The sequence below is a fragment of the Lithobates pipiens genome, unplaced genomic scaffold (genome assembly GCF_037356315.1).
Source record: "Lithobates pipiens isolate NorthernLeopardFrog02 unplaced genomic scaffold, aLitPip1_a1.2 Scaffold_44, whole genome shotgun sequence".
Classification (NCBI taxonomy): domain Eukaryota; kingdom Metazoa; phylum Chordata; class Amphibia; order Anura; family Ranidae; genus Lithobates; species Lithobates pipiens.
The window spans coordinates 4,594,911-4,739,089 of NW_027507870.1; the positions used below are offsets into that span (position 1 = coordinate 4,594,911).

Here is a 144,179-nt window from a genome sequence, read left to right on the forward strand (position 1 = left end):
TTTTTTATTTCAGGCTTCCCAGCTTAGAGGTGAGATGTGGGGTCTTATTGACCCCATATCTCACTGTAAAGAGGACCTGTCATGCCATATTCCTATTACAAGGGATGTTTACATTCCTTGTAATAGTAATAAAAGTGATCAAAAAATTTATTTTTGGGAAAAAAAATGTCAAAAATAAAATAAAGTAAAATGAACAATAAAAAAAAAAAAAAAATGAAAGCGCCCCTGTCCCCATGTGCTCGCATGCAGAAGCGAACGCATATGCAAGTCCCACCCACATATTCAAACTACACATGTGAGGTATCGCTGCGAACGTTAGAGTGAGAGCAATAATTATAGCCCTAGACCTCCTCTGTAACTCAAAACATGTAACCAGTAAAAAAAATTAAAGCGTTGCCTATGGGGATTTTTAAGTAGCGACATTTGGCGCCATTCCACGAGCGTGTGCAATTCTGAAGAGTGACATGTTAGGTATCAATTTACTCAGCATAACTTCATCTTTCACATTATGCAAAAATTGGGTAACTTTACTGTTTTTTTTAGCACAGAACTGTTATTTCTCCCAAAAAAACGCGTTTGAAAAATTGCTGCGCAAATACCGTGCGAGATACAAAGTTTAAAAAGTTGCAACGACCACCATTGTATTCTCCAGGGTGTTTGCTTAAAAAACATATATAATGTTTTGGGGTTCTATGTCATTTTCTAGCAAATAAATGATGATTTTTACATGTAGGGGAGAAATGTCAGAATTGTCCTGGGTGCTCCAGAACGCCTGATGGCGCTCCCTGCATGTTGGGTCTCTGTATGTGGCCACACTGTAAAAGTCTCACACATGTGGTATCGCCGTACTCGGGAGTAATAGCAGAATGTGTTTTGGGGTGTAATTTGTGGTATGCATATGCTGTGTGTGAGAAATAAACTGATAATTTTACAATTTTGTGAAAAAAAAAAAGTGAAAAAAAATCTTGATTTTGCAAAGAATTGTGGGAAAAAATGACAACTTCAAAAAAACTCATCATGCCTCTTACTAAATACCTTGGAATGTCTTCTTTCCAAAAAGGGGTCATTTGGGGGGTATTTGTATTTTTATGGCATGTTAGGGTCTCAAAAATTGAAATAGGCCGTCAGTACTTCAGATGTGATCAATTTTCAGATATTGGCACCATAGCTTGTGGACTCTATAACTCTCACAAAGACCAAATAATATCCACCAATTTTTACTTATTTTTACCAAAGATATGTAGTGGTATCAATTTTGGCCAAAATTTATGAAGAAAAATTACTAATCTGCTAAATTTTATAACAGAAACGAAGAAAAATTATTTTTTTTTTACAGAATTTTTGGTCTTTTTTCTTTTATAGCACAAAAAATAAAAAACCCAGCGGTGATTAAATACCACCAAAAAAAAGTTCTATTTGTGTGAAAAAAAGGACAAAAATTTCATATGGGTACAGTGTTGCATGACTGAGTAACTGTCATTCAAAATGTGAGAGCACCAAAAGCTGAAAATTGGTCTGGTTATTAAGGGTGTTTAAGGGCCCAGTGGTCAAGTGGTTAAATTACTTTTTCCTTTAGAAATTTAATTTTGCTGTGGTATTGTTCTAAACACGGAAAAAACATGCCACTTTACAGGAATACTATAGACACCCCCCAGGCACAATATTTAAAAGGAATATTTAATTGTTATTGCTTCACTTTAAGCATTAAAAAAAAAATCACTGCTCCTGAAAAAACAATCGTTTAAAAAACTTTTTTTTGCATTGATACATGTCCCCTGGGACAGGACCTGGGTCTCCAAACACTTTTTATGACAATAACTTGCACATAAGCCTTTAAAATTAGCACTTTTGATTTTTCCTGTTCTGTCCCATAGACTTTAATTTTATTTCCGGCGGCTTTCAAATTTGCCCCGGACACCGCATATTGCTCGGTGTTCGCCCGAACATCCGAACAACCAAAATACGGGCCGAACGTATGCTCTGGCCGAACCAATCGCCCATCCCTACTTGGCCTTCACAGCATAAATAATAAACAGCCAGACAAAAGCAAAAAAAAATACACTTTGCAAACACCCACAGCTAGCCCAAAACCCCCCTGTATGGTCACTGCACACAGGTGTCTGGCCTTTAGCTAGCTTGACTGATTCTTACAATAACTGGGACACCCCACAACAATAAAAGGGGTTTAGCTTACCCATCCAGGCGCAGGGCCACTTAGAAACTAAGAGCCCAATCTAAACCCTTCAAGGCGGGTTCCTGTTACTTGAGGACCTTCAAGGACTGGGTACCCTTTTCATGATTAGGGTCCACTCCCTTCGACCTGTACAGCACCCTGCAGGAATGCCTTAGTGCTGTAGTGTCCAGGATTCAACTTCGCAGGGTCCAGCGCCCAGGGGCTGCATTCCAGGCAAAATCTTGCAGGATCTGGAGTCTTCTTTGCGAGGCTGGGGTACCATTTATCTAAGCATATAAAGCCTGTGTCAAATGGATATGATCAGTCAATCCCTTGATTCATTTAAGAACCGTTTGTGGGACTAGAGACCTGGAGCTCAGAGAGCTCAAACAAACCATGCCATCCACTTTGCAGACACTGGTAAAAAACTGAAGTGCTTCCTGTGTGGGAGGGGTTATATAGGGGAGCACTTCCTGTCTAAAGACCGTTAGTCTACCAGTGTCCATTCACCCGGAGGTGGAATATAACCAGCAGGTAATGAATATTAGCTTGACTCTTTGTCCCATGATGTATGAAAAAGAAAACCGCCTGCTGCTGTTCAGGGTTCCTGCAGCTGCTTCAGACCCCAAAACTGTCTCTGGCCCATCTTCCCCTTCAAGGACTTAAGATTCCCCAGTCTCCTACTCTTCTGAACTCTCACTGGATAATGACCACCCCGCCAATCTCTCCAGAGATCCGAACTCAGCCTACACTCTGGGGGAACCCCAATCAATGACCCGGCCCTCACTTTCCCTGCCCAGCTCACCTGAAGGCACACCTTCCTCTGACATTGGCTCCCTCTGGACTGGGATGGCGAGGGACTTAGAATTGGCTGTTTCTTCAGGGACTTTAACTGGCTCCTGCATGGCAGTACTTACAGTTGCCAGTTCAGACCACAGGTCATGGCAGTGTCTTCCCCTCCGATGTCCTCTTTATTCATGAAGGAGTCGTTAGACCGCAACTCCGCTCCGCCTTTGGGTGATGATACCATGCCCTCTTCTGCCTTACGGGACTTCCACTGTTGTGCGCAACAGAGTCCTGATAGCATGTCCACGGTGTAGTAACGTGGCTCTTGCTGCATGGACGGCAACCTGGTAAGCTGTTCATCACAATAGGCACACCGGGCCCAGCCAGTGACTACCACGTTCGGGATCCGGCACTCCAGGCACAACAGACACAGCCGCTTGGTCCCCTTGATCACTCGCTGGGCAAACCCCTACAAGGCTCCAGCCAGAACACCAGTAGCTACCAGCGCCCACTCCTGCTTTTCAGGCAACCATGTTAGGGTGGGTAGCAGCCAGCTCCCTTCTGCCATCTTCCTCTACCTCGTGGTGTCTGCTGCTAGCAGGAAAACTTTCATCTCCTCCTGGGCGTAGTACCGCTCCCTCGCTTCCATATGGGCTGGTGCCTGTGGAACGGATAGTCAGACTCTTCCCTGGGCACACTGCTGTAGCCCCTCGTTAGACATACTGAAGTTTGCAGGCATGCTGATGCTAGCAGGACTTGTCTAGGCATGATACTCAGCACAGACTGTGCCCGGGCAACCGGGAACTGATGACCGCTGACTTGTTCCGGTGGTTGCCGGTAGCAACAATAAAGACTTTAGCCAATGTCCTACTTAAGGGCACTATCTCAGCACAGTCCCACCCACAGGCACCCACAGGTTTACCCTGATCACCCTGGGCAACAGTAGACACTTCCAGGCACACTTTACGGTCTATAGCAGGAGTTTGGAGCAAAAGTTCAAGATGCCCAGTATTAGCAGAACGCTGGACATATTTGTAATCCATGGGTGCGATTGCCCAAAGGTGGGTTGGCAAAGGTGACAGCACATGGCGAAAAGTCACTGAATTGCAGGATTTTTTTTATCATCAAATTTTATTAGTTTTAAAAGAAGTCAATTCCACATAGTATTGCATTTCCAACTTCTTGTTTACATATACCATCTCACCCCCCCCCCCCCAAAAAAAAAAATGTTTTTTTAGTCCCCTCCTCCCTTCCCGTCGCCCCCTCCCCGCATCTCATACCATCCTCTCCGCCACCCTCACAAAATCACATTATTCAATCTCTATTGAGTAGAGCTCCCATTTTCTCAATTTTTCCCTAAATTCCTCCTTTCTATTTTTAACTATGTATATCCCTCTCTCTGCCTCCATTATCCTATCCACTTCTTTCTTTCATTCTATTAAAGTTGGTCGTGTGGTTTGTCTCCATAGTCTGGGTATTAGTAGTTTTGCCGCATTTAATAAATATGGTCTTATACTATCCTTGTATGTTCTAACGGATGTCATTGTCCCGTGGAATAAGAAGTTTAGAGGCGTTAGTTCTATTACTCCCAGGGATAACCTACCAAAGGGGCAGTTTCCTGCCAGAAGCCCTTAATCAGGGGACACAGCCACCATATATGGAGAGGGGTACCCCTCTGTCCACACCCTCTCCAACACTTGGCATCTGCTGTTGGATAAATCTGTGCCAGTTTCGTTGGCGTCCGGTACCACCTGGTCAGAAATTTATATGACATTTCCTGAATTTGTGAGCTTATAGATGTATGATATGTAGATTCAAAAAGATTTTTAATTTGGGTCGGTGTAAAGCTGTGGTTTAATTAGCTTTCCCATTCTCTAATATAAATATAATTTTGTATTTTTCCTAGTCCCAAGCACTAATGTGTGCATTTGTGATAATAGGTGGCCAGCCCTGATTATCTTCACACACCTAGATTCAAATATTGTAAGCATGTTCAAGGGTCTTATGTTTTTGATCTTATTAAAAAAACATACCAACTGATGATATCTCCAGTCGGCCATTGGTATTGGTCCTAGCTTCTGCACCAGTTCCGCTAGAGGCAGTAACGTTCCATGCGGGGCAAATTTGCCCCAGGTCGTATCTCCATCTTTCCCCCATGTCCCCATTGACATCTCTCTTTGCCCCGGAAGGAACCATGGGAACCCTTCCAACGGGGCCAGGGGAGATACCCAGGGGGCATAATCTCCTGATTGATTGAGTTTGTCCCAAATTTTTAATGTATTTTGGGTTAATGGTGACGTCCATTTTGAGAGCCCCCTGTTCAACTTCGGAATCCAGGGTAATCCTGTCAGTTTCCTTCCTGCCATTGTTTGTTCTAACGTTATCCAGATTTTATTGGGTTGGTCATGATGCCAATTCAAGATGCGTACTAAAGCCATTGCCCTATAATATGACCTAATGTCAGGTAATCCCATACTACCTTCCAACCTCCCTTTGCATAGAATATGATTCGCCAGTCTTGGTCGTTTGTTATTCCATACAAAGGAGACAAAAGCCCTTCTTATATTTTTATATTTTGTGGGATTGGTACTGTATATAAGATGTATATTATTTTGGGCAGTATATTCATTTTTATTGCATTCACCCTTCCGAACCAGGTTAGTAACTGTCCTTTCTACCTATTCAATTCCTCTATTACCCCTTTCATTAAAAGTACTGTAGTTCAGATCATATGAGAGTTTAGAATCCGCTGAGATATGCGTTTCCAGATACACTAAAGACTTTTTATTCCATACAAAAGGATAGGATCTCTGCAGGGTCCTAGTCATGTCACTGGGCTCATGACTTGGCAGGATTACCGACTTCTCAAAATTAATCTTGAAATTAGACAAAGCTCCAAATTTGTTTACTTCTTCCATCAATACTGGCAAAGAAGACTGTGGTGAGGACAGGTAGAACAATAAGTCATCCGCATACGCTGATACCTTATGCTCTTGTGCCCCAATGAATGTCCTTCGTATGTCTATATTTCTTCTAATTTTACATAGGAAGGGTTCTAATATCATATCGAACAATAACGGGGACAGGGGACACCCCTGTCTCGTACCATTATATATCTGAAAATATTTAGACAAAATACCATTTATTTACAGTGCCATTATCCATCCCATCATACGATCGCTCACCTTCATTAGTCTTAAGACGTCAGTCATAAAACTCCAGCTAACCCTGTAAAATGCCTTTTCGGCGTCCATTGATATTATTACTTTAGGTGTCTTGTCCGGTCCGTTTTCCATCCATGAGAGGATATTTAGGGCCCTTATGGTATTCTCTGGCCTCCGGGCCCTTTCATGAAGCCTATTTGATCAGGGTGAACTAGCTTTACAACGTGATCTTGTAACCTCACTTAAGAGAAAACCTTGTTTGTAATGAAGAGAAAAAATGGATCTCTGTTTTACATTAATATTACAACTAATGCCAAAGTCATTGTGGAATGTGATAAGGAAATAACAACCTCTGAGCCCAGGGAAGGTTCTGTAACTTTATTTAGAAGAAAGGAAGTACAAAGTACGAGTAAAGATTAGAAAGTATAGAGCTGAAGGTGTGCAGAGATTCTTAGGCATGGCCAGGGCTTCTTTTCAGAGGGAACAATGCTAAAAGCACTGACTGTATGAATTGGCAAGGGGTGATGGGGTGTGCTGAAGGGTACAATGATACCAGTTGCTAGGGAATCCATTGCTGCTGGGGGGGGGGGGGGGGGGGAAGGTTATTATGTTGATAGTGGGTCAATTGTTGCTGGGAGGGATGTACTGTTTAGGGGGTCTTGTTGCTGACTGCTGAAGGGTCTGTTGCTGGCTGCTGGAGGATCTATTATTCCCGGGGCGGGTCTGTTTTTGTTGGGCAGTATTTTGTTGCTAGCAGTCAATTACTGGGGAGGGGGGGGGGGGGAATCTGTTATTTTTGGGGTGTCTATTAATTTGGGGAGAGATCTATTTTTGCTTGGGGGGGGGAGGGGGGCTATTGTTGCTGGCTGCAGGGTATAGATTTTACTGTTTTACTTATTATAATTACCAAATTCCATACAGATTACTTAACACCGCAATTGATACTTAGTTCTGTTTTCTATAAAAGAGGTGGTACTGGGAGGTGGGTATGGGGTGGAAACAAAGGACGGTGCTTGGAGGTGTGTGTGGGGGCGGAGAGTAGTGACTCAGGAGAAGGGATTCCCTGAGGAAAAAAGCCCTGGGCATGGCTGGAGGATGACTTCTTCATCGAACAGGAACCTTATACGTTCCACTTCTGGACAGTTGCCATGGAGGACCGTCCCAAACGTCAACAGTTTACATAATAAATCATTCACCTAAGAATTTGTACAAGCAGCACATCATTAATTTACAGGAGACATTAATTTCTGTTATCTCTGAACACCTTATCAGTTTGGCCGACCTCCAGACTCCCAAATACCTCATTGTTGAAGGAGGAGACCAACTCTCTCTATGTTCCACAACAAGACCTTCCAAGGATCCCAAGAGCAAAAATTTGTTCTAACAACATCTTTCTGTAAAGTCATTCTAGACAGGGAACCCGTTATTATATGCTGATCCTAACATTAGCATATAAGCACTTAGTCATGTAATTTCATCATTAGTAAGTAGTTAGTAGCATATCATAATTATTTCTCTTTATCAGAGGAATAGGGCCATAGGAGGAAACAAGGTCTGAAACAACTAATCAAAATAATTGATTATGAAAATAGTTTTCAACTATTTTCATAATTAGTGGTCGACCGATTATTTGGCCTGCATTCAGAATGCATTATTTGTTTACGTCTCAGATGTGTGTCCAGACAAAACCTATTGTTCTAGTTGGCTAAAGTGTGTGTGTGTGTGTGTGTGGGGGGGGGGGGGGGGGGGTAAAACCCCTGTCAGGTTTTTACTCCTATCTGGGACTTTATTAGAAAGATTTCAACTCACTTCCTGTCCTGGTGACAACGTTTTATCAGACAGGAAATTAAGGGAAACCTACAAGGACACAGACAAAAATAAAAATCTGACAGAGGTTCCAGCCTCCCCCCTACTAAAGAAAAAAAATAGTTACCCTCACTTCCTGCCTAGTAAAACATTGTCGCCAGGACAGGAAGTGAAGGGAAATCCCTCTATTGGAGCCCCGGATAACAGTACAAAACAAACAGGGGGGGGCTAATCCTTCCCCACTCCATCCAAGTCTGAAAAAAGTACAGATACGCTATAATGGTGCACGATCCAGGGCTGTCATCCTGAACCTGGCTCTGGTTCCTGGTGTGGTACTGACCCAGAACAAGCATGAAGCCAGTGATGGCTGAACAATCTGACCTGCATGCTTGTTTCTGGTCAGTGACACACTAGATAGTGAAGTGAGGTTTAGGATGAAGATGACGGCCCCGGAACCTGCAACTTTATAAGTAAATCAATCATTTAGTTTTAACTGCCAACACCTATTGGCTGAGTCTTTCAGCAATCAGATTCTCCACCTTATGATGTCACCAGTCTCCGGGCAGATTTCTCACCTCCGATTCCCACCAGATATCTTTATACAACCCCACATTACCCATACCCCAGCATGGAGGGGCTCGGTGAAGGTGGTGGTGAAGGTGTGGAGGTGTCGGATCGGGTCACACAGATCATAAAAGGAGATCCGCCCGACCTCATAATCCAGATCTATTCTGACTCTCTTACTGGAGACTTTGCCGGGTAATTGGATCTCCTTCCTGTCATGTGTCACCGAGTATTGATTATCCCACCCCCACCCCTCCAAACCCCAGGACTTCTTATTATATCCAATCACTGACTCCTCTCCTCTCCTGTCTATACTGGGGTAACACATCCCGACTCTCCAGTACTCGGACCCCCTAACATCCACTTCCCAGTAATGTCTCCCCGAGGAGAAACTCTGATTGCTTATCACCTGATTACACCGAAATGTCTCTGGTGTTTCTGGGCGATTCTGACGTGATGCGTAGGACACAGTTTTCCTGTCATCTGATATATGTAGATAATTACTAGCTGTGCTCACATCCAGTAATATGTCTGTAGCCCCTGACACCCCCGATTTTTGCTGTACTACCTCAATATTAGGTCCTCCAGCCTGGCATTGTGAGTGTTGTATGTTTGGGGAGGGTTGGGGTGGCTTAGATGGTTGTATGGTGGGAGAGGGTTTGAAACGTTTTATGGATGGTTCGGCATTGATGTGACTTTTGCCCTTTGTAGTAGAATGTTGACAGACATGTGTGCCTGGATATTTCTCGACATTTACCCCAGACATGATATCAGATAAACCTGTGTGTAATGTATGTGAGATCTCCACCACATCCAGATCCCCTCCATCATGGAGGAGGTTATCATGTCTCTCTCTGTCATCATCTCCATCCTCAGTATCACACAAGTCACCTGTGTCTGATTCCTGTAGGACGGTCAGTGGATCCGTCATGTTACACAGCTCCTCAATGTCCCCCATCTTCCTGGACAGCTCCTCCTTCTTTATTTCCAGATCCTGGACCAGATCATTGATTATCCCGGAGATCCGCTCTGCCTGCCCGGAGATGTCCCTCAGGACTCTCTTCTCCAGGTCTTCCAGACGTCTCCTGAGGTCTCTGAACAGGACAATGACTCTCTCTGTTTCATCATCTGCTTTTCCTTGTACTTTCCTCCTGCGTTCCTGCAGACTCTGGACTCTTTTCTCCGTCTCCTCTCTCTCTGTCATCAGTTTCTGCAGAACATTCCTCAGTTTCTTCTTCTTCATCTCAGAGGCCTCATCCAGAGTCTCCACCTGATGTCCCCGATGTTCTCCAGCCAAACTGCAGGACACACAGATACAGGTGGAGTCCTCAGTGCAGTAATACTCCAAGATCTTCTTATGGACGGAGCATTTCCTGTTCTCCAGGGAAGTGGTCGGGTCACATAAGACGTGTTCTGGTGACTTGCTGTGGACTCTCAGGTGATTGTCACACAGAGAAGCTTCACAATGCAGACAGGATTTCACAGCAGGTACAGGAGTGTGAATACAGTAAGTACAGAAGACTCCGGACTTCTCCTGATCTGGCTGAGAAGACAGGAAATTCTCTGCTATGTTACGTAGTGTTATGTTCCTCTGAAGGACGGGACGTTTCCTAGATGTTTGTCTACATTCAGGACAGGAATAACCTCCAGACTCCTCCTGTGTATCCAACACACGACCAATACAGTCCTGGCAGAAGTTGTGTCCACATTGCAGGGTTACAGGATCTGTATAAATGCTCAGACAGACGGAACATTCCAGCTCCTTCCTCAGATCAGCAGACGCCATCGCTAAAAGCAAAAGAGAGAAAGGAAAATAAAAAAACACAATTTTTGTTTGTACATGATTGGATGATAGAAACTCAAAATGCACTTCAAAGTGTACAGAATGTTCGTCCTTTAGTAAATCAACCTCAAGTGTCAGGATTATTTCTTCCTCCTTTGTATTATTAGGTGTAGGGATGAGCTTGGTGTTCGAGTCGAACGCACGGTCGACTCGAACACCGGCTGTTGGCCTGTTCGGCGAAACCAGAACTCTGTGGGCCGTTCGCTCCAAATTCGCGTGGCGCTCTCACGGCCCACAATGCACTGCGCCATTGCAGTGCATTGCTGGCTCATGATTGGCCAAGCATGCACTGTGACCCCGCATGCTTGGCCAATCACAGCGCCGGCAGTGAGGAGAGCCATGATTGGCATCCTGCCTGTGGCCAATTATAGCTCGGGCTGTTTAGTACACACCCCACACTATATAAGGCTGCCAGCACGGCGGCCTTGTGTAGTGTTCCGGCATCTGCAGGAGTTAGTGGGTGTTGTGTGCCTCCAGCGCAGTATACACCTGTAGCTACCTATATTGCTGTTCTCAAATTGAGCCATCTGCAGGAGTTAGTGGGTGTTGTGTGCCTCCAGCGCAGTATACACCTGTATCTACCTATATTGCTGGTGTTCTATAATAAAGGCATCTGCAGGAGTTAGGTGTTGTGTGCCTCCAGCAAAGCACAATATACACCTGTATCTACCCTTTATTGCTGGTGTTCTCTAATACAACCATCTGCAGGCGTTAGTGGGTGTTGTGTGCCTCCAGCCCAGTATACACCTGTATCTACCCTTTATTGCTGGTGTTCTATCATACAGGCATCTGCAGGAGTTAGTGGGTGTTGTGTGCCTCCAGCACAATATACACTACTCAAGTGCTGGTTTTCCCATCTCCCTGCAGGCCATTACCATGTCTGGAAGGCCAACAAGGAGAGACAGACAGGCACGAGCCAATAAAAGAGGGCAAGCAGGCTCTGTGTCTAGAGAGAACAGTGCTGGTCGTGGACGCGGTGCATCGCCATCAGCACATGGCCATGGGACACGCATGTCCTTATTTTCAGCAGCTGGACTTGTTGAGCCGCATCATGCCGAAGACTTGGTAGAGTGGATGACCAAGCCCTCTTCATCCTCCTCATCCTCTCTCACCCAGGCTCAGAGTACTAGCAAAGCAGCTGCCAACTCATCCTCTTCCCTCCTCTCAATGTCATCATCAGTCACTGCTTCCCTAGACCCACCATGTCCTCCTGAGGAGTCCCCTGAACTGTTTGAGCAGTGTTGAGTACATGCTCCAGGAGGATGCCCAGTGTTTTGTAGGCTCTGATGATGATACTCAGCTAGAGAAAGGCAGTAGTGTGAGTGCAGAGAGAGGGGATGCTCAAGAAGGACAGCAATCTGGCAGTCATGTTCCACAAGCTGCAGCATACTGCCAGGTTTGCTCCAGTGATGAAGAGGGAGGGGATGATGAGGTCACTGACTCCACATGGGTGCCTGGTAGGAGAGAGGAGGAGGAGGCGGCACATGTCCAACGAGGCAGGATGCCCTCCGGGGGCCAGCTTAGGGGCAGCACACCGGCTGAATCCCACGCAGAGCTCCGCCTGTGCAGGGCGCTGCCTCTGCGTGTTATTCTAAAAGTTCTTTGGTGTGGGCCTTTTTTGAGATGAGTGCATCAGATCGCACCACTGCTATTTGCAACATATGTCTCAAGCGTATCTCGCGTGGCCAAAACATCAGCCGCTTGGGCACCACATGCTTGACCAGACAAATGTTTACCTACCATGCAGCTCGTTGGCAAGCTTACCTCAAAGACCCACACCAAAGAACAAAGCAGACCTCTCCTTGCTCCTCATCAGCTGGGATCGCCAACCCCACTAGACCTTCAGTCCCCTCTGAAACCTGCTCTGAGAGGAATGAAGGTGTAGAATTAGGTGTGTCACAGCCAAGTGCTTCCGGGCACTCTGCTAGCAGTACACCCACGTCCGATTATAGCAGGCAAATGTCCCTGCCCCAGCTGCTGGACCGTAGAAAGAAGTTCACTCCCAGCCATCCACATGCCCAGCAGTTGAATGCTAGCTTGGCTAAATTGCTAGCACTTCAACTGCTGCCTTTTCAGTTGGTAGACTCAGCCCCCTTCCGTGAGTTTGTGCAATGTGCGGTCCCCAAACGCCACTTTTTCTCACGGAAGGCGATTCCGGCTCTCTACCGACATGTGGGAGGCATTGTCCTTGCCTCGCTGGACAGGGCGGTCAGGTACATATTACCGCTGACTCATGGTCCAGCAGGCATGGACAGGGATGTTATCTGTCTTTCACGGCCCATTGGGTCACTCTTCTGGCAGCTGGGAAGGATGCAGGAAAAGGTGCAGTAGTGTTGGAGGTTGTTCCGCCACCACGCCTCCAAAATGCTACTACTGGTTGTGACACACCTTTCTCCTCCACCCCCTCCTCCTCTTCTTCCTCCATGGCCTCTTCCAGTGCTCTGTCCTGAACCAGCGGTGCTCCGTAGGCGTTCAAGGGGCTACGCAAGTACGCAGGCAAAACGATGCCATGCCGTGCTTGCGCTGGTTTGTTTGGGGGATGGGAGCCACACTGGGGCAGATATTTTATCAGCTCTGCAGGGGCAGGCTGAGAGGTGGTTGACGCCACGTCAGCTTAAGCCAGGATTGGTGGTTTGCAACAATGGCACCAACCTCCTCTCCATCCTCCGACAGGGACAACTGACCCATGTGCCCTGTGTTGCTCACGTCCTTAACCTGGTGGTGCAGCGGTTCTTGGGCAGGTACCCGGGCTTACAGGATGTCCTGAGGCAGGCCAGGAAAGTCTGTGTGCATTTCCGCCAATCATTTAATGCCAGTGCTTGGCTGGCTGAGCTCCAAAAGGAGTTGGACCTGCCCAAGAACTGCCTTATATGTGACATGCCCACCAGGTGGAACTCAACGTTGGCCATGCTGCAGCGGCTGCACATGCAGCAGAGGGCCATCAATGAGTACCCGTGCGACTACAGCACCAGGACAGGGTCAGGGGAGCTCAGTTTTTTCTCACCACGCCAGTGGGGCATGATCAGGGATGCACTGTCCTTTCACCATTTGAGGAGGCCACAAGGATGGTAAGCAATGACAGTGCATGCATCAGTGACACTGTACCTCTTGTCCACCTCTTGGAGCATACGCTGCATGGAATAATGGACAGGGCACTTGAGGCAGAACAGAGGCAGGAAGAGGACTTCCTTGCCTCTCAAGGCCCCCTTTATTCAGACAGTGTTCCTGCTGTCCCGCCCATCACACAAGAAGAGGAGGACGACGAGGACAAGGACGAGGATTGTGTCAGCATGGAGGTGGAGCCTGGCACTCAGCATCAGCAGTCTTGTAGGGATGATTTACAGTCCCAAGAAACCCCGTGGACTTGTACATGGCTGGGAGGGAGGAGGTGGCTGCGGATCATGTTGTCCTTATTGACCCAGAGGACTCTGGACCAAATGCCTCAGCTAACCTACGCTGCATGGCCTCCCTGATCCTGCAAAGCCTGTGGAAGGATCCTCGTATTCTTCGGATCAAGGAGAGGGACCATTACTGGCTGGCCACTCTCCTTGATCCACGGTACAAGGGTAAGGTTGCCGACCTTATCTTGCCGTCGCAGAGGGAGCAGAGGATGAGACATCTCCGGGAGGCCTTGCAGAAAGGCCTGTGCAACGCGTTCCCAGAGACTGGGAGGTTACAAACTCCTGGTCCTGGACAACGGTCAGAGGCTTCGGTCAGAAGTAGCAGTGAAGGTGGCTGTCTGACCGATGCGTTCAGACAATTTTTTAGTCCACAGCCCCAAGGTATGATCGGTTCCAGCAACCATCGCCAGCGTCTGATTTACATGGTGCAGGAATACCTAGGGGCAAGGTCAGACTTGGACACCTTTCTCACCGAAAATCCTCTGGCTTACTGGGTCTTGAGGATGGATCATTGGCCAGAGCTTGCACAGTATGCAATTGAGCTACTGGCCTGTCCTGCATCCAGCGTTCTTTCGGAACGCACCTTCAGTGCTGCTGGTGGCTTTGTAACAGATCACAGGGTGCGCCTGTAAACGACTCCGTTGATCGACTGACCTTCATAAAGATGAATCAGTCTTGGATCACCCACAGCTACCAAGCACCTGAAGAAAAACCGAATATTTTTTTTTTTTTTGAAATATCACATCCCTTCAAGACTGCCTATGCTGATGCTGAGTGACTGTCCTGTTATGTTGATTGTCTATCCTCTTCCTCCTCCGCTGATATGTTGGAAGAACATTTCTGGTTCTGGGGGATGCCACCAGCCCAATTTTTCAGCCCCTGTTTAACAGGGGCGTGTAATTACAATTTTTGATGCAATGCTTTGCAGCAGGGCTCATTCCTGCACTCCAACTAGAATATCTGGGAGAGGTTGCAGTGATGTGGCACCAGCAGTGCCTAAGGCCCAATTTTTCAGCCCCTGTTTAACAGGGACATGTAATTACAATTCTTGATATAATAGTTCACAGGAGGGCCCGTTCCTGTGCCCACCGAGAGTAACTGTGAGGACTTATAGTGTTGTGGCACCACAACCACCAAAGGCCCAATTTTTCTATCACTGTTCAACAAGGCATGTAATTACAATTCTTGATATAATCGTTCACAGCAGGGCGCTCCAGCGCCCACCAAGAGTCCCTTTGAGGGCTTACAGTGTTGTGGCAACACCAACACCTTCTTCTGCCATTTCTGCAGAGCATATAGGGCAGGCCCCTACTTTCAAACATCCAACTTACAAACGTCTCCTACTTGCAAATGGAAGGAGACAACAGGAAGTGAGATGAAAAAAGACGTACGGCAAAAAAAATTATACAGGGGTGATAACCCTTCCCTATGTTTTCCAAAAAGCTTAAAAATAGATTTTTTGACTGGAGCTACACTTTAAAAATGTACCAGTTCAAAATTACAGATTCTACTTAACACAACAAACCTACACAGTCCCTGTCTTGTTTGCACCGCCTGTATACTGCTATTTTGAGTATATAGGGCCTGGGGGCCCCACGCATTTCCTTTTTTTAATATGGGTACAGGGTTCCCCTTAATATGCGTACAAGACCCAAAGGGGCTGGTAATGGGCAGGGGGGCTACCCATGCCATTTTTCTCAATGATTTTCATCCATATTGCAGGAACCAGATATAACATTAAAACCGCAAGCAGTTTTAAATGACTTTTTACATTAAATGTCATTTTGTGCAGGGACTGTTCTAAACACGGGAAATACGTGGCACTTCACAGGCATACTACAGACACCCCCCAGGCATGATATTCAAAGGAATATTTCACTTTTTTTTTCTCACTTTAATCGTCATTAAAATCAGTGCTCCCGAAAAAACGTCCGTTTTTAAAAACATTTTAGGCATTGATCCATGTCCCCTGGGGCAGGAGCCAGGTCCCCAAACCCCTTTTAGGACAGTATCTTGCATATTAACAATTAAAATTAGCACTTTTTATTTCGAACGTCCGAGTCCCATAGACTTCAATGGGGTTCTAAAGTTCGCACAAATTTTTGGTCCGTTCGAAAGTTGTGGTGCGAACCGAACCGGGGGGGGGGGGGGGGGGTGTTCGGCTCATCCCTAATTAGGTGAATATTTAACAATCTAAGTTACCCAGAGGAAATGTATTTATCTAAAGCAGGCATGTCCAAAGTCCGGCCCGCGGGCCAATCGCGGCCCGCGGTCTGGTTTTGAACGGCCCGCCTGGTTGTTTAAACACAAAAGATATATAGTCCAGCTGCCTCGGAGGGAGGAGACGGGACGAGTGCTGTGCACACAGGAGGAGAATTTCCTGTTTACACGGCAGCTGTAATAGGAAGTCCCGTCTCTGCCATTGGATGACTGTACTGTCCATCAAAGGAGGCGGGACTTTCTCTTAAAGAGGCCGTTGTGTAAACAGGAGATTCTCCTGTAAGATGTCTTTGGCGCTCGTCCTGCCCTCCATGGCTGCACTGATGGTAATGGTAGCTGCATTCCCGGCAATGGTGGGTGAAATTCCCGGCAATGGTGGGTGAAATTCCCGGCAATGGTGGGTGAAATTCCCGGCAATGGTGGGTGAAATTCCCGGCAATGGTGGGTGAAATTCCCGGCAATGGTGGGTGAAATTCCCGGCAATGGTGGCTGCATTCCCGGCAATGGTGGCTGCATTCCCGGCAATGGTGGCTGCATTCCCGGCAATGGTGGCTGCATTCCCGGCAATGGCGGGTGAATCCCCGGCAATGGTGGCAGCATTCCCGGCAATGGTGGGTGAATTCCCTGGCAATGGTGGGTGAATTCCCTGGCAATGGTGGGTGAATTCCCTGGCAATGGTGGGTGAATTCCCTGGCAATGGTGGGTGAATTCCCTGGCAATGGTGGGTGAAATTCTCCGGCAATGGTGGGTGAAATTCCCGGCAATGGTGGCAGCATTCCCGGCAATGGTGGCAGCTAGTGATGGACGAACGTTTCGCCCGGCGGTCGTTTCGCGGCGAATTTCCGACTTTCGCCGTCCGCGGGTTCGAACGCCTTTTTCCGTCGTTCGCCCCGGCGGACTTACGTGTTTAATGTATACAAGAACTTTAACCTTTCGTGACACGTTTATCATGTGTTACAGGACAACCAATTGAGACATGACAGCTCATGGACACTTGGACATTCCCCCTAACCTATAAATACACCCGATCCGGTGGCCATTTTACATTCTTTCTTCTGTCACTGTAGGGAAAGGATCCTGTGTGGAGTAGGGACAGAGAAAACGCTAGCTATTTGGTACACAAAAGTTCTTTTCAGGACTGGTATAGGTGTTAGGTCAGCAGCCTGAGTTTCTTTTGTCAGTTTAGATAAAGGGACAGAGCGCTGTATGCTGCTATTTTAGGGACAGCTCAGCCAGATTAGTCTTTCTTCATCATCATCATCATCATCATCATTAGCTGTTACTATCAGGTCCACAAAAGAGCTGTTCCAGCTAATCGTTCCAGCCTACTCTTTTTTGCCAATTTGTATAGGGACAGGCAGGAAGCAGTGTGTCAGGCAGTGAGGATAATTTTAAAGACTTGCTGTTACTATTAGTTCCACAAAGGTTCTTTTCAGGACTGGTATCAGTGGTACGGTAATAGGCTTGTACACGTATAATATTCTTTCTTCCAAATATAGAAAGAATATTATACTTGACTGCTGCCCTTCTGCTGCAGTCTGCTAATCATTCACAACTCACTTGTTCCACAAAGCTCTTTATCAGGACTGGTAACTTGGTCTGTCTAGGGTGCTACGGTACATAGGCTTGGGTGCGGTACAGTCTGCTGTTCTGTAAGGACCGCTATCGGTCCACAATACATAGGGTTGCCGTGCACTACTGCTGACCGCTGCCCTATACTGCAGCAGTCCTTCAGCGGTATAGGGACTGACGCACAGTCTGCTAAACACTAATACACAACCTGCTTGGTCCACAAAAGTTCTTATAAGGACTGGTAACTTGGTATAGGGTGCTACGGTACATAGGCCTGAGTGCGTTACAGTCTGCTGTTCTGTAAGGACCGCTATCGGTCCACAATACATAGGGTTGACGTGCACTACTGCTGACCGCTGCCCTATACTGCAGCAGTCCTTCAGCGGTATAGGGACTGACGCACAGTCTGCTAAACACTAACACACAACCTGCTTGGTCCACAAAAGTTTTTATAAGGACTGGTAACTTGGTATAGGGTGCTACGGTACATAGGCCTGAGTGCAGTACAGTCTGCTGTTCTGTAAGGACCGCTATCGGTCCACAATACATAGGGTTGCCGTGCACTACTGCTGACCGCTGCCCTATACTGCAGCAGTCCTTCAGCGGTATAGGGACTGACGCACAGTCTGCTAAACACTAATACACAACCTGCTTGGTCCACAAAAGTTCTTATAAGGACTGGTAACTTGGTATAGGGTGCTACGGTACATAGGCCTGAGTGCGTTACAGTCTGCTGTTCTGTAAGGACCGCTATCGGTCCACAATACATAGGGTTGACGTGCACTACTGCTGACCGCTGCCCTATACTGCAGCAGTCCTTCAGCGGTATAGGGACTGACGCACAGTCTGCTAAACACTAACACACAACCTGCTTGGTCCACAAAAGTTTTTATAAGGACTGGTAACTTGGTATAGGGTGCTACGGTACATAGGCCTGAGTGCAGTACAGTCTGCTGTTCTGTAAGGACTGCTATCGGTCCACAATACATAGGGTTGCCGTGCACTACTGCTGACCGCTGCCCTATACTGCAGCAGTCCTTCAGCGGTATAGGGACTGACGCACAGTCTGCTAAACACTAATACACAACCTGCTTGGTCCACAAAAGTTCTTATAAGGACTGGTAACTTGGTATAGGGTGCTACGGTACATAGGCCTGAGTGCGTTACAGTCTGCTGTTCTGTAAGGACCGCTATCGGTCCACAATACATAGGGTTGACGTGCACTACTGCTGACCGCTGCCCTATACTGCAGCAGTCCTTCAGCGGTATAGGGACTGACGCACAGTCTGCTAAACACTAACACACAACCTGCTTGGTCCACAAAAGTTTTTATAAGGACTGGTAACTTGGTATAGGGTGCTACGGTACATAGGCCTGAGTGCAGTACAGTCTGCTGTTCTGTAAGGACCGCTATCGGTCCACAATACATAGGGTTGACGTGCACTACTGCTGACCGCTGCCCTATACTGCAGCAGTCCTTCAGCGGTATAGGGACTAAGAGTTTTGTCACAGGGTGATTTAAAAAATGACAGGCAGAGGAAGAGGCAGGCCCTTCCGCAGGGGTGGTAGGGGTAGGGCAGGAGCAACAGCCTTGAGCCAAAGTGGGAAGTTGCAGAAGGTGCGTTCAATTACTTTAAAGGACGCACCAGACTTGGTTGAGTGGCTCACTCAGCCTTATTCTTCTGCACCCTCCTCATCCTCTCGATCTGCACCCTCTTCTTCACTCTCTGCTATGTGCACCCCCAAAGACACTACCACCAACAACACCACCACCACCACATACCTTCCGCTTGAGTGCAAATGGGGGCCTTCATGCTCCAGTGTTTTAATAGGGACCCCCGTATAAAAAGCATGAGGGTCAAGGACCAGTACTGGGTGGCAACGTACTTAGATCCCCGGTACAAACACAAAATGGCGGAAATGTTACCGCCGTCGCAGAGGGCTGTCAGAATGCAGCACTTCCAGGCCTTGCTTCGAGAAATGCTGCATTCTGCTTTTGCGTGCGCTGGCAGAGGAGCAATTCCCACTCCCAGAGAAGGAGTTGCGGGTACCAATCCAACAGCGCCTGCAAGAAGAGGCCGGTTTGAAGATGTGTTGGTGACTTCGGATATGAGGTCATTCTTTCAGCCGACCCATCGACAGGTGTCATCCGGATCCAGCATCAGGGAACGCCTAGACCGTCAGGTGTCCGACTACATTGGGTTAACGGCCGATGTGGACGCTCTGAGGAGTGATGAACCCCTAGACTACTGGGTGGGCAGGCTTGACCTCTGGCCAGAGCTTGCCCAATTTGCAATCGAACTGTTGGCTTGCCCCTCATCCAGTGTCCTGTCCGAAAGGACGTTCAGCGCAGCAGGGGGGATTGTGACCGATAAGCGTACTCGCCTAGCTCACGACAGTGTTAACTACCTCACATTTCTAAAAATGAATGAGGCATGGATCTCGGAGGAATTCAACACATGTGATCAGTAGACCATGTATATGTCTATAAACAATTTTTGGAATCAAGCACACAGACCTTCTTAATTCATTTGGCTCACTTCCCTGACCCAAAAAAGCACACCGTACTATATGCCCCTACCCTCCTCTTTGAAGAGGTTGAGCGGTGTCATATTTCTACTGGGGCTGCTTATTATGAGGGGTTCCCACCATCCCTGTGCTGTGCTGACTTCCTCCTGGGGGTTCTTATTATGAGGGGCTCCCACCATCCCTGTGCTGTGCTGACTTCCTCCTGGGGGTTCTTATTATGAGGGGATCACACCATCCCTGTGCTGTGCTGACTTCCTCCTGGGGCTGCTTACGGTGCTGCTGTCAGCGCTGTATGTCACGGAGCTGCTGTCAGCGCTGTATGTCACGGAGCTGCTGTCAGCGCTGTATGTCACGGAGCTGCTGTCAGCGCTGTATGTCACGGAGCTGCTGTCAGCGCTGTATGTCACGGAGCTGCTGTCAGCGCTGTATGTCACGGAGCTGCTGTCAGCGCTGTATGTCACGGAGCTGCTGTCAGCGCTGTATGTCACGGAGCTGCTGTCAGCGCTGTATGTCACGGTGCTGCTGTCAGCGCTGTATGTCACGGAGCTGCTGTCAGCGCTGTATGTCACGGAGCTGCTGTCAGCGCTGTATGTCACGGAGCTGCTGTCAGCGCTGTATGTCACGGAGCTGCTGTCAGCGCTGTATGTCACGGAGCTGCTGTCAGCGCTGTATGTCACGGAGCTGCTGTCAGTGCTGTATGTCACGGAGCTGCTGTCAGCGCTGTATGTCACGGAGCTGCTGTCAGCGCTGTATGTCACGGAGCTGCTGTCAGCGCTGTATGTCACGGTGCTGCTGTCAGCGCTGTATGTCACGGAGCTGCTGTCAGCGCTGTATGTCACGGAGCTGCTGTCAGTGCTGTATGTCACGGAGCTGCTGTCAGCGCTGTATGTCACGGAGCTGCTGTCAGCGCTGTATGTCACGGAGCTGCTGTCAGCGCTGTATGTCACGGTGCTGATGTCAGTGCTCTGTATTACGGTGCTGCTGTCAGTGCTCTGTATCTCCTGCACCCTCTTGTTTGCCTACCCTGGTCCCTGACCTTCCCTCTCCTCCATTGCCTTCATTAGCTCCATAGTCCTGAATTGTCAGAACAATTTCCCAAATAAAAAAAAAATGCTTGTAGTTATCGATCCCAAATTCACCTCATACATGTATTATGCTATTGTCCAGGTGGTGGGACTACGTGCTACCCCCTAATAATTACCCCGTGGCCGCAAATTCGACCTAAAGGTTTGCGAAATTCGCCTCCCATTGAAGTCAATGGAGCCCGCGGCGAACGGTCGTTTTCGCGAACGTTTGTGTCCGTTCGCGTTTCGCGTTCGCGAAACGTCCCGTCGGAAGTTCGTCCATCACTAGTGGCAGCATTCCCGGCAATGGTGGCAGCATTCCCGGCAATGGTGGCAGCATTCCCGGCAATGGTGGCAGCATTCCCGGCAATGGTGGCAGCATTCCCGGCAATGGTGGCAGCATTCCCGGCAATGGTGGCAGCATTCCCGGCAATGGTGAGTGAATTCCTGGCATTGGCGGGTGAAATCCCTGGCAATGGTGGGTGAAATTCCTGGCAATGGTGGGTGAAATTCCTGGCAATGGTGGGTGAATCCCTGGTAATGGTGGCTGCATTCCCGGCAATGGTGAGTGAATTCCCTGGCAATGGTGGGTGAACTCCCTGGCAATGGTGGGTGAACTCCCTGGCAATGGTGGGTGAACTCCCTGGCAATGGTGGGTGAACTCCCTGGCAATGGTGGGTGAACTCCCTGGCAATGGTGGGTGAACTCCCTGGCAATGGTGGGTGAACTCCCTGGCAATGGTGGGTGAACTCCCTGGCAATGGTGGGCACTGCATTCCTAGCAATGGTGAGCGCTGCATTCCTAGCAATTGTGGGTCTGCAGATAGACACTGACCCTTGTTTTGCTTCACAGTTCTTTATTTAAAATTTTAAGTTTTTTTTTCCTGAAGCTTCCCTCTTAAAGTGAAGGTGCGTGTTATACGCCAATAAATATGGTGTATCCAAATAATACACTTGAGTTCATCTATTCACCACACACAGCCACAAAGGCAAGAGAATTCTTGTTGGGCCGTGTATTAGTGCTCGGATGGACACGCTTAGACCGAATTTTAATGGTTCAAAGAATGTCAGGCAAAATGGTCGGCCCTCGCGCATGTTCAGCTCATCAAATCTGGCCCTCTTTGAAAAAAGTTTGGACATCCCTGATCTAAAGGAATACTACAGATCTGGAAATTAGTGGGTTGCACAGAAATGATTTGGGTGTTGCGGGTCAGAAGTCACAAAATGTTCCTTCATGGGTGTCCGCAGAACTTTTTCCCAGGGGGGGCATCATTTTAAGGACACTCATGCTCCGCCCCTTTTCGATAATCTCATGGAAATACATATGTGTTATATAACAGATAATTCATCTTCACTTTGTATTCGGAAGTTACTCAGGCGGCTCTGTACCAGGCCCATATAGCCTAGAGAATGTACATCTTTTTACATTGCAATACATATTTTGATCTCATACTCTGAGGCCGCGTACACACGGGCGGACTGTTCGCCCAAATCAAGTTGACAAACAGTCCGTTCAAAATTTGCATGAGCGGACTTGACCACACACGACGAACGAACAGTCCGCTGAAAACTTGCGCGATGACGTGAACGGCACGTACGACGGGACGAGAAATTCAGCGTCCGATACACTGCAATGCAACCTTCGCCGTGTAAATTCTTTCTGGGCATGCGCGAGACTTAGTTTGCCGAACAAGCCTACACACGAGCGGACTGTCCGCTCAAATCAAGTTTCAGCGGACTGTCTTACGGAAATTCCGAAAAACTTTGTTCGTCAGACTGTCCGCTGAAACTGTCCGCTGAAGCCCACACACGAGCGGACTGTCCGCTGAAACACTGTTCAGCGGACAAAGTTGGAGGAACAGTCCGCCCGTGTGTACGCGGCCTCACTGTATAGGCTGTTTTCATCAAGATAAAAATATGGCCACAACAGATGTATTGCAATGTAAAAAGATGTACATTCTCTAAGCTATATGGGCATGGTACCCAGCCACCTGAGTAACCTTGCGGACGCCCATGCTTTCAAAAACCAACCCTGGAAAAAATTTCATACCAGCCTCACAGCATTATTATACCAGCCCAACAGCATAACGTCATTATTTTCTTGTTCATGAAAGGGAAAAACCATACATTTTAAAGCATATTTGATGAAGAGAGTATTATATATAGATATGAAATCACATAGGGCTTATATTATATATATATTCAAATTCCAGTTAACAGTGGTAAGTGATCATCAACAGGGACCCCAGGAACTCAGAACATGGGGGGGGGGCACCTTATGCAGAAAGAATACTCTAAGGTAAGGGGGGTGGGTTACTAACATAAGGAGGAAACCCTTTATATCAGTGCCCCTTACATTATCGTATTCACTCCCCCCTTACATCAGTGACCCCCCCCCCCCCCCCCCCGACTGGCCTGGCGGTGCTTTCACTGACCTCCTCTCAGGTGCACTGTGCAGTGCTCAGACAGTCGTCTCCAGCTTGGTGGCTCTGGTTTTATCCTATAGTCTCCTGTCTACAGCCCACACAGGTCTGACTTCTCCCATGACCCCCATCCCAGAGGCGCTCCCACACTTGACTCCTCCAGACTCCCTCAGAGACTGCAGACATGCTACAGGAGATGGTCAGAGACTGCAGACTTGATGCAAGAGCTCAATGCAGCCTCACCAGTGCCCATCAAATGCAGCCTCACTGTGCCCACCAATTGCAGCCTCACTGTGCCCACCAAATGCAGCCTCACTGTGCCCACCAAATGCAGCCTCACTGTGCCCACCAAATGCAGCCTCACTGTGCCCACCAAATGCAACCCCTCCTGTGCCCCATGTCCCAGTCTGCAGTCCCTGTCTGTGGGAAGGTGTGTTGATGCTTGGTACGGTATCTTGCATGCCAGCAGGATATCCATGATGGGCAGCAGCAGGCAGGGTCTGTTCTCATTTTGGATGGGGATTGTGCTCCTTCCAGAGGATTTGTCTGCTGTGAGATGGAGTGGTCCCTGGCCACCTGCACCTTCAGCCGTCCTCATTTTCCAGCCCCAGTCAGCCTGTCCTCTGGTCCTGGAGAAGTGGAGAGCACTGGGTGGGAGTTCGAGAGAAGGGGGAGCGTACTAGAGAGTAGAGAGTACTGGTGGGGTTGGAGAACACATGGGTGGGGGCAAAGAGCGAGGGGGAGTGGAGATCACAGGGGTGGGGAGCAGAGAGCGCTGGGGGAACTTGAGAGCACTGGGGGGGCCAATAAGAACAGGGGTAGAGAGCACGGTAGGCTGAGAGCACTGGGGGGGCTAAGAGTGTGGGGCAGTAAAGAGCACTGGGGGGGGCAGAAAAACAGGGGTGGAGAGCACGGGGCGTGAGAGTACTGGGGGGGTACAAAGAGCAGGGAGGAGTGGAGAGCACCAGTGGGGGCCAGAAAGAACAGGGGTGGAAAGCACGGGTGACTGGAGAGCACTATGGGGGGTGGAGAGCACTGGTAGGGTTTGAGAGCACATGGGTGGGGGCAAAATGCAGGGGTGGAGAGCACAGGGGGGGGGAGTGGAGAGCACGGGGGGGGGGGGAGTGGAGAGCACAGGGGGGGGGAGTGGAGAGCACAGGGGGGGGGAGTGGAGAGCACAGGGGGGGGGGGGGGAGTGGAGAGCACAGGGGGGGGGGGGGAGTGGAGAGCACAGGGGGGGGGGGGGGAGTGGAGAGCACAGGGGGGGGGGGGGAGTGGAGAGCACAGGGGGGGGGGGGGGAGTGGAGAGCACAGGGGGGGGGGAGTGGAGAGCACAGGGGGGGGGAGAGTGGAGAGCACAGGGGGGGGGGAGAGTGGAGAGCACAGGGGGGGGAGAGTGGAGAGCACAGGGGGGGGAGAGTGGAGAGCACAGGGGGGGGAGAGTGGAGAGCACAGGGGGGGGAGAGTGGAGAGCACAGGGGGGGGGAAAGAACAGAGCACAGGGGGGGAAAGAACAGAGCACAGGGGGGGAAAGAACAGAGCACAGGGGGGGAAAGAACAGAGCACAGGGGGGGAAAGAACAGAGCACAGGGGGGGAAAGAACAGAGCACAGGGGGGGAAAGAACAGAGCACAGGGGGGGAGCACGGGGGGTTGAGCACTGGAGGGAGTGGAGAGCATTGGGGGGGAAAGAACAGGGGGGAGAGCACTGGGGGGAGAACAGGGGGGAGAGCACTGGGGGGAGAACAGGGGGGAGAGCACTGGGGGGAGAACAGGGGGGAGAGCACTGGGGAGGAGAACGGTGGGAGAGCACGGAGGGGAGAGGACAGCACTGTGGGGGAACAGGGGGGAGAGCACAAGGGGGGAGAGCACTGGGATGGTGGCTAGAGAAGGATGGGGAGAGCTGGAGAGCAGGGGGGGCAGCAAGAGCAGGGGAGGAGAAAACTGTGGGGGGGGGGCAGGAGAGTGTGGTGGTGGAGGAGAGCACGGGGGGGGCAGGAGAGTGGTGCGGTGAAGAGCACTGGGGGAGCAGAAAAACAGGGGTGGAGAGCACCAGTGGGGGCCAGAAAGAACAGGGGTGGAAAGCACTGGGGACTGGAGAGCACTATGGGGGGTAGAGAGCACTGGTAGGGTTGGAGAGCACATGGGTGGGGGCAGAATGCAGGGGGAGTGGAGAGTACAGGGGTGGGGAGTGGAGAGTACAGGGGTGGGGAGTGGAGAGTACAGGGGTGGGGAGTGGAGAGTACAGGGGTGGGGAGTGGAGAGTACAGGGGTGGGGAGTGGAGAGTACAGGGGTGGGGAGTGGAGAGTACAGGGGTGGGGAGCACTGGGGGGAGGGCTGGAGAGCACCAGGGGGGCAGAAAGAACAGGGTTGGGGAGAATGGGGGGCTGGAGAGCAATGGGGTGGGGGCTGGAGAGTGATGGGGAGAGCTGAAGAGCACTGGGGGGGGGAGAGCACTGGAGGGAGTGGAGAGCACTGGGGGGGAAGAACAGGGGGGAGCACGGAGGGGAGAGGACAGCACTGTGAGGGGGGGAGAACGGGGGGGAGCACTGGGGGGAGTGGAGAGAACTGGGGGGGAACAGGGGGGGAGAGCACTGGGGGGGACGGGGGGGAGCACTGGGATGGTGGCTAGAGAAGGATGGGGAGAGCTGGAGAGCAGGGGGGCAGCAAGAACAGGGGAGGAGAAAACTGTGAGGGGAGCAGGAGAGTGTGATGGTGGAGGAGAGAGGGGGGGAAGGGAGCACAAGGTGAACTGGGGACAGTAAAATAAGTTGGATAGGAGAATCGGCAGGGGGCTCCCTGCAACCCCCCCCTCGATCCTCCTATCCAGGCACTGTGGCACACAGGGCGGGCTGTACCTGCAGCATCTCCTTCTCTTGATCACCGCGCTGGATGGCTCTGTGTTCGGTGGCCGCTCTGTAACACGGCCCCACCCCCCCAGACCGGCTCGTGTGATTGGGGGAACGTTGATTCTCTTTACTATCACACGAGCTGGTCTGAGGGAGCGGGACTGTGTTAGAGCGGCCGCCGAACACAGCCATCCAGCGCTCTGATCCATAGGAGAGGGTGGAGGATGTAGCCCCCAGCGGACAAAAAAATGAAAAAAAAAAGTGAAAAAAATGCAGCATGGCGGGGGCTACGGCCGACACCTTGGGGATTCCAGGGGGGGGGCACTTGACCCCCCTTGCTGCGGACACCCATGTGTTCCTTCCTGTTCTGAGAAGATGTATTGTAGTACGGGGAGCAGATCCCATCCAGCTTCCCCCCTAAACTCTATTATGTGTTATGTCAGTGAGGAGGTTGTTTACACTCTGTATGTATTAACACAACACTAGATCAGAGCAGTGGAGTCGCTAGGGGGTGGCTTCTGGGGCTATAGCCCCGAACCTGGGACCCATCTCTCATCGCTGCCCTGCATCATCGCTGTTCTGCTCTCACTGTGCAGCTGGGGGCAGCAGAGAGATTACTGTACATCATCTCACTGGCCGCCCTCTCTCTGGGGACCCCGATATAAGGGGGTGCTCTCTGGGGACTCTGATGTAATGAGGGGCTCTCAGTGGACCCTGATGTAAGGGGGGAGGCTCTCTGGGGACCCTGATGTAATAATATGTATAATATAATATATACTAGGGTTGTCCCTTTACCGATACTAGTATCGGTATAGACATCAAGCATTTGCACGAGTACTTGTACTGGCACAGATGCTCCCGATGATTGATCTGATACCTGGGAGAGTCAGAGGCTGCGCGCAACTGGAAGTCAGCAGGCGGAGTCAGTGGGTGGAGAGGGTGGAGCAGAGACCGAGTCCTCAGCAGTGGAACTAGGTAAGCTGGCAGGGGCGCAGGGCATTTTCCATCAGGATCGGTGACCAGAGCCATCATCTTGGTACACCTTGCCAAAGTAAGCCAGCTGCGGACATCTTGTTACACCCAGCTCATATAGTTTGGGCTGATTATAAACAAGATGTCCGCTGCTGCTTACTGCCGCTGAACAGACTGCATGACACAGCAGGAGACACCTGTTTTTGGTTATCAAAGGTACAGCTGCAGATGGGCACAATGTGGCTTCAGATGGGCACTGATGATACAGGTGGGCACTGATGATACAGGTGGGCATTGTTTACCTAGTAGCTGCTGCATTTCCCACCCTAGGCTTACTCGAGTCAGTACGTTTTCCCAGTTTTTTGTGGTAAAATTAGGTGCCTCGGCTTACATTCGGGTCGGCTTATACTAGAGTATATACGGTACCTCCCGGCTACATTTATACACTTATCCCAGTGTTTAACCACTTTCAGACCGGACCATTTTGCTGGTCAAAGACCAGACCACTTTTTGCGATTCGGCACTGCGTCGCTTTAACTGACAATTGCGCGGTCGTGCGACGTGGCTCCCAAACAAAATTGCCGTCCTTTTTTTCCCACAAATAGAGCTTTCTTTTGGTGGTATTTGATCACCTCTGCGTTTTATTTTTTTTTTGCACTATAAACAAAAATAGAGCGACAATTTTGAAAAAAAAACACATTATTTTTTTACTTTTTGTTATAATAAATATCCCCCAAAAATATATAAAAAAACATTTTTTTCCCTCAGTTTAGGCCAATACGTATTCTTCTACATGTTTTTGGTAAAAAAAAAAAAAAAAAATCGCAATAAGCGATTATTGATTGGTTTGCGCAAAAGTTATAGCGTTTACAAAATAGGGATAGTTTTATAGCATTTTTATTAATTTTTTATTATTAATTTTTTTACTAGTAATGGCGGCGATCAGCGATTTTTATTGTGACTGCGACATTGTGGGGGACCCATCGGACATTTTTGACACATTTTTGGGACCAATGTCATTTATACAGTAATCAGTGCTATATAAATGCAGTGATTCCTGTGTAAATGACACTGGCAGTGAAGGGGTTAACCAGTGGGTGGCAGTGTAGGGGTTAAGTGTTCCTAGGGGTGTGTTGGGCTTTCATTTAGTGAACACTGATCTCTGCTCCAATCACATGGAGCAGAGATCAGCGTCACTAGTTGCTAGGCAGAATGGAGAAATGCTGTTTACAACGGCATTTCTTCATTTGGCCGCTCCGTGAGACGATCGCGGGGATGCCCGCGGCGATCGAGTCCGCGGGTCCCGTGACTGGACTCACGGAGGTCCCGACCAGCGCGGGAGCGCGCCGCCGGCGGCGCGCTCCCGACGGCAGGGCGGCAAATTTAAAGGGACGTAAATGTACGCCCATTTGCCTGCCCGTGCCATTCTGTCGACGTACATCGTTGTGCGCTGGTCGGCAAGTGGTTAAAGTGGAAGTAAACCCATCGATTTAAACAGTTAAAAAAAAAAAAAAAAAAATGCATGCCGGGAATGCCAACTGCACATTGGCTGTGCTCTCAGCCAAACTATCAAACCATCCAATGGCTGGTGTCATAACAAATCACATGTGCAGCACCATAGCAGTTGAAGATTAAACAGAGGAAAAGATGGCAGCTTCCTTGGCTGCAAACGATAGGGGAGTTTACTTCCACTTTAACTAATACCTGAAAAGCTTTGGCATAAAAACATTTGTCAGTACACCTGAACCATCCTAGGACAGCCGGCTTCATTACCTCATCAGTGCTAAAATGCTGATTCGTCTTTTGTGCAATTTCACAAGTTATACGTTGATTTCCGAATAATGTGTAAGGTAAAGTCTATAGGATGGGAAAATCAGTTTGTAAATGGATAGAAAACTGGCAAAAAGACCAAATTCAGAGAGTAGCGGTTACTGATTTTTACTCTGAATGGTCTAAGGTTATCAGTGGTTTCATTGTTATTAGTTGGGTACCCCAAGGTTCAGTGTTGGGACCTTTACTCTAACCACTTGCCTCCCGGCCTATAGCAGATCGACGGGCGGGCCATGCTCCTGTTATCCTGACTGGGCATAATATGACATCCAGCAGGATAATATTCTTGCGCACGCCCATGGGGGCCCGTGCTGACTGGAGGTGCCGTGTGTCAGTCTGACACACCGCATCTCCGATCATGTGGTAAGGAGCCTCGGACAGAGGCTTACCATGTGATCAGCTGTGACCAATCACAGCTGATCATCACATGAACCAGGAAGTGCCAGTAAACGGCATTCCTCGGTTCGCATTGACATGGAGAGGAGGCTCTCCCTGTCGGGGGGGGGGGGGGTCTGTGCACAGCCCCCATCAGAGGTGCACATCAGCTGCCAGCCAGTACCCCATCAATAACATCTGTCAGTGGCAAAGTGCCAATCAGTGACCAGCAGTAACAACTGTCAGTACCTCAGTGCTGCCCATCAGTGCAATCTATTAGTGTGCATCAGTGTTGCCTGTCAGTGCCCATCAGTGCTGCATATCAGTGCCGCCTATCGGGGGCCCATCAGTGCTGCATATCACTGCATATCAGTGCTGCCTATCAGTGCCCATCAATTCTACATATCAGTGCCTCCTCATCCATGACTATCAATTCTACATATCAGTGCCTCCTCATCCATGCCCATCAATTCTACATATCAGTGCCTCCTCATCCATGCCCATCAATTCTACATATCAGTGCCTCCTCATCCGTGCCCATCAATTCTACATATCAGTGCCTCCTCATCCGTGCCCATCAATTCTACATATCAGTGCCTCCTCATCCGTGCCCATCAATTCTACATATCAGTGCCTCCTCATCCGTGCCCATCAATTCTACATATCAGTGCCTCCTCATCCGTGCCCATCAATTCTACATATCAGTGCCTCCTCATCCGTGCCCATCAATTCTACATATCAGTGCCTCATCCATGACTATCAATTCTACATATCAGTGTCGCCTCATCAGTGCCTGTCAGTGAAGGAGAAAACAACATTTTATGACAGAAACTAAGAAAAACTTATTTTTTTCAAAAAGAGTTTTTTTTAGTTTGTTTAGCAAACAATAAAAATGCAGAGGTGATCAAATACCCCCAAAAGAAAGCTCTATTTGTGGAAAGAAAATTATAAAGATTTTGTTTGGGTACAGTGTTGCATGGCCGCGCAATTGTCTTTCAAAGTGCGATAGCGCTGAAAGTTGACAATTGTCCAGGGCAGGAAGGGGCGAAAGTGCCCAGTATTGAAGTGGTTAATATCTTTGTAAATGATATAGGGTCTGGGATTTCAGGCTTTGCAGATGACACCGAGCTTTGCAGTGGAATAACGTCCTTACAGGATTTCTCCAACTTACAAGCCGACCTCAATGCTCTGTCTAATTGGGCAGATGGGTTTTAATGTTGATAAATGTAAACACTTACACTGCACTTGGGGGTATAAGAATATACACGCATCATACATACTAGGGGGAGTAAAACTGGGGGAATCAATGGTGGAGAAGGATCCGGGGATTTTGTTAGATCACAAGCTCAATAATAACATGCAACGCCAAGCTGGGGTTTCCAAAGTGAGCAAAGTCCTTTCTTGTATTAAGAGAGGCATGGACTCCAGAGAGATATCGTGTGTATGTGTCCCTCTGCAGCAGGGACTGGAGAGCTTATCAGGATAGAAGGAAAAATGAATGGGCAAAATGCCATCAAATTCTTGAGAAAAATCTGCTGCTCTCTGTTGGCAGAAAGTTATCAATATGAAGAAGGTTTACCTTCTAACATGACAATGAGCCAAAGCACACGGCAACAATAAGAACACAGTGGTTGGAGGAGAAGGCAGAGAATGTCCACCAAAAATCACACAGTGCTTGGAGGAGAAGGCAGAGAATGTTCAACAACGAGCACACAGTGCTTGGAGGAGAAGGCAGAGAATGTCCAACAATGAGCACACAGTGCTTGGAGGAGAAGGCAGAGAATGTCCAACAATGAGCACACAGTGCTTGGAGGAGAAGGCGGGGAATGTCCAACAACGAGCACACAGGGGTTGGAGGAGAAGGCGGGGAATGTCCAACAATGAGCACACAGTGCTTGGAGGAGAAGGCGGGGAATGTCCAACAACGAGCACACAGTGCTTGGAGGAGAAGGCGGGGAATGTCCAACAATGATCACACAGTGCTTGGAGGAGAAGGCGGGGAATGTCCAACAATGAGCACACAGTGCTTGGAGGAGAAGGCGGGGAATGTCCAACAACGAACACACAGTGCTTGGAGGAGAAGGCGGGGAATGTCCAACAATGAGCACACAGTGCTTGGAGGAGAAGGCGGGGAATGTCCAACAATGAGCACCAACAATGAGCACACAGTGCTTGGAGGAGAAGGCGGGGAATGTCCAACAATGAGCACACAGTGCTTGGAGGAGAAGGCGGGGAATGTCCAACAATGAGCACACAGTGCTTGGAGGAGAAGGCGGGGAATGTCCAACAATGAGCACACAGTGCTTGGAGGAGAAGGCAGTGAACACCCAACAGTGAGCACACAGTGGTTGGAGGAGAAGGCGGGGAATGTCCAACAATGAGCACACAGTGGTTGGAGGAGAAGGCAGGGAATGTCCAACAACGAGCACACAGTGGTTGGAGGAGAAGGCAGGGAATGTCCAACAACGAGCACACAGGGCTTGGAGCAGAAGGCGGGGAATGTCCAACAACGAACACAAAGTGGTTGGAGGAGAAGGCGGGGAATGTCCAAAAGTGAGCACAGTGGTTGGAGGAGAAGGCAGTGAACACCCAACAGTGAGCACACAGTGGTTGGAGGAGAAGGCAGTGAACACCCAACAATGAGCACACAGTGGTTGGAGGAGAAGGCAGAGAATGTCCAACAATGAGCACAAAGTGCTTGGAGGAGAAGGCAGAGAATGTCCAACAATGAGCACACAGTGCTTGGAGGAGAAGGCGGGGAATGTCCAACAACGAACAAACAGTGGTTGGAGGAGAAGGCAGGGAATGTCCAACAACAAACAAACAGTGGTTGGAGGAGAAGGCAGAGAATGTCCACCAATGAGCACACAGTGCTTGGAGGAGAAGGCAGAGAATGTCCAACAACGAGCACATAGTGGTTGGAGGAGAAGGCGGAGAATGTCCAACAATGAGCACACAGTGCTTGGAGCAGAAGGCGGGGAATGTCCAACAACGAGCACACAGTGCTTGGAGGAGAAGGCAGAGAATGTCCACCAATGAGCACACAGTGCTTGGAGGAGAAGGCGGGGAATGTCCAACAACGAGCACACAGTGCTTGGAGGAGAAGGCGGGGAATGTCCAACAACGAGCACACAGTGCTTGGAGGAGAAGGCGGGGAATGTCCAACAACGAGCACACAGTGCTTGGAGGAGAAGGCGGGGAATGTCCAACAACGAGCACACAGTGGTTGGAGGAGAAGTCAGGGAATGTCCAACAATGAGCACACAGGGGTTGGAGGAGAGGCGGGGAATGTCCAACAACGAGCACACAGTGGTTGGAGGAGAAGTCAGGGAATGTCCACCAATGAGAGTATAGTGGTTGGAGGAGAAGGTGAGGAATGTCCACCAATGAGCATATAGTGGTTGGAGGAGAAGGCGGGGAATGTCCAACAACGAGCACACAGTGGTTGGAGGAGAAGGCGGGAAATGTCCAACGAGCACACAGTGGTTGGAGGAGAAGTCAGGGAATGTCCACCAATGAGAGTATAGTGGTTGGAGGAGAAGGTGGGGAATGTCCACCAATCAGCACACAGTGGTTGGAGGAGAAGGTGAGGAATGTCCACCAATCAGCACATAGTGGTTGGAGGAGAAGGTGGGGAATGTCCACCAATCAGCACACAGTGGTTGGAGGAGAAGGTGGGGAATGTCCACCAATCAGCACAGTGGTTGGAGGAGAAAAAAGTGAATGTCCTTGCATGGCCTCGTGAGAGCCCAAACTTAATCCCCATTGAAAATCTGTGGAATTGTCACAACCAGCAACCTACCTTTACCAACCGCAGGGGTCCTCTGCACTCTTGTCGGTGTTCTGTGTAACTTTTGTGCCAGTATGGCGAGTAGGGTTGCCACCTTTTATTCAAGCCAAACCCGAACACTTTAGCAGCAGCATTTTGTTTTGTTTTTTTTTGGGGGGGGGGGTATACGCTATAAGGTAGCAAAAGACCTGGGACACTTTTGGTGGCCTGAAAGAGAGCAATGATGTGGCGCATAGCTCGCCGCAGCAAACAGTGCATGTGGCTGAATTGTTAGTGTTTTGCATGGAATGCAGGGCTCAGATATGTCCTGGGGATATGTCCTAGCAGAGGGGTGGGGAGAGTTAGATATGTGCTGGGGGGGGGGGGGGCAGTGGTGGTTGGTAGCTTCACTGCGCCCCATCAAATGCAGCCCCCGTGCCCCATCAAATGCAACCTCTGTGCGCATATGTGCTGGGGGGTGCTTTGTGAGAGAAGAGGGCCAGTGCAAGGGGGAGGGATGGGGGGGGGTAGGATATGTGCTGGGGGGTCCTATGGGAAGGAAGAGAGATAGTGCAGGGAGAGGTTGTCAGATTTCAAATCCAATCCACACTTCTAGCATATCTTCTAACTTTCTACAGACCTGATATCAGTAAGGCCCTGCTCCCCTCCTCCTCCTCCGGCAACCCTAATGGTGAGGCCTGTAGCACATGTCTGATGGCTTCCTCATATCAAAATAGAAGCACTGAAGTGCTTCCTGTTATAGACAGCAATTGCATCACTTCCACCACACCCTTCTGAGGTCATTTCCTGTTTAATCAGACGCTACATACAGATCGGCCAGTATAAATACAAGCCGGCACACTCTGCAGCAGACGGAGAGGATGAGCTCACAGAGCCTCTTTGCACCTCACTTCTTGTCAGAGGCACTGAGCTCAATGGACGGCTTGGAGCCTGCAGAGTATGACAGGCAGCACCGCCTGTCAAACTCGCCTATTGATTTCAATGGGGCCACTCTGCAACTGCAAGCCAAACTCAAAAACAAGGAGGTGGCAGGAGCACCTCATGAACGCCTGTCAGCTACTGCTATATCACTTGTTGAAAAGCAATCCACCACAGATTACTTTTCAGAGGGCAGTAAGCATTACTGCAAATGTGAAAGAAACTTGAAACACATCATTCATTTCACACTCTGCACCAACCAGATCACTTCCCACCAACCAGGTCATTCCCCACCAACCAGGTCACTCCTCACCATACAGCTCACTTCCCAGCAACCAGTCACTCCCCACCAACCAGGTCATTCCCCACCAACCAGGTCACTCTTGCTCCCCTTCTCTCTCTCTCTCTCTCATCTTCCCTCTCTCTCTCTTCTCATCATCCCTCCCTCCCTCTCTCTCTCTCTCCCTCCCTCCCTCTCTCTCTCTCACCCTCCCTCTCTCTCTCACCCTCCCTCTCTCTCTCATCCTCTCTCTCTCTCTCATCCTCTCTCTCTCTCTCTCTCTCTCATCCTCCGTCTCTCTCTCTCATCCTTTCTCTCTCATCCTCCCTCTCTCTCTCATCCTCTCCCTCTGTCTCTCTCTCTCTCTCATTCTCCCCGTCTGTCTCTCTCGTCCCCCACCCTCTCTCTCATCCTCCCCCCTCTCTCTCATCCTCCCCCTCTCTCTCTCACCCTCCCACTCTCATCCTCCATCTCTCTCTCTCTCTCTCTCATCCTCCCTCACCCTGTCTCATCCTCCCTTTTTCTCTCTCATCCTCCCTCTCCCTCTCTCATCCTCCCTCTCTCTCTCATCCTTCCTCTCTCATCCTCCCCTCTCTCTCTCATCCTTCTTCTCTCATCCTCCCCCTCTCTCTCTCTCACCCCCCTCTTTCTCTCTCTCTCTCTCATCCTCTCTCTCATCCTCCCTCTTCCTCTTTCATCCTCCCTCTCCCTCTCTCATTCTTCTCTCTTATCCTCCCCTCTCTCTCATCCTCCCTCTTTCTCTCTCTCATCCTCCTTCTCTCTCATCCTCCCCCTCTCATCCTCCCTCTCTCTCATCCTCCCTCTCTCTCTCCCTATCTCATCCTCCCTCTCTCTCTCCCTCTCTCATCATCCCTCTTCCTCTCTCATCCTCCCTCTCTCTCTCATCCTTCCTCTCTCTCTCATCCTTCCTCTCTCATCCTCACCTCTATCTCTCTCATCCTCCCTCTCTCTCTCCCTATCTCATCCTCCCTCTCTCTCTCCCTCTCTCATCATCCCTCTTCCTCTCTCATCCTCCCTCTCTCATCCTTCCTCTCTCTCTCATCCTTCCTCTCTCATCCTCACCTCTATCTCTCTCATCCTTCTTCTCTCATCCTCTCTCTCTCTCTCATCCTCCCCCCTCTGTCTCTCTCTCATCCTCCCCCTCTCTCTCTCATCCTCCCCCTCTCTCTCTCACCCTCCCCCTCTCATCCCCCCTCTCTCTCTCTCTCTCATCCTCCCTCTCTCACCCTCCCTCTCTTACCCTCTCTCTATCTCTCTCTCCCGTCCTCCCTCTTTCTCTCTCTCTCTCTCTCTTATCCTCCCTCTCTCTCATCCTCCCCCTCTCATCCTCCCTCTCTCTCACTCTCTCTCTCTCAACCTCCCTCTCTCATCCTCCCTCTCTCTCTCTCTCTTTCTCTCATCCTCCCTCTCTCTCTCTCACCCCCCCTCTCTCTCTCTCTCTCCCCCTCTCTCTCTCCCTCATCCTCCCCCTCTCTCATCCTCCCCCTCTCATCCTCCCCCTCTCATCCTCCCTCTCTCTCTCTCTCTCTCACATCCTCCCTCTCGCTCTCTTATCCTCCCCCTCTCATCCTCACTCTCTCATCTTCTCTCTCTCTCTCATCCCCCCTCTCTCTCTCATCCTCTCGCTCTCTCATACTCCCTCTCTCTCTCAACCTCCCTCTCTCTCATCCTCGTAGCTGTACGTTGGCTCCTTTTAAGCGGGATAGCAAGCGCGAGCGTGTGCCCGCTGCACTCGGGGGTCGATGGTTACGATGACTGCCGGTCACGAGTGATCGCGGGCACGAGAGGCAGAACAGGGACGTGTGTGTGTAAACACACAAATCCCTGTTCTGTTCTGAGAGGAGTGACAGATTGTGTGTTCCTGATAGCTAGCAACCACGATCCGTCACTTCCTCTAGTCAGTCCCCTCCCCCTTCAGTTAGAACCACCTCCCAGGGAACACAGTTACCCCTTGATCGCCCCCCTAGTGTTAACCCCTTCCATGCCAGTTTCCTTTTTACAGTAATCAGTGCATTTTTATAGCACTGATCCCTGTATAATTGCCAATGGTCCCAAAAACATGTCAAACGCATCCGCCATAATGTCACAGTCCCGATAAAAATCACAGATCGCCGCCATTGCTAGTAAAAAAAATAATAATAATAAATGCTATAAATCTATCCCCTATTTTGTAGACGCTGTAACTTTTACGCAAACCAATCAATATCCGCTTATTGCGATTTTATTACCAAAAATATGTAGAAGAATACGTATCGGCCTAAACTGAGGAAAAATTTGCTCTTTTAAAAAAAAATAATAAAATGGGGATATTTATTATTGCAAAAAGTACAAAATATTGTGTTTTTTTTTTCAAAATTGTCGCTTTTTTCTGTTTATAGCGCAAAAAATAAAAACCGCAGAGGGGATCAAATACCACCAAACGAAAGCTCTATTTGTGGGGAAAACAGAATTTTGTTTGGGTGCGTCGTCTCACAACCGCGCAATTGTCAGTTAAAGCGACGCAGTGCCGAATCGCAAAAAAAATGCTCCGGTCATTCAGCAGCCAAATCTTCCGGGGCTGAAGTGGTTAAAATTTTGCAAATAAAGAAAAACCCAGGGGTGATTAAATACTATTAAAAGAAAGCTCTATTTGTGTGAACAAAATGATAAAAATGTCATATGGGTACAGTGTTACATGACCGTGTAATTGTCATTCAAAGTGTGAGAGCCCTGAAAGCTGAAAATTCGCCTGGGCAGGAAGGAGGTGAAAGTGCCCTGTACTGAAGGGGTTAAAAAGGCATTAAAGTCTTTACCAAGTAACTACAGACCGGTTAATAGAAATGGAACTTCCGCTGTCCGGATTCCTCCTCCCCCCCCCCTCCAGTGTCACATTTGGCACCTTTCAGGGGGGAGGGGTGAACAGTTACCTGTCGAATCCAGGTACAGTGGAACCTCGGATTAAGAGTATAACCCATTCCAGGAGAATGCTCGTAATCCAAAGCACTCGCATATCAAAGCGAGTTTTCCCATTGAAGTCAAAGGAAACTAAAATAATTTGTTCCGCATTGACTTCAATGGGATGCAATACCGCATGTGGCCAGAGGCGGGGGGTGCTGGAGAGCCTCAGAAACGTCCGAAAAGGCCAGAGGACACTTCTGCTGACCTCGGCAAACCTCGGAAAGACTTCCTACCTGAGATTTGCAGAGGTCAGCCGTGCCTTTCCATGGATTTCCGAAACGTGACGTTCAGCTCTGCTCGGTTCCGGCGCCCCCCCCCCCCACCTGAGGCCAAAGCCATACTGCACACCGCTTGGGCCTGAATCGCACTCGTTTTGTAAGACAACACTCACAAACTGAGTTACGATTTTGAAAAATACAGTGCTCGTATTGCGAAACGCTTGTTAACCGCGTTACTCGCAATCCGAGGTTTCACTGTATTTGCTCCCACTTTTGGGGAAAATCACGCACATTGTGTGGCGATCCACACAATTTTCAGCAAATCCTCCTTCACCCCCCCGCCACCCCCCCCCCCCTCGCTGTGTTCTGGGAGACACACAGGTCCCAGAAGACAGCAGGGACCAATCAGAGCGTGCAGCGAGACTCGAGCATGAGCAGTAGGGAACCAGGAGTGAAGCTGAAAGTCTTGGTTCCCTTACCAGGAATGGCGGTGGCAGCACCCAAGAGTCGATCCGAAGATCGGCTTCAGGTGTTGACATCGCCGGCTCCCTGGACTGTCCTTATATTAAAAGTAAGCAGCTACAGTGTTTGTACCTGCTGATTTTTAATGTAAAACTCCACTTTAACTTTTGCAGTTGGGAAGATAATGGAAAGTTTAATAATGAAAAAAAAAAATCACATAAAAGAGTTTTTGCTGGAAAAAAAAATATATTAAGCAATAGCCGTTGTGTTCTGCCGAAAATTCCAACTCGCCAAAATCTCCAACCACGTCATTTCTGGAGACTCTCCATCAGCAATAATTGGAGATTTGAATGAGTTGGCTGTTTTCACCAAACACCGACAGTTTATACACTCCGGTACACGATGGGTTGACTGTTTGGATAGGTAAGGAGGAAAAAAGTTGTCGCCGCCTTGGAGGCGGCCATGTTGGTTACTAGCGGACAGACTACTCATTACATCGCGTACCGGAGTGTATACATTGCCGGGGTTCTGTGAAAACAGCCAACCCGACCAAATCTCCCATTACTGATGGTGAAGAGTCACCGGAAGTGGCGTGGTTGGAGATTTTGGCGAGTTGGAGTTTTCGGCAGAACACCGGCATAGATTTATGAAAGACAGAAATTGTCTACCGAATCTGATTTCTTTTTATGAGGAAGTAAACCCTTAGACAAAAGGAGTGGCTGTGGATTTAGAACAAACAAGTGAAATTGTGGTACAAATGCTAACGCACCACCCACGGGCAAACAGCCCGCCCCAGGTGTGATGTCACTTCCTGCCTTGTGTCCCACAGAGGTTCTCCTCACTTCCTGGATCATTGGGCTTGGTTTCCTCACGGACCACGCGCAGTTTGCGGTTGCAAGCGGCTCTTTCGGTGGACGGCTTCCATCCAATGTGGCAGCAGATAAGATCTTTGATGATTTATATTTCGGTCAATTTTCATTTGGCTTTTTAATCATAATAAACCCATTGATGCCGGCGCCCCCTTGTGTTCTTTTTTTGCTGTGTATATATTATACTTGGATTTTGCCAAAGCATTGGACAAAGTTCCCCAAACTTAACTTATGTGTAAGGCTGGCCATACATTATACGATTTTCTTATACAATTTTCCTTTAGATTTACCAAAACCATATAATATGAGATCACACCTAAACACTTTCAATTTGTATGCAATTGGGCATGGCCATGCACTACATAGTTGAAGGAGATATCTGTCAAGAAAATTGTATAATGTATGGCCAGTTAAAGGTCTACAAGTCTACAGCAGTAGAAAGATCAGTTTGTAACTGGATAGAAAACTGGCTAAAAGACAGAATTTCAAGAGTATTGGTTAATGATTCTTACTCTGAATGGTCTAAGGTTATCAATGGTGTACCCCAAGGTTCAGTGTTTTTAGAGGTGTACACCAAGGTTCAGTGTTATTATTGTGTACCCCAATGTTCAGTGGTATTAATGGTGTACCCCAAGGTTCAGTGTTATTAGTGGTATACCCCAAGGTTTAGTGGTATTAGTGGTGTACCCCAAGGTTCAGTGTTATTAGTGGAGTACCCCAAGGTTTAGTGTTATTAGTGGTGTACCCCAAGGTTTAGTGTTATTAGTGGTGTACTCCAAGGTTTAGTGTTATTAGTGGTGTCTCTCAATGTTCAGTGTTATTAGAGGTGTACCCCAACATTTAGTGTTATTCGTGGTGTACTCCAAGGTTCAGTGTTATTAGTGGTGTACCCCAATGTTCAGTGTTATTAGTAGTGTACCTTAATGTTCAGTGTTATTAGTGGTGTACCCCAAGGTTCAGTGTTTTTAGGGGTGTACTCAAAGGTTTAGTGATATTAATGGGGTACACCAAGGCTCAGTGTTATTAGTGGGGTACTCCAAGGTTCAGTGTTATTAGTGGTGTACCCCAAGGTTCAGTGTTATTAGAGGTGTACCCCAACATTTAGTGTTATTAGTGGTGTACCCCAAGGTTCAGTGTTATTATTGGTGTACCCCAAGGTTCAGTGTTATTAGTGGTGTACTCCAAGGTTCAGTGTTATTATTGGGGTACACCAAGGTTCAGTGTTATTAGTGGTGTACCCCAAGGTTCAGTGTTATTAGTGGTGTCCCCCAAGGTTCAGTGTTATTAGTGGTGTCCCCCAAAGTTCACTGTTATTAGAGGTGTACCCCAACATTTAGTGTTATTAGTGGTGTGCCCCAAGGTTCAGTGTTATTAGTGATGCACCCCAAGGTTCATTGTTATTAGAGGTGTACCCCAACATTTAGTGTTATTAGTGGTATACCCCAAGGTTCAGTGTTATTATTGGTGTACCTCAAGGTTCAGTGTTATTAGTGATGCACCCCAAGGTTCATTGTTATTAGAGGTGTACCCCAACATTTAGTGTTATTAGTGGTGTACCCCAAGGTTCAGTGTTATTAGTGGTGTCCCCCAAGGTTCAGTGTTATTAGTGGTGTCCCCCAAAGTTCACTGTTATTAGAGGTGTACCCCAACATTTAGTGTTATTAGTGGTGTGCCCCAAGGTTCAGTGTTATTAGTGATGCACCCCAAGGTTCATTGTTATTAGAGGTGTACCCCAACATTTAGTGTTATTAGTGGTATACCCCAAGGTTCAGTGTTATTATTGGTGTACCTCAAGGTTCAGTGTTATTAGTGATGCACCCCAAGGTTCATTGTTATTAGAGGTGTACCCCAACATTTAGTGTTATTAGTGGTATACCCCAAGGTTCAGTGTTATTAGTGAGGTACCTCAAGGTTCAGTGTTATTAGTGGTATACCCCAAGGTTCAGTGTTATTAGTGGGGTACCTCAAGGTTCAGTGTTATTAGCGGGGTACCTAGAGTTGCCACCTCATTGCTTTAAACCCAAACACAGAACCTGTGTAATTAAAATATGTTCAGGTTTAAAGAGATGAGGTGGCAACTCTATAAAGGAAAAAGCAACCAAATCAGGACAGGAGGCTCCCACCATTGAAACAACCTTGGCAACAAGCCTGTAGCAAAAAAGGGGGCACAATGGCAGCAGTCTGGCCCCCAAGATCTCTCTCAGGTCTACTCACGGTGTCTCTGACTATCTGGATGGCTCTTTCCAGTTTCAGCTGAAACTGCACCCTGAGCCTCCTGATAAGACCTTCTTTGGACATTGCCTGTTTGTTCTGTGACTTTGGGGTGATCCTTTAGCTCCATGGAGAGTCAGGATCATCCAGAACTCCTTGAAGCTTCTCAGAGATTTAACAGCCCTTTCAGGCTGGGCCACTCTCCAGCAGCGCAAAGGAGCCTGCTGCTGCCCTAAGCTCCAAACCCTATATATATATATATATATATATATATATATATATACACCTCTTAGTCCCCTGCTGGTCACTCTCCCGACCAGGGATTGGCTGAGGCTGTATATCAGGTCAGGCCAGACTCTACCCTCTCCATCCACTATGTTCCAGAGATTTTTGGAAATACATGGGGAGACAGGCAAGCCTGCAACTGCAGAGCCCGGAGCAGACATAAATAATCAAATCAGCTCCACTGGCTACAGCAGAGCCCAAAAATAACTAAATGTACCTGCCTATACTAGCACCTAACTAGGAGGGTGTACACAGGTATTGCATACTCATCCACATAGAGGGCTGGTATCTGGTGGACCCCTTTATAGTTAAAGGGACTTAAAAGAGACAGATTCCACAAGGCCAGTGTTGTGGGGAAGAGGACCCTTTCCTCATCAACATGGAGGCAAGGTGGTTTTCTTTGAGATCCATTTTGAGGGCTTGTGGCCTGGTACAGTCCGGGGGCCACATGATCACTCCCCCTTTTCTAGCCAGCAAGGCTGCATTCTTAGATAGACATGTGCAATCCGTTTAGTTCCAAATTCGTTTTTTAACAAATTTTGACAAATTTGTTAATTCTGAATTTCCAAATGTTTCCATTTCCGTATTTTTCAATTTCCAGAATTTACAAATTCCCTCATTTCAAAATTTGCGAAACCATGAATTTCCGAAATTTCTGAATTTTTCAATTTCTGGATTTCCGAATTTCAGATTTTTGAATTTCGGATTTCCGAATTTCAGATTTTCGAATTTCGGATTTCCAAATTTCGGATTTTTGGAATTCCGAATTTTCGGAAATTCTGAAATTCGAAAATCAGAAAAAAGAAAGAAAATCTGTTTAATTCTAAAAAATAAATAACTATTAAATGATAGGTATTGGAATTCTCTTTCAAATTTGTCTGTTAGTGAACTGTTAGTGAATTTCCAAATTTCCGAATTTCAAAATTTGCGAAATTATGAATTTCTGAAATTTCCGAATTACCAAATTTTTGAATTTCCTAATTTCGAATTTCCGAATTTCTGAATTTTCGGAAATTCGAAAATTTGAAAAAAAGAAAGAAAATCAGTTTAATTCTAAATAATAACTATTAAATTATAGGTATTGGAATTCCCTTTCAAATTTGTCTGTTAGTGAGCGTAACGAGTACCAATTTATCCAATGTTACGAATTAAATTATCTGAAATAACAAATGCCACATCTAACCAAATGTAACGTAACAATCTAATAATAAAACCTTTAATTATTTATTATTAATTTGTTCTGTTCCATTTGTTTAGATGCGACATTTGTTATTTCAGATAATTTTTAACTTCGGATAAATTCGTACTCGTTAATTTAATAGTTAGTTATTAATTAAACTGATTTTCTCTTTCTTTTTTTATCAGATTTTCTAATTTTTGGACTTTCAAATCTTTGAATTCCTGAATTCCGAAAATCCGAAAAAAAAAAAAAAAACGTAATTCCGAAATTTGGAAATTCAGAAATCCGTGATTTGGAAATCCGAAAATTTGAAATTCGGAAAATCTAAATTTGAAAATTCCCCAAATTTTCGAATTTACGAGTTTCCGAATCTCGGATTTTCCGAAAAAATCTAAAAACGAATGAAATGAAAATGACAACTAATTTTTTGTCAATGCACATGTCCATTCTTAGATGGTCTTTTGTGGATTTTTCGGTTCCCCCCTAAAAAAGCAACAAATCTGAAAGACCTGCCATGAAATTTGTCCTCTCCCACTCCTGGTGGTCAGGACACCCCTGTGGTTTGTATGGGGGTCCCTTCCACTCCCGTGCTCCAGGCCCAAGGTCACCCCCCCCCCCCCCCCCCCAGACTGGGGAGCTTTCCCAAAGGCCATAACAGCTAGCACTCCATCTCCCTGTTCTTCCACCCAACAACTCCTACCTAGCTGGGCTGACTCTAGGTATTTAAGGAGGCCTACCCCCGGCTAATTAAGGTTGGGGATTGGTCAGAGCTCCTTAGAGCACCCCAGACAGCTCCACCCTTCTCCTCCTCCTTACTTCTAGAAGCAGAAGGGAGGTTACCGAAAGATGATGCTATCTGTGAGTCGCCAGCCTATTCTGAGCCACTTCCAGCCCTACAGATGAAAACAAACAGGCCTAGCCTGATTAAATGTACCTGCTCTCACATAAAATCTCAACTCTAGCACCAACCTAGGTAGAGGATGCTACAGTTACATTGGCCATTTCTCACAAGAGCATTTTTTTATACATAAAGGAATACAAGTGTTAGTCGGCGAGGGACCTCTCCGCTGATCGCCACTACATTGATATTACAACTAATAGCCAAGTCATTGTGGCGCCAGATAAGAAAACAACAACCTCGGATCACGGTGAATGTTTTAAAAGTTTATTTAGAAGAGAAAAGTTACAAAGTAAAAGTAAAGATTAGAAAGTAGAGAGATGAAGGTGTGCGGAGATCCTTAGACATGGCCAGGGCTTTTTTTTTTTTCCAGCGGGAACGCTAAAAGCACTGAATGTATGCATTGGCAAGGGGTAATGGGGTGTGCTAAAGGGTCCAATGATGCCAGTTGCCGGGGACTCTATTGCTGCTGGGAAGGTTTACTGTTGCTGAGGGGGGTGTATTATGTTGCTAGTGGGTCAATTGTTGCTGGGAGGGATCTACTGTTTAAGGTGGGGTCTATTAATGCTGGCTGCTGAAGGGTCTATTAATGCTGGCTGCTGAAGGGTCTATTAATGCTGGCTGCTGGGAGATCTATTGTTGGCTGAAGGAGGGTGTATTGTTTCTGGCTGCTGGAGGGTCTATTGTTGTTGGCTGCTGGAAATTCATGTTGCCTGTGGTCAATTGTTGCTGGGAGTGATCTACTCTCGAGGTGGGGTCTATTGTTGCTGGCTGCTGGAGGGTCTATTGTTGCTGGTGGTGTCTTTATTCCTGGGGCAGGTCTATTTTTGTTGGGCAGAATTTTGTTGCAAGCAGTCTATTGTTGCTGGGGGGGGGATCTGTTGATTTTGGGGGTGTCTATTATTGTGGGGGGGAATCTATTTTTGCTTATGGGGGGCTATTCTTGCTGGCTGCCGGAGGATCCATTTTACTGCTTTTCCTATTATAATTAACACATTTTATACAGATTACTTAACACCAAAGAATTGATACTTGGTTCTGTTTTCTATAAACCTGGGAGGTGGGTATGGGGTGGAAACAAAGGACGGTGCTTGGAGGTGTGTGTGTGGGGGGGGGGGGGGGTGGAGAGTAGTGACTCGGGAGAGGGAAGTTCCTGCACCTATTCTATGAGAAAAAAAAGCCCTGGCACATGGCAGGAGGACCAAGGATCTGACCTCTTCATCAAATGGGGAAGCTTTTACCCTCCAATCCTGGACAGTTGTCGTGGAGGGCCGTCCCAAACATCAACATTTTACATGATAAATAATTCACCAAAAAATTTGTACAAGCAGCACACCATTCATTACAGGAGACATTAATTTCTGTTATCTCTGAACACCTTATCAATTTGGCCGACCTCCAGACTCCCAACTATCTCATTTTAGAAGAAGAACACCAACTGTCTCCATGTTCCACAACAAGACCTTCCAAGGATCTGGAGATCAACCATTTGTTCTAATAACATCTTTCTGTAAAGCCATTCTAGACAGAGAACCTGATATTATATAAGGATCCTAACATTAGCATATAAGCGCTTAGTCATTTTTATTTCTGTCTGCTGGAGAGTTCCTCTCACTTTCTGCCCAGGAAAACATTGTCGCCAGGACAGGAAGTCAAGGGAAATCCCTCTATTGGAGCCCCGGATAACAATACAAAACAAACAGGGGGGGCTAATCCTTCCCCACTCCATCCAAACCTGAAAACAATACACTATACACTTTAAGGCCTCATGCACACAGAGCTGTAAAGCCATTACCAATGCCAGGAAATAGCAGCTGTAAAAATTGGCTTTTAGTAGCTTTTTTTTTATTGGCGTTAATGCTTGTTTAGCCATACTAGCTTTTAGCAGTGTTTCTCTGCCTCTATTCTAAATCAATGGTTCCCTATGACAGCCCATTGATTTGAATAGAAGTCATATCAGAAGTCGGATCATGATGATTGGATTGCATCGCAGTTTGTGTGCTGAGGATATTAAAGGGGAACCCCTCGTCAAAATGAAAAAAAAAAAAAACTAGCGTGGCGTTTCCCTTCCCTTCGGTCTGGTATGGATTTTAATCAACTGGGTGGTGAGGTCACAAGGGGACGGGGTCCCCAGATGATGTCACCGGATGGCCCCGTCCCATGTCTATATAAGTAATAGCACAAGGCGGCCCTAGCATTATGCCGGGAGAGCGTGTCGAGACAACATCAGAGGAAGAACAAAGGGAGAAGACAGCAGAGAGATGAGACCCCGACAGAGGCAAAAGACAGCGCAGAGAGAAGAGAGGAGAAGAATCAGGGAGGGGGAGAAGACAGCGGAGAGAGGAGACCCGGCAGAGGCAGAAGACAGCGCAGAGAGAAGAAGAGAGGAGAATAACCAGAGAGGGGGAGAAGACAACGGAGAGAGGAGACCTGGTAGAGACAGAAGACAGAGCAGAGAGGAGAAGAACCGGAGAGGGGGAGAAGACAGCGGATAGAGGAGACCCGACAGAGGCAGAAGACAGAGCAGAGAGCAGAGAGGAGAAGTACCGGAGAGGGGGAGAAGACAGCGGAGAGAGGAGACCGGACAGAGGCAGAAGACAGAGCTGAGAGCAGAGAGGAGAAGTACCGGAGAGGGGGAGAAGACAGCGCAGAGAGGACACCCGGCAGAGGCAGAAGACAGTGCAGAGAGAAGAAGAGAGGAGAAGTACCGGAGAGGGGGGGAGAAGACAGCGCAGAGAGGACACCCGGCAGAGGCAGAAGACAGCGCAGAGAGAAGAAGAGAGGAGAATAAACAGAGAGGGGGAGAAGACAGCGGAGAGAGGAGACCTGGCAGAGACAGAAGACAGAGCAGAGAGGAGAAGAACCGGAGAGGGGGAGAAGACAGCGGAGAGAAGAGACCCGACAGAGGCAGAAGACAGAGCAGAGAGGAGAAGTACCGGAGAGGGGGAGAAGACAGCGCAGAGAGAAGAACCAGAGTAGGGAGAAGAACGGGAGGATGAAGACATCGCCAGAGGGAGAAGGAATCAGAAGAGACGCTGGAGTGGCCTTAATAAATGACTTTAAAAACCTGTGAAGTGTTTTTATTTTTGACACTTTTTTGGGGGTGAATGGGTCGGGGTTCAATGTACCCCATACGCATTCATGTAGGTTGGGGGGGCCAGGATCTGGGGGCCCCCTTGTTAAAGGGGGCTTCCAGATTCCGATAAGCCCCCGGCCCACAGACCCCAACAACCACTCGCCAGGGTTGTCAGGAAGAGGCCCTTGTCCCCATAAACACAGGTCCGGGGGAGAGGGGCACTCGTCGTCTTCCCCATTTCCTGATCTGCCAGGCTGCATGCTCAGATAAGGGTCTGGTATGGATCTAGGGGGGCACGCCATTTTTTTTTGCCATGTGGTGTTTCCCTTAAAATCCATAGCAGACTGAAGGGTTTGGTATCATCTTGGGGGGAACCTCACGCCAGTGTTTTTTATTTCATTTCGGCGAGTTGTTCCCCTTCAGGATCCTCAGCACACAAATCGCACTGCAAGTCGGATCATCATGATCCGACTTCTGGTGCCACTTATATTCAAATCAATGGGCTCCCTTAGAGAACCATTGATTTTGACATCCTGCATGCTTGTTCCTGGTCAGTGACACACTAGGTCAGTGATGGTGAACCTTGGCACTCCAGATGTTTTAGAACTACATTTTCCATGATGCTCAGCTACAATGCAGAGTGCATGGTCATCATGGAGGATGCAGTTCCAAAACATCTGGAGTGCCAAGGTTCACCATCACTGCACTAGGTGGTGAAGAGAGGTTTAGGATGAAAATGGCAAGTTAATGACAAGTAAATCAATCATGTTGTTTTAACTGCTAACTTCTATTGGCTGAGTATTTCACCAATCATATTCTCCACCTTATGATGTCACCAGTCTCTGGGCCGATTTCTCACCCCTGATTCCCCCAGATATCTTTAGACAACCCCACATTACCCATACCCCAGCATGGAGGGGCTCGGTGAAGGTGGTGGTGAAGGTGTGGAGATGTCGGATCGGGTCACACAGATCATAAAAGGAGATCTGTCCGGCCTCATAATCCAGATCTAGCCTGACTCTCTTACTGGAGACACCATTGGGTAATCGGATCTCCTTCCTATCATGTCTCACCGAGTACTGATTGTCCCCCCATCTCTCCAAACTCCAGGACTTCTTATTGTATCCAATCACTGACTGCTCTCCTCTCCTCTCTGTACTGGGGTGACACATCCCGACTATCCAGAACACTGCCCGCCCGACATCCACATCCCAGTAATGTCTCCCCGAGGAGAAACTCTGACTGCTGATCACCTGAGGACCCTGAAACCTCTCTGGTGTTTCTGGGCGATTCTGATGTGATGATGAGAAGGATACCGTTTTCCTATCGTCTGATATATGGAGATAATTACCAGCTGCGCTCATATCCATTAATATGTCTGTAGCCCCCAAAACCCCCCATGTTTGCTGTACAGCCCCAATATTTGGTCCTCCAGCCTGGCGGTCTGAGTGTTGTATGGTGGGGGAGGGTTGGGGAGGTCTCCTGGATGGTTGTATGGTGGGGGAGGGTTGGGGAGGTCTCCTGGATGGTTCAACATTGATGTGACCTTCGCCCTCTGTAGTAAAATGTGGATAGAGATGTGTGCCTGGACATATTTGTACATTTACCTCAGATATGATATCAGTTAGACCTGTGTGTAATGTGTGTGAGATCCCCGCCACATCCAGATCCCCTCCATCATGGAGGAGCTCCTCATGTCTCTCTCTGTCCTCATCATCTCCATCCTCAGTATCACACAAGTCACCTGTGTCTGATTCCTGTAGGACAGTCAGTGGATCCGTCATGTTACACAGCTCCTCAATGTGACGCAACTTCCTGGACAGCTCCTCCTTCTTTTTTTCCAGCTGTTGGATCATATCAGACAGTGATAGAGAGAACTGTCCCGCCTGTCCGGAGATGTCCCTCAGGACTCTCTTCTCCAGGTCTTCCAGACGTCTCCTGAGGTCTCTGAACAGGGCAGTGACTCTCTCGGTTTCAGCGTCTGCTTTTCCTTGTACTTTCCTCCTGTGTTCCTGCAGACTCTGGACTCTTTTCTCCGTCTCCTCTCTCTCTGCCATCAGTTTCTGCAGAACATTCCTCAGTTTCTTCTTCTTCATCTCAGAGGCCTCATCCAGAGTCTCCACCTGGTGTCCCCGATGTTCTCCATCCAGCCTGCAGGACACACAGATACAGGTCTCATCCTCAGTGCAGTAATACTCCAGGATCTTCTTATGGACGGAGCATTTCCTGTTCTCCAGGGAAGTGGTCGGGTCACATAAGACGTGTTCTGGTGACTTGCTGTGGACTTTCAGGTGATTGTCACACAGAGAAGCTTCACACAGCAGACAGGATTTCACAGCAGGTACAGGAGTGTGAATACAGTAAGTACAGAAGACCCCGGACTTCTTCTGATCTAGCTTAGAAGACTGGAAATTCTCTGCTATGTTACGTAGTGTTATGTTCCTCTGAAGGACGGGACGTTTCCTGAATGTTCGTCTACAGTCAGGACAGGAATATCCTCGAGACCTCTCCTGTGTATCCAAAACACGACTAATACAGTCCCGGCAGAAGTTGTGTCCACATTGCAGAGTTACAGGATCTGTATAAATGCTCAGACAGACGGAACATTCCAGCTCCTTCCTCAGATCTGCAGACGCCATCGCTGAAAGTAGAAGAGAGAAATGAAAGTAACCAGTGTGACCCGTTCTGTACACTCCTACACAGGGAGGGGCTGAGACTGAGACTCGTAGTCATAGGAATCCTTATACAGAGGAACAGAGATAATACACAGGAGGATTCCTGACAATAATCTCCCTATCTGGGGGAAATAAAAGACATTTAATAATCTGTACAAACACTGAGTTGATTTACTAAAGGTAAATATACTGTGCACTGCAAGTACAGTTCCTCCAGAGCTTAGTAAATGAGGTAAAACTTAATTTTGCAAAGTACATTCAATCACACGCAGGGAAAATAAAACAGAATTTTCTTTTGCACATGATTGGAGGATAGAAATGAGCAGAGCTTCCTCTCAGATCTAGAGCAAATGCACTAAACCACTTTAGCCCCCCGGACCAATTTGCAGCCAAAGGACCAGGCCCCTTTTTGCGATTCGGCACTACGTCGCTTTAACTGACAATTGCGCGGTCGTGCGACGTGGCTCCAAAACAAAATTGGCGTCCTTTTTTTCCCACAAATAGAGCTTTCTTTTGGTGGTATTTGATCACCCCTGCGGTTTTTATTTTTTGCGCTATAAACAAAAATAGAGCGACAATTTTGAAAAAAAAACACATTATGTTTTACTTTTTGCTATAATAAATATCCCCCAAAAATATATAAAAAAAATATTTTTTTCCTCAGTTTAGGCCGATACGTATTCTTCTACATATTTTTGGTAAAAAAAAAAAAATCACAATTAGCTATTATTGATTAGTTTGTGCAAAAGTTATAGCGTGTACAAAATAGGGGATTGTTTTATAGCATTTTTATTAATATTTTTGTTTTACTAGTAATGGCGGCGATCAGAGATTTTTATTGTGACTGCGACATTATGGCGGACACATCGGACATTTTTGACACATTTTTGGGACCATTGTCATTTATACAGCAATCAGTGCTATTTAAAGTGGTTGTAAACCCTTACAAACCACTTTGACCTACAGGTAAGCCTAGATTAAGGCTTACCTGTAGGTCCAAGCAATATCTCCTAAACCTATATGGTTTAGGAGATATTTGCCCGAAAACGGGCACCACTGTCTACGGCGCATGTGCCGTAGACAGCGGCGCGCAGGTGCACTGAGCGCGACATCCTCAGCGACGGAGCTGCCGCGCGTGTCGGCTCCCGTGCGCATGCGCGGGAGTGACGTCATCGCGGCTTCGCCGAATGACAGCGGCGGAGCTGCGAGACCCCACCAACAAGATGGATGCGGCGGACTACAGGGGACAGCGGCGACTTCGCTGGCTCCTGTGTCAGGTAAGTGACACATAATGGACTACTATGCGATGCGATGCGATGCATAGTAGTCCATTATGCTTTGCCTTTGCAGGGAATGAAAGAGGAAGTAAACTCATCAGGGTTTACTTCCTCTTTAAATGTAGTGTAAATGACACTGGCAGTGAAGGAGTTAACCACTAGGGGGCGGGGAGGGGTTATGTGTGACGTGTGTGTTTTTTTTTTTACTGTTGATGGGCATAGCTTGGCATGTGACGTCACTGATCATCTTTCCCTATAACAGGGAACAGACGATCGGTGACAGCCACACTAGGAAGCACGGGGAGAGCTTTGTTTACACAGAACTCTCCTCGTTCTTCAGCTCTGTGACCCGATCGCGGGACACCAGCGGCGATTGCGTCCGCAGGTCCTGCGGCCATGGTCACGGAGCTCAGCGACCCACGGCTGGACACTTAAAGAGCTACGTACAGGTACGTGATTGTGCCCAGCTGTGCCATTCTGCCGACGTATATCGGCGCGAGACGGTCCTTAAGCGGTTAAAGTGCACTTCGAAATGCACAGTATTTTTGCCTTTAGTAAATCAACCTCCAAGTGTCAGGAATATTTCTTCCTCCTTTGTATTATTATTTGAACATTTAATAAACTGATAAAGTTATCCAGAGGAAATGGGTTTATCTGAAGGAATACAAGAGATCTGGAGATTAGTAGGGGTATTGTGTTACACTATGCGATTTATTGTTATTTCATTTGTGTTACACTATTTGATTTATTATTGTTCTGTATCTTTAAGCTGTCTGCCTCTGTCTAAGCTGAACCCTTTCTTCCACCGTACTTCTCTATATCCCCTCCCCTTTCTTCTCTCTGGTTCATTGTTCAGTATTCCACCATGCTCTAATAATCTTTCCATGTGGCTAACCAAATCAACGTTTTTCTATCTATGAATGTCTTTCAATGGAACATTCAAAAGGCCTCATCGTCTGTCTCCTCGACACTGAGTTTATTCACTGAGTTAAGCTGTCTGGATTGATGCAAGGGATTCAAAATGTCACCAGGTCCTATAACCCTTTGAGGACCATAAGATTACCGTCAATTTTTATTTTTTTGCGTTCGTACACTTCAGTTGCTGTAATTAAGCCATTTCATGAAATAACTGGCAAAAAAGTTAGATCCGTTTGTTGATAAGAACTAATATTTTGACTCAAACTAAAAAAAAAAAAAGTATTTTAAATTCTTCAGATGAAAAAAATCAGATGATACAGGCAATTAAAAACATGGGACAAATACGTCCCTTGGTCCTCAAAGGGATAAGCCCTATATGAAGCTAGAGATAAAGTTTATCGCCTTGTAGTCGAGTCAGAACAGGGTGGCACAGACATGATTTGGGTGTTGTGGGTCAGAAGTCACAAAACATTCCTTCCTGTTCTGAGAAGATGTATTGAAGTACAGGGAGCAGATCCCATCCAGCCCCCTCCTAGGCTGCATGGTGTCATAATATAACACACAGATCCTGCTAGCTTATCATTCAGTCACAAGACCCTGAGCCTGCTGACATACCCAAACGCTCAGTCAAACCAACTTGGAAAGTAATGGAGAATTATGAAGCTTTATGAACGGAATTAACAACTAGCTTAAAATTATTATGGGAAAAAATTCTTACGAAATCTAACACACTGTCTGTTGAACATGAGCTACTGCCATTTGGGGGCACCATTAAACAACTTTCTGCCTCCTAGGAGCTTTATCAGTTTACCAGCAATATGTTCATTAATGTTCTACAAAGTATGACCGCAGAAGATTCACTGGAGGGATTAAAAAGCTTGCATGTTCTTAATCTAGAAAGAGACAGTTTTATCCAGCAAACCAAATTAAAAGGCAGAAGCTAAGATAGAGATGCTACATGACAATGCATCTCACAGATCCAGTTCCACCAGACGTTCTAATGCCACGTACACACGAGCGAATTGTCTAGTGTACTTAGTCCGACAAACAATCCGGCGGATAGTCCGGCGGACTTTCTACCGAACGGACTTGGCCACACACGGACACACAGAAAGTCCGGCGTTTGCTAGCGCGATGACGTACAGCGCGTACGACGGGACTAGAAAAAGGAAGTTCAATAGCCAGTAGCCAATAGCTTCCTTTTTCGTACTTGCTTCTGAGCATGCGTCATTCTTAGTCCGCCGGACTAGCATACTCACGATCGTATTGTCCGCTGAAACCCAAGTCCGGCAGAAAGATTGGAGTGCAAAACTACTTTCTAAGTCCGCCGGACTTTACGCTGGAAAAGTCCGCTGAAGCCCACACATGATCGAATTGTCCGCTGAAATGCGTTTCGGCGGACTAAGTACGACGGACAATGAGCTCATGTGTACGCGGCATTAGAAGTCCTCTAAATGCGGCAGGTCGAGATACTCAACACCCAGAGAGTGACTTATTAGTGCTCACACTGAAGCAGAACCCAGCAAGGTGCAGGTCGCATACGCAGAAAAAGACAGCACATCAAAGAGCAGATATGGAAACTGAGACAGCATGTCAAAGAGCAGCAATAGAAATCTTAAATGAACAGTGTAAACATGAGGCAGCTATGGCAAAGCTAAGGGTCCTAGAACAAGCTATCAGTGCAGATGAAGGTGCAAGTGTGAAAGACAGCATCAACCTAAAACATAGCAGACATGGAAGATACCCTCAATCGCACTAAAGACTATGTCCTAAGCCATTGCAGTGTACACTCCATCATGCTCTTGACAACATAAAGTCTTCTTCACAGCATCAAGTTAAAGATCTTCCAGAAAATTCTTGCATGAAAAATCACTCCATTACCTTTCCTGCATGCCCACCTAACCTTCCTCCATATGTTACAGAGCATCAGAGCAAGCTGCAAGCATGTCATCAATCTCCTGTCATCAGTACAGCCTTAAATCAATGTACCATTGCAACACCTGACTTCAAGCAAGCAACTCACCTGAATGCATCTGCTGCACCATATTTCCCTGTGTCCTTTAACAGCAATCAGCACCATTCATCCTACAATATCTAACATAAAGGCAGAAACAACTGAAACAGCAGAGTTTGTACAGTACATACATCACAGAGAGCTCACAAAGACTGGTCTCACAAGTTTTGATGACCAACCTGAGAACTACAGAAGTTGGAAATGTGCCTTCAGAACTGCAATCAGTGATCTTGGCATTACAGCAGCTGAAGAATCGGATCTGCTGATCAGATGGCTTGGTCCTCTATCTGCTACACGTATTGACCCATTAAGATCAGTTTTCGTGGACAATCCTTCAGCAGGCCTCAGAACTATGGATGGGCAAACGGTTTGGCCTGAGCATAAGTTTGGGCCGAACTTTCGCTGTTCGGACGTTCAGCGAACCGACCACAATGCATTGTGGCGCTGAACTGTGCATTGCAAGCCCTGATTGGCTGAAGCAGTGAAAGATTCAGCCAATCAGGGCACGGAGCACTGTCAGAGTCATGAGTGGACACGGTTATCATGACTTTATCCAATCATGGCTCATTTTCGCTCTACAGTATAAAAGTATTCTTTCAATGGCAGCCATTTTCAGTGCCATTTCGGTGTGGAGAGAGATAAAACAGGGCTCTGTTCAGTGCTATTAGTTAGTGTGCTATACTGTGCTATTTTGCTTCAATTGTCAGTGTAGAATATTAGTTTAGTGTCAGTCTAGGGATAGTGTGAGTGTAGTGAGGAGGACCATCATTCAGCTTTGCATAGTGTGCAGCTAGAGTAGGGACAGCTCAGATAGTTTCCCTGTAGTGTAGTGAGACTGTGTCAGTAATCTTGACATTTGTGTATAGCTTCAGTAGGGACCGTTCAGATAGCGTCAGTGTAGTGATTGTTAACCACTTTCAGACCGGACCATTTTGCTGGTCAAAGACCAGACCACTTTTTGCGATTCGGCACTGCATCGCTTTAACTGACAATTGCGCGGTCGTGCGACGTGGCTCCCAAACAAAATTGACGTCCTTTTTTTCCCACAAATAGAGATTTCTTTTGGTGGTATTTGATCACCTCTGCGGTTTTTATTTTTTGCACTATAAACAAAAATAGAGCGACAATTTTGAAAAAAACGCATTATTTTTTACTTTTTGTTATAATAAATATCCCCCAAAAATATATATATAAAAAAAAATTTTCCCTCAGTTTAGGCCGATACGTATTCTTCTACATATTTTTGGTAAAAAAAAATCGCAATAAGCGATTATTGATTGGTTTGCGCAAAAGTTATAGCGTTTACAAAATAGGAATAGTTTTATAGCATTTTTATTAATAATTTTTTGTTATTTTTTTTTTACTAGTAATGGGGGCGATCTGCGATTTTTATTGTGACTGCGACATTGTTGGGGACCCATCGGACATTTTTGACACATTTTTGGGACCATTGTCATTTATACAGTAATCAGTGCTATATAAATGCAGTGATTCCTGTGTAAATGACACTGGCAGTGAAAGGGTTAACCAGTGGGTGGCAGTGTAGGGGTTAAGTGTTCCTAGGGGTGTGTTACTAACTGTGGGGGGGTTGGGCTTTCATTTAGTGTACACTGATCTCTGCTCCAATCACCTGGAGCAGAGATCAGCGTCACTAGTTGCTAGGCAGAATGGAAAAATGTTGTTTACACAGCATTTCCTCCATTCGGCCGCTCCGTGAGACGATTGCGGGTATGCCCGCGGCGATCGAGTCCGCGGGTCCCGCGACCGGACTCACGGGGGTCCCGACCAGCGCGGGAGCGCACCACCGGCGGCGCGCTCCCGATGGCAGGGCGGCAAATTTAAAGGGACGTAAATGTACGCCCATTTGCCTGCCCGTGCCATTCTGTCGACGTACATCAGCGTGCGCTGGTCGGCAAGTGGTTAAACACCATCTATTTGATTGTGTTACTGACAGTTTAACACCATTTACTTATGTGTGCGTTACTGCCAGTTTAACGCTATATAATTCTGTGCGCGTTACTGCCAGTTTAACGCCATATCGTTCTGTGTGCGTTACTGCCAATTTAACACCATATAGTTCTGTGCGTCACTGTATGTTTGGCGCATTATATTATAGTGTATCCATGGAGTGTGTCTGTGTAGTGTGAGTACTCAAATTAAAGTGCACCAAACACCTCTTTACATGATTAAAGCGCATCTATGTACAGATTTCAACTTCTTCTGTACATTTGCTTATAAGCACAGCCCCCTCCCTCCCAATAATGTCTGGAAAAGTCAGACGCTCCCTTGGTACTGTAAGGGGACTAGCAACAAATGTGTCCACAGGCAAAGGTGGACGTGGTGGTCAGTCCTCAGGCAGGGCATCATTTCCTCTGTTTAGTGAGTTTGCCCGTGCTATCCAGCCACAGCATGCAGAGGAGGTGGTGGACTGGTTTACTAAACCATCCTCATCCTCCTCATCCTTTGTCACGCAAGCAGAGACAACTGTGCAGTCCCCTGCAGTTTCCAAATTGGATAAACCTGCCTCCTTGTCCACATCTATTCCTGCCATAGCCCCAGCATCAGCCTTTGGGGAGACAGCTGAGTTATTTGACCACAGCATCAGCCACTTGCTCCTTGATGATGTCCAACCATTACTGGATTCAGATGCTGGTTCTGAGGTTGAGGATGACAGGAACATGAGCCTAGAGAGGGAGGAACACTGGTAGACAATTTGGTATTCATGTTCCCCAAGCCACAGCGTATTGCCAAGTTGTCTCCAGTTGTAATGATGAAGATGGAGGAGATGGAGATGATGAGGATGATGAGGTCACTGATGCGACTTGGGTGCCAGATAGAGCAGATGAGGAAACTGAAGGTGAGGCGGCACAACCCCAAGGAGGCCGACATAAAGAAAGTAGAGAGCAGACACCATATTCCATCACATTCTGCAGCTGTTATCTCCCAGCCCACTCCCCAAAACTCAGCTGTCTGGGCCTTTTTCAGCACATCTGCAGCAGATTACACTGTTGCTATCTGCAAACTGTGTCTCAGGCACATCAAACATGGCAAAAACACCAACCATTTGGGTACCACATGCTTAACAAGGCATTTAATGTCCAACCACTCAGCCCGTTGCCAAGACCACCTAAAATCCACACAAAAGGGGCACAAATCTGTCCCTCCTACTCCTCCTTACCCACTTCAGTCTGCCCCTGTGATACCGAGTCATTATGTCTCAGCAGCCTCCACTGACAGCGATGATGGTATAGCACAGGGTGTCCCAGGTCCTAGCAGCACATCTGCCAGCAGCACACCACCAGCTGTAGACTGTAGCTGGCAAATTTCTCTGCCCCATCTGCTGCTGCTGAAAAAAAATACAGTCCCTGCCACCCATATGCCCAGCATCTAAATGCAAGCTTGTCAAAGCTGTTGGCTCTCCGACTTCTGCCTTTCAACCTGGTGGATTCTGCCCCCTTCCGTGAATTCGCACAATGTGCTGTACCACAATGGCACGCTCCCAGTCACTACTACTTTTCACGTAAAGGCTGTTCCATCTCTCTACCATCACGTGGAAGGGAATGTTCTGGCATCGTTGGGCAAGGCAGTCAGCCATAAAATCCACCTTACTGACGACACATGGTTCAGCAAGCATGGGCAGGGACGATAGTTCACAGCACACTGGGTAACGCTGCTTGCAACTCAAAAGGATACAGGGCTTGGTGCTGCAGCTTGTTGTGCCCCCACGTCTCTATACAGCTAGTGGCGATGATGCCAGACCTGTGAGCTCTACCTCCTCCTCCACCACCTCCATGCCCTCCTCTGCAGAATTGTATAACATTGAACATCCGATACCCCCTAAGCGTTCAAAGGGCTATTCCCAGAGTCAGACTAAAAGGTGCCATGCAGTGCTTCAGCTGGTGTGTTTAGGGGACAGGAACCACACCGGAGCAGAGATTCTTGCAGCTCTGCAAGGACAGGCCCAGAGGTGGTTCACACCACGCCAGCTGGAGCAAGGAATGGTGGTGTCCAATAATGGCTCAAACCTCCTGTCCGCCCTAAGACAGGGAAAGTTGACATGTGCCATACCTGGCACATGTCCTCAATTTGGTGGTGCAGCGTTTCCCTAGTACGTACCCAGGGTTACAAGATGTATTAAAGACGGCCAGAAGAGTCTGTAGCCATTTCAAGCGGTCATACACAGCCAGTGCTCAGTTGGCTGAAATTCAGTGGGAATTCCACCTGCCCGTAAACTGCCTGATTTGTGACATGCCCATCAGGTGGAACTCAACTTTGGGAATGCTGCAGCAGTTATACATGCAGCAGAGGGCCATCAGTGAATACCTGTGCCAGTATGGCACAGCAGCAGGAGGAAGAGGACTTCCTTTCCTCTCAAGGCCCACTTTATCCAGACACCATCATTCCTATGTCACAGAACACACAGGAGGAGAGAGGGGAGGAGGATGAGGAGGAGGATTCTGGCACTTTCATAGGCTTCAAAGAAGAGGAAGACATGCATCAATCTGTAAGCAATGGATTTCCAACCTCAGGACCCTTGGGAGGAGTACATGGCTGGGAGGAGGAAGTTCCAGATGCTGTCATCCTGAGTGGCCCAGAGGACTCTTCTCAAGCCTCTGCAAATTTGAGGCGCATGGACAACCTCATGCTTCAAAGCCTGCGAAAGGACCCAAGAATACATGGCATAAAGGAGAAGGATTATTACTGGTTGGCAACCCTCCTTGACCACCGTTATAAGGGTAAGGTCTCAGAACTCATCCCGTCCCCACAGAGAGTGCAGAAGATAAAATCTCTTGAGGACACGTTAAAGAGCTTTTTGTTAAACGTTTTTTTCTGACTCCAGTAGGTTACAGTGTGGTGGAAAACGTTGCTTTGAGTCTTCTGTTGGTCAAGAGAGGAGCGTTGGAGAAGGTGTCCGCCTAAGTGAGGCATTTCAGAATTGTTTTAGTCCTAGCCCCCCAGGGCTGTCAGCTTACATCCCATTGGCAGAGTCTGCAGCACATGGTGGACGATTATCTGGGGGCCAAAACATAGATGGAGAGCTTTCCAGCTGATGATCCACTGACTTACTGGGTCATGAGTATAGACCACTGGCCAGAACTTGCCCAGTATGCTTTTGAGTTGTTGGGCTGCCCTGCATCCAGCATGCTTTCAGATTGGGCATTTAGTGCTGCAGGAGGTTTCGATACTGATCATAAAACACGTCTGTCCACAGGCTCCGTGGACCGTTTGACTTTTATAAAAATGAATCAGTCCTGGATTACCATCTATGAAGCCCCTGATGACGAATGTCACTGATTAAGTCTTTTTGGGATGTGGATTCTCTGCAGGACTTCGAGGCTGCCTAGCTTTGAGGGTGTTAAATCATTTCATCTGGAAGAATGTGTTTGGTATAGGTTTCATGGGCACAATTAACACCCACATATCAATTTTTCAGCACCTGTTTAACAATTTTTTATAGCAAGGCCAATTCTCGCTTTCATCAAGATTACCTCTATAGGGTTACTGTGGGAAGGCGCCACCAACACCCAAAAAACTTTTTTTACGCACCCATTACTTCTATCCAAAGTCAAAGTGACACCAGAATATATCCAAAAAATCTCTAATCTTGTTCCCAGTGCACTACATTGTGGCCTCATCATACACACTGACAAAATAAAGGCCTCTTGCAAGGAAAATTACATTTTTTGGGGCTTTATAAATGCAATTATTGCTGCAGCAGATTCTAGACATGGTACAGATAGGCCACTTTACAGTTAGACTAAGGAGACCCCCCCAGGCACAATATTGGATGGATTTTTTCATTTTTATGCTTTCCCTTTTTTCACTAACTTTTTTTATTGATACATGTCCCCCAGGGCAGGACCCGGACTCCTATAACCATTGTATGCCTAATTTCTTGCATATAAGGCATATACTATGCCTTCAAAATGGGCACTTTTGATTTTTGACATTCAGGTCCCATTGACTTTATTGGGGTTTGTTATTGGGTTCCGAACTTTGCAGTGTTTGAAAGTTCTGGTGTGAACCAAACAGGGGTCCGTTCGGTCCATCCCTACTCAGAACTACATGGGATCGATTAGAGCAGGGGTCTTCAAACTACGGCCCTCCAGTTGTTCAGGAACTACAATTCCCATCATGCCTAGTCATGTCTGTGAATGTCAGAGTTTTACAATGCCTCATGGGACATGCAGTTCTGCAACAGCTGGAGGGCCGTAGTTTGAGGATCCCTGGATTAGAGCAAAGTTATGGCAGTCCAGAATCTATAGAAAATGCTTTGCTCATGCGTCTGGAAACTTTCCCAAAGATATCTGGTAAGGACAACAAGGAGTTCCAGAGACTGAATGACCTTCTCCTTGAGCTTCAGCTAGCCAAGGCAGACCCAAAACTACCTGGACTCAGTTACCTTGACACTGCCAGAGGGATAAACCCAATTGTCTCCAAGCCCCCGTATGGTTTGTAAGAGAAATGGTCTGCACTAGGGTCATCCATACAAAACAGAGAACAAGGTTTCTTTCCCTGCATTCTCTTTCTTCTGCAAATTCTTAGTTACATAGTTAGTAAGGTTGAATAAAGACACCAGCCCATCCAGTTCAACCTGAGTGAGTGTCTACAATTGTCCCTATCTTTGTACATTGCACACTCACATTGGTCCCTACCCTCAAAGAGCCCATGATCCAAGGTCCCCATTCATATACTAGGGTCAATTTTGGACAGAAGCCAATTAGCCTACCTGCATGTCTTTGGAATGTGGGAGGAAACTCGAGTACCCGGAGGAAACCCACGCAGGTACAGGGAGAACATGCAAACTCCAGGCAGGTAGTGTCCTGGTTGGGATTTGAACCAGTGACCCTTCTTACTGCTAGGTGAGAGTGCTAACCACTACACCACTGTGCCACCCACACAGTGGTGTAGTGATGGTGTCATCAGGAACATTGCAGAGACCAAGAACGATCCAAGTTTTTCCTTTGGTGAGTTCAGTCTCTTCTCACCCTTTTCTAAGAGTACCAGTCTTCAGGGCAACTATAGGAACCGTAGAGGCCCAGCATCCATGAAAAAGACTGACATCCTTCCCACTCCCACCACAATTGTGGCCACAGAGTAGGAAGATTGAAAACCCTAACCAAGAGTGACCCATTCACAAGAAGCCACACCCCTCAAAAAATGTATCGGCTTTAGGAATAGGTCTCTTAAAGATCATAAGGAGCTCTTATGCCGCATACACACGATTGGAATTCCGTCCAGAAAAAGACCGATGAGAGCTTTTCATCTGAAAATGTGACCGTGTGTACGCTCCATCGGAATTTAGCTGTCCGAATTTCCGCCAGCCAAAAATTAATAGCATGTTCTCAATTTTCCCATCGGAAAAACTTTCTATCGGTAATTTCGATCGTGTGTATGCAATTCTGACACGCCAAAAATCATGCATGCTCAGATTCAACAGACAGAAGCTATTGGCTACTGGCTATTGAACTTCCTTTTTTCTAGTCACGTCGTACGTGTTGTACGTCACCGCGTTATAAATGATTGGAATTTGATGTGACCGTGTGTAGGCAAGACAGCTTGAGCCGAATTCCGTCAGAATTCCGTCGGGAAAACCATCATAGTTTCATAGTTAGTAAGGTTGAATACAGACACCAGTCCATCCAGTTCAACCTGAGTGAGTGTCTACAATTGTCCCTATCCCTGTACATTGCACACTCAAATCAGTCCCTACCCTCAAGGAGCCCACAATCCAAGGTCCCCATTCATATACTAGGGCCAATTTTGGACAGAAGCCAATTAACCTACCTGCATGTCTTTGGATTGTGGGAGGAAACCGGAGTACCCGGAGGAAACCCACGCAGGCACAGGGAGAACATGCAAATTCCAGGCAGGTAGTGTCGTGGTTGGGATTTGAACCAGTGACCTCTCTTACTGCTAGGTGAGAGTGCTAACCACTACACCACTGTGCTGCCATCAGAGCTTTTCCGACGAGAATTCCGATCGCGTGTACGCGACATTAAAGACATTTGGGGTATGTTTCAGTTGTTGCCCTTCTACAGAACATTTTGCTAAGGACTGCAATTTGCCCATCAAGTGCATAGAGTGTGGCTCTGAAGAACATGTGCAAGCCCTCCATCTGCTTGAGCCCAGCTCTGCGCAACCTTCCAACTCTCCCCCCCTGGTCAACACATGGCAGGGAGAACACAGACCAAGTGCCTAATTCTACTATAATTTCTTCATCCTGCACTGAAGTTTGTGGAGAAGACCGCTGTGATAAGTCCTGTGAAAAAATATGCTTGGTGAACATATACCACAAGGATCAACCAGAAAAGACTCTAAAGGCGTATGCTATCTTAGATGATCAGAGCAATAGGTCACTTGCAAAATCAGAGCTGTTTGATCTATTAAATAAAAGGCGAAGATTTCAGACGGGGAGTATTGTTACACTATGTGATTTATTGTTATTTCATCTGTGTTACATTATTGGGTTTATTATTGCTCTGCATTTTTAAGCCATCTGCCTCTGTCTAAGCTGAACCCTCTCTCCCACCATACTTCTCTATATCCCTTCCCCTTTCTTCTCTCTGGTTCATTGCTCAGTATTCCACCGTGCTGTAATTGGGGATGGGCCGAATGGACCCCTGTTCGGTTTACACCAGAACTTTCGAACACCGCAAAACTTCGGACCCGAATAACGAACCCCATTAAAGTCAATGGAACCCAAACATCAAAAATCAAAAGTGCCCATTTTGAAGGCTTATATGCAAGTAATTGGGCATACAATGGTTATAGGGGACTGGGTCCTGCCCTGGGGGACATGTATCAATAAAAAAAAAAAAGTTTGTGAAAAACATAATTTTTATATGAGCAGTGATTTTTTGATTTGACAGCTGGGGATCCAGTGTGTATGATGAGGCCACAATGTAGTTCACTGGGAGCAAGATTAGAGATTTTTTGGATACATTCTGGTGTCACTTTGACTTTGGATAGAAGTAACGGGTGCGTAAAAATTGGTCTTTGGGTGTTGGTGGCACCTTCCTACCATAACCCTATAGACGTACTCTTGATGAAAGCAAGAATTGGCCTTGCTGTAAAAAATTGCATTGATATACACCTGTCAAACAGGTGCAGAAAAATTGGTCTTTGGGTGTTAATTGTGCCCATGAAACCTATACCAAAAACATTCTTCCAAATGAAATGATTGAACACCCTCAAAGCTAGGTAGCCTCCATCACTCCTCCACGCTATACACTCGGGTAGACCTGATCACTTATGGAAAGAAACTTTAATTTGCCCTTCACATATAGTTTTCCATGAAAGGCAAGCCAAGCCTGGTCCCTAAACTTCATTGGGATGCTCTCCAAATGAATCAATCTCAAACCCACCCCCAAAACCAGGCTTGGGCAATCCCTTAAGGCCATTGGCTCGCAAAAAGCAGAGCTCATGATCCGCTTCTCAAGAAGTTTCCTTGGAAGAGATCTGACTTCTCCTGCTGTTACTTGCCACTGCCAAAGCATTTTCAAACATGGGGCAACATAAGCCGAGAGCTTATCATGCTTGACCCTCAGGCTTTTCAATGGCCCACCATTTTCCCAGTCTCACAGAAAGGGCCTAAACCAGGACTGTAAAATACCAACGCACCGAGACGGTCTTTCTGCCAACATGTTACCAAGATTGTACTTCACAAACATAAGAGAGAAAAAGACTACAGGGTTGACCATCCCTAGAACACCCTCCTGCCTAGGATGGTAAGTCACATTCCTTTTGACAAGGTTTATTTTGTTCCCCCATAACAGCTGGAAGAAACAACCCTGGTAGAGAGAGAAACTGGCAAAACGCAAACAAAATTGACATACAGAAAAATCGGAATCAGGTAAGTCTTAAACAACCTTTTCCCTCAAGGAAAGCTGCCAACCTTTCCAGCCTGCCATCTTGGCATCAGCATGTTAACCCAATTTGCATGACAATGGTCACATGGGCCAAATTCAATGCCTAGAATTTTTTTGTTGGGGCTCCGGGAAGTCATCCAGGAGAACAAAGCTCTCACCTTCCAAACCCATCCAGAAAGCTTCTCACTTGTCCTGGTTGACCTTTGAACCTGATGCCTCTGTATACTGCCTTATCACTGAGACCACCCCCTGCACCTCCCCAGTCCCAGAGACAAAAACAGAAACATCATCAGCATAGGCCACAACCTTCAAAGGAGGCTCACTAGCAATGCCCAAAAGGTACCCTACACAATGGTCCACTCTCTAGCCTTCTAATGAAGGGATCAATTGCAAACACATATAGCAGAGGACTCAATTGACATCCCTGACGCACACCCAAGCCGACCACAAAGGGCTGCCTGACCCAACCATTAACCAGAGGAAAGCTTTCAGCCCCTTTGTACAAAATCTTGAGCCAATCAATGAAACCCCCCTCCAGTTCATATTTGCCAAGAAGGAGCCATAAGTACTCATGATTAACCCAATCAAAGGCCTTAGCCTGATCTAATGTGAGCAAAAATTTACCCCAACCAGCAGTTCTACAAAGCTCCAAGGCCTCCCAGACAGCTAACACTGCTGAGAAAGTGCTTCTACCCTGGACTGAGCAGTGCTGGTGGTGGGATAATAAACTGCCTGCCGCTGGTGATAATTGCCAGAAAGATACTGGCAAAGATTTTCTGTCGACATTAGGAAGACTAATGGGGCACCAATTCCCAGTCATCGAAGGATCTTTACCCTTTGACAGAAGGATCACTGCAGATTGCCTCATGGAGGGAGGGAGAGAACCCTCCTGCAAACAGCCATTAAAAACCTCTGCAAGGTAGAGAGCCATGTCGTCTTAAAACATTTATAAAATTTGGCTGTCAAACCATCTGGTCCTGGCGTTTTCTTGATGGCTAGTTTATCAATAGCCTGGATTACCTCATCTGCAATGATTTCATCTGTCAAATTCATCAAAGGAACATTACTTTCCAGACCTGGCGTAGAGTCCAAAAAACCCAACATCCTTGTCCGATCAACATTCCTTCCTCCCAGGAGATCAGCAAATTATGACCTGTCAACCTCCAGGATCCCTGAACTAGACTTCGTCAGAGAGCCCGTACTGTCCTTCAGGCCATTGACCATCTTAACTGCTATGCTCTGTTTACAGTTCTGGTAAGGGTCAGGCGAATTATATTTCCTGAAATCCCTCTCCTGAACCAAAGAGGTGTGCCGGTCATATTGATGTCTCCTAAGGAGGAGCTTCACCTCAGAGATTGCCCCAGAATCTCCTCCATTCAAACCAAGGCAGTCAAGTTTCCTCCGCAAATGCTGGTAGGTAATATACTTATTTTGCTTTCTTCCTATGGCCTTTAAAAGCCCAACAGTCTGCTGTTTTACAAGCTCCCACCATTCTGACTTACTGTTGCAAAAGTCTAGGATCGTTACCTATGCTTGAAAAAATCCTCAAAGGATTGTCTTAATCTCTCGTCTTCCAGGAGAGCCAAATTCAATCTCCAGATACCCCTCCCCCTAGGTGGCATATCTGAGCCATTTAGAGTCACATATAGAATACAGTGATCGTAAAACTCCACTGCCCGACACACAGGTGCTGAAAAAGCCTCCCTTTAAAAAACAAAACAAAAAAACTATCTATCCTACTCTGACTACTACCTCGCTGAAAAGTGAACCACGTACTGTCTGGGCAGCGCTTAATGTGTGCATATACCAGACCTGCTTCCCTAACTATCTCATTGAGAAAAAGGCTTTCATAGCCCAGCTTATTTCTGAAATCTCTCCTGTCTTTAGACCTAGTAATGCTGTTGAAATCACCTCCAAATATAACCTGCTGGGCCTTAAAAAGAAAAGGCTTAATTTTTGTAAAAAAGGCGTTTGCTGTCCCATTTCCTCTGGGGACCATAGATGTTAATCAGGTGCAGGTCCTGCCCCTTCGCAGAGATGTCCAAGACCATGCATCTCCCAATCTCTACCTCAAATACCTGCCGACGCGTTACCATACCATAAAGAAGGACCGCAACCCCGCTGTAAGACTTGGCCGAAAGAGATCAAAATGAGGGACCACATCTCCACTCCTTCTTTGCCAGATGTATATCAGCCAGACTACTCAGATGCGTCTCTTGCAAAAACAAAATGTCAGCATCTACCTCGCTGAGCAAAAATAAGGCCATATGATGAGCACTTACTGATCTTAAGCTGGCAACATTAATGGTTGCCACTTTTAACGAAGTGGGAACTGCCATTCGGGCAATTGAGGCAGCTGTTTCTTATGCACACACGTACACACGAGCGGACTGTATGGCGTACTTAGTCCGTCATACAATCCGACGGACAGTCCGTCATACTTTCGACTGAACGGACTTGACCACACACGGATGCACAAACAGTCCGACGAAAGCTTGCGCAATGATGTATACAGCACGTACGACGGGACTAGAAATAGGAAGTCCAATACACAGCAAAGCACCCTTCCGCCGTGTAAATCCTTTCTGGGCATGTGCCATTCTTAGTCCGTCGAACTAGCCTACTGACGAGCGGATTGTCCGCTGAAACCAAAGTACGGCGGACAGAATTTCGAAAAATCCGAAATACTTAGTACGCCAGACTGCACCCTAAAAAAGTCAGCTGAAGCCCACACACGAGCGGACTGTCCGCTGAAATGTGTTTTGACGGACTAAGTACGCCATACAGTCCGCCCGTGTGTACGCGGCATTAGCCTGACTACTCTCTCTCCCTGGAGAACCAGAACGCTTCATTGCACGCAGGGACTCATCATCCATAGAGGATGCCGTACTCAACAAGTTCCATTCATTGTCATAATCTGACAGGAACTTATTTGCCAAATGCAAAACTTTAGGACTTAAGGTAACTGAACCTCTTTTTTTCTTTCTTTTGTCCCTCCTCCTTTTATCCTCCAACCACTCCATATCATCCTTGGACAAACCGGAATCAACAGCTTCCCCATTCCTACCCTCCCCCCCACTCTCACTTCCCTTATCAACCACTAGGCCAGCCTCTTCACCATTTTCCCCACCCCACAATCCTCAATAGAAACCCTGCAGCATCGGGGGAGGGGGACTGGCACCGCACTTGACGCATCTGCCTCAGCCCCTCTTGCTGCCTCTGCAGTTTTGGAAGACATACACACAGACACACAGAAGGATTGGACACATTCTCAGCAACTGATACCTTACATACAGACTGGAAAGACACTGACACACTAGGCAAACACACAGACTGGGGAACCACAGACTTGAAAGACACAGGCATACTGGGGCACCACAGACTGGGAAGACACTCACACATTAGGTCAGTGATGGAGAACCTTGGCACCCCAGATGTTTTGGAACTACATTTCCCATGATGCTCAGCTACACTGCAGAGTGCATGAGCATCATGGGAAATGTAGTTCCAAAACATCTGGGGTGCCAAGGTTCGCCATCACTGCACTAGGTAAATGCACAGACTGGGGCACCACAGACTGGGAAGACATGGACATATTGGGTATTGGCACAGACTCAGAAAGAATCACAGACACCCCAGCTGCTGAACTCTGAGCATCCTCCATGTCCAGGCGAAAGAACTCTCTCATGAGCTCAGGCTTGATGTGCATTGCCTCAGGACACTGGCTATAAGGATGTCCCACCACATTGCACCTTATAATGCACCTTATAATGTTACAATGCTTTGCCAAATACCCCACACCCTGACACAGAGAGCACTTTATCACTGGACAATAGGGGTCAAAATGCCCTTTAGAAAAAAACAACAAATTACCGGCGCAAAAGGTTCCAACAAATGATATGTTAGTTTGCTGCAATCAGGTACAAATGTCACTATATGAGTAGGCAAATTTAATGTAAAATGTGCATTTAAATAGGAGGAATTTAGTAACACTGGAGTGATCACTCACTTAGGACATTCATGTGGCACTGAAATTTATATATTGGATACATATTTTTCATGTTTGGATTTTCTATCTACATTGTTTATATTAATTGCACTTTATATAGGGGGATGAGAGTAAAGTGAGGAATTTAATTGAGGCACGGAACTTTATGTGGTTTTATACAAAATATTGTGGAAGTGATATATGACACTAAATAGTTGTGGTGGTAGTTAAAATGCCCTTTATCCCCACACTTGTTACATAGCGTTGGCTGGCCCGGGTAGAAGATGGTCAGCCTGTTCCTCCCCAGAAAAGCTGAGGATGGCACATGCCAGACATGTTAATTTTAACTGCACAGACCATCCCCTGTCCATATTCCCAGATCATACAAAATCTTCTTTAGGGGGATCAGGACGTCTCCATACCTCCTCAACCATACAGATAAATCTCCTTGTGGAATTGTCCCCATTTTAATGAATGGCTGGCATGATACAAGCTTGGGGATGAGCCATTTCCTGTCCAGCAGGCCCCTACACACATGCTCATATTTCTCTGAAAATATGTCCAAAGACTCCGGATGGATAAAGGACAAATCATACTCATGGGAACTGGTTGGACTGATCAGGGCAAAGATATCTGTGGGCCTAAACCTCATCTGCAAAATCATATCCACCACTGCCCTCCTATGCGGAGGAATACCGCCACCCTCCCATCGAAGCTGCACAACATTCCTTCTGTTAAACATTGAGGAAGATAAAACATTTCCTTGCTCCTTCCCTGCTTGCGCCCCCTCCCAGACTTTGCAGAAACACCAGCATACATTTTCCCCACAAACACACCACCATTAATTGCAATATTATCCTTAGACACAATCACATCAGCTGACAGGGTGTCTGAATCAGCCAGGATAGCAGTCTTTGGATCAACAGAGGTGAGACTCGCCCTCTCCCCCAGCTCAGCTTCTTTCCTGGGTTCAAGCAGCCTTGCCTACTGCAGATTCCTGGAGAGTTGTAGCACTACTGTTCCCAGCATCTCCTCCACCATTCTCAGAAACAACCGCTGTGTCTGGTCCAGGCAAAGTCACTGCATTGTCCATGGCGCTCCTCTCTGCAGATTGAAGCTGACAGTTATTCCCAACACTCTCATCAATTTCATTTAAATCTGAAGTTTTGTTTTCAGCAGGTAAATCAGTTTGTATTGCATGGGTCTAGGCCAGTGATGGCGAACCTTGGCACTCCAGATGTTTTGGAACTACATTTCCCATGATGCTCTGGCACTCTGCAGAGTAGTTTGAGCATCATGGGAAATGTAGTTCCAAAACATCTGGGGTGCCAAGGTTCGCCATCACTGGTCTAGGCTGACTCCCCATAGCACTACAACCCTCAGCAAGCCCATTGTCATTAATAAAGTTCACATCCCCATCCTACACACACACTGTACCTGCTTGCTGTGTTGTTACCTCAGTAATGTTATGGCTGGTGGTGGGATCAGACTTCCCCCCAGTTGTTTCAGACTTCATGGTGAATCTTGCTCTCTTCACAGGTCTTTCTTCAATAGAACGAGGAGCAGTAGCCATCTTCTCATCATCATCTGGGAAATCTGCATCCAGAGGGGGCTCCAGCTCAGTGATAAGCTCCAGCATGTCAGTACTTCCATCAACCTTATGCTCAGATGTTCCATATTACTGCTGCAGAGAGAGGACAGAGGCCTCCGCCACTGAGGGCTCAGCAGATGCCTGAGGTGTTGAAGAGCTGGGCTCATCCTCCGGGCCCACTTTCTCACTCTCTGCTGACTCTGTCAGTACCTGCATCTCCTCAGTGATTGGGTGAATCTCCTCTGCTCATTCGGCTGAAACGTTCCTTGTTTCTATATTTCTCCTTAAATGCTCCACTCTTCTCCTTCACAGAGCTCACCAGTTCTCTCTGCTTCCTCACAGCTTGTTCCAAGTCCTTCAACTCAGGCCTCACAGCCGGTATCTTTTTACTGTATACTTTGGCACAAATCAGTTTTTTTTCTTTCCAAATTCAGCCAAAGCTACCAATTTCTCCTTCTCTATCAATCCATGCTAGTTTATTGACAATCCTCTGTTTAAAGGCAGACAGGGACTCATCTTTCCTTGGGCCAGGTCCAAAATCTTCCACAAGCTGAGGCCTAAAGACAGGCCTATCCAGGGGGCCCCTGCCCGGGTCTTCCCCAGCATCCCACCTGGGGCCAGTTAAACAACTCTAGCCCCCAGTCTTTGGAAACATATGAGCTAAGAAACTAGAAACCTCACTGTCAAGGAGCAGAATGGCAGTTTCCCACCATCCCTGCTGAGTTCCCAGATCTGTACACTTACTGTGCCCATTATGAGGGGTTCCCACCATCCCTGTGCGGAGTTCCCAGGTCTGTACATCTGCTGGCTGTTGAGCGCATTATGTGGGGTTCCCACCATTCTTGTGCTGAGTTCCCAGGTCTGTACACTTGCTGTTCCCATTATGAGGGGTTCCCACCATCCCTGTGCTGAGTTCCCAAGTCTATACACCTGCTGGCTGCTGAGCGCATTATGTGGGGTTCCCACCATTCCTATGCTAAGTTCCCAGGTCTGTACACCTGCTGTGCCCATTATGAGGGGTTCCTACCATCCCTGTGCTGAGTTCCCAGGTCTGCAAACTTGCTGGCTGCTGTGTCCATTATGAGGGGTTCCCACCATCCCTGTGCTGAGTTCCCAGGTCTGCAAACTTGCTGGCTGCTGTGCCCATTATGAGGGGTTCCCACCATCCCTGTGCTGAGTTCCCAGGTCTGTAAACCTGCTGGCTGATGTGTCCATTATGAGGGGTTCACATTGTGGCTGCATATGATGGGGAACAAGTGGCTGCATATGATGGGGAACAAGTGGCTGCATATGATTGGCACAAGTTGCTGCATTTGATGGGCACAAGTGGCTGCATTTGATGGGGAACAAGTGGCTGAATATGATGGGCACTAGTGGCTGCATTTGATGTGGCACAAGTGGCTGCATATGATGGGTACAGTGGCTGCATACGATGGGCACAATGACTGCAATTGATGGGCATAGTGAGGCTGCAATTGATGGTATTTTTTGTCAGTATTTTTCAGTTTGTTTGCGCCCCCCAAAAAAATTATTTTAGCACCACCTGCCACTGATCTCCACCATCTCCACCATCCCTGTGCCTGGGTCTGTACACCTGCTGTGCCCATTATAAGGGGTTCCCACCATCCCTGTGCTGAGTTCCCGGGTCTGTACACCTGCTGTGCCCATTATAAGGGGTTCCCACCATCCCTGTGCTGAGTTCCCGGGTCTGTACACCTGCTGTGTCCATTATGAGGGGTTCCCACCATCCCTGTGCTGAGTTCCCGGGTCTGTACCCCTTCTGTGCCCATTATGAAGGGTTCCCACAAATGGTGGTGGATGGGTTACACGTAATGAGGAGGTGGGGATCGGTGACACGCAATGGGGGGGTGGGGGATGAGTGACACGCAATGGGGGGGTGGGGGATGGGTGACACGCAATGAGGGGGTGGGGGATGGGTGACATGCTATGACAGGGTGGATGAGACAGACCTAGGATGGATGAGACAATTCTGTGGGGAGTGGAGGAGGGGGACACACAATGTTGGGTGGGGATGGTTTAAAAAAAATTGTATTAAACACAAATACATTTTAAAAATGGTGAGTTTTTGGCAGAACACCACCATGGATTCATGAAAGGCAGAAGTTGCCTAAAGAATCTGATTTCTTTATGAGGAAGTAAAACCTTAGACAAAAGGAGTGTCTGTGGATATAGAACAAAGAGCAAATGAAATTGTGGCGCAAATGCTAACGCACCATCCACAGGCAACCAGCCCGCCCCAGGTGTGATGTCACTTCCTGCCCTGTGTCCCACAGTGGTTCTCCTCACTTCTTTGACCTTTGGACTTGGTTTCCTCACGGACAACACTCGGTTTGCTGCTACAAGCGGCTCTTTGGGTGGACGGCTTCCATCCAATGTGGCAGCAGATAAGATCTTTGATGATTTATATTTCGGTGAATTTTCATTTGGCTTTTTAATCATATTAAACCCATTGATGCCGGCGCCCCCTTGTGTTCTTTTTTTGCTGTGGATATATTATACTTGGATTTTTTCCAAAGCATTGGACACAGTTCCCCAGACTTATGTGTAATGCTGGCCATACATTACACAATTTTCTTCTACAATTTTCCTTTAGATTTATCAAAACCATATAATATGAGATCACACCTAAACACTTTCAATTTGTATGCAATCAGGCATGGCCATGCACTGCATAGTTAAAAGGTACATCTAAAGGAAATTGAACAAGACAATTGTATAATGTATGACCAGCCTTTAATGATTTTTACTCTGAATGGTCTAGGGTTATCATTGGTGTACCCCAAGGTTGGGTGTTATTAGATGTTTACCTCAAGGTTCAGTATTATCAGTGGTGTACCCCAAGGTTCAGTGGTGTACCCTAAGGTTCAGTTTTTTTGTGGTGTACCCCCAAGGTTCAGTGTTTTTTTTTTGTGGTGTACCCCAAGGTTCAGTGGTATCAGTGGTGTACCCCAAGGTTCAGTGTTATCAGATGTTTACCCCAAGGTTCAGTGTTAGTGGTGTACCCCAAGGTTCAGTGGTATCAGTGGTGTACCCCAAGGTTCAGTTTTTTGTGGTGTACCCCAAGGTTCGGTGTTTTTTTGTGGTGTACCCCAAGGTTCAGTGTTATCAGATGTTTACCCCAAGGTTCAGTGTTATCAGATGTTTACCCCAAGGTTCAGTGTTAGTGATGTACCCCAAGGTTCAGTGTTAGTGATGTACCCCAAGGTTCAGTGTTTTTAGTAGTGTACCCCAAGGTTCAGTATTATTAGTGGTGTACCCCCAGGTTCAGTGTTTTTAGTGAGGTACCCCAAGGTTCAGTGTTTTTAGTGAGGTACCCCAAGGTTCAGTGTTTTTAGTGGGGTACCCCAAGGTTCAGTGTTTTTAGTGGGGTACCCCAAGGTTCAGTGTTTTTAGTGGGGTACTCCAAGGTTCAGTATTATTAGAGGTGTACTCCAAGGTTCAGTGGTATCAGTGGTGTACCCCACGGTTCAGTGTTTTAGTGGTGTACCCCACGGTTCAGTGTTTTTAGTGGTGTACCCCACGGTTCAGTGTTTTTAGTGGTGTACCCCACGGTTCAGTGGTATCAGTGGTGTACCCCACGGTTCAGTGTTTTTAGTGGTGTGCCCCAAGGTTGAGTATTATTAGATGTTTACCCCAAGGTTCAGTGTTATTAGAGGTTTACCCCCAGGTTCAGTGTTATTAGTGGTGTACCCCTAGGTTCAGTATTAGTGGTGCACCCCAAGGATCAGTGTTATCAGTGGTGTACCTCAAGGTTCAGTGTTATCAGTGGTGTACCTCAAGGTTCAGTGTTATCAGTGGTGTACCTCAAGGTTCAGTGTTATCAGTGGTGTACCTCAAGGTTCAGTGTTATCAGTGGTGTACCTCAAGGTTCAGTGTTATCAGTGGTGTACCTCAAGGTTCAGTGTTATCAGTGGTGTACCTCAAGGTTCAGTGTTATCAGTGGTATACCCCAATGTTCAGTGTTAGTGGTGTACTCCAAGGTTCATTGTTATCAGTGGTGTACCCCAAGGTTCATTGTCATCAGTGGTGTACCCCAAGGTTCAGTGTTATTACAAGTGTACCCCAAGGTTCAGTGTTCGAACCCTCACCTTTCATCCTGCTTCTAAATTATATAGGAGTTTGGGATAAAACGTTTAATTTCAGTCTTTGCAGGTGACACCAAGCTATGCCGTGGTATAAACAAAGAGTGATCTGCGCAATTTCCATAAGTATTACAATCTAAAATTCCAGCGAATGCAATAATATAGTCCATAAAAGTGAAATGCAAACAAAATATCAGAACAAGTGACAGTAAAGTTGCTCTTCTGAAAAGCGACAACAGGTTCTTCTTAATATTTAAATCTTCGCAAAACCTAAAAAAGGTTGACGGAGCACTTACCCACATTAGGAGTATAAAATGGAGGTAAGCGCTCTGTAAGCATTTAGCTTTGCCGAAGATTTATATATGAGGAAGAACCTGATGTCACTTTTCAGAAGAGCAACTTCACCGTCACTTGTTTGGACATTTTATTTGCATTTCACTTTATTGGCCTATATTATTGCAGTCGCTGGAATTTTAGATTTGATTACATTGGGAAATCGCGCAGATCACGTCCCTTTTTGTTTATTCTGTTGTGCGTTGTGTTCACTTTAGATTGAGCAGCATTTTCACCCTATTTTGTTAGTTAGATTTTGTTCACTTAGTAGCGCCAGGGAATACATCTTATATATGCAGTGGAATAATGTCCTCCAACTTTCCCCTCCCCTCCTCCCCCCCAGGTGGTAACGTCACCCCACTTACAAGCCGACCTCAATGCTCTTTGTAATTGGGCGACTGTGTGGCCGATGAGGTTCAATGTTGAGAAATGTAAATTCTGCATGGGGAAAAAAAACTTGCATTCATCATACATCCTAGGAGAACAGGTGGGGGAATCAATGGTGGAGAGGGATCTGGGTGTTCTGGTAGATCTTAAAGCGGAGGTCCACCCTAAAGTGGACCTTCCGCTCATCGGAACCCTCCCCCCCTCCGGCGCCACAATTGGCACCTTTCAGGGGGGAGGGGGGTGCAGATACCTGTACAGTACAGGTATCTGTACCCACTTCCGGGATAGCTCTCTGCGGAAAGGGGCGTATATTACGCCCCTTTCCGCAAGTGCCCGCCCCTTCCCGCAATTCCCCCGCTGCCTGCTGGGAAAACACACAGATCCCAGAGACAGCGGGGACCGTCCTTATTGCGCAGCACGGCTCGCGCATGCGCAGTAGGGAACCGGGAAATGAAGCCGAAAGGCTCCACTTCCTGATTCCCATACCCAAGATGGCGGCGGCAGCACCCGAGAGACGATCGAGAGATCAGCTTCGGGTGCCGACATCGCGGGCGCGCTGGACAGGTAAGTGTCACTATTTTAAAAGTCAGCAGCTGCAGTATTTGTAGCTGCTGGCTTTTTAAAAAAAAAAAAAAAAAAAAAAACGCGGAGTCCCGGTGGACTCCCGCTTTAAGCTTAATAATAACACAATGCCAAGCTGTGGTTTCCAAAGCAAACAAAGTCCTTTCTTGTCCAGAGAATCACAAGAGAGATATACAGCGCAGCTCAAAGGCAGGTCCTGGGAACTCCAGGTGAAGGGATCCGGGTGCGAGCCACAGCATGCAGAGAACGTGGATAATGACAGAACTCTGGACGGCCGCACTCCAATGCTAAAACGATGCTTTATTCAAATAATATTTAGGACACAGCAAATGACATCACAGCGAAAGATGCCAACACTGACGCGTTTCACACTAAGGCTAGTGCTTACTCATAGCTGGATGTGAGCCGGCTATGAGTAAGCACTAGCCTTAGTGCGAAACGCCTCAGCTGTTAGCATCTTTCGCTGTGATGTCATCTGCTGTGTCCTAAATATTATTTGAATAAAGCTTCGTTTTAGCATTGGAGTGTGGCCGTCCAGAGTTCTGTCATTAACCACAAAGTCCTTCCTTGTATTAAGGGAAGTATGGACTCCAGAGAGAGCGAGAGATATTTCATTTTGCCCCCCCTGTACAAATTATTAGTAAGACCTCTGGAAAAAGCAGTTCAGTTTTGGAAAGTTCAGGTAAGGGGCAATATGATCTCCATGTATAAATACATAAGGGGGGATATGATCTCCATGCATAAATACATAAGGGGGGATATGATCTCCATGTATAAATACATAAGGGGGATATGATCTCCATGTATAAATACATAAGGGGGATATGATCTCCATGTATAAATACATAAGGGGAGGATATGATCTCCATGTATAAATACATAAGGGGAGGATATGATCTCCATGTATAAATACATAAGGGGGGATATGATCTACATGTATATAAATACATAAGGGGGGGATCAGATCACCATGTATAAATACATAAGGGGGGGGGATCAGATCACCATGTATAAATCCATAAGGGGGGGGGGATCAGATCACCATGTATAAATACATAAGGGGGGGGATCAGATCACCATGTATAAATACATAAGGGGGGGGGATCAGATCACCATGTATAAATACATAAGGGGGGGGGGGATCAGATCACCATGTATAAATACATAAGGGGGATCAGATCACCATGTATAAATACATAAGGGGGGGGGGGGAATCAGATCACCATGTATAAATACATAAGGGGGGGGGATCAGATCACCATGTATAAATACATAAGGGGGGGGGATCAGATCACCATGTATAAATACATAAGGGGGATATGATCTACATGTAGAAATACATAAGGGGGGATCAGATCACCATGTATAAATACATAAGGGGGGGATCAGATCACCATGTATAAATACATAAGGGGGATATGATCACCATGTATAAATACATAAGGGGGATATGATCTCCATGTATAAATACATAAGGGGGATATGATCTCCATGTATAAATACATAAGGGGGATATGATCTCCATGTATAAATACATAAGGGGGATATGATCTCCATGTATAAATACATAAGGGGGGGGGGGATCAGATCACCATGTATAAATACATAAGGGGGATATGATCTCCATGTATAAATACATAAGGGGGATATAATCTCCATGTATAAATACATAAGGGGGATATGATCTCCATGTATAAATACATAAGGGGGATATGATCTCCATGTATAAATACATAAGGGGGATATGATCTACATGTATATAAATACATAAGGGGGGGATCAGATCACCATGTATAAATACATAAGGGGGATATGATCTCCATGTATAAATACATAAGGGGGGGGGGGGGATCAGATCACCATGTATAAATACATAAGGGGGATATGATCTACATGTATAAATACATAAGGGGGGATCAGATCACCATGTATAAATACATAAGGGGGGGGATCAGATCACCATGTATAAATACATAAGGGGGATATGATCTCCATGTATAAATACATAAGGGGGGGATCAGATCACCATGTATAAATACATAAGGGGGATATGATCTACATGTATAAATACATAAGGGGGGGATCAGATCACCATGTATAAATACATAAGGGGGATATGATCTCCATGTATAAATACATAAGGGGGATATGATCACCATGTATAAATACATAAGGGGGATATGATCTACATGTATAAATACATAAGGGGGATATGATCTCCATGTATAAATACATAAGGGGGGGGGATCAGATCACCATGTATAAATACATAAGGGGGATATGATCTCCATGTATAAATACATAAGGGGGATATGATCTCCATGTATAAATACATAAGGGGGATATGATCTCCATGTATATAAATACATAAGGGGGATATGATCTACATGTATATAAATACATAAGGGGGGGGGGGGATCAGATCACCATGTATAAATACATAAGGGGGATATGATCTCCATGTATAAATACATAAGGGGGATATAATCTCCATGTATAAATACATAAGGGGGATATGATCTCCATGTATAAATACATAAGGGGGATATGATCTCCATGTATATAAATACATAAGGGGGGGATCAGATCACCATGTATAAATACATAAGGGGGATATGATCTACATGTATATAAATACATAAGGGGGGATCAGATCACCATGTATAAATACATAAGGGGGATATGATCTCCATGTATAAATACATAAGGGGGGGGGATCAGATCACTATGTATAAATACATAAGGGGGATATGATCTACATGTATAAATACATAAGGGGGGATCAGATCACCATGTATAAATACATAAGGGGGGGATCAGATCACCATGTATAAATACATAAGGGGGGGGTCAGATCACCATGTATAAATACATAAGGGGGGGATCAGATCACCATGTATAAATACATAAGGGGGGGATCAGATCACCATGTATAAATACATAAGGGGGATATGATCTCCATGTATAAATACATAAGGGGGATATGATCTCCATGTATAAATACATAAGGGGGATATGATCTCCATGTATAAATACATAAGGGGGATATGATCTCCATGTATAAATACATAAGGGGGATATGATCTACATGTATATAAATACATAAGGGGGGGATCAGATCACCATGTATAAATACATAAGGGGGATATGATCTACATGTATATAAATACATAAGGGGGGGATCAGATCACCATGTATAAATACATAAGGGGGATATAATCTACATGTATATAAATACATAAGGGGGGGATCAGATCACCATGTATAAATACATAAGGGGGGGATCAGATCACCATGTATAAATACATAAGGGGGATATGATCTCCATGTATAAATACATAAGGGGGGGATCAGATCACCATGTATAAATACATAAGGGGGATATGATCTACATGTATAAATACATAAGGGGGGGATCAGATAACCATGTATAAATACATAAGGGGGATATGATCTCCATGTATAAATACATAAGGGGGATATGATCACCATATATAAATACATAAGGGGGATATGATCTACATGTATAGATACATAGGGGGATATGATCTCCATGTATAAATACATAAGGGGGGGGATCAGATCACCATGTATAAATACATAAGGGGGATATGATCTCCATGTATAAATACATAAGGGGGATATGATCTCCATGTATAAATACATAAGGGGGATATGATCTCCATGTATATAAATACATAAGGGGGATATGATCTACATGTATATAAATACATAAGGGGGGGGGGATCAGATCACCATGTATAAATACATAAGGGGGGGATCAGATCACCATGTATAAATACATAAGGGGGATATGATCTCCATGTATAAATACATAAGGGGGGGGATCAGATCACCATGTATAAATACATAAGGAGGATATGATCTCCATGTATAAATACATAAGGGGGATCAGATCACCATGTATAAATACATAAGGGGGATATGATCTCCATGTATAAATACATAAGTGGGATCAGATCACCATGTATAAATACATAAGGGGGATATGATCTCCATGTATAAATACATAAGGGGGATCAGATCACCATGTATAAATACATAATGGGGGATATGATCTCCATGTATAAATACATAAGGGGGATATGATCTCCATGTATAAATACATAAGGGGGATATGATCTCCATGTATAAATACATAAGGGGGATATGATCTACATGTATATAAATACATAAGGGGGATCAGATCACCATGTATAAATACATAAGGGGGATATGATCTACATGTATATAAATACATAAGGGGGGGGGATCAGATCACCATGTATAAATACATAAGGGGGGGATCAGATCACCATGTATAAATACATAAGGGGGATATGATCTCCATGTATAAATACATAAGGGGGATATGATCACCATATATAAATACATAAGGGGGATATGATCTACATGTATAAATACATAAGGGGGATATGATCTCCATGTATAAATACATAAGGGGGGGGATCAGATCACCATGTATAAATACATAAGGGGGATATGATCTCCATGTATAAATACATAAGGGGGATATGATCTCCATGTATAAATACATAAGGGGGATATGATCTACATGTATATAAATACATAAGGGGGATATGATCTACATGTATATAAATACATAAGGGGGGGGGGGATCAGATCACCATGTATAAATACATAAGGGGGGGATCAGATCACCATGTATAAATACATAAGGGGGGGATATGATCTCCATGTATAAATACATAAGGGGGGGGGATCAGATCACCATGTATAAATACATAAGGGGGATATGATCTCCATGTATAAATACATAAGGGGGATCAGATCACCATGTATAAATACATAAGGGGGATATGATCTACATGTATAAATACATAAGGGGGGGGGGATCAGATCACCATGTATAAATACATAAGGGGGATATGATCTACATGTATATAAATACATAAGGGGGGGATCAGATCACCATGTATAAATACATAAGGGGGGGATCAGATCACCATGTATAAATACATAAGGGGGGGATCAGATCACCATGTATAAATACATAAGGGGGGGATCAGATCACCATGTATAAATACATAAGGGGGATATGATCTCCATGTATAAATACATAAGGGGGGGATCAGATCACCATGTATAAATATATAAGGGGGATATGATCTACATGTATAAATACATAAGGGGGGGGATCAGATCACCATGTATAAATACATAAGGGGGGGATCAGATCACCATGTATAAATACATAAGGGGGGGGGATCAGATCACCATGTATAAATACATAAGGGGGGGATCAGATCACCATGTATAAATACATAAGGGGGATATGATCTCCATGTATAAATACATAAGGGGGGATATGATCTCCATGTATAAATACATAAGGGGGGGATCAGATCACTATGTATAAATACATAAGGGGGATATGATCTCCATGTATAAATACATAAGGGGGGGGTCAGATCACCATGTATAAATACATAAGGGGGGGGTCAGATCACCATGTATAAATACATAAGGGGGATATGATCTACATGTATAAATACATAAGGGGGGGGATCAGATCACCATGTATAAATACATAAGGGGGATATGATCTACATGTATAAATACATAAGGGGGGGATCAGATCACCATGTATAAATACATAAGGGGGATATAATCTCCATGTATAAATACATAAGGGGGATATGATCTCCATGTATAAATACATAAGGGGGATATGATCTCCATGTATAAATACATAAGGGGGATATGATCTACATGTATATAAATACATAAGGGGGGGATCAGATCACCATGTATAAATACATAAGGGGGATATGATCTCCATGTATAAATACATAAGGGGGGGGGGATCAGATCACCATGTATAAATACATAAGGGGGATATGATCTACATGTATAAATACATAAGGGGGGATCAGATCACCATGTATAAATACATAAGGGGGGGATCAGATCACCATGTATAAATACATAAGGGGGGGATCAGATCACCATGTATAAATACATAAGGGGGATATGATCTCCATGTATAAATACATAAGGGGGGGATCAGATCACCATGTATAAATACATAAGGGGGATATGATCTACATGTATAAATACATAAGGGGGGGATCAGATCACCATGTATAAATACATAAGGGGGATATGATCTCCATGTATAAATACATAAGGGGGATATGATCACCATGTATAAATACATAAGGGGGATATGATCTACATGTATAAATACATAAGGGGGATATGATCTCCATGTATAAATACATAAGGGGGGGGATCAGATCACCATGTATAAATACATAAGGGGGATATGATCTCCATGTATAAATACATAAGGGGGATATGATCTCCATGTATAAATACATAAGGGGGATATGATCTCCATGTATATAAATACATAAGGGGGATATGATCTACATGTATATAAATACATAAGGGGGGGGGGGGGGGATCAGATCACCATGTATAAATACATAAGGGGGATATGATCTCCATGTATAAATACATAAGGGGGATATAATCTCCATGTATAAATACATAAGGGGGATATGATCTCCATGTATAAATACATAAGGGGGATATGATCTCCATGTATATAAATACATAAGGGGGGGATCAGATCACCATGTATAAATACATAAGGGGGATATGATCTACATGTATATAAATACATAAGGGGGGATCAGATCACCATGTATAAATACATAAGGGGGATATGATCTCCATGTATAAATACATAAGGGGGGGGGATCAGATCACTATGTATAAATACATAAGGGGGATATGATCTACATGTATAAATACATAAGGGGGGGATCAGATCACCATGTATAAATACATAAGGGGGGGATCAGATCACCATGTATAAATACATAAGGGGGGGGTCAGATCACCATGTATAAATACATAAGGGGGGGATCAGATCACCATGTATAAATACATAAGGGGGGGATCAGATCACCATGTATAAATACATAAGGGGGATATGATCTCCATGTATAAATACATAAGGGGGATATGATCTCCATGTATAAATACATAAGGGGGATATGATCTCCATGTATAAATACATAAGGGGGATATGATCTCCATGTATAAATACATAAGGGGGATATGATCTACATGTATATAAATACATAAGGGGGGGATCAGATCACCATGTATAAATACATAAGGGGGATATGATCTACATGTATATAAATACATAAGGGGGGGATCAGATCACCATGTATAAATACATAAGGGGGATATAATCTACATGTATATAAATACATAAGGGGGGGATCAGATCACCATGTATAAATACATAAGGGGGATATGATCTCCATGTATAAATACATAAGGGGGGGATCAGATCACCATGTATAAATACATAAGGGGGATATGATCTACATGTATAAATACATAAGGGGGGGATCAGATAACCATGTATAAATACATAAGGGGGATATGATCTCCATGTATAAATACATAAGGGGGATATGATCACCATATATAAATACATAAGGGGGATATGATCTACATGTATAGATACATAGGGGGATATGATCTCCATGTATAAATACATAAGGGGGGGGATCAGATCACCATGTATAAATACATAAGGGGGATATGATCTCCATGTATAAATACATAAGGGGGATATGATCTCCATGTATAAATACATAAGGGGGATATGATCTCCATGTATATAAATACATAAGGGGGATATGATCTACATGTATATAAATACATAAGGGGGGGGGGGATCAGATCACCATGTATAAATACATAAGGGGGGGATCAGATCACCATGTATAAATACATAAGGGGGATATGATCTCCATGTATAAATACATAAGGGGGGGGATCAGATCACCATGTATAAATACATAAGGAGGATATGATCTCCATGTATAAATACATAAGGGGGATCAGATCACCATGTATAAATACATAAGGGGGATCAGATCACCATGTATAAATACATAAGGGGGATATGATCACCATGTATAAATACATAAGGGGGATATGATCTCCATGTATAAATACATAAGGGGGATCAGATCACCATGTATAAATACATAATGGGGGATATGATCTCCATGTATAAATACATAAGGGGGATATGATCTCCATGTATAAATACATAAGGGGGATATGATCTCCATGTATAAATACATAAGGGGGATATGATCTACATGTATATAAATACATAAGGGGGATCAGATCACCATGTATAAATACATAAGGGGGATATGATCTACATGTATATAAATACATAAGGGGGGGGGGATCAGATCACCATGTATAAATACATAAGGGGGGGATCAGATCACCATGTATAAATACATAAGGGGGATATGATCTCCATGTATAAATACATAAGGGGGATATGATCACCATATATAAATACATAAGGGGGATATGATCTACATGTATAAATACATAAGGGGGATATGATCTCCATGTATAAATACATAAGGGGGGGGGATCAGATCACCATGTATAAATACATAAGGGGGATATGATCTCCATGTATAAATACATAAGGGGGATATGATCTCCATGTATAAATACATAAGGGGGATATGATCTACATGTATATAAATACATAAGGGGGATATGATCTACATGTATATAAATACATAAGGGGGGGGGGATCAGATCACCATGTATAAATACATAAGGGGGGGATCAGATCACCATGTATAAATACATAAGGGGGGGATATGATCTCCATGTATAAATACATAAGGGGGGGGGGATCAGATCACCATGTATAAATACATAAGGGGGATATGATCTCCATGTATAAATACATAAGGGGGATCAGATCACCATGTATAAATACATAAGGGGGATATGATCTACATGTATAAATACATAAGGGGGGGGGATCAGATCACCATGTATAAATACATAAGGGGGGGGGATCAGATCACCATGTATAAATACATAAGGGGGATATGATCTACATGTATATAAATACATAAGGGGGGGATCAGATCACCATGTATAAATACATAAGGGGGGGATCAGATCACCATGTATAAATACATAAGGGGGGGATCAGATCACCATGTATAAATACATAAGGGGGGGATCAGATCACCATGTATAAATACATAAGGGGGATATGATCTCCATGTATAAATACATAAGGGGGATATGATCTATATGTATATAAATACATAAGGGGGGGATCAGATCACCATGTATAAATATATAAGGGGGATATGATCTACATGTATAAATACATAAGGGGGGGGATCAGATCACCATGTATAAATACATAAGGGGGGGATCAGATCACCATGTATAAATACATAAGGGGGGGGGGATCAGATCACCATGTATAAATACATAAGGGGGGGATCAGATCACCATGTATAAATACATAAGGGGGATATGATCTCCATGTATAAATACATAAGGGGGATATGATCTCCATGTATAAATACATAAGGGGGATATGATCTCCATGTATAAATAAATACATAAGGGGGGGATCAGATCACTATGTATAAATACATAAGGGGAATATGATCTCCATGTATAAATACATAAGGGGGGGGTCAGATCACCATGTATAAATACATAAGGGGGGGGTCAGATCACCATGTATAAATACATAAGGGGGATATGATCTACATGTATAAATACATAAGGGGGGGGATCAGATCACCATGTATAAATACATAAGGGGGATATGATCTACATGTATAAATACATAAGGGGGGGATCAGATCACCATGTATAAATACATACGGGGAGGATATGATCACCATGTATAAATACATAAGGGGGGATATGATCTCCATGTATAAATACATACGGGGAGGATATGATCACCATGTATAAATACATAAGGGGGGATATGATCTCCATGTATAAATACATAAGAAGGGATATAATATGTTTTGCAGCAGTGATGGTGCACACTGGACAATGAAACTCTTTTCCATTCTCCTAGCAAGCTCCTCTCTGCTGAATGTAGCACAAAAGCTGTTGATAACAGCAGAGTCTCTCTCACCGGGGACTACAGTTCCCACAGTGCAGTACTGCCTGACTCAGCCTATTGAACTCTGCATGCTCAGCAGCTCCCTCCTCTGGCTGATATAGCTGTTAACTAGTTCAGCAATACAGGGCATCAGCTACAGAGAGCAGCTGCAGGAAGCATCTCTCTCGCTCTCCATTATTAGCCAAGCACTTCCCGGACTTTCCAAAATCTAGGGCCTGCAAAATAAACTTCCTCTGTACTCTCTCAGCCGCCCCCACGCAGATATAGTGCTGAAGGGGGGAGGGGGGGGGGGCAATCTGGTCTGAATCACGTGTCTGATAGGCGATCAGCACTCCCAGGTAAGGGGCACCCCGTGTGCTGCGATCAGTCAGCGCTTCCCGGTCAATGATGATCGATCTCTGGGACCCGCCGATTGGCTCCGTCTTTCGGTATAGGGAGCTCTGTGTTCTAAACAACACAGAGCTCCCAACACTGACAGGCAATCTTGCTGCTTCTTTATTTCCTGTGAAGCTGGTAAAAAAGAAACACCCCAGCAAGGTCGCTTAGTAAATGCACCACATAATACACACATTTAACCCCTTGAGCACCCTATATGTCAACCCTTCCCAGCTAGTGTCATCAGTACAGTGACAGTGTATATTATCAGCACTGATCACTGTACTGGTGTCACTATTAATGTCAGTGTCAATAAGTTAGTGTACCTCCCAGAATAGGGTGTGCCAGATGTGCCTGGGCATACCCTAATCACCCCGTGTGGTGCAGATTCCCCCCCCCCCCGATAATTTCACCAAAGCTCCCCAACGGGGCTCCTAAAAATAATGTAAAAAAAAAAAAAAAAAAAAAATACAAATAAAAAACTACTGACATCAATCTCTGCTCTACGGACAACATCTAATAAATTTATATATATATATATATATATATATATTATATTATATTCTATTCTCACACACACACACACACACTTGTTTTTTTGTTTTACCTTTGGGGTGCACACCTATACCTCCCAGCCAGTGTCAGATTGTCTGCCACATTATCACAGTCCCATGATAAGTCGCTGATCACTGCCATTACTGGTATATATAAAAAAAAAATTAAAAAATAAACTCAAGTATCTATACCAGACAATATAACGGTCATGCAAACCAAATAATATACACTTATTGGGATTTTTTTTGTTTTTTGTTTTTTTTACCAAAGACATTTTACATTTTTTTTTTTATTGGATGCGTTTTATAGCAGGACGTAAAAAAAACTTTTTTTTTTTTATTGTTTTACATTTTCCAGATTTTTCTCATTTGTAGCACAGAAAAAAAAATATATAAAACACACAGAGGTGCTAAAATGCCACCAAAAAGAAAACTATGTGAAAAAAAAAAAAAAAAATCATGAAAAATGTCATTTGGATACAGTGTTGCATGACCGCGCAATTGCCCTCTTAAAATAGCACTGTGCCGAGTAGCCAAAAAATGCCCTGGTCAGGAAGGAGGGGTAAAATCTTCCGGAAGTCAAGTGGTTAATTGTGCAAAGCCTTGTTGGAGCCTCTTTTACCGCTTCTATTCCAACAGGTTTCATAGGTTATTGGTGTACATGGAGGTTTTATCAATAGTGGCAAATATAGTAGCTTTTCCCACTTCCATCCCTTCCAAAATCCTCATCACATCCTTGCCATCTTTTAAGAAAGCCAGCATTTTTCCATTACGATCGGTTGGAGATAGTAGTCAACATAATCTCCAATCCAAGCATGGATCGAGTTGCGCCCATTCCACTATGGGTCTTCCCGGGGTCTATCTTAGCATGTATCAAGTTGAGCCCTCTCCACTATGGGTCTTCCCGGGGGTCTATTGTAGCATGTATCGAGTTGAGTGCTCTACACTATGGTTCTTCCCGGGGTCTATCTTAGCATGTATCGAGTTGAGTGCTCTACACTATGGTTCTTTCCGGGGTCTATCTTAGCATGTATTGAGTTAAGCCCTCTCCACTATGGGTCTTCCCAGGGGTCTATCCTAGCTCGTATCAATTTGAGTGCTCTACACTATGGGTCTTCCCAGGGGTCTATCCCAGCATGTATCGAGTTGAGCCCTCTCCACTATGGATCTTCCTGGGGGTCTATCTTAGCATGTATCGAGTTGAGCCCTCTCCACTATGGGTCTTCCCAGGGGTCTATCCTAGCATGTATCGAGTTGAGCCCTCTCCACTATGGGTCTTCCCAGGGGTCTATCCTAGCTTGTATCAATTTGAGTGCTCTACACTATGGGTCTTCCCAGGGGTCTATCGTAGCATGTGTCGAGTTGAGCCCTCTCCACTATGGGTCTTCCCGGGAGTCTATCCGAGCATGCATCGAGTTGAGCCCTCTCCTGTATGGGTCTTCCCGGGGGTCTATCGTAGCATGTGTCGAGTTGAGCCCTCTCCACTATGGATCTTCCCGGGGGTCTATCGTAGCATGTGTCGAGTTGAGCCCTCTCCTCTATGGGTCTTCCCGGGGATCTATCCTAGCATGCATCGAGTTGAGCCCTCTCCACTATGGATCTTCCCGGGGGTCTATCTTAGCATGTATCGAGTTGAGCCCTCTCCACTATCGGTCTTCCCGGGGGTCTATCCAGATTCTTATCTATATAGTTGGTAAACAATAAATTGTAGGCATTTTGCTTCCCAAAGGGACTAAGTACTCCTTCAGCACTGGCTTGCTTTACCAGATCCTTCAATCCCTTCATGAACTTCACTATTGGGTTACCACCCCAACTTCTCATAGGTATTTCCACCCCCCCGTATCCTATCCATTTCATCTTTATAATCAGATCCGTTAAGCAAAACGCCTCCTCCCACTTTGTCTGCTGGACATGTGTCAATATCTTGGTTATCCTCCAAACCTAATGTAGCACACTACCCACGAAGGAGCCACTGGTTCTTTCCCAAAACTAGTGCAGAGGCAGCCAGGCACACAACAATAGCTCATTCATTCTTGGCTCAGTAATGACTCTAGGGGGATGTCTTTTTAGGATTTTTTTTATTGCTGGGGAACTTGGATAGGGTGCAGGGCAATATGGAATACTCAATATTTACTCAATATTTGCAGGACGACACTCTACTTTACTAAGCCTCCCTGAACAATTTCTATGGAGGAGAAAGTACATATGACAGAATGGAGTTCTTTTTTTTTTTTTTTATGTATTCTAGTCCAGACTACCACTGGCTCTTCTACCCGAAGGAAACAGCACACAGTCACTAGGACCTTGAGCTCAGGTCAGGACTCACAAAATCACCGGATTCCTCCTTCCAATATCCACTGCACACTCTTCAGTGAGGGAGAGGTTAATGCTCACAATGCCACAGGACAGTCAGACTCTTGCTACCTTCCACTCATCACTCTTCAGTGAGCTCTCTAGATCACATGCCTAGATGAGGGATCCTCTCTTATGTGGACTGGCCTCCCGGTGGTGGCAATGTTGGACTGGCCTCCCGGTGGTGGCAATGTTGGACTGGCCTCCCGGTGGTGGCAATGTTGGACTGGCCTCCCGGTGGTGGCAATGTTGGACTGGCCTCCCGGTGGTGGCAATGTTGGACTGGCCTCCCGGTGGTGGCAATGTTGGACTGGCCTCCCGGTGGTGGCAATGTTGGACTGGCCTCCCGGTGGTGGCAATGTTGGACTGGCCTCCCGGTGGTGGCAATGTTGGACAGCTTCCTGATAGTGACAGTGGTGGGCTGGCTTCCTTATAGTGTCAATGGTGGACTAGCTTCCTGATGGTGGCAATGGTGGACAGTTTCCCTATATTAACAATGGTGGACTGGCTTCCTGATGGTGACAGTGGTCAACCAGCTTCAATTATAGTTAAGATGCTAAACGTGCTACCTAATAGTGACAATGATAGACAACATAAGTTGAAAAAAGTCCAATGAGTTCAACCAATGATAGATAGATACCTTTTTTTTTTACATCATGTACATTCACAAATATAAAAAGTAAGTGTGGTGATGTCCTTATCACATGCTCCGTGACTTTATATCTAGTATTTCCTCTTCTTGTTTTAGTAACGGCTCAGAGATGGCAATGAAGTATGAAGTATGGGAGTTCTTTTGGTTTTAGGGAATCTATGAAAGTAACGTGTGCTCTTCATGCTCGGAGAACATTCTCTGTGATCTTTCTATTTCTGTCTCTGCCCTGCCATTGTTTCTTCCATATGTCTCTGCACCACTATTGAAAAAAGGAGAAAAAGGTTGGGACGTCATATGAGGTAATGACTGGTGAGTTCATATACCTCCAACGATGATATCATGGAAAATATGGGGGGGGGAGGGGGGAATAGGGGGACTTTATATGAAGCACACAGCTGGGAATGAACGAACCAATAATTATATAATAATTATAAATGTTTAATGTTGCATGGGAACATACATACACATAGGACAGTAAAAAATTGTCTACAATATTCTCATGTTTATGGTGCTACTATGCTGGTCTTACTCTGGGTTCACATATCTTAGGTCTATTTTTTAGATGCATCATGATGTAATACTTGTGCACTATATTGAAATGTTTAGACTATATTTACTGAGAATATTATATACAATTTTTTACTTTCCTATGTTTATGTATGTTCCCATGCAACATTAAACATTACTATATAATTATTGGTTGGTTCATTCCCAGCTGTGTGCTTCCTATAAAGTCCCCCTATTTCCCCCCCATTCTGCACCACCGTTGTTTCTTCCTTATGTCTCGGCACCCCCAGGGTTTCTTCCATATGTCTCGGCACCGCTAGGGTTTCTTCCATAGGTCTCGGCACCGCCAGTGTTTCTTCCATAGGTCTCGGCACCGCCAGTGTTTCTGCCATAGGCCGCGGCAACGCCAGCGTTTCTTCCATATGCATCGGCAACGGCAGTGTTTCTTCCATATGCATCTGTAACGACAGCGTTTCTGCCATACGTCTCGGCATCGCCGGTATTTCCTCCATATGTCTCGGCACCGCCTTTGTTTCTTCCTTCCATTTGTCTCTGCGCCGCCCTCGTTTGTTCCATATGTCTCTGCACCGCCATGGTTTCTTCCATATGTCTCTGCACCGCCATATTTTCTTCCATTTGTCTCTGTACCGCCCTTGTTTGTTCCATATATCTCTGCAATGCCATGGTTTCTTCCATATGTCTCTGCCTCGCCATGGTTTCTTCCATATGTCTCTGCACCGCCATTGATTTTTCCATCTGTCTCTGCGCCGACATATTTTCATCCATAGGTCTCTGCGCCGCCATTGTTTTTTCCATATGTCTCTGCACCGCCATTGCTTGTTCCATATATCTCTGCTCTGCCATTGCTTGTTCCATATATCTCTGCTCCGCCATCGATTGTTCCATAGGTCTCTGCATCGCCATTATTTCTTTCATTTGTCTCTGCACCGCCATTGATTCTTCCATATGTCTCTGTGCTGCCATCGATTCTTCCATATGTCGCTGCGCCGCCATTGACTCTCCCATATGTCGCTGCGCTGCCATCGACTCCTCCATATGTCGCTGCGCCGCCATTGATTTTTCCATATGCCTCTGCAATGCCATCGTTTCTTCCATATGCCTCTGCGCCACCATTGTTTCTTCCATATGTCTCTGCGCCGCCATCGATTTTTCCATATGTCTCTGCGCCGCCATCGATTTTTCCATTTGTCTCTGCGCCGCCATCGAGTCTTCCATAGGTCTCTGCCCCTCCTCCGCACCACTACTGCTTCTTCCACATGTCTCTAGTGAACATTCCAGATCCTTCTTCAGATCCGCAGATGCCATCCCTGAGAGCAGAAGAGAGAAATGAAAGTGAAAGTGTCGTATACTGCTTAACCAATGCGACCAGTTCTGTACATTCCTACACAGGGCAAGGCTGGGACTGAAGCTGGCCATACACGAGTCACTTTTTTTTTTTTGTTCAACCAGTGCGTTGAACAAAAAAGGTAACCCGATTTCCCCATCCACACATTGTATTCAGACAGCGGGCAGACTTCCTGCAGAGCTGACCAAGACAAAATTTTCCAGCAGGGCTGTTGTACAGAAGTTGATCAGTAGTTGGACTCAACCACAGTGCCCATCAGGGGCAGACTGACAACTCATGGGGCCTCCAGTCAATAGAAGATCATGGGGCCTCCTGTGTCCCTGCCCACACTCAAGCCACACACACACACTCAAGCCCCACCTACATATTTTACACACGCTACATGGGGAGCAGCACGGCACACCAGTGCACATTACAGGGGGGCAAAAAAAACAGGGCACATTATGGGCTTATCACTGAGCACAGGGCAAATCATGAGGCGCACAGTAAGGCGTATCACGTGGCACACAATAGGGCACAACACAGGGCATGGGTCACACAGTAGGGCACATCATGGGGCGCATGGCACTGAGTACATCACAGGACACAGGGGGGACACATCATGGGGGGGTGAAGGACACACCGTGGGGGGGGGGGGGGGGGGGTGGAGGACACAGGGGGGCACTGGGAGAGTATCATGGCATGGGCCCTCCTGCAGTCCTGTTGGGGCCCCCTAAATCTGTAATGGCTGCCGAGCCGCCTGCTCCCGCCCCCATGATGGCAGCCATGGTGCCTCCAGACTGCAGTAAAAGAAAACAAGTAGTGCACAGCGAGCGCCTCACCTGATGCCTGTATTGATAACACACAGCCAAGCTGTTCCGCACAGGCCCCTCCTCTCTTCTCATCCATCCCAGGTAACGTCAGGTAACGTCATGTACAGGTAACGTCATGTACTGTACAAGCACCTTGGTTGGACGGGAGGGAAGGAGGGCCCGGCAGGGAGCAGAGTGCTGTGTTATTACAGCCGCTTCCCTGCTAGACTACATGTGTTGCAGAGCCCCTCATGGGGCCCACTAATGCCCCTGGGTAATGCCCAAGTGCCCGATGACTCAGTCTGTCCCTGGTGCCCATACATGGATTAAAATTTGGCCAGGCCCCACTGAACTGGCCAAATTTTGATCCATCTATAGACAGCCCGAAACAAGTAGTCGTGGGAATCATTATACAGGAGGAAAACAGATAATACACGGGAGGATTCCTGACCATAATATCCCTATCTGGGGAAAACAAAAGGTCATTTAATAATCTGTAGAAACATCATGTCAGGAATATTTCTTCCTCCTTTGTATTATTTGAACATTTAATAAACAAAGTTACCCAGAGGAAATGGATGTATCTGAAGGAATACAAGAGATCTGAAAATTAGTGGGTGACACGGACATGATTTGTGTGTTGTCAGAAGCAAGAAAATGTATTTTCCTGTTCTGATGGGATATTTTGTAGCATGAGGGGGGGGGGGGATCAACCCCATTCACCCCCTCCTAAAACTCCATTATGTGTTATGGCAGGGAGGGGGTCATTTACACATTGCATGTGCTAACACAATAGAAGATTACAGGGTCCTCCTGGGTAGGGATGAGGTTCGGGTTGAGCATGGATTTGAAGCAAACCCAACCTGTTTGCAGAAACTGAAAATTAATGTGGCCATTCACCATGATAGCATCCAACTACTCATAATGCACTTGTCAGGAGTCTGCGATAGCGAGCCCTTGTAGATCACCAACTTAGGGTTCCCGAGGGCGTGGAGTCTAAGCCCAATCTTACTTCTTCACCACGAGTCCCTTATGATGGGAATGGACTTGCAGTAAGCTGGAACCAGGTCATGCCCCCCCCCCCCCCAGGTACACTAAGCTGAGGGTTGCGGAGACAACTCGCATGTGTAGAGTACAAACAACAGCAGACTGAAGGAAAACTAGGAACAAGCAAGAGGTCTGGATGAGCTCAGGCAAGCACAGACTGTAGACCAGGGGTCTCAAACTGGTGGCACTCCAGCTTTTGCAGAACTACAAGTCCCATCATGCTTGTAACTGTCAGCCTTGCAATGCCTCATGGGACTTGTAGTTTCTCAACAGCTGGAGGGCCGCCAGTTTGAGACCCCTGCTGTAGACAAATCTGGGGTCAGAACACAGGATACAATGTAATAGTAAGCAAACGGGAGCTCAGAGAGCCATGAAGTTGCTCAGGCAATACGGGCTACACCGAGCATGTCTTATATAGGCAAGCAAACTGGGGAGGCGGGACAGGAAGTGATGTAAGGGAAGGCAATATAAACCCACAGAATAGCAGACGACACCCACAGGTGAGCACAGAAGCCAAACAACACATGTGAAGGAGATACAGGTCTAGGAGAAGCATTGCAGCAAGGAAGAATTACACAGGCAGGGAAAAAAATGTGACAGTACCTTCCCCCCTCCACCGCTACAAGGCCTCCCCATCCGTTTAGGGCTAGGTTTGAGAGGAAACCTCTGATGAAAAGGTTTCACCAAATTTGGGGCAGAAACATCAGTAGAAGGAATCCAACACCTTTCCTCATCAGCAGTGGCGGCTGGTGCTCAAATTTTTTTTTCCTGATGGCGGGGAGGAAGGTTAGTGTGAAAATAGAAAAAATTTATTCACTATCGTCACTCAATTGGGTGAGATTAAAGCACACTCTCTGCGCCCCGATCCCACCCTATTTAGAAGCCTATTAGAGCCTCTGGCTCTAATCAGGTGCTTCAAAAATTACCACCCCCTCCCGACCCCACTATAGGAATCCATGCGTCTGGCATCCTGAAAGGGGCCGGGCGCATGGATGGGGTGGGGGCGCCCGTAGAGCACGTGCAGCCATTGCCTATCAACAAGATATAAAAGGCCTCCCCCTGGAGAACTTGGAATCCAAGATTTGCTTGATTTCATACAGATTTGTGGTGTTGACTGCTGGAGAAGGATGACAAAGAGGATGAGAAAACCCATTGAGGATGTACGGCCTTAAGAGCGAAACATGCAAGACATCCTCAAATGTTAAGGGAGATGGAGCTTGAAAGAGACATGATTAACCTGGCAGAGGATTGTAAAGGGATTAATGAAATGAGGAGCAAATTTCATAGAAGGGTTCTCGGAGACGGACAAGAGAGCTAAATCTTGTCGCCAGGTTGGAATTTGGGACTCATGCGGCAATGGCGATCTGCAGCTACTTTGTACCTGGAAGCTGCCAGATGTCAGTTCTTAGGAACATCTGGCCAGATAGAATTGAGGGATCATGAAAGATGATGACTATACACCGTAAAAAGGGGAGACTCAAAAGGTTCTGGCATTAGTGTGGTTATTGAGGGCAAGCTCAGCCCAGAGTAGACGGTCTACCCAATCATCCTGATGGGCAGAAATGAAGGCACAAAGATACCATTAAACATTCTGGTTGACCCTTTTAGTTTGCCCATTTGACCACAGGCGAAAGACCCCAGAGAATTCCGACTTGATTCCAAAGGATAGGGCCAAAGCCTTCCTGAAGTGAGCTGTAAATTGAACTTCCCTATCAAAGATGATGTGTAAGGGCATACCATGAAGAGAAAAGAGATCCCTGATGAAGATGGAAGCCAGGATGACCGCTAAGGATAGTCCAGGAAGTGGAGTTAAGTGACATGTTTTGGAAAACCTGTCCACAACCCCCAGATAATGGTGGAGCCTGCAGGGGGGGTAGTTCAGAGATAAAGTCCATAGAGATGCAATGTCAAGGGTTATCTGGAATAAGTAGGAGTAAAAGAAAACCCGATGGAGCAGATGTGGAAGACTTAGCCCCCTGTACACACGGTCGGAGATTTTGCCAACCAAATCCATCGGATTTTGCCCGTCGGATTTAGTCCGACGGATTGTGTCCGAAACTGTTGCATACACTCGGTCGGGCCAAGTTGGCGAAAAATCGGATCTTTCAGAACGTGATGACGTAATTTCGTTACGATGGGACTACATTCAGGCTAGTAGCCAATAGCTTTGATGTAGGAATTTGATCTGAGCATGCGTGGCACTTGGTCCAATGAAAATGCTCTACACATGATCGGATTAGGTCCGTCCGGCCCAGTTGGTCGGGAAATAATTTCCAACATGTTGGAAAATTGGGTCGGACGGAGATTCGGACGGAATCAGTCCGATGCATACCACACACAGTCGGATTATCTGACGACACGGTCCGATAAGACGCAATCCGACAGATTCTCCGACCGTGTGTACAAGGGCTTAGACTGCACACAAATGGAGAAACTTAAACATAATCTTTAACATCCTTTGGAAAGGAGGGCCATCGGTAGTAATGCAGCAGGAAAGCACAGGTATGTTGTACACTAGAATGTCCGGAGAGTTTGGAGTCATGCCCATTTTATACGCCGGGAGCAAAGGGCGGGAACCACAAAAGGTCTTTCCAGGTGGGATACATGAAGACTGAACCTGGGTTGTGGCCAGGATATGATTGTCAGTAATAATGGGTTCTGGTTCAACATGTAACTCAGAGTTAGCAATGTCAAACGATCTGGACAAGGCATGAGCATTACCATTTTTGGAACTAGGCCGAAAGGTAATGCCAATGTTAAGCCTGACAAAAAAAAGAAGAAGGAGAGCCCATCGTTCTTGCATGGGATTCAAACGTCGGCCAGATTGCAGGTACTGGAGGTTCTTGTGATCGATATAAATTAGAATACAGTGTGGAGATCCCTCCAGTAGATGCCACCATTCTTCCATTCTTGCAGCACCACCTTAATAGCCAATAGTTCCCAATCCCTGATTGTGCAACTGCTTTTCGCATCTGAAAACTTCTTAGAGAAGAACGCAAGGGGCGGAACTTGGAGTTATGCATTTGGAGAAGAACAGTCCCCCACACCCAAGGATGAAGTGTATACTTCCAAAAAGTAGGACTGGAGAATGTCTGGACGAATGAGTTTGTGGAATGCCTTGACTGCTTCAGAAGGTTAGGTTCTAGCATCAGCAACCTTCTGGGTCAAAGAAGTGATTGGGGCCAACAGGGTGGAATAACCGGGAATGAACGGACAATAGAAATCGGTTAACCCCAAAAAGCATTGCGTTGCTTTCTGACCAGAGGGCTGAGGCCAGTTGGAGATGGCCTGAAGTTTGGCTAGGTCCATAAACAGCCCTTTATCTATGACTATATAGCCAAGGAAAGGAAACCTGGGTTCGCTGGAAGATGCGTTTCTTCGGTTTTGCTTACAGTCGGTTATCCTGAAGACATTGCAGAACTGTACATACACACTGATGATGAATATTCAAATATGGAGAGAACATTTGAATATTATGCAGCTACACGACAGAAATATATAAAGAGATCAGAGAAAATATGTTGGTAACAAAGTTCTGGAAATGGCTTTGGTATTACACAAGCCACAAAGTAATTACAAGATACTTATATTGTCCATCTCTGGTGTTGAAAGCCGTTTTCCACTCATCACCCTCTCAGATCCTAATCAAATCCAGGAAAGTTTAACTTTGTGAAGATTAGAGTGTCCCGAAACCTATTAAAAAGTTTAGAAATCAGGAACAATGGGTATGGATTCTTAATGGCGATGGCACTGAGACCTTTATAATCAATGCAGGGTTGGAGCATACCATTCTTTTTCTCCACAAAGAAGCCTGCCCCGGTGGGAGACTTGGACTTTTACAGTAGATAACTCCATTCTGCAGATTTTTCCTGAACTTATTCAGACATGGTTTGAGTCTCAGGAATGGAGAAAGGATGGACTTGACCCCACGGCAGAGAGTCCCAGGTTGGAGATCAACAGCGTAATCGTAGGGACAGCAAGGAGGCAAACTCAGCAGTTTTTTTTTTTTTAAAGTCTTGGAAGGTCTGATAATAATCGAGGGAACATCGGAGAGGTGGTGACCTTAGCCACGGTATACAGAGAGAGTTGGGAACACCTTAGGGAAATAAGTCTGATGGCATGGAGACCAACATGCATAATTATGGAGGTTGTTTGGAACTGTAGGGTTCCTAAGGCCAAGGTCAAGACATTGACTGCAAATACTGAGAGGGGCTTTATCAAGGGAATGAGAGGAATGCCCAATTCAGCGGGCAGGAACTGCTCAGTGAAGTTCCCAGCTGTCCCAGAGTCTACATATGCAGATACTTGATATGAGTTCAGGACCCAATGAATGGAGAGGGGTATGACAAATCTAGGGAAGGTGGCAGAAATCAAGTTCTGGTCTAGATCACCCACCACCTAGCGACCTAGACCTAACAGATCTCTTGGGAAGACAGGACTTTAGTATGTGACCATCAGCCCTGCAGTGAAGATATAGGCTGAGTTTTAGGTGATGCGATCACTCTTGTGGCGTGAGGCGTGTCTGCCCTAGTTGCATAGGTTCTTCAGATGTCAGCATAGTTGCACAGGTGGGTTGTTCAGGAGCTTCCTGTGAAAAAATAAGGAGCTAAATAATCCACTGGGGGTAATGTGGACAAGCCCTTCCAGATTTCCCTCCTGGAAGCAAACACCAATTTTATGCTAAGGGCGATCAAGTCATCCAGGGTGGAGCGTATGGTTCTGCCAGCAAGTTTGTTCTTCATACAATCTACTAAACCCTGCCAAAAGGTTGCGGTACGGGCCTCATTTCATGCTAGTTTCGAGGCCAAGGTGCGAAACTGACCTGCATGATCAACCAACAGTCATACTTCCTTGATGAAGCCAAAGAAGTGTTCCAGCAGCAGATGAGGTCCTGTCTGGCACATTGAAGGTCTTACTGAAAGCTTGCCAAGACTGGGAATAGTAGGATATTGACAATCCCAGTGGTGAGGCCAAAGCCAGAGCCTCACTGCAAAGGAGTGATACGTGCGCCATCTTGGAGCGATCAGTAGGGAAATGGAGTGCCGCTAGCTCGAAAATTTATCGAGCACTGGTTGATGAAGTCCTGACAACTATTTGGATCACAAGAAAAGTGAGGCGGCGGAGGCAGCTGGAGTTTCTAAGGACTGTTGGGCACATGAGGAATAAAGGGAGCTAGAGAAACAGGAACCGGAGCAGGAACGGAGGGAGGGGAAGTGAACAGAACCTACTGCTTGTCCAAACAGGAGGAACGTTCCCGTAGACATGGCACAGCCCACTCTGGATAGGCCTGCTGGATGTTAACTCAAAGTCAAACATTGAAGCAGTCCCAGAAGAGGCTGCAATGACTGAGGAGCTCATGGCCTGAGCAAACTGTAATAAGTCTGTGATAGTGAGCCCTTGTAGATTGCTAGGGCACAGAGTCTATGCCCTAGCCTGCTTCTTTACCAGGGCTTCTGATTGTGGGAGTGGACTTGCGCAAGCTGGAACCAATTCGTGGCCCCCAGGTACACCCTGCTGAGGATGCAGAGACCACTCGCGTGTGCAGAGTGAAAAACGGCAGGAGACTGAAGGAAAACTAGGAACAAGCAGAGGTCAGGGAGGGCGGCAAGCAAGCACAGACAGTAGACATCACTGGGATCGGTACACTTGTAGCGCTACCCCCTGTAGGAGCCGCTGGTGTGTTTCCAAGGTCTTCCCCACAATGCCCTACAGCCAAACACAAGGTAGATTTACACAGTCAGGTGCACGCACACACTTCTGCTCATGGTCTTCCACTACCAGTCTAGAGGTTTTGTTTTTGTTGCTTTATTTTTTGAGAACTTGGATAGAGAAGGGGGATTTAGTGGTGTAGCACCCTGAAGTTTAGGCAGGGTTGCTCCTCACAAATGTACTTACCAGGAGTAATTATCCTGGTTGATTGATAAAGATCAATTGATTTCTCCCTAAGTTTGGCCGTGTTGCACTTTTCTCTTCTACCACTAGGTGGCTGGGTAATTGGTGGTACTGTACTAGATTTGAGAAGGGCAACGCAAGGTCAGGTTATGGGTATATGGGGTACCTCAGCCAATGGGCAGGGGTTTTCTTGAATCCTTTGGCCTGCTGGGAGAGCAGCTATATATTTGGGTGGAGTCAGGTGATCTACTGTATGTTCTGTGCCACCTGGACGGCTATCTGGGTGGACGTGTGTTGTGCTGCCTGGGCTGCTAGGCCAGAGATTTGGCCTATCCCGGACACATCTTGCTGCTAGGCTGTCTGAAGGCCTATCCAGAAGCAAGAGAGCAGTGCAGTGTTGGGACTGAGGCTTGCAGTCTAACCAGAAGTGCCGGTTCTGCCGGTTGGGGAACCTGTTGTGGTCGGAGGTAGAGAGGAAGCTGTAAGGATCTGTCCCTCTTATTACCGGGGACCACAGTGAGTAACTGAAGCAAGTACCGGAGCAGCATTCTCACCAACCGTGGTGAAGAATCGGGAAACTTCAGTAGGAATCAAGCCAAGGTCCCAGCCAAAAAGGAGGCGACGTTTGTAGAGCAGCCTTGTGTGTCAAGCCAGGGACCGAGTAGGCCAGCGGGGGTGAAGCTTGAGAGGTATCTAGAGTGCCAAGCTAGGGACCCAGAAGAGAAGCGGGGGGTGACGCTTGAGGAAGATACCACCGTGAAGATTGGAGGAGCTCAAGGGATTCAGTGGCAGTGAATCAGAGGGTCTGGCGCCCAATAACTTAAACTAGTATGCACCCACCATGCCCTACAACCCACCACATACAGAAGGATGTCAGATATCTCTGGCCCTGGAGGTTCTCATTAGACCGAAGGAGGCCCGAGACCTCGCTACAGTGGAGTACCCAGAGAAATAGAACTATTCACAACTGAGGATATCTACAGTAACTGATCTTTTTCGGGTTAAGCATTGGTGAAGTCCTTGCCGATAGCAGTATGCAGAGGTCCGATTAGCAGTAGCAACAAAGTAGTTTCAGGATTGAGCAAAGTGCCTTAGTAGCAATAGTAGCTGGGCAAAGCGCCTCACAACACAAGCTAGTTATGGCAGACTCCTCCTGTATTTGGCAGCCCAAAATGAGCAGAAACCAAGCAAAGTCCTATGCAGAAGCAGCAGCCGGACAAAGCTCTTCAGAACACCAGCCAGCGTTCCCTTTTTTCTGGACCCTCAGCTGACCATATAGCACAGCAGAAGGTGGTTAAGAGACCAAGTCTATGGATCCTTTAGGTTGTCTGTACTCACAAAATGTCCCGGGACAGCTGGTTGCCTCCATGTGACACTCTTCACCTGTGATACCAGACCAGATCTTCAATAGACAGGCCCCTTCAGCCAGCCCTCTGTGGAACCAGGGTCACTCTCCTTAACTTCAGCCTAGGGCTGCAACTAACGATTATTTTCAAAATAGATTGGCCGATTATTGTTTTGATTAATCGGTTCATAACCTTAAAAAAGTGCGGTGTATAATTTAGTTAATATGTAAAGTTAATAAATTGCCTTTTTTTTTTCTTAAATATCTCCATGCAATGGTAATTATAAATAAACAACTATATGGTTAGAGAGCAAAATATCTAATCCACTCTGAGAATAACAGACAGAAGAGATATACTGTATATAATATCAGAAGAGAGATATACTGTATATACTACTAGAAGAGATACTATATATACACTATCAGAAGAGATATATACACTACTAGGAGGAGATATACTGTATATATATATATATATATATATATATATATATATATATATATATATATATATCGTACACACACACACACACACACACACACACACTACTAGAGGAGATATGCTGTATATACACACTACTAGGAGATATACTGTATATTCTACTAGAGGATATACTATATATACTATCAGAAGAGATATATACACTACTAGAAGAGATATGCTGTATATACCCTCTACTAGAGGAGATATGCTGTATATACCCTCTACTAGAAAAGATACTGTATATACTACTAGAAGAGATATACTGTATATACACTACTAGAGGGGATATACTGTATATACTATCAAAAAAGATATACTGTATATACACTACTGGAGGAGATGTACTGTATACACACACACACACACACACAACTAGAGGAGATATACTGTATATACCCTACTAGAGGATATACTGTATATACTACTAAAGGAGATACTGTATATACACACTATTAGAAGAGATATACTGTACATACTATCAGAGGGGATATACTGTATATACTATTAGAGGAGATTAGAATAAAATAATTTGATCTCGGAGTCAGATTTTTACCTGAGTTGCGCTTTAAAGTGGTTGTAAACCCTTACAAACCACGTTGACCTACAGGTAAGCCTAGATTAAGGCTTACCTGTAGGTCCAAGAAATATCTCCTAAACCTACACGGTTTAGGAGATATTTGCCCGAAGACAGGCACCGCTGTCTACGGCGCATGCGCCGTAGACAGCGGCGCACAGGCGCACTGAGCGCGGCATTTCCAACAATGGAGCTGCCGCGCGTGTCGGCTCCCGTGCGCATGCACGGGAGTGACGTCATCGCGGCTTCGCCGAATGACAGTGGCGGAGCTGCAAGACCCCACCGAGAAGATGGATGCGCCGGACTACAGGGGACAGCGGTGACTTCGCTGGCTCCTGTGTCAGGTAAGTGACACATAATGGGCTACTATGCGATGTACAGTAGTCCATTATTCTTTACCTTTGCAGGGAATGAAAGAGGAAGTAAACCCATCAGGGTTTACTTCCTCTTTAATAGTATATACTATATACTATTAAAGCGCAACTCTGGTAAAAATCAGACTCAGAGATCAAATTATTTTATTTAAAAAAACAAACAATGTCTTTCTTCAAACAAAATGTAATTTTAAGAACGTTCGTTCGATTTTCTAATCGTTAGTGGGGGGGTCAAATCGACGTTCATTTTCAACCACAGTGACGGGAAAATTTGGAAATAGAAAACTTTTTGGTCAAAGGAATTTTCAGACAGTGGATGTGGTTTTCCTTCAGAAATGACATCCATTTTAAAAACAGAATGTTAAAAACAAGTGAAGATTTCAAACAGAATTCTTTCATTCAGGGAATGTACAAAGATTTTTTTTCATCTGAATATTTTCATCTGAAAATTGATCGGTGTGACCAGCATAAGGCTCGGTACTCACCTACGCAGTTTGCTTTTGATCTGTTTCTGCAGTGATTTTTGCGCGCGTGATTTTACTGTGTAATTTGCATTTTTGCAGTTTTGTTTTTTTTTGCCCAATTTGTTATTGGGCAGATTAAAAAAAAAACACAAATTGCTGCAAAAACGCATTGCATGCTTTTCTGCAGCTTCTCCATTGAAGTATATTGAACCAAAAAAAAAAATTTTAAAAAAAAGCACAGTTTTGCGTTTAAAAAAACAAAACAAAAAAAAGTCCCTGACCCTTTCCAAATACGCAGCGGCTAAAAAAAAAAAAAAAAAAAATGATTTTGAACGTGTCTCATAGGAAACCATGTAAATGAACTGTAGCGCGTCTCTGCAAAAAGCACCAAAAAATAAAATAAAAACACAACATATAGATGTGAATCAGGTCTAAGACATTTAGTAACATAATGGGGAAAAGAAAAAAGAAAAAAAAAAAAAAAAAAAAAAAAAAAACACAAAAAATACTAAAATGAGCCCTTTATAGTACAAAATAAAACAAAAATCGCTACTGCAAATATTATTTTCAAAGTTCTACTGTTAAAAAAAAAAAAAAAAAAAATGAAATGGTGATTATATGCTTTTTTGTACTATAAAGGGGTAATTTTAGTGGGTATTTTTTTTTTTTTTGTAACAATAAATTTAGCCCTTTATAGTACAAAAGAGCATATAATCACCATTTCATTTTTTTTTTTTTTTTTACAGTAGAACTTTGAAAATTATATTTACAGTAGCAATTATTTGTTATTTGCTCATTTTAGTTTTTTTTTTTATCTCATTATGTTGCTGGCCAATTATGATATAATAGATTATTATTATGATTATAATAGTATTTCATGAATTTCATAATCGATTCGTTGTTTCAGCCCTACTTCTGGCCCTCGGGTCGCCCAGCTGAGGCCGCATGGCAGCAGGTGCCTGGGCAGGGCAGCGTGCCCCCTCCCATGACTGAAACTCTCCTCTCCAGGAAAGACCTAGTGCTCAGTGTAGCCAAAGAATAAATAAATACCCTCTCCCAGCATGCCTCAGTGCCACCATCCCTGGGGATTGGCCGGAGTGGCTAGAATATTCATGCCGTGTTCGGCATAGTGTCCACCTATTCATCCAGAACTAGGTTTCTTGGATGCAGAGGAGGCCAGACGCAGACCCAACCAGCAGGCTATACTAATCAATCACAGCTCTCTGTTAAGCCGAGAGGTAAGTACATTTCCCTAGCCATTCCGCTTTTGTGCAGGAGAACAAAAATCATATTACACTAACCCTAGCACCTACCTAAAACGGTGCTGCACACAAGTAGTCAGACACAGGATACATATAAATAGATGCAACCGGGAGCTCAGAGAATTGGGAAGTTGTTTAGGAATGCAGGTGTAGGACCCTCTACTCAGCGTAGGTGCTAGAGGGAGGTTTTTAGTAGAGCAGGTAGATTTAAGCAGGCCTAACTAAGAGCTAGGCCTGTTTGTTTTGATCTGTGGGGCTGGGAGTGGCTCAGAGTAGGCTGCTGACTCACAGATCGCATTGCTTCTTAGTTACCTCCCTCTGGCTTCTAGAAGCAGATAAGGGGAAAAGAGGTGGGGCTGTCTGGGGTGACTCAGGGAGCCCTGACCAATCCCCAACTAGGATTGGCAGGGGACAGGCCTCCTTGAATTACCCAGGGTCAGCCCAGCTGGGGAGGTGGAGTACTAGCCATCATGGCCTTTGGGGAAGCTCCCCAGTCTGGAGGTGGGGGGGGGTGACCTTGAGCCTGGAGCTCATGAGTGGAAGGGACCCCCGTACAAACCACTGGGGTGTCCTGACCAGGAGCGGGAGAGGACAGTGGAGAGTACTGCCGGGCAAGTATCCAGGTGTCAGAGAGTGTCACACAGCCAGGAAAGCTGGGGAGGCATGCCGGAGCGGATTGGGAGCTTGCAATCCGAGATGGATGTAGAGCCAGTGAGGACTGTGGTGTCATGGCTTTTGGGAAAGCTCCCCAGTCTGGGGGTGGGGGGGGGGTTGACCTTGGGCCTGGAGCTCGGGAGTGGAAGGGACCTTCGTACAAACCACTGGGATGTCCTGACCAGGAGAGGACAGTAGTAGACATGTGCGATTAGTTTCGTACGAATTTCCCCAAATTCGTACGTTCGGGAGGATCCGAAATACAAATTGCCATGCGCCCTAATTTTGTACGCAATACGAACTTTTGTTTACGAATTTCGGATCAGTTGTCGTCTCATGGACGACTCAGTCATTATGCTTATTATGAGGGGCTCCCACCATCCCTGTGCTATGCTGACTTACTCCTGGGGCTGTACCTCTGCTGTGCTCATTATGAGGGGCTCCCACCATCCCTGTGCTATGCTGACTTCCTCCTGGGGCTGTACCTCTGCTGTGCTCATTATGAGGGACTCCCACCATCCCTGTGCTATGCTGACTTCCTCCTGGGGCTGTACCTCTGCTGTGCTCATTATGAGGGGTTTCCACCATCCCTATGCTATGCCGACTTCCTCCTGGGGCTGTACCCCTGCTGTGCTCATTATGAGGGGCTCCCACCATCCCTGTGCTATGCTGACTTCCTCCTGGGGCTGTACCTCTGCTGTGCTCATTATGAGGGGTTTCCACCATCCCTGTGCTATGCCGACTTCCTCCTGGGGCTGTACCTCTGCTGTGCTCATTATGAGGGGCTCCCACCATTCCTGTGCTATGCCGACTTCCTCCTGGGGCTGTACCCCTGCTGTGCTCATTATGAGGGGCTCCCACCATCCCTGTGCTATGCTGACTTCCTCCTGGGGCTGTACCTCTGCTGTGCTCATTATGAGGGGTTTCCACCATCCCTGTGCTATGCCGACTTCCTCCTGGGGCTGTACCTCTGCTGTGCTCATTACGAGGGGCTCCCACCATCCCTGTGCTATGCTGACTTCCTCCTGGGGCTGTACCTCTGCTGTGCTCATTATGAGGGGTTTCCACCATCCCTGTGCTATGCCAACTTCCTCCTGGGGCTGTACCTCTGCTGTGCTCATTATGAGGGGTTTCCACCATTCCTGTGCTATGCTGACTTCCTCCTGGGGCTGTACACCTGCTGTGCTCATTATGAGGGGTTTCCACCATTCCTGTGCTATGCTGACATACTGAGCACAGCAGGGGTACAGCCCCAGGAGGAAGTCAGCATAGGGATGGTGGGAGCCCCTCATAATATGCACAGTAGAGGTACAGCCCCAGGAGGAAGTCAGCATAGCACAGGGATGGTGGGAGCCCCTCATAATGAGCACATGGCTGCCATGCACAGCTGCTCCAGTTTTGATCCCCCGCACTGTACGGGGGTCACCGGGGATGTGCGGGGTCCCTGGAAATTGCTTGGCGTTACCAAGCATGTGCTCTCCGCACATCCCCGGTGACCTCAAATGGTGTGGGGGGAGAATCTATCGAAACTGGAGCAGGCGAAAACTGGACCAGCGGTGCATGGCAGACAATCCGCTTCTCTCTTTCATTTTCAAATCTTAACGGAACGAACTGAAGAGAAGCTGATTGGTTGCCATGGGCAACTGCTCCAGATTCTGTTCGCTCCAGTTTTGATCAATTTCCCTAAATGTCTTTTTATCTGTTCTAGCAGTCATATGTGTAAAATGTGAAGAATGGTGGGGGGCACATCAGGGCACGTTGGGACACATTGGGGAACATAAGGGCACATCGTAAAGAATGTTTGTACAAGTTAATGAACCTAACGACAATTCGTATTTCGTACGAATTGAAATTGAATTTGACACGAAATACGAAGTACAAATTAATTCTAATACGAACCGGAACGGAACGAAACAAATTTATTGACGGCGCCCATGTCTAGACAGTAGAGAGTACTGCCGGGCAAGTATCCAGGAGAGATCCACCAGGTGTCGGAGAGTGTCACACAGCCAGGAAAGCTGGGGAGGCATGCCGGAGCGGATTGGGAGCATGGGGTGTAGAGCCAGTGAGGACTGCGGTGTCATGGGTGGTGAGGGCAGGCGGCTGGGAGCATGCAATCTGAGATGGATGTAGAGCCAGTGAGGACTGTGGTGTCATGGCTTTTGGGGAAGCGCCCCAGTCTGGGGTGGGGGTGACCTTGGGCCTGGAAGAGACCTTCGTACAAACCACTGGGGTGTGCTGACCAGGAAAGGACAGTGGAGAGTACTGCCGGGCAAGTATCCAGGTGTTGGAGAGTGTCACACTGCCAGGAAAGCTGGGGAGGCACGCCAGAGCGGATTGGGAGCATGGGGTGTAGAGCCAGTGAGGACTGCGGTGTCATGGGTGGTGAGGGCAGGCGGCTGCAGCCAGGAGGGCTGGCAGGGCCTGAAGAGGACTGACTGGAAGCAGTAGTCCACCATAGAGGGCAGCTGGCACCAGAACTTTCAATTGCTACACTATAGGGGGTTGCGGTCCCTGCCTGTAATAAAAGGTATTTTTGCTAAGGCCTGGCTGAAGCCGGGGTCAGGCCTAACCATGTGCTAGCTATGCCTGAAGAGTAGTGCTGGGGTGAAGGAGGAATAGTCTGCATGAAGCGTTGTGCAGAAGAAGTGTAGATAAGTGTTCCAAGTAATGCAAATCTTTCTGGGCATCCCATGAATTCATTAACCCCCATCCAAGTTAATCCCCCAAACAAAAAACACAAAACAAAGCTAACGGACTTTTCATTGTCTCGGAGTGTTGGAGAGGTTGGCTTTCAGCTGCTGTAGTGGGAGCCACAAAAGATCAGGGCCAGTTGTTTCTCCCCCCCCACCTGCTGCACTGATCACCTGCTCTATCCACATACCATCTCCCTGATGGGGGGGGGGGGAATAACTGCAGTCCCGTCCCCTCCCATGCACCAGTGGGATGGGGGTGAATCAGTTGGGGAGGGATTTCTTTCAATGGCAGTGTCTATGGAGATGTTTGTAAAGTAGAGAATGGAAAGTGACCATGGAAATATGTCTCCTAGCTGGAGAGGGAGGGGAGTCAGGGGCTGAGAAATATAAAAAAAAAAAAAAAAAAAAAAAAAAACTCACGGATCGGATTGTTCCTCGGATCGGATAATTTTTCCGATCAGCAAATAATTGAATTTGCAAAAACCTGTGAAAATTCCACCACCATATAGTCCCCACTGTAATATCCACAATCTCCCCCACTGTAATATTGGCAGAGCAGGGCTGGGTACGGCAGGGCATTGGCAGATTATGGAGGGATGGCTGTGACTGCAATGGTCACAGAGCAGCGCAGTGGGTACTACAGATCCAGCCCACAGCACTGCTGCCATCCAATCTCTCCCCACCACTATACAGATCAGTACACAGAGGGTAGCGAGGAACCGGCATCAAGTGATCGCTCCGTCGATCACATTGTAAATGGCCGCCGGGTGTACAAAGATGGCCGCCGCTCCGGAGCTAGGCCGAAGCCACGGCCTTTCCTAAGGCCGAGGAGCGCGGCGTGTGCCAATCCGAACAGGGTGACCCACTCGGATCACAGATCGGTGGCGATCCGTTGCACCCCTAATAGCAAGTTGCTTGCTGTGGGGACACTGAACAGGAGGGAGGGGCCAGGAGCGCCGAAGATCCGAGAAGGAGGAGGATCAGCTCGCTGAGAGGCTGAGCTGGGTGCCGGTCCAGGCACATGGCGGATCCCGACTTCCATTGTTGCAATGACGCAGCCCCTGGACTGACATCCGTGATGTCAGCCAGGCATACTCTGGCCATCGGGGCTAGCAGGTGGGCCGATGGCTCAGTGGGACGGATTCAGTGACTGGGGGAGAGAGAGATACCGGGCGCCAACTAAGTGTAGAATTAAAACAACTTTTATTCCACTAAAAGAACATTACTGACAAAGTAGGGTGAAAGGCATTGAGACACTGTGCAGGAGTCCAGGCTTGTCTTCATTCTGAATTAGGAGCCGCCAGTGGGAACCGATTGGCCAGTAGATGCAGAGCACCGGTGTGTACCACTTCCTGGTGGCAGTAGAACGCATGATGGGGCAGACTTCTTCAGCCGGAAACGATGGCCTAAAGAAGGACGTGTCGCCTCCCACATCTTGCATCATTTCCAGCTGATGACCTCACATCTGCCCCATCGTGCGTTCCACCGCCACCAGGAAGTAGTATAAACCGGTGCTCTGCATCTACTGGCCAATCCGTTCCCGCTGGTGGCTCCTAATTCAAAATGATGACAAACCTGGACTCCTGCACAGTGTCTCAATGCCTTTCACCCTACTCCCTTGGTCAGTAACATTCTTTTAGTGGAATAAAAATTATTTTAATGCTACACTTAGTTGGGGCCCGGTATCCCTCTCTCCTCCCCTGTCATGTTCTGTGTGTTTGGGGGGGGGGGGGGGGGTACAGAGCTGGGTTGGAGATGCACATCAAGTGTTGTAGTAGTGCTGTGTCTGGTGACAAGCTGCATCTGGTAGCAGGCGACGTGGCAAGTGACATTCGGCATCTGATGGCAGGCAACAGTGGCAAGCGACATGCTCAGGGCCCCCACTGATTCTGCATTATGGCGAGTTGAAATATTTCATTATATATTGCAAGGTAATAATGCGCTTCAATCATCCTGACACCATGACTACCATGGTGCCGTGATGATTGAAGCGCCAACACCAGGTGTTTGGAGTAAAGTGGGCCGGTCTGGATGAAGTCCATGGCCAAAATTTATGTCCCAGTCCAGCCCTGACATCAGCAGAGAGCGGACTTCAGCCTGCCCTCTGCTGAAAACAGGAGTGCAAAACGAAGCGCGCAAACAAACTGAAAAAAAACATTAATTGCAGCCACACCGTGCCCCCATCAAACGCAGCCACACCGTGCCCCCATCAAACGCAGCCACACCGTGCCCCCATCAAACGCAGCCACACCGTGCCCCCATCAAACGCAGCCCACTGTGACTCTCTGCCTGCCCGCTGTCTGACCGGCACTTACCCCATCTTGGTGGCGGGTCAGGCAGCGGCGAGCTGTGTCCTCCATGTGTCCCTTCTTACTTCCTGCTAAGCATCCAATACCAGCGCCTGTTCGTTAAGCCAATCAGGTGACGGGTATCAGACCCGCGTTACCCGATTGGCGGAGAGGCGGCTCAGTGTTAGAAAAGTGAATATTAATTTTCTATTCTAACACACCTGGGTGGGGGCTCTGAGCACAATGCTCTGTGCCCCGAATCCACCTTTTTTGAAACCTATTAGAGCCTATGGCTCTAATCAGGTGTTTCAAACACCCCCCCCCCACGCTAAAAAGGGCCCAGACGCATGAACAGGGGGCAGCAGCGGCCACGGATAGATTCATGCAATGCATGAATCTATCCATTCTACAAAGTGGGTGTGGCTGGAGAGTGGGGGGCGCCCTTAATGGACGGGCCACCCCCTGCTCCTTCTTTAATTGTTATGGGCACCTCCGTGCATCTGCAAACCTGTGCATCAAACCGTACTTATCCATGTGGCTCGTGTGTGTGAAAAACATGCTTGGTCACCTAACTATAAGTACATAAAAAAAACTCAATAAAAAATAAATAAGTCTCAAAAGGATCAGTGTTCATACGATGGTGCTACCATGCATACATCCTTGACCATCGCGCTCCGATGTTCATCGGGGATTGCTTTTTTTTTGTATATGGTGGGTTTACGCTTTTCATGGTACAGAGTTTGGATAGCACAGGGTTAAAATGGAAAGGTCACAAATTAACTTTACTTTATCTGGACAAAGTGCTTGGGGGGGGGGGGGGGATAGTGATGTGGAGAGAGAGGTCTTTTAGTTGGGGGAGGGGGCTGAAAACTTCACTGACTCCAACAGAGCTGCTATTGTCACCCTTCATGTCACTTTAACCCTTCACCACACACACACACACCATAAAAACTTCCCTCCTGACATGAAAAACTTTATCAGGTATTTTGTGCAGCTTACCTGACGAAACACGGCGGGATGAGAGAACCCAGAGGAGAGGCATAGCTACTGCAGCCTCACACTACATGCGGGGAGGGTGGTGAACTGAGGAAGGAAATTCTGTATGGGGAGTAAGGATGGGCGTGAACGCGTTCGCAACCGCACGTGCCCGCCAGGAAGCCGACACTGCACAGCATTAATCACAGGCAGTGAGACATTTCCCCATCTGTGCAGGGTCGGCTTCCTGACTCGACACGTGCGGTTGCGAATGCGCCCATCCTTACTCCCCATACAGACTTTCCTTCCTCAGCTCACCTCCCTCCCCGCATGTAGTGTGAGGCTGCAGTAGCTATGCCTCTCCTCCGGGTTCTCTCATCCCACCGTGTTTCGTCAGATTAGGCGACACATCAGAATTTGTAAGGCCCCTTTCACACTGGGGCAATAAAGTGCCGCTATTTTTAGCGGCGCTTTACCATCAATTTTGTGGCACGGTAAAATTATATATATATATATATATATATATATATATATATATATATATATATATATATATATATATATATATATATATATATATATATATTTTTTTTTTTTTTTACAGTGCTTCTGGGGAAGGGGGTGGGGGGTATAGGGCAGAGTGCAGTGTCGGTAGGTTTTTGTTTACATATTGATTTTTTACAATTTAAAATTTGTTTTTACTTGTTTCACAATGTTTTTTGTTTGGGGGGGGGGGGGGTGTTGGGGCAGTGGTCAGTGTTGGTAGGGCAGGGGGGAGTGGTAACACTAGTTTATTTTTTTTTACAATTACATTTTTTGGATTTTTTTATTTTTTTCCAATCAGCCCTGTTGGTAGGCTTTAGCGAGATGTCAGGGGTCTGAATCTCCCCTTTGAGACAGGGAAAGGGACTGAGGACACAGATTCCCCAGTCCCTTTCTGAGCACTGAAGACAAATGGAGAGGCTGCTCTTCATTGATAAACTGAAGCTGTTACTCTGCTCAGTTTTCCCTGGACGCAGTAGCGATCAGTAGCAACTGCTCTCTATGTCCCATTTAGAAAAGGAAGGGGCCAGTAAAGGACATATTTACCAACCCCTTCCTCCACTCCCCATCCTGACAGTCCCCCCCCCACCCCTGCAGCCGGCGAGAGAGGAGAGAAGCCGGCTGCGGTGGACGAGGGGGGGCTGAGGTGGAGGACACGGAGGGGGGCCGGTGAAGGTGGGCAGGGGGAGAGGAGCACACAGGAAACTGCTGGGTTTGATCAGTGCGGCGGGAGGGACGGCTGTGAACACCGATCTCCCTGTATCGATTTTTAGCTGACACCTGCGGGAGGGAGAGAAGGAAAAGCATCTGCCGGCTAAAAAGCTATACAAGGAGGAGATCGGTGTTCACAGCTTTCCCTCCCGTTGCACCGATCATCCCGGCTGTGAACCAGGGGACCATCCTGGATCGCCCCTGCAACCGGGACATCACAAGTGCCTCCCAGGTTTCTGGGAGCCACAGCCAAAATGCGGGAGACTTGGGATGTCTGAGTATATGTATTTAGAAGCAGCGACAATGCTGCTGACAAACCCCGGGATTGAGCTGTAGCAGGACACCTTCCTAGAAAGTGTGACTGTCCCAGCTCATGGGGCCCCCTACTGGCCCCGGGCCCTCGGGCAGTTCCCGAATGGTCAGGCCGCCCCTGCTAGTAGCTATAGCAGCCTCTAGCGATAATCGTAAGAGAATCGAGCAGGCTGGTTGTACCCAAGTCAAAAAAAAAAAAAAAAATCGAACAAACTTGGTACATTCAGCCTGCCCGTTAATGGTTTGAACCGTGTATTGGACGGCCTAAGCCCTTGTACACACGGTCGGAGATTCCGACGGAATGTGGCCGATCGGATCGTTTTGGTCGGATATTCCGACTGTGTGTTGTATGTATCGGACTGTTTCCAACGGAATATCCGTCGGACCAAATTTTCCAACTTGCCGGAAATATTTTCCGACAAAATGCTCCGATCGGACATACTCCGATCATGTGTAGAGAATTCCGATCGGACAAAGTGCCACGCATGCTCAGATCAAATTCCTACACCAAAGCTATTGGCTACTAGCATGAACGTAGTCCCGTCGTAACGAAATAACGTCATCACGTTCTGAATGATCGGATTTTCCGGCAACTTTGTCCGACCGTGTGTATGCAACAGTTTCGGACAAAATCCGACGGATTTGGTTGTCGGAATCTCCGGCCGTGTGTACAAGGGCTAAGTGATAAGGAGGGAGGAAAGGTTGAGGTGGCAGACTGGACCTTGGTAGCTGAGATTGTAGAGGAGGAATGTGAGGGAGAGACAAAGCATCCTGTAGGACATTGATTCTCAACCAGGGTTCCTCCAGAGGTTGCTAGGGGTTCCTTCAGCATTGAGCCATTTCTGCCTCTCTGATAAGTTCCCATTGATCTTTTTAGCTATCTGTAAGGAGGTAATTCTTCCCACTGACCACAAGTGTGAGGACCATTCTTCCCACTGACCACAAGTGTGAGGACCATTCTTCCCACTGACCACAAGTGTGAGGACCATTCTTCCCACTGACCACAAGTGTGAGGACCATTCTTCCCACTGACCACAAGTGTGAGGACCATTCTTCCCACTGACCACAAGTGTAAGGATCATTCTTCCCACTGACCACAAGTGTAAGGATCATTCTTCCCACTGACCACAAGTGTAAGGATCATTCTTCCCACTGACCACAAGTGTAAGGATCATTCTTCCCACTGACCACAAGTGTGAGGACCATTCTTCCCACTGACCACAAGTGTAAGGATCATTCTTCCCACTGACCACAAGTGTAAGGATCATTCTTCCTACTGACCACCACACTAATGTATCATGAGTTGTAGATTTCAAATTTTTTAGCAGGAGTTCCTCGAGACCGGAACCATTTCAAGGGTTCCTCTGTGTTGAAAAGGTTGAGAAAGGCTGATGTAGGATATAGTCCGGGGGAAGACGCAGTTTGCAGAAGAGTATATAGAGCAGACTGAGAGGTTGTAACTTGGAAACTTATGGAACTGAAAGTCCATTCCATAACTTTAACCACTTGCCGACCAGCGCACGACGATGTACATCGACAGAATGGCAGGGGCAGGCAAATGGGTGTACATGTACGTCCCTTTAAATTTGCCGCCCTGCCATCGGGAGCGCGCTCCCGCGCTGGTCGGGACCCCCGCGAGTCCGGTCGCGGGACCCGATCGCCGCGGGCATCCCTGCGATCGCCTCACGGAGCGGCCGAATGGAGAAGTGCCGTTGTAAAACAACATTTCTCCATTCTGCCTAGCAACTAGTGACGCTGATCTCTGCTCCATGTGATTGGAGCAGAGATCAGTGTTCACTAAATGAAAGCCCAACCCCCCCCACAGTTAGTAACACACCCCTAGGAACACTTAACCCCTACACTGCCACCCACTGGTTAACCCCTTCACTGCCAGTGTCATTTACACAGGAATCACTGCATTTATATAGCACTGATTACTGTATAAATGACAATGGTCCCAAAAATGTGTCAAAAATGTCCGATGTGTCCGCCATAATGTCGCAGTCACAATAAAAAAAAAAAAAAGCTAATCGCCGCCATTACTAGTAAAAAAATAAAATAAAAAATTATTAATAAAAATGCTATAAACCTATCCCTATTTTGTAAACGCTATAACTTTTGTGCAAACCAATCAATAATCGCTTATTGCGATTTTTTTTTACCAAAAATATGTAGAAGAATACGTATCGGCCTAAACTGAGGGAAAAAAAAATGTTTTTTTATATATTTTTGGGGGGATATTTATTATAACAAAAAGTAAAAAATAATGCGTTTTTTTCAAAATTGTCGCTCTATTTTTGTTTATAGCGCAAAAAATAAAAACCGCAGAGGTGATCAAATACCACCAAAAGAAAGTTCTATTTGTGGGAAATAAAAAAAAAAGGGACGTCAATTTTGTTTGGGAGCCATGTCGCACGACCGCGCAATTGTCAGTTAAAGCGACGCAGTGCCCGAATCGCAAAAAGTGGTCTGGTCTTTGACCAGCAAAATGGTCCGGTCTGAAAGTGGTTAAACCCATGTTGTTCTGGTCAGCCATTTTATATAGACCAGGTAGTAGTGCACCCAGACAGACACATAGGAATCGCTAGAAGTAGGTAGAAATGACTGGGGACACAGGGCAGGAAGACCTACCCAGATATCTGCATTTGGTATCCCTTACATAGAACCGAGGCCGCTAACAACCACATCAGCCGCACTTGTGAAACATCTGATCTTAGCATTTTCTGTCCTTTAAAAGGAGGTTCTACACCCTGTACAAACCACTTTTACCTACAGGTAAGCCTATACTAAGGCTTACCTGTAGGTGCTGGAAAGATCTCCTAAACCTCCACGGTTTAAGAGATATTTACAAAAAAAAAAAAAAAAAAGTGCGCTTTAGAAAGGGCAGATCGTGCCGTTTCTAACAGAGTCATGTGTGACTGGCACCTCCCACGCACATGCGCGGGCGTGACGTCACGTCACTCTGGCGAGTCACAGATTTGGAGTTTTAGTGGCCATGGAAGGAAGAGGGGTGAAGATGGACACTCGCTGCTAGTGGGGACATCACAGGCTTCAGTTTCAGGGAAGTGGCACATAATGGGCTACGATGTGATGCAATGCGATGCATAGTAGCCCATTATGCTTTACCTTTGCAGGGAATGAAAGAGTAAAACCCACCAGGGTTTACCTTGCTCTTTAATGCAAGATGCTTCCAGAGGTGGTGATCGATTGTGAGTTACGGGCAACAGAGGATAAAGACTTTGCCGCCAGAGTTTGGAAGGTCTCACTAGTGAAGGGGTGCTGGAGGACATTGGGGGGCTGGAGGACATTGGGGGGCTGGACACCCTGGATGATCAGGGCAGGTTTTTATCTAGTGGAGAGCCTTTGGTTTAGATTTGTTGTTAGGAATTAGCTTTGCCTGGTTTATCTCATTGCCACAGTGATTTCACCCCTCCCTTCCGTACGTCTCAGGTTGAGTCTTTGGTGTGGTTGCTGGAAGATGACCACACTTACCTCCTTGAGCGCTACTCACCTTGTTCACAAAAAGGTTCTGTTAGATTGTGTTACTGCTGTGCACCCTCTAGGCGGACAAGGGAAGTGTAAACTCCGGCCTCTACTCCAAGCTTGTTCAGAGATACTATCCTCAGCGTCAGCCCATTCACACCAATTCAGAGCTGCCTCTAGACACCAAGAATCCCTTCCTTCTTCGTTATGCTTAGTAACCATAGCTGCTACCAAGTTCCTCAACACTTCCTTCTCTATACCATTGTCCTGCTTTCCCCCCCCCCCCCCCAACCTATACAATTCTGCCATTGTCCACTCCTGCTTCAACCATTGTTCAGCAAAATCAGCTCAGTGCCTGCTATTCCAGTCCAGCCTGATCCAGTGCCTGCTACTCCAATCCAGCCTGATCCAGTGCCTGCTATTCCAGTCCAGCCTGATCCAGTGCCTGCTACTCCAATCCAGCCTGATCCAGTGCCTGCTATTCCAGTCCAGCCTGATCCAGTGCCTGCTACTCCAATCCAGCCTGATCCAGTGCCTGCTATTCCAGTCCAGCCTGATCCAGTGCCTGCTACTCCAATCCAGCCTGATCCAGTGCCTGCTACTCCAATCCAGCCTGATCCAGTGCCTGCTACTCCAATCCAGCCTGATCCAGTGCCTGCTATTCCAGCCTGATCCAGTGCCTGCTATTCCAGCCTGATCCAGTGCCTGCTATTCCAACCTGATCCAGTGCCTGCTATTCCAGCCTGATCCAGTGCCTGCTATTCCAGCCTGATCCAGTGCCTGCTATTCCAGTCCAGCCTGATCCAGTGCCTGCTATTCCAGTCCAGCCTGATCCAGTGCCTGCTATTCCAGTCCAGCCTGATCCAGTGCCTGCTATTCCAGTCCAGCCTGATCCAGTGCCTGCTATTCCAGTCCAGCCTGATCCAGTGCCTGCTATTCCAGCCTGATCCAGTGCCTGCTATTCCAATCCAGCCTGATCCAGTGCCTGCTATTCCAGCCTGATCCAGTGCCTGCTATTCCAATCCAGCCTGATCCAGTGCCTGCTATTCCAGCCTGATCCAGTGCCTGCTATTCCAATCCAGCCTGATCCAGTGCCTGCTATTCCAGCCTGATCCAGTGCCTGCTATTCCAATCCAGCCTGATCCAGTGCCTGCTATTCCAGCCCAGCCTGATACCCCAGCCCAGCCTCATCTGGTGCCCCATAGCCCAGACTCATCTGGTGCCCCATAGCCCAGACTCATCTGGTGCCCCATAGCCCAGACTCATCTGGTGCCCCATAGCCCAGACTCATCTGGTGCCCCATAGCCCAGACTCATCTGGTGCCCCATAGCCCAGCCTCATCTGGTGCCCCATACCCCAGCCTCATCTGGTGCCCCATACCCCAGCCTCATCTGGTGCCCCATACCCCAGCCTCATCTGGTGCCCCATACCCCAGCCTCATCTGGTGCCCCATACCCCAGCCCAGCCTCATCTGGTGCCCCATACCCCAGCCCAGCCTCATCTGGTGCCCCATACCCCAGCCCAGCCTCATCTGGTGCCCCATACCCCAGCCCAGCCTCATCTGGTGCCCCATACCCCAGCCCAGCCTCATCTGGTGCCCCATACCCCAGCCCAGCCTCATCTGGTGCCCCATACCCCAGCCTCATCTGGTGCCCCATACCCCAGCCTCATCTGGTGCCCCATACCCCAGCCTCATCTGGTGCCCCATACCCCAGCCTCATCTGGTGCCCCATACCCCAGCCCAGCCTCATCTGGTGCCCCATACCCCAGCCCAGCCTCATCTGGTGCCCCATACCCCAGCCCAGCCTCATCTGGTGCCCCATACCCCAGCCCAGCCTTAATCTGGTGCCCCATACCCCAGCCCCGCCTCATCTGGTGCCCCATACCCCAGCCCCGCCTCATCTGGTGCCCCATACCCCAGCCTCATCTGGTGCCTAATCCCTTGCTTGGAGTCCTGGTGTTGCTTGTGTTCCTAGTATCTGCCAAGAGAGATATTACCCTGAAAAGAGTAGCCAGGGCAAAGAGTGTCCTCTGGTTACTTTGTGCACTTAATCCTGAGTATCCCAAAGCCCACCCTGTACCCCCAATCAGGTTCAACGAATATTAAAAACACAAAAAAAAGACATTCCCTGCCTGGTCATTGAGTTGTGAGACTGTTTGAGCTGCTGTGTGCCTGGCTGCCTGTACCCCCTAAAAGGGAACAGAACCAGGGGCCAATCAGCAGGGCTGGATTGGGGGTCTGCGCTACATACAGATATGACCGGAAGTTTCCTATTTGGGTAAGAGTTCCATTCAACTTGTAACATTTGTACAACATATACATTGGGAAACATTATGGGATAAAGGTCATGGTTTCAAATCTTGACTCGTCTGGAAAATAAAAACGTATAAACTGATACACTACATTACCAAAAGTATTGGGACGCCTCCCTTTACATGCACATGAACTTTAATGGCATCCCAGTCAAAAGGCCCATACACACGATACGAGAATTGGAAGTAAAATTTAATCCGATGAACGACCTGACGACTTTCGGATCGTTAGTATGGTTCTTTCCACAGCCAGTTCTGGATTTGCAGACTAGAACATTTTTGTCAGATGTGAACAAACGTCCGATTTTCATTGAATTAGTATGGTTTTCATCCAAAAAACATGCATGCTCATGCACAACTACTCAACACATAACATCACTTCTGAAGTTGAATTCTGTCGTACGAGAATTTTCATATGGGGTGTAACCTCTTCACTTTCGACAAAGGACTAGCATGCAACAAAAAACAAACAAACAAAAACAAAAACGAATGGTCCTCCGAGGCTTTTAGTCCATAGGGTTCAATATTGAGTAGGCCCACCCGTTGCAGTCTTAAAAGCTTCAACTCTTCTAAGAAGGCCGTCCACAAGTTTTAAGAGTGTGTCTATGGGAATGTTTGACCATTCTTCCAGAAACGCATTTGTGAGGTCAGGCACTGATGTTGGACGAGAAGGCCTGGCTCACAGTCTTTGCTCTTATTCATCCCAAAGGTGTTCTCTCAGGTTGAGGTCAGGACTCTGTGCAGGCCAGTCAAGTTCCTCAAACTCGCTCATTCACGTCTTTATGGAGCTTGCTTTGTGCACAGTCATGTTGGAACAGGAAGGGGCCCATCTCTAAACTTTTCCCACAAAGTTGGGAGCATGAAATTGTCCAAAATGTCTCGGTATGCTGACGCCTTAAGAGTTCCCTTCACTGGAACTAAGGGGCCAAACCCAACCCCTGAAAGGCAACCCCCCCACACCATAATCCCCCCTCCACCAAATGAGTCCTGACTAGGATTTGCCACCTCATCCCTCTAAACCCGAACACATATTAAAATTACACAGGTTCTGAGGTTGATTAAGGTGGTAATGAAACTCACTTGTTGCCTTATCTGAATTAAAATTAGCCTTCAGAACCTGTGTAATTCATGTGCGTTCGGGTTTAAAGGGATGAGGTGGCAACTCTAGTCCTGACCTCAACCCGATAGATCACCTTCGAGATGAATTAGAGCATAGACTCCGAGCCAGGCCTTCTCGTCCAACATCATTGCCTGACCTCACAAATGTCATTCTGGAAGAACGGCCAAACATTCCCATAGACACACTCCTAAACCTTGTGGACGGCCTTCCCAGAAGAGTTGCAGATGTTATAACTGCAAAGGGGGGGCCAACTCAATATTGAACCCTACAGACTGGGTTGGCCAAGACCAACCCCTCATCATAATTCCCCCCACTCCACCAAAATGATTTGGACCAGTGCACAAAGCAAGGTCCATCAAGACATGGATGAGCGAGTTTGTGGTGGAGGAACTTGACTGGTCTGCAAAGAGTCCTGACCTCAACCCGATAGTACATCTTCGGGATGAATTAGAGTGGAGACTGCAAGCCAGGCCTTCTCGTCCAACATCAGTGCCTGACCTCACAAATGCTCTTCTGGAAGAACGGCCAAACATTCCCATAGACCAGTGATAGCGAACCTCGGCACCCCAGATGTTTTGGAACTACATTTCCCATGATGCTCATGTACTCTGCAGTGTTGTTGAGCATCATGGGAAATGTAGTTCCAAAACATCTGGGGCGCCGAGGTTCCCCATCACTGCCATAGACACACTCCTAAACCTTGTGGACGACCTTTCCCAGAAGAGTTGAAGATGTTATAACTGCAAAGGGTGGACCAACTCATATTAAACCCTACAGACTGGGTTGGCCAAGGCCAACCCTTGAAAAAACAACCCCACACCAGAATTCCCCCCTCCACCAAAATGATTTGGACCAGTGCACAAAGCAAGGTCCATAAAAGACACGGATGAGCGAGTTTGTGTTGGAGGAACTTGACTGGCCTGCAAAGAGTCCTGACCTCAACCCGATAGAACACCTTTGGGATGAATTAGAGTGGGGACTGTGAGCCAGGCCTTCATGTCTATCAGTGCCTGACCTCACAAGTGGGCTTCTGGGAAAAACGGTCAAACATTCCCATAGACACCCTCCTAAACCTTGTAGACGGCCTTCCCAGAAGAGTTGAAGCCGTTATAGCTGCGGAAGGGTGGTAGGGTTGCCACCTCATCCCTTTAAACCCGAACACGTATAGATTCCATAGGTTCTGATAGCTGCAAAGGGTGGTCCAACTCAATATTGAACCCTACGGACTGTCTGGGATTCTATTAAGTCTGGGTTGGCCAAGACCAACCTCTGAAAAACAACCCCACACCATAATCCCCCCTCCAACAAAATGATTTGGACCAGTGCACAAAAGCAAGGTCCATAAAAGACATGGATGAGCGAGTCTGTGGTGGAGGAGCTTGACTGGCCTGCAAAGAGTCCTGACCTCAACTCGATAGAACACCTTTGGGATGAATTAGAGTGGGGACTGTGAGCCAGGCCTTCATGTCTAACATCAGTGCCTGACCCCACAAATGTGCTTCTGGAAGAATGATCAAACATTCTCGTAGACACCCTCCTAAACCTTGTGGACGGCCTTCCCAGAAGAGTTGAAGCTGTAATAGATGCAAAGGGTGGGCCAACTCAATATTGAACCCTACGGACTGTCTGGGATTCTATTAAGTCTGGGTTGGCCAAGACCAACCTCTGAAAAACAACCCCACACCATAATCCCCCCTCCAACAAAATGATTTGGACCAGTGCACAAAAGCAAGGTCCATAAAAGACATGGATGAGCGAGTCTGTGGTGGAGGAGCTTGACTGGCCTGCAAAGAGTCCTGACCTCAACTCGATAGAACACCTTTGGGATGAATTAGAGTGGGGACTGTGAGCCAGGCCTTCATGTCTAACATCAGTGCCTGACCCCACAAATGTGCTTCTGGAAGAATGATCAAACATTCTCGTAGACACCCTCCTAAACCTTGTGGACGGCCTTCCCAGAAGAGTTGAAGCTGTAATAGATGCAAAGGGTGGGCCAACTCAATATTGAACCCTACGGACTGTCTGGGATTCTATTAAGTCTGGGTTGGCCAAGACCAACCCCTGAAAAACAACCCCACAAAAATGATTTGGACCAGTGCACAAAGCAAGGTCCATCAAGACATGGATGAGCGAGTCTGTGGTGGAGGAACTTGACTGGCCGGCAAAGAGTCCCGACCTCAACCCGATAGAACATCTTTGGGAGGAATAAGAGCGAAGACTGTGATCCAGGCCTTCATGTCTAACATCAGAGCCTGACCCCACAAATGTGCTTCTGGAAGAACGATCAAACATTCCCATAGACACCCTCCTAAGCCTTGTAGACGGCCTTCCCAGAAGAGTGGAAGCCGTTATAGCTGCGAAGGGTGGTAGGGTTGCCACCTCATCCCTTTAAACCCGAACACGTATAGATTCCATAGGTCCTGAGGCAAAATTTAAGGCATCAAATGAGCTTAATTACCACCTTAATCAGCCACCAAACCCGCGTAATACGTGTTCAGTTTAAAAAAAGAGATGAGGTGGCAACCCTATGGGGTGGGCCAACTCAACACGGAACCCTACGGGCCCTAAGACTGGGAGGCCTTCAAAGTCCATGTGCGTGTAGAGGCCCACGGCGTCCCAATACTTTTGGTAAGATGGTGGATTTCTCACACTGGAAATGGTTTCCACTAACGGAAAACATTCTTACGGCCGCCCTCCCCCACTCCCCACACACAATACAGAGAAATAGTCGAATAAACAGCAAAAAAAATATAATAAAAACGTTACTTACTGATGGAATATATCCGATCCAGAGGAGGGAAACGACGAGGAATCCTTTGTATCTGCGAAGGTTGGTAACACCCAATGCTGTATTTTCCTAGATGTCTCCTGCTCTATCTGCTGAAAAGCACAGTGAGCTCTCACCCCTCCCCCATCTGAGCTTCTACCCCCTCCCCCACCCCCACCTTTGAAAGAGCATTTTTTTTTTGCAAAACAGGAAATGACGACCTTCATTAACAAGTAAAAAGAAAATGTGCAAACAATACCCGGCTATAGGACTTTAAACGCCATGGCTTCATGAGGCTGACGTTGTAGAAGGAGACCGTTGGAAGGGAATTTCCAACGTAACCAATGTGGTGATGGAGATACGATATTATCGGATAAACGTTATCACCGCAATGTGACTTATTCCTGATGGACTGACAATACATTTTGTTGTATGTCTAGAGGGGGCAGAGATGGCGGATCTTAACCACTTCAGCTCCATGCTTTACCCCCCCCCATCCCCCCATCCCCCTCGTGACCAGGCCATTGCATTACTTTAACCGACAACTGCGCGGTCGTGCGACACTGTTCACAAATAAAATTGACGTCCTTTTTTTCCCCCACAAATAAAGCTTTCTTTTGCTGGTATTTGATCGCCTCTGCGGTTTTTATTTTTTGCGCTATAAACAAAAAAAAAAAAAACAGACAATTAAAAAAAAAAAAAAAATATATATATATTTTTTTACTTTCTGCTATAAAACATCCAATAAAAAATAAATAAATCGAATTTCTTCATGAATTTTTAGACCAATATGTGTTTTACTACAAAGAGTCCCAATAAGCGTATATTGATTTGCTTGCGCAAAAGTTCCAGCGTCCACAAACTATGGGATCGATTTTATGGCAATTTTTATTTTATTCTCTGTGTGTTCCTCCAATTCCCCCCCCCCCCCTGTCCTCATCTGCTCCTCCGGTCCCTCCCCCTGTCCTCCTCCGGTCCCCCTCTGTGAGCTCCTCCGATTCCCCCCTGTCCTCCTCTGTGGGTCCTCCAGTCCCTCCCCTTGTCCTCCGGTCCCCCCTGTGTGCTCCTCTGGTTACCCCCTGTTCTCCTCCGGTCCCCTTCTGTGTGCTCCTCTGATTTCCCCCCCTCCTCCTCTGTGGGTCCTCCGGTCCTCCGGTCCCCCCCCCCGTCCTGCTCCGGCTCCCTTCTGTGTCGTCCTCTGTGCTCCTCCGGGTCCCACCCTGTCCTCCTCCTGTCCCCCTCTGTGTGCTCTTCATATCCCCCCCCCCATCCTCCTCTGCTCCTCCTCTGTAGGTCCTCCGGTCCCTCCCCCCCCTGTACTCCTCCAGCTCCCTTCTGTGTCCTCCTCTGTGCTCCTCCGTGGGCTCCCCTGGGTCCCACCCTGTCCTCCTCCTGTCCCCCTCTGTGTGCTCTTCCAATCCCCCCCCCCGTCCTCCTCTGCTCCTCCTCCTGTGGGTCCAATGGTCCCCCTCTGTATGCTTCTCCGATTTCCCCCGACCTCTGCTCCTCCTCCAGTCCCTCCCCCGTGTCCTCCTCCAGCTTCCTTCTTGTGCTGCTCTGTGCTCCCCGTGGGCTCCTCTGGATCCCCCGTCCTCCTCCGGTCCACCTCTGTGTGCTCCTCCAGTTCCCCCCCCCCGTCCTCCTCTGCTCCCGCTCTGTGGGTCCTCCGATCCCCCTCTGTGTGCTCTTCTGATCCCCCCCCCCATCCTCCTCTTCTTCTCCTCTGTGGGTCCTCCGGTTCCTCTCCCCTGTCCTCCTCTGGCTCCCTTCTGTGTCCTCCTCTGTGCTCCTCTAGTCCCCCATCCTCCTCTGCGGGTCCTCCAGTCCCTCCCCCCGTCCTCCTCCGGCTCCCTTCTGTGTCTTCCTCTGTGCTCCTCTGTGGGCTCCTCCGGTCCCCTCCCGTCCTCCTCTGTGTGCTTCTCCGATCCCCCCCTACTCCTCCAGTCCCCCCCCCCCGTCCTCCTCCGGTCCACCTCTGTGTGCTCCTCCAGTTCCCCCCCCCCCCGTCCTCCTCTGCTCCCGCTCTGTGGGTCCTCCGATCCCCCTCTGTGTGCTCTTCTGATTCCCCCCCCCCCCGTCGTCCTCTTCTTCTCCTCTGTGGGTCCTCCAGTCCCTCCCCCCATCCTCCTCCGGCTCCCTTCTGTGTCTTCCTCTGTGCTCCTCTGTGGGCTCCTCCGGTCCCCTCCTGTCCTCCTCTGTGTGCTTCTCCGATCCCCCCCTACTGCTCCAGTCCCCCCCGTCCTCCTCTGGTCCACCTCTGTGTGCTCCTCCAGTCCCCCCCTCCGTCCTCCTCTGCTCCCGCTCTGTGGGTCCTCCGATCCCCCTCTGTGTGCTCTTCTGATTCCCCCCCGTCGTCCTCTTCTTCTCCTCTGTGGGTCCTCCGGTTCCTCTCCCCTGTCCTCCTCTGGCTCCCTTCTGTGTCCTCCTCTGTGCCCCTCCCGTCCCCCATCCTCCTCTGCTCCTCCTCTGTGGGTCCTCCAGTCCCTCCCCCCGTCCTCCTCTGGCTCCCTTCTGTGTTTTCCTCTGTGCTCCTCTGTGGGCCCCTCCGGTCCCCTCCCATCCTCCTCTGCTCCTCCTCTGTGGGTCCTCCAGTCCCTCCCCCCGTCCTCCTCTGGCTCCCTTATGTGTCTTCCTCTGTGCTCCTCTGTGGGTCCTCCGGTCCCTCCCCCCGTCCTCCTCTGGCTCCCTTATGTGTCTTCCTCTGTGCTCCTCTGTGGGTCCTCCAGTCCCTCCCCCCGTCCTCCTCTGGCTCCCTTATGTGTCTTCCTCTGTGCTCCTCTGTGGGTCCTCCGGTCCCTCCCCCCGTCCTCCTCTGGCTCCCTTCTGTGTGTTCCTCTGTGCTCCTCTGTGGGCTCCTCCGGTCCCTCCCCCCGTCCTCCTCTGGCTCCCTTCTGTGTCTTCCTCTGTGCTCCTCTGTGGGCTCCTCCGGTCCCCTCCCGTCCTCCTCTGCTCCTCCTCTGTGAGTCCTCCAGTCCCTCCCCCGTGTCCTCCTCCAGCTTCCTTCTTGTGCTCCTCTGTGCTCCCCGGTGGGCTCCTCTGGATCCCCCAGTCCTCCTCCGGTCCACCTCTGTGTGCTCCTCCAGTTCCCCCCCCCCCTGTCCTCCTCTGCTCCCGCTCTGTGGGTCCTCCGATCCCCCTCTGTGTGCTCTTCTGATCCCCCCCCCCCCAGTCGTCCTCTTCTTCTCCTCTGTGGGTCCTCCGGTTCCTCTCCCCTGTCCTCCTCCGGCTCCCTTCTGTGTCCTCCTCTGTGCTCCTCCAGTCCCCCATCCTCCTCTGCTCCTCCTCTTCGGGTCCTCCAGTCCCTCCCCTCGTCCTCCTCCGGCTCCCTTCTGTGTCTTCCTCTGTGCTCCCCCTCCTGTGTGCTCCTCCGATCCTCCACTCCTCCTCCGTGGGCTCCTTCAGTCCCCCCTAATTCTCCTCCGATCCCCCCTCGTTCCCCTCCAATCCCCTCCGTCCTTCTCCGCTCCTCCTCTGTGGGCTCCTCCGGTCCCCCCCCTACTTCTCCTCTGCTCCCCCTCATACTCCTCCTTGGGTCCTCCACTCTCTCCCCCTGTCCCCCGGCTGCCCTCTGTGTCCCCCTCTGTGCACCTCTGTGTGTTCCTCTGATCCCCTCTTCTCCTCTTCTGTGGGTCCTCCGGTTCCTCTCCCCTGTCCTCCTCTGGCTTCCATCTGTGTCCTACTATGTGCTCCCGAACCCCCTCCGTCCTCCTCCGCTCCTCCTCCGTGGGCTCCTCTGGTCCCCTCCTACTTCTCCTCCGCTCCCCCCTCGTCCTCCTCCGGTCCCCCTTCGTGTGCTCCTCCGATCCCCCCGTCCTCCTCCGTGGATCATCCAGTCCCTCCCCCTGTCCTCCGGCTCCCCACTGTGTCCTCCTCTGTGCTCCTCGGTGTGTTCCACCGATCCCCGCTCCCCCTTGTTCCTGAGTGTCCCCTGTATCCTCATCTGGCTCCCTTCTGTGTCCTTCTCTATGGGCTCCTCTGGTCCCCCCCTTCCTCCTCCGGTCCCTCTGTGTGTTCCTCCAATTCCCCTCCCCCTGTCCTCATCTGCTCCTCTGGTCCCTCCCCCTGTCCTCCTCTGATCCCCGTCTGTGGGCTCCTCTGATTCCCCCGCATCCTCCTCTGTGGGTCCTCCAGTCCCTCCCCCTGTCCTCCGGTCCCCCCTGTGTGCTCCTCCGGTCCCCCCCTGTTCTCCTCCGGTCCCCCTCTGTGTGCTCCTCTGATTTCCCCCCCCTCCTCCTTTGTGGGTTCTCTGGTCCCTCCTCCGTCCTGCTCCGGCTCCCTTCTGTGTCGTCCTCTGTGCTCCTCCAGGTCCCACCCTGTCCTCCTCCTGTCCCCCTCTGTGTGCTCTTCCAATCCCCCCCCTGTCCTCCTCTGCTCCTCCTCTGTAGGTCCTCCGGTCCCTCCCCTCCTGTACTCCTCCAGCTCCCTTCTGTGTCCTCCTCTGTGCTCCTCCGTGGGCTCCCCTGGGTCCCACCCTGTCCTCCTCCTGTCCCCATCTGTGTGCTCTTCCAATCCCCCCCCCCCTGTCCTCCTCTCCTCCTCCTCCTGTGGGTCCAATGGTCCCCCTCTGTATGCTCCTCCGATTCCCCCCGTCCTCCTCTGCTCCTCCTCCAGTCCCTCCCCCGTGTCCTCCTCCAGCTTCCTTCTTGTGCTGCTCTGTGATCCCCGTGGGCTCCTCTGGATCCCCCGTCCTCCTCCGGTCCACCTCTGTGTGCTCCTCCAGTCCCCCCCCGTCCTCCTCTGCTCCTGCTCTGTGGGTCCTCCGATCCCCCTCTGTGTGCTCTTCTGATCCCCCCCCGTCCTCCTCTTCTTCTCCTCTGTGGGTCCTCCGGTTCCTCTCCCCTGTCCTCCTCTGGCTCCCTTCTGTGTCCTCCTCTGTGCTCCTCTAGTCCCCCATCCTCCTCTGCGGGTCCTCCAGTCCCTCCCCCCGTCCTCCTCCGGCTCCCTTCTGTGTCTTCCTCTGTGCTCCTCTGTGGGCTCCTCCGGTCCCCTCCCGTCCTCCTCTGTGTGCTTCTCCGATCCCCCCCTACTGCTCCAGTCCCCCCCCCTACTCCTCCGGTCCACCTCTGTGTGCTCCTCCAGTTCCCCCCCCCCCCCGTCCTCCTCTGCTCCCGCTCTGTGGGTCCTCCGATCCCCCTCTGTGTGCTCTTCTGATCCCCCCCCCCCGTCGTCCTCTTCTTCTCCTCTGTGGGTCCTCCAGTCCCTCCCCCCGTCCTCCTCCGGCTCCCTTCTGTGTCTTCCTCTGTGCTCCTCGGAGGGCTCCTCCGGTCCCCTCCTGTCCTCCTCTGTGTGCTTCTCCGATCCCCCCCTACTGCTCCAGTCCCCCCCCCGTCCTCCTCTGGTCCACCTCTGTGTGCTCCTCCAGTCCCCCCTCCGTCCTCCTCTGCTCCCGCTTTGTGGGTCCTCCGATCCCCCTCTGTGTGCTCTTCTGATTCCCCCCACCGTTGTCCTCTTCTTCTCCTCTGTGGGTCCTCCGGTTCCTCTCCCCTGTCCTCCTCTGGCTCCCTTCTGTGTCCTCCTCTGTGCTCCTCCGGTCCCCCATCCTCCTCTGCTCCTCCTCTGTGGGTCCTCCGGTCCCTCCCCCCGTCCTCCTCTGGCTCCCTTCTGTGTCTTCCTCTGTGCTCCTCTGTGGGCTCCTCCGGTCCCCTCCCATCCTCCTCTGCTCCTCCTCTGTGAGTCCTCCAGTCCCTCCCCCGTGTCCTCCTCCAGCTTCCTTCTTGTGCTCCTCTGTGCTCCCCGGTGGGCTCCTCTGGATCCCCCAGTCCTCCTCCGGTCCACCTCTGTGTGCTCCTCCAGTTCCCCCCCCCGTCCTCCTCTGCTCACGCTCTGTGGGTCCTCCGATCCCCCTCTGTGTGCTCTTCTGACCCCCCCCCCCGTCGTCCTCTTCTTCTCCTCTGTGGGTCCTCCGGTTCCTCTCCCCTGTCCTCCGCTGGCTCCCTTCTGTGTCCTCCTCTGTGCTCCTCCAGTCCCCCATCCTCCTCTGCTCCTCCTCTTCGGGTCCTCCAGTCCCTCCCCTCGTCCTCCTCCGGCTCCCTTCTGTGTCTTCCTCTGTGCTCCTCTGTGGGCTCCTCCGGTCCCCTCCCGTCCTCCTCTGTGTGCTTCTCCGATCCCCCCCTACTCCTCCAGCCCCCCCCTGTCCTCCTCCGCTCCCCCTCCTGTGTGCTCCTCCAATCCTCCTCCACGGGCTCCTCTGATCCCCCACTTCTCCGCTCACCCTCGTCCTCCTCCTCCACTCCCCCTCGGTGCACTCCTCCAGTCCCCCCCATCCTCCTCCGCTCCCCCTCCTGTGTGCTCCTCCGATCCTCCACTCCTCCTCCGTGGGCTCCTTCAGTCCCCCCTAATTCTCCTCCGATCCCCCCTCGTTCTCCTCCAATCCCCTCCGTCCTTCTCTGCTCCTCCTCTGTGGGCTCCTCCAGTCCCCCCCCTACTTCTCCTCTGCTCCCCCTCATACTCCTCCTTGGGTCCTCCACTCTCTCCCCCTGTCCCCCGGCTGCCCTCTGTGTCCCCCTCTGTGCACCTCTGTGTGTTCCTCTGATCCCCTCTTCTCCTCCTCTGTGGGTCCTCCGGTTCCTCTCCCCTGTCCTCCTCTGGCTTCAATCTGTGTCCTACTATGTGCTCCCGAACCCCCTCCGTCCTCCTCTGCTCCTCCTCCGTGGGCTCCTCCGGTCCCCTCCTACTTCTCCTCCGCTCCCCCCTCGTCCTCCTCTGGTCCCCCTCCGTGTGCTCTTCCGATCCCCCCGTCCTCCTCTGTGGATCCTCCAGTCCCTCCCCCTGTCCTCCGGCTCCCCACTGTGTCCTCCTCTGTGCTCCTCGGTGTGTTCCACCGCTCCCCGCTCCCCCTTGGTGTGTTCCTCCGATCCTCCTCCGGTCCCTCGTCTGTGTGCTCCTCTGGTCCCCCTCCTCCTCTGACCCCCCCCCCCCCCATGCCCCGCTTCCCCTGTCCCAGATCTTTCAGGATGGAGAGCGGAGTAAGGAGCCAGTAAATATGTCATTTACCGGCTCCTTCCTTTTCCGAATGAACAAAGTTACTGTGATCACTGACCGTCCATTCATAACTGAGCATTGTAATCTGTGTTTACCTGTCCCTCATGTTGGTCTGATCTATATAGTTGTATATAAAATTGACTTTTTATCTTTCAAAAAGTGTTTCTCAGTGCTAAGCCTTTCATCCAATTTCTGAATTGATGCATTTGGGGAATTATTACATTTTTTCATAAATTTAGGTCAATATGGGAGTGCGCATGTGCAGAGTTTCCAAGATGGCTGCTTGAGCCGGAGCTCCATCACAACCAGACCCAAAGGCACCTACAGGTCCACACAGAGCAGCTAAAAACCAGCCACAATAGGCAATCCGGACCCCGCATTGACCAGGGACACCCCCCGCATGACTGGGATCCAGGTCTGCAGAGACCTCAGGCCGCAATTTGAACAAGCAACGCCCACAGGGTGTACCAAGATGGCCACTGCGGCCCAGCAGCACGCTACAGGCATGGATGAACAAGCAAAACTCAGGCAAGTGATAGTCCCTGCGTCCCTCATATTCACCCCTGCAAGCCAGAATGTGCTACAACAGCAAGTCTCACCCTCCCCAGTGTCCACTGAATCATTAATCATCCGAGGCTTTAGGGACAGTGCATTTTCACCAGCTGGACCTGCTCTAACACCACACCAGGGGGTCTCCTTCCCCGCATCCCTGGCTCAAGACGCATAGTTCCAACCAGGTGACCCCTTCCTGAAGCTACTGGAGAGAGGGCTTGCCTCCACAGCAGCAAAGATAACTGGGGACATCAAAGCTGATTTCCAGAACCTGGGTTCTAGGATGGAAGCCATCGAGAACAAACTAGACATGACAGTGGCAACCACCAACCAAAACTCTGACCACATTCAAGACAGGCTCGACTCTGCCCTCTCCAGGATCGATCAGCTAGAACACAGATTCAGAAGATACAATTTCAGGATTAGAGTCCATTGCTGATGTCTCCCAGACAACCCAGGAGATAATCAAATCCTTGATCCCAAACATAGCGCAACACCGTTTGGAATTGGACAGAGTCCATAGAGCCCTGGGCTCCCCAAGAAAGGATGGTTCCCCCAGGGACATCATCGAAAAACCTCACTTCTACTTGGTCAAGGAGGAGATAATGAAGCAATCCAGAGAGATGAAACAGATCTCATGTCGAGGTCACCCAATACTCATTTTTGCTGACCTGTCCCCCTCCACGATCCAGAGGAGATGGACCCTGAGACCCCTTCTATCAGTTTTAGCCCAAAAGGACATTAAATACTGGTGGACCTTCCCATTTTATGTTCAATTCTACTTCAAGAGCAAGCATTACTCCTTTACCAATCTTCAAGAAGGGGAGAAAATCCTCCTATCCCTGAAGCTCATTTCACTGGAAGCAGATATGGACACGTCCAACCCCGCATTCAACTCAGCAAAACGTCCATCGCCTACAAGTCCTCTGACCACCCTGTGGAACAAGCTGAGGATGAAGAGAGCAAAAGACAACGGTCTGACTTGAAGTTAGGAAATGACTGCTAAAATCTACACTTTTATCCTCACTTCCTCGAGGTTGTGGACACGAAAGACTTCCTACCCTGTTGAAAGGAGCTCCAAGTTCTGCTTTGTTTTGTCAGAAATATCTTTTTCTTCACTTTTTCCCCACATTCTGGGTCAGCCCGGACGACCCCGGATTTAGCCTTTTTGGAGATCTGTTTTCTCCACAATTTTTTTTACTGGCTATGAACAACCCCCCCCCCCCCCGATAATGAAAGCCTCAGCGATTACTATTGAGCCCATCTCTGGCTCCAATAAGGGCTATGTAACATATCTGAAACCCCCCTCCCTGAGTTTGGATGGGGTAGTAGGGGGGGATCCGCCAAAAGGAGACAGATATTCGATAGCTACAACTCCCTCAAACTAGATGTTATCATGGTTCAAGAAACCCACTTTCCTAAGCGGTACAGCCCCAATTACTTGCACCATCAGTACCCCTTGTTCTACCTGGCAGAGGGCAAGTCTAAAGGTGTAGCAATTCTATTTTCCAAAACTTGCAATTTTTCCTTGCAGGCGGATTATAAAGACCCAGAAGGCAGATTTATCCTGGTTAAAGGGTTCATAGATGGCCATTTAGTCTCCTTTATCTCCTACTACGCCCCCAACAAGGGCCAATATAAAAAAAATTTCAATCAATAATGACAACACTGAATCCCCCATTAGAGGGGACCTCAATACTCAGAGGGGACTCCAACATAGCATTTGACCAAGGGCTACATAAGCCCAACCCATCTAAAATAACCCTGACCCGTCCATCTATGGCCAGCCCCAAATTTGCTAGACTTGTACATTCACTAGGCATGGCAGATGTTTGGCAAGAGACGAACCCAATGAAAGGGGACTACACTCATTTTTCTAGCCCCAACCAATCCTATGCTAGAATAGACCACATTGTCATGTCCACACACCACCTACCAAGTGTTGCCAGCTCCAAAATTATAGACACCACACTCTCAGACCATTCCATTATGAATGTATCGCTCTATAAAACCTCTCACAATCCCAAACATTCTCAGTGGAGGCTAAATGAATCCATCTTATCGGACCCCATCAGGGTAAAACAAAATCAATAAAGGGCTACTAGAATATTTCACTCTGAATAATGTAGGAGACACTTCAGCGGAAGTGTTGTGGGCAGCTCATAGCCCTTGTACACACGGGTCGGACATTTCGACAACCAAATCCGTCGGATTTTGTCCGAAACTGTTGCATACACACAGTCGGACAAAGTTGTCGAAAAATCCGATCTTTCAGAATGTGATGACGTATTTTTGTTACGATGGGACTATGTTCAGGCTAGTAGTCAATAGCTTTGATGTAGGAATTTGATCTGAGCATGCGTGGCACTTTGTCCGATTGGAATTCTCTACACATGATCGGAGTATGTCCTATCGGACCAGTTTGTCAGAAAATATTTCCAGCAAGTTTGAAAATTTGGTCCGACGGATATTCCGACGGAAACAGTCCGATGCATACCACACACAGTCGGATTATCCGACAACATGGTCCGATAGGACACATTCCGACGGATTCTCCGACCGTGTGTACAAGGGCATAAAGTCAACAAAAGGGATAAGATCATCCAAATCGCCTCCCAAATCAAAAGAGAAAAGAAGGCAGATATAGATAAACTGGAACAAGCTTACTCATCCCTTAGGGCTCAACACAAAAGGGACCCCTCAGGAATCACTATACCCCAATTAGATGCTGCCAGATTGGAGCTGGACCTGGACCCTTTACAGCACGAGCTAAGAAGTAGATCCGATGGAGCGGTGCCAAATTCTACACCCAGAAGGATACATTTGGGCCCGATGCTAGCCACCAAACTCTCCCCTAGGACCAGGATTTATTTTCTCCCTAAGATCCGAACTCATAGTCAGACCACAACATCTGATTCCCCCCCCCAAAAATCCTTGTAGCCTTCAGGGACTTCTATGATTAAATTCTTCAATGGTCTTCAAAAGTCCAGACCTGAATACAGCTTTCATCACTGTCATCCTGAAACCCGATAACAACCCAGAGGAGGTAGGAAACTACAGACCAATATCATTCATAAACAACGACGTGAAAATCCTCACTAAAATCCTAGCAAACTAGGCTATTGGACTTCATTTTCTCGGCTCGTCTTACGTCACCGCGTTCTTGATGTTCGGAATTTCCGACCGCATTGTGTGACCGTATGTATGCAAGGCAAGTTTGATCCAACATCCGTCGGAAAAAATCCTACGGATTTTGTTGTCGGAATGTGTGATCGTGTGTACGCGGCATAAGTCTAAACAAAACCTCTCGTGGATAGGGAGAATAAATGCTGTCAAAATGACAATGCTCCCTAGGTTGCTTTACCTTTTCCGATCCCTCCTCATCCCACTGAGGAGGGACCATCTTAGGTCTTTCCAGAGCAAAATACTAAAGTTTATATGTGGGGGTTCAGAATATAGGATAAAATAACAGACCTTTTACTTCTCTCATAAACAGTGGTGGGCTGGGTCTTCCACACCTGCACAGATATTACCTAGAATATCCAGAATAGCTCAGTTCTCTATAATTTAATAGGGAAAAACCAGACCGGATTCAGATAGAACACCAGGCGATGCCTCATTACACACTGGACTTTCTACTCTGGAACCCTTCTAGAAATCGACCTCCAATCCTGGCCCGCATGCTTTCCCACTCCTTCACACTGTGGGACAAATTAAGATCCAATCCAAATCTCATCTCAGATATGAAGCCACTGACGCATTTGTATCGTAACCCAAAATTTCCTCCAGGTATGGACATAAGGGCTTTTCAGTGGTGGCTTGACAAGGGGCTGTACCGTATACGACATTACTTTACATCTAGAGGCCCCCTCTCCCTTGCCCATTGCATCAGCAAACTTGACCTACCACAATCAGAATGGTTTCGGTACAACCAAATCAATCCCTTTCTCCACAGCATCTGGATAGATAAACCCAAACCTCCTCAAATTCTCAACTTATGAGCTTTGGTGTGGTCAAGCCATGGAGCAGAGGGGAGGCATCTCAGTCATTTATGCATCACTTTCCCAGCCTTCAGGAAAATCACCATTTATGTTAGCCTGGGAGGAAGACCTCCAAATTCAATGGAGCCTGGAGACTTGGCAGTCAGCTCTATCCACTGCATTCAAGGGCATTTATCAATATTTCCCTATTGGAAGCGAACATAAAGGTCAGGTCTAGGAGGTTAATGACACCCGTTTAGACTAGCCAGGATTTTCCCATCAGTCGAACGTTTATGCTTTAGGGGTTGCCAACTATTGGGGACAATTGCACACGTATGGTGGGAATGCCCCAGAATCAGGTCCTTCTGGAGAAGGATATTTAACCTCATTAACCACTAGAGATCCGCGCTATAGGCGAATGACGGCTACAGCGCGGACCTGCTTTGCCGGGACGACGTCTAATGACGTTGTCCCGTGCACGAGCGGCCTGTGCGCTCCCTGAGGGGCACACACGGCACGGTCCGTGATCAGCGAGTCTATGAAACTCGCCTGATCACGGATCGGAGCAAGGGGTCAATCCCGACCCCTTACCACGTGATCAGCTGTCAGCCAATGACAGCTGATCATGTGACACAACAGAGCCGGTAATCGGCTATTTTTCCTCCTCGCGCTGACAGCGCAAGGGGAAAAAAAAAAGCCGATCACGGCCAGCTTATCAGTGCCCACCTGCCCCCTGCCAGTGCCACCTAACTAATAAAAAAGTGCCCCCCATCAGTGCCACCCATCAGTGCCCACAGTGCCACCTATCAGTGCCCAAAATCTGCCTCAACAACAGTGCTGCACCCCAGTGCCACATATCCGTGCCCATCAGTGTCATCTACCAGTGCCCAGCAGTGCCACCTATCAGAGCCACCTATCAGTGCCACCTATCAGTGCCCATCAGTCCCATCTATCAGTGGTACCTATCAGTGCCCCTTAGTGCCACCCATCCGTGCCACCCATCCGTGCCACCCATCCATGCCACCCATCAGTGCCCATCTTAGCCCATCAGTGCCACCTTATCTGTGCCCACCAGTACTGCCTTATCTGTGCCTATTAGTGCCGCCTTAACTGTGCCTATCAGTGCCCACCAGTGCAGCCTATCAGTGCCCACCAGTGCCGCCTCATCAGCACATTTCAATGAAGGAGAAAAATTACCTGTTTGCAAAATTTTATAACAAACTAAGAAACATTTTTTTTTTTTTTTGCATCTTTTTTTGTTTGTTTAGCAAAAAATAAAACTCCCAGCTGTAATTAAATACCACCAAAAGAAAGCTCTATTTGTGGGAAAAAAATGATACAAATTTCATTTCAGTACAGTGTTGTATGACCGCGCAATTGTCATTCAAAGAGTGACAGCACTGAAAGCTGAAAATTGGTCTGGGCAGGAGGGGGGTTTAAGTGCCCAGTAAGCAACTGGTTAAAGGGGTCACGGGCTGCGAGATTCCCAGCCAGGTCTCTACTGAAAGCACATATCTCAATGATCTCCAAATGTAACCATAAATGAATACACTTTATACTATTAAGAGTCAAAATAACACTGGCTAAGGCATGGAAGCAGCCTCAGTCTCAATAAGGCCAGCCTTTAGGAAAGTTTATTGGATTATGGCCCAGGAAAAACTGGCTAGCATCCTCACAGACACAGCACACAAATTTGAAATGATCTATTCACGGGAATATCCATTATCCCAGGAATTCATTCCAACCAAAGCCCAGATCAAAGCCATGATATATGAACCTTACTCCCCTCCCGATCCCTCTTCTCTCTTTTCTACCTATCCCTCCTTCTCGACTGGTTTTCCTCCCTCCCACTCAGGGAACCTGACTTCATCCAATGGTATATTACTGGGGCTCTTCCCTAGAGACTGATAGTTTTGAATGGTGTCCCTCCCTTGGGGGGGGGGGGGGGGGGCGAGGGAAACAGGTGTCTCTCTTTATTTTATTAGAAGAAAATAAAAACCTTTTAAAAATAAAACATTTAGGCCAATATGTATTCTTCTACTTGTTTTTTTTAAACCAAAAAAATCCCAATAAGCATATATTGATTGGTTTGTGCAAAAGTTATAGCGTCTACAAACTATGGGATAGATTTATGGAACTTTTCTTTATTTATTTTTCCTAAGTAATGGCAGCGATCAGCGACTTATAGCAGGACTGTGATATTGCGGCAGGTAAATCGGACACTAACATTTTTGAAACGGAAGCTAATATCATTATCGGTGCCGATACTGAATATTTGCAGGAGTACTTGTAAGTGCTCCCGATGCTTGACCCAATACCTGGACACTCACAAACAATCGGTGCGGCGGGGGAGGTTATAATCACCGATCTCCCTGTCGTGTTCAATAAAGCAGCTGACAGCTGCTTCTTCTTGTCTTCCCTCCAAGGCTTTCAGCTGCTTTATTGAAAACCATACAGGGAGATTGGTGATTATAACTTTTCTCGCTGCATCGATTGTTCCTGAGTGTCACCTGTATCCTCCTCTGGCTCCCCTCTGTATCCTCCTCTGTACTCCTCTGGTTCCCCCCATCCTCCTCCGGTCCCCCTCTGTGTGCTCCTCTGATCCCCCCCATCCTCCTCCAGTCCCCCTGTCCTCCGGCCCCCTCTGTGTGCTCCTCCGATCCCCCCCATCCTCTTCTGGTCCCCCTCTGTGTGCTCCTCTGATCCCCCCATCCTCCTCTGTTCCCCCTCTGTGTGCTCCTCTGATCCCCTCATCCTCCTCCGGTCCCCCCATCCTCCCCTGGTCCCCCTCTGTGTGCTTCTCCAATCCCCCCATCCTCCTCCAGTCCCCCCATCCTCCTCCGGTCCACCTCTGTGTGCTCCTCCGATCCCCCCATCCTCCTCCAGTCCCCATCTGTGTGCTCCTCCAATCCCCTCATCCTCCTCCAGTCCCCATCTGTGTGCTCCTCCAATCCCCTCATCCTCCTCCAGTCCCCCCATCCTCCTCCGATCCCCCCCCCATCCTCCTTTGGTCCCCATCTGTGTGCTCCTCTGATCCCCCCCATCCTCCTCTGGTCCCCCTCTGTGTGCTCCTCTGATCCCCCCCATCCTCCTCCGGTCCCCCGTCCTCCCCTGGTCCCCCTCTGTGTGCTTCTCCAATCCCCCCATCCTCCTCTGGTCACCATCTGTGTGCTCCTCTGATCCCCCCCATCCTCCTCCAGTCCCCCTGTCCTCCGGCCCCCTCTGTGTGCTCCTCCGATCCCCCCCCATCCTCCTCTGGTCCCCCTTTGTGTGCTCCTCTGATCCCCCCATCCTCCCCCAGTCCCCCGTCCTCCGGCCCCCTCTGTGTGCTCCTCTGATCCCCCCATCCTCCTCTGGTCCCCCTCTGTGTGCTCCTCTGATCCCCCCATCCTCCTCTGGTCCCCCTCTGTGTGCTCCTCTGATCCCCCCCATCCTCCTCTGGTCCCCCTCTGTGTGCTCCTCTGATCTCCCCCATCCTCCTCTGGTCCCCCTCTGTGTGCTCCTCTGATCTCCCCCATCCTCCTCCAGTCGCCCTGTCCTCCGGCCCCCTCTGTGTGCTCCTCCGATCCCCCCCCATCCTCCTCTGGTCCCCCTTTGTGTGCTCCTCTGATCCCCCCATCCTCCCCCAGTCCCCCCGTCCTCCGGCCCCCTCTGTGTGCTCCTCTGATCCCCCCATCCTCCTCTGGTCCCCCTCTGTGTGCTCCTCTGATCCCCCCCATCCTCCTCTGGTCCCCCTCTGTGTGCTCCTCTGATCCCCCCATCCTCCTCTGGTCCCCCTCTGTGTGCTCCTCTGATCTCCCCCATCCTCCTCCAGTCCCCCTGTCCTCCGGCCCCCTCTGTGTGCTCCTCCGATCCCCCCCCATCCTCCTCTGGCCCCCCTCTGTGTGCTCCTCTGATCCCCCCCATCCTCCCCCAGTCCCCCCGTCCTCCGGCCCCCTCTGTGTGCTCCTCTGATCCCCCCCATCCTCCTCTGGTCCCCCTCTGTGTGCTCCTCTGATCCCCCCCATCCTCCTCTGGTCCCCCTCTGTGTGCTCCTCTGATCCCCCCCCATCCTCTTCTGGTCCCCCTCTGTGTGCTCCTCTGATCCCCCCCATCCTCCTCTGGTCCCCCTCTGTGTGCTCCTCTGATCTCCCCCATCCTCCTCCGGTCCCCCCGTCCTCCCCTGGTCCCCCTCTGTGTGCTTCTCCAATCCCCCATCCTCCTCCGATCCCCCCATCCTCCTCTGGTCCCCCTCTGTGTGCTCCTCTGATCCCCCCCATCCTCCTCTGGTCCCTCTCTGTGTGCTCCTCTGATCCCCCCCATCCTCCTCTGGTCCCCCCATCCTCCCCTGGTCCCCCTCTGCGTGCTTCTCCAATCCCCCCATCCTCCTCCAGTCACCATCTGTGTGCTTCTGCAATCCCCCCATCCTCCGGTCACCATTTGTGTGCTCCTCCAATCCCCTCATCCTTCTCCGGTCCCCCAGTCCTCCGGTCCCCATCTGTGTGCTCCTCCAATCCCCTCATCCTCCTCCAGTCCCCTGTCCTCCTCTGGTCCCCACCTGGGTGCTCCCCCAATCCCCTCCATCCTCCTCTGGTCCCCAGTGTCCTCTGGCCCCCCTCTGTGTGTTCCTCTGGTCTCCCTCTGTATGCTCGTCCGATCCCCCTGTCCTCCCCTGGTCTCCCTCTGTATGCTTCTCCGATCACCCATCCTCCTCCAGTCCCCCCTCATCAGGGAATAGTTACTAGCACTGGAAGTGTCTTTAAATAGGTTTAGTATTGTATCCTAATGAGCGGCCCTTTCTTGTAGTCCTATGAGAAAAAAATAGTGTAGCAGCCATTTTCTAGTGGGTATTCCTGAAAAAAACTACAACTAAAAAAAAAGAGGTTACATTTCTAATACCCAAATCCCGTTGCACACCCATTATATATTCACTACCAGAGTTGTATAAAGATAAGGTGAACCCTCACGCCAGACCAATAGTGAATGGGATAGTGTTGGGGCTGGGCTCAGCCCTTCCTTCTCTGAACTGGCAGCTCAGCTGTCGGCTAATTGCCAGCTCCTATCTCTCCACAGTTGCTTAGCTGTTGATGATATCCTGCTCGACAGTCCTGCCTACTTAAGCCGTCCAGTCCAGAACCTGCAGAGGTGATCAAATACCACCAAAAGAAAGCTCTATTTGTACGGAAAAAAAAAGGGCATCGATTTTGTTTTGGTGCCACGTCACACGACCACACAATTATCAGTTAAAGCGACGCAGTGCCGAATCGCAAAAAGTGCTCTGGTCGGGAAGTGGGTAAAATCTTCCGGCGCTGAAGTGGTTAAAGAACATGTACAAAATATTGTGAAAGGATTTGATAAACATTGTGTTTCCGAACATTTTGCCACACATCACAATAAAGACCCCACCCACTTGAAATATTGGGGGGCTAGAACCATATAAAAGAGACTGGCGGGGGTAGCCATAAAGTAAGGACCTTCAACCAGTTAGAGTCCAAATGGATTTACATATTAGACACTTTCGCACCCCGGGGATCGAACATTGAATTTGATCTGAACTGTTTTATCGTGAATTTTGAACTAGCTAGAAATAACCGAAATAATACACCTACTCTTCTTATCATTTTATCTTATTTTATCTCATCAGTGCTATTTTAATTCTACACGCTCTTTTGTTGTATTTCTCCCTTATTCGCTTTTTTAATTATACTGATTAGACATCATATTAATTTATATATATATATATATATATATATATATATATATATATATACATATATACATACAAATATATATATTTATATTTTTGCTTGTATTTGTGATATGTATTTAGGTACTGACGTCATTTCCGGTGTCCCCTATTCTCGCCTCTTTAATATTCGCTACATTTCGAGTATTTAAACACTTTTTATATATTATTTTATTATTTGTAATGTGCGTCATTCGAGCAGCATGCAATATCGTAACCTTATATTATAAATTTATTATCTATGATTTTCGATTGAGACTGTGTGCCTCTTCTACATCTTCTGACGTTCACTCTATTGTAAGATCAGCCAGAAAATGGTTGCCACTTTGTTTTCTTATTGTAGACTACAAGAAAATGTCAGTGGTTGTAGTATTTTTCAGGAATATCCACTAGAAAATGGCCGTTATAAAGAAAAATTCTGATAGGACTACAAGAAAATGTCTGTGGTTGTAGTTTTTTTCAGGAATATCCACTAGAAAATGGCCGTTATAAAGAAAAATTCTGATAGGACTACAAGAAAATGCCCACGGTTGTAGTCTTTTCAGGAATATCCACTAGAAAATGGCCACTGTACTATTTTTTTCTGATAGGACTACAAGAAAATGGCCACGGTTGTAGTCTTTTTCAGGAATATCCACTAGAAAATGGCCTCTATACTATTTTTTTCTGATAGGACTACAAGAAAATGGCCATGGTTGTAGTCTTTTCAGGAATATCTACTAGAAAATGGCCTCTATACTATTTTTTTCTCATTGGACTACAAGCAAATGGCCGCAGTTGTAGTCTTTTCAAGAATATCCACTAGAAAATGGCCTCTATACATTTTTTTCTGAAAGGACTACAAGAAAATGGCCACAGTTGTAGTTTTTTTCAGGAATATCCACTAGAAAATGGCTGCTATACTTTTTTTTTTTCTAATAGGGCTACAAGAAAAGGGCCGCTCGTTAGGATACAATACTAAAGACCCTTCCAGTGCTAGTAACTATTCCCTGATGAAGTCACATGATCGTGATGATCCTGTGCTTGTGTATTCTGACTCGTAAGTGACGCCAGGCCGCGAGCTCGCTGCTCGTTTTATAAATTTTGACCTGTTTTTATGTGAGTACCACATCTTGGGTACCGGGCACTTTCGCACATTCCTGCTCAGGCCAATTTTCAGCTTTCAGCCCTGTCACTTTTTAAATGACAATTGCGCGGTCAGTCATGTTACACTGTACCCAAACTAAATTTCTATCATTTTGTTCCCACAAATAGGGCTTTCTTTTGGTGGTATTTGATCACCTCTATGTTTTTACTTTTTGCTAAACGAATAAAAAAAGACCGAAATTTTTGAAAAAAATAAAACGTTTTTCTTTGTTTTTGTTAAAATTTTTTGTAAATAAGTAAGTTTTTCTCCTTCACTGATGGGCACTGATAAGGCGGCACTGATGAGGTGGCACTGATAGGCAGGGCCATCTTAATATCATCATGGGCCCCTGGGCAAAGTAATGCTCTGGGGCCCCTACAATGGAGACAGTGCAGGCGTAAACAGACATCAAGTAGGTAGGAGGCAGACAGGCGGAGCTTCCCCTTTTGGATGGAGCTCCGCATTAACTCTACATACCAGATATCCCCCCAGCACTCTGACCCCTCTAAACCCCAGATATCCCCCCAGCATTCTGACCCCTCTACACCACAGATATCCCCCCAGCACTCTGACCCCTCTACATCTCAGATATTCCCCCAGCACTCTGACCCCTCTACACCCCAGATATCCCCCCAGCACTCTGACCCCTCTACACCCCAGATATCCCCCCCAGCACTCCGATCCCTCTACACCCCAGATATCCCTCCCAGCACTCTGACCCCTCTACACCCCAGATATCCCCCGAGCACTCTGACCTCTCTACACCCCAGATATCCCCCCAGAACTCTGACCCCTCTACATCTCAGATATTCCCCCAGCACTCTGACCCCTCTACACCACAGATATCCCCCCAGCACTCTGACCCCTCTACACCCCAGATATCCCCCCAGCACTCTGGGCCCTCTACATCTCAGATATTCCCCCAGCACTCTGACCCCTCTACACCCCAGATATCCCCCCCAGCACTCCGATCCCTCTACACCCCAGTTATCCCTCCCAGCACTCTGACCCTTCTACATCCCAGATATCCCCCCAGCACTCTGACCCCTCTACACCCCAGATATCCCCCCAGCATTCTGACCCCTCTACACCCCAGATATCCCCTCAGCACTCTGACCCCTCTACACCCCAGATATCCCCCCAGCATTCTGACCCCTCTACACCCTAGATATCCCCCCTGCATTCTGACCCCTTTACAACCCAGATATCCCCTCAGCACTCTGACCCCTCTACACCCCATATATCCCTCCAGCACTCTGACCCCTCTACACCCCAGATATCCCCCAGCATTCTGACCCCTCTACACCCCAGATATCCCCTCAGCACTCTGACCCCTCTACACCCCATATATCCCTCCAGCACTCTGACCCCTCTACACCCCAGATATCCCCCCAGCATTCTGACCCCTCTACACCCAAGATATCCCCTCAGCACTCTGACCCCTCTACACCCCATATATCCCTCCAGCACTCTGACCCCTCTACATCCCTGATATCCCTCCCCCCAGCACTCTGATCCCACTACATTCCTGATACCCCCTACACTGTGGCCTCTCTACATCCTTGATACCTCTAGCACTATAGCCACCCAATCTACCCCAACCACTATACACCCCAGACCCCTTCAGCATTATTTTCCCCTATACACCCTTGATATCCCCCAGCACCATTATTCCATCCATTATTCCATCCATGTAGTACCATGTAGTACCCCCTTTTCCAGTGGAGATACAGTGCCTGTGAACTTGCTCTGTGCCCGCCTCCAGCACTGCACTCACCTATATCAATCAAGCAGGCAGAAGGAGGGGCAGAAGAGGGAGCATTTCTCCAGGCATTCCAAGCCCTTTGGTGCAAACAATGCTGGACAGCTGGGCTCACCATGACACCATCCACAATGCCACTTCCGCAGGCGGGCTCTCAGTGCTGCCAACTCAGCAGCTCTCATTCCAGCTCCTACCCCGCAGCCTTCGAGTCCCAAGCATTCAAGCTGCATGAAGCGGGGTCAGAGCATCACTGGCGCTCCGGCCCCGCCTTTCCCTTCTGGCTATGAAATAATAGGTATCGTTCCGCACAGCACAGCACACCGCTGCCAGCCAGCCTCCCCTGCATATCAATCACTCTCAGTGCCATCATGGGGCCCCCAATTTTGGGGCAGCGTGAGCTCAAGGACCAGCTGCTTTGGGGCAAAGTGCAGGGGCCCATCAGGGGGTGTGCCCACTCATTAAGAGAGCCCTGCTGATAGGTGGCCCTTATGGCCACTGATAGGCGGCACTGATATGCGGCACGGATGGGCATTGATAGGCGGCACTGATGGGCACTTATAGGTGGCACTGGTGGGCACTGATAGGCGACACTGATGGGCACTAAAACGTTGCACCGATGGGTACTTATAGGTGGCACTGAAAGGTGCCACTGATGGGCACTGATGGCTGGCACTGATTTAACTGAAAGGCATCACTGGTGGCACTGGACACTGATTGGCATTTCCCTGGCGATCTAGGGTGGCATACCTGGTGGTCCAGTGTGGTAGCCATCCCTGGTGGTCCTGGGCGGGCATCTGAGGGGGGTGGCAGGCTGCCCCCCCCCCCCTCCCCATCAGGAGAGCTGCCAATCGGCTCTCCTCTACTCGCGTCTGTCAGACATGAGTGAGGAAAAGCCGATCAACGGTTCTTCCTGTTTACATCGTGATCAGCCGCATCCAATCACGGCTGATCACGATGTAGAGACCGACGCACCGCACCACCGGGAGCGTGCAGCGGCTTGTTATCCTGACCACGTCATATGACGTCCGGTCAGGGTAACACAACCACTTTGCCAACGTGATTTTGCTATATGGCGGGCGGCAAGTGGTTAAATAAATATTTAGTGTTACATACTTCACCATTGGGATCCCCCCATTCTTTCTTTCTATATGATTTGAGGATTTCCACTGCCACTTGACCTAAATAAAGAAGACATATCCCAATAAGAAGCACCTACCAGGACACCATATTGCCATCTATAGGATATCCTTAGGGTGACCTATTACAGTACCCCGGACCACCATTGGCTAGTTTACGCTGCAACCTTACAGCAGTAAGGTAAGGAGCCGCAAAAATTTGAAATATCACTCCTAAAGCCACATCCGTATAAACTTGATTGGAAGAGAGAAAGGGTAAAGGGCCACAGGGCCCTAATTCGGACTTTACAGGCAAGATGGACAATGATGTAGTAAAAAAAAATATATATATATATTTTATTCACAATAAGTCATATCAAACAGGTCAAGTAAAAAAGAATTAAAAACATACGATAGGCATATGATAGTAATGAGTATCTAGTGTAAACAAGAGAGTCGACACCCAATAAACGGCAGTGAGGCCCTGTGCGTCAACGCGTTTCGCTGTTTTGCTTCGTCAGGACACACTTGGTAAGGATCCATTTCACCCGGAGGTGTGATTTACACAGAAAAAAAAACACCTTTTATTCACACCATCACACTAACACAGCGGGTTAGTTGGGAATCAGCACTTTTGCTTCCTGCACTTTATTCACCAGCGATTATTTGAAGATTACCTTCATTTTGGACTTAACCCCTTTCCCTCATCGTTTTTTTTGGGCACTAGCAGGTTATTTCGTTTGGGACAGCACTGGTCTAGATGCTATCCCTTTGCACTATTACCACTTTCATTGCACATTGGAAGTCATCACCTACGGTATATTCTGAATATTTTGCACTTTAGATTGCATATTGTTTACATTGTGTTTTGGTGAAGCAATTTATATTATTAACCGCTTAAGGACCGCCTCCTGCACAAATACGTCGGCAGAATGGCACGGCTGGGCACAATCACGTACCCGTACGTGGCTCTTTAAGTGCCCAGCTGTGGGTCACGAGCGCGCCGCCGCCGGCGCCCTCGTGACCCTGTCCTAAACTCCGTGACCGTGGCCGCGGGACCAGCGGACCCGATCGCCGCTGGTGTCCCGCGATCGGGTCACAGAGTTGAAGAACGAGGAGGGGTCTGTGTAAACAAACCTCTCCACGTGCTTCCTAGTGTGGCTGTTACCGATCGTCTGTTCCCTGTTATAGAGAAGGACGATCAGTGACGTCACATGCCAGGCCACACCCCCCTACAATAAGAAAAAAAAACACATAACGTCATACATAACCCCTCCTCGCCCCCTAGTGGTTAACTCCTTCATTGCCAGTGTCATTTACACAGGAATCAGTGGATTTAAACAGCACTGATTGCTGTATAAATGACAATGGTCCCAAAAATGTCCGATGCGTCCGCCATAATGTCGCAGTCACAATAAAAATCGCTGATCGCCGCCATTACTAGTAAAAAAAATGAATAAAAATGCTATAAACGTATCCCCTATTTTGTAAACGCTATAACTTTTGCGCAAACCGCTAATTGCATTTTTTTTTTAACCAAAAATATGTAGAAGAATACGTATCGGCCTAAACTGAGGAAAAAAATGTTTTTTTTATATATTTTTTGGGATATTTATTATAGCAAAAAAGTAAAAAATAATGCATTTTTTTCAAAATTGTCGCTCTATTTTTGTTTATATCGCAAAAAAAATAAAAACCGCAGAGGTGATCAAATACCACCAAAAGAAAGCTTTATTTGTGAGGAAAAAAAGGACGTCAATTTCGTTTAGGAGCTAGACCGCGCAATTGTCAGTTAAAGTGCCGAATTGCAAAAAGGGGCCTGGTCCTTTGGCTGCAAATTGGTCCTGGGGGGCTTAAGTGGTTAATATTCCTTTGGAGTTTATTATTCTGAATATTTTGCACTTTACAGTAGTCTTTTGTCCAGTTTCTGAATTGATGCGTTTGGGGATTGCCTAATCTTTGTAATTTGTGTGAAATGTCAATTGCCTTTCAGACGTTCCATGCAACTCCTGTGAGAGCCCCTGGTCTTGGTGAAAAGCCTGGATTGGGGCTGGAAACTTGAAGACTTCAAAGAGCCTTGGGAGGAATGGAGTCTTGTGTCCGAGCTTTCCAGAAGTTCTGGTGGTTGTTTGTGTGTCCAGGTGCCAGGGCCGGGACAAGGGGTGGGCAGGAGGGGGCGGCTGTCCCTGGGGTAATGGTTTATTGCAGGGGTAGGGGGCACCCTGACCCTAACCCTAAGGGAAAGGGGGGCGCAGTTTGGCATCTTTGCCCTGGGCTCTGGGTGACCTTGTCCCGGCACTGCCAGGTGCACACACCCGTTATAAGGCAGATCTGAGCATAGCTTAGGGGAGTTGGTGTTGGAGAATTTGCTGCAGCCAGGAGGGAGGTGTGATACTGCTTAAAAACCCAGTCAATATCCTTGAGATGGCACTCCATGTGGGAGAGGTTCCAGGTCAGTGGACTGAGAGAGTTGGGCCAGCTGAGAGAGTCGGGGAGACAACATAGCTGAGACAGCTGGAAGAAAGAGTCCCAGGGACCCGAGGGGACCATGAGTCTTGGAGGAGTGTGGAAGCCTGGAGT

The 144,179-nt window shown here is 47.7% G+C and overlaps 1 protein-coding gene across 1 annotated transcript; it reads right to left on the reverse strand.

Moving 5' to 3' along the window:
- Positions 1-7,872: 7,872 nt before the first annotated feature.
- On the reverse strand, positions 7,873-120,516 carry LOC143956842 (uncharacterized). The gene is made up of 4 exons (XM_077467015.1): positions 120,362-120,516; positions 47,542-49,355; positions 33,979-34,060; positions 7,873-10,281 (listed from the first exon to the last, which is right to left on the reverse strand). The coding sequence occupies exons 2-4, from the start codon at positions 49,351-49,353 to the stop codon at positions 8,501-8,503; spliced, it is 3,675 nt and encodes a 1,224-aa protein (XP_077323141.1). The 5' UTR covers positions 49,354-49,355; positions 120,362-120,516; the 3' UTR covers positions 7,873-8,500.
- Positions 120,517-144,179: the final 23,663 nt, after the last annotated feature.

What these genes read in the sequence shown, in the direction of transcription:
- LOC143956842 (XM_077467015.1), bottom strand. Translation starts at nt 49,353, where the DNA reads ATGGCGTCTGCAGATCTGAGGAAGGAGCTGGAATGTTCCGTCTGTCTG. An exon ending in CCCAGAGACTGGTGACATCA is followed by an intron (nt 34,061 to 47,541) that starts TAAGGTGGAGAA and finishes TTTTGATATGAG; the next exon opens with GAAGCCATCAGACATGTGCT. An exon ending in CAGGGCCTTACTGATATCAG is followed by an intron (nt 10,282 to 33,978) that starts GTCTGTAGAAAG and finishes TTTTGCTTTTAG; the next exon opens with CGATGGCGTCTGCTGATCTG.